The 112,415-nt window shown below is 35.1% G+C and overlaps 2 protein-coding genes across 2 annotated transcripts in view; one reads left to right on the plus strand and one right to left on the minus strand.

The window, feature by feature from the left end:
- Positions 1 to 7,638: 7,638 nt before the first annotated feature.
- Positions 7,639 to 82,993, minus strand: LOC142340381 (uncharacterized). Its single transcript, XM_075390957.1, has 10 exons — positions 82,307 to 82,993; positions 66,948 to 67,077; positions 53,711 to 53,935; positions 53,040 to 53,268; positions 49,150 to 49,210; positions 24,479 to 24,688; positions 18,230 to 18,456; positions 16,906 to 16,921; positions 9,862 to 10,161; positions 7,639 to 7,829 (listed from the first exon to the last, which is right to left on the minus strand). The coding sequence occupies exons 1-10, from the start codon at positions 82,608 to 82,610 to the stop codon at positions 7,639 to 7,641; spliced, it is 1,893 nt and encodes a 630-aa protein (XP_075247072.1). The 5' UTR covers positions 82,611 to 82,993.
- A 23,239-nt stretch (positions 82,994 to 106,232) lies between these two features.
- LOC142340382 (uncharacterized) overlaps positions 106,233 to 112,415 on the plus strand; it is a 22,075-nt gene continuing 15,892 nt past the window's right edge. The window contains exon 1 of the mRNA XM_075390959.1: positions 106,233 to 106,264. Within this exon, the coding sequence (XP_075247074.1) occupies positions 106,233 to 106,264 (32 nt within the window). The remainder of the gene's footprint in view (positions 106,265 to 112,415) is intronic.

Below are 112,415 nucleotides of genomic sequence, written 5' to 3' on the forward strand. Positions count from 1 at the left end.
TTTCTTAAGTTTTTCTAACGGTTCCATTAAACATTTCGAGCACTTTATTTTTGAAGGCATTTTTTGAAACCCAATGTAAAACTGATAACTTCATTGAGTTCAAGGCTGTGAGGCTTCTTGCTGCTGTCCTATTGTATGTCGGATTTTTTTTTCAAACGCTGAAACCACTCGATTCTGGAATGAAGTTTTTTTCCAAAGACTCTCTACCATTTGCTTTTTCTAAAAAATCTAAATTTAAGTCCTCCGGAATGAAAAATATTTCAGCAATAAATGCCTAGAATTCTGTCATCTTGAGCACTGAAGCCTCAGTTGATTGCATGTGTGCTGAGTGTGCATATATTTAGTCCATAGTCGATAGATCATAGTTAAGTTGTTTTGATTGTGTTTTCAGAATATTTCTTCCGATTTCAATTGTTCGGATCATTTGCATCAAAATTTGAGTTTCTGATTTGTATCAAAGTTTTTTAAATGTTAGTCAAGCTGGGTTGCCGATAAAGTTTTTTGTGTATTATTTAATTTGTCACTTATATTTTCATTGAAATAAATTTAACCTGTTGTATTAGTAGTAACAAAACGAGTTCATCTAAATCAACAAGCGTCCATTTTCACTTTAAATTTTGGGCTAATAAGTAACCTTCTTCTTAAACTTCCACTGCATGATTTTTTGGCAAAGGTTTTATCTGGATACAAGTTGTTTTACTCATTCGTTAGAAAGAGGCAGAAAAACGCACATGTAGCAAATAATGTATTGGGCAGCAATATGGATGACAAGTAGGTTCAGTTCTTTTAATTTTATAGAACAGAAATTATTGCCCCACCCTTATCGTTGATGTGGCAAATTAGTACGAGGTCAATGAGACTACATGATGTTGAAGCTTCCATATTGGGTAGTTAATTAGTTTGAAGAGTATAGGAGCTAATATTGATCATTTTGACTTCGAAAACAAAAGCAACGATATTGATCGATGTAAGTTGTAGTGGAATGTAGTTTTATTTGTTATGTAAACAAAAAAGGCTAGATTCGCAAAGTGCTCAAGTTCTTCGCAGTGTATAGGAGCTAATCTTGAGCATATTGACTATTTAAACAAAAGCTTCGAACTTGAGCGATGTAAGTTGGAGTGGGATGTAGTGCTCAAGTTACCAGAAGTACTCAGAATCAAACACAGAGGACACGAAAAGAACCAAGTATCTTTACAGCAGTGAAAAAAGAAAGGTGGAGCTTGAGAAAAACACTTATATTTATTTATGAATTCACCAGAACTCCAAAATTGTAATACAAAAAACCTTTTCGGTATGATAAAAATAAGTATGTATTCCCTAATGGCAACTACAAGTTAGGGGTTACTGTTCAGTGTTTCTGAAAAGATATAATGGATTTATTAACTTGAAAAAGTACTGCATAGATGGAAAATACAATAAATATGCTTTGAAGGAATTGTTGGCTTTTTTCGTTTTTTCCATAGAAAACGACATTTGTCTGCCCCTAACGGTTACCCACTTTATGAGGAATAGAAAACAAAAAAAAAGATATAAACGTTTTGTCAACAATTTTAGCGTGTGAAAAAGCAAAGCAGTTTGTATGGAAAAACAGGTTTTACCAGTTGTTTTGATATAGTGTTGTATTTGTACAGCGGTGGGAATCAAAATTGTCATAAAAAGGCAGCAATTAAAGTATTGGAAGTTAAAAAAAGTGTAATAAACCTGAATTTTTAGTGAGTTATGAATTAAGTTTGATAAATGAGTTGGATAGAAGGAAAAAATTATTTGTAAAACGCTTGTTCAGACTCAAATAAAGCGAACAGAAGAACAAAAGGGCTGTCTGAAAGAAATTCCGGATAGTAAGAAACTCGAAAGTTACAAAACCAAGCATCTAAATTTTCAACCCCCCGCAAGTCACTAAGACCCATTTTCCTCGAGACCGAGCGACCTCAAATACTAACTAATGATTCCTTTCAGAATTGATTACGCAACAAGAAAAACAGCGGGCTTTTTCCGGTACTCTAAACAAAAAAGCAAACATTGTTAAACTTCAATTTGAACGTTAGTTAATTTCAATTTCAAATTTTAACCTACGCGGAAAAGGAACAGAAAGTTTTCCTCTTTTTTGGAAGTTATCAAGAATGTAAGAAGAAAAGATAAAAATTGACTGAAAACAGACATAGCTACATAGTCATGTGAAGCAGGACAGTGGAATAGGCCAGACGATGGATAGATCACACATATCCATAACTTGGAAATGATGAATACTAGCATGCATCCAGAGATTGTGGAACATGAACATGAGTTCTTCTAAATTCTGAAACAATCAAACTAAGTAATCCGAGAAATTCCGATCATCTTGAGCAAAAATTTGTATTCCATCTTTTGACTGCACTTTTACGCCTACCTCTACACTTTGCTGTTAAGTCAAATAGTCCGAAAATAAGTTTTACGTTACGTTTTGCTGATAGAAAACTGATAAGGTTGAGGGCCCTTAGGCACAAGAAAAAGACTCAGAGAGAGAGAGAGAGAGAGAGAGAGAGAGAGAGAGAGAGAGAGAGAGAGAGAGAGAGAGAGAGAAAGAGTGTGAGAGAGAGAGAGAGAGAGAGGAGAGAGAGAGAGAGAGAGGGAGAGATATAGGGAAAGAGAGAGAGAGAGAGAGAGAGAGAGAGAGAGAGAGAGAGAAAGAGAGAGAGAGAGAGAGAGAGAGAGAGAGAGAGAGAGAGAGAGAGAGAGAGAGAGAGAGAGAGAGAGAGAGAGAGAGAGAGAGAGAGAGAGAGAGAGAGAGGTAAACAGACGGACACAGATGCTTACAAGGTTGAGAAACAGCGGCTGGTCAGTCGAACTTGAGAGAAAGAAAAAGTGCTCAAGTGGAACAAATGGTTCAAAGTGGGAGAAAAATTGTAATTACACAGTGAGCACTTTGCGAAAGAGCAATTTCGTTACAATGAGAGACTCCAAAGATATTCGAGGTTGTTTTTTGAGAATACACCATGCTTCTGGCCAGCAACACATCTATTGAGAGGCACAAATTATTAGAATTATTTGGGTTAGGAAGTAAAAGCACTCTATTGTGGAAACTTGCGGATAGAGTGATTGAATTGGTTTGATTTTTTGGACCAATAAATAAATTTAAAAGAAAAACTCTTTTTGATTGTTGAATTTACTCAATTGTGTTGCCTTGACTGTAACTTTACTTGATGCGTGTAGAAAATATTTGATAATTAAATTATTTTTCAGGGGGAAGTTTTCAAGCAGCGGAGAGAGCAATATTTTTTGAGGACAACACACAAGTACTTTCCGTACAACATGAAGAACCACCAAACAAAACTTTTGGAATTTTGATAGAGTTTTGGGCGCTATACAAGACACAGTAACATTTTACTGCTCAAGAATAAATTAAACGCAAGACACAGTAACACGTTAATTGCTGCTCAAGTCAGTTTATTGTTGCAATATGTTGCTGATGTATAGGAAGATGCCGTTTTCTGCGGCTGCTTTAGCTGTGTGTTGTTGCATTGTCTTTTGTTTTTCCCCCTTTTTCTCCACATTACGTGAATAGGACTGTACTAGTAACTAAAACTAAAACTGGGACTATTACGATGACCAATAGACAACTAATACAAAAAAGTGTTTTCCCTCTCTCAGTTTGTTAAGCTGGTGCAATTTCCTAAGCATGTTGTTAAAGCTCAGCCTCAACATCGCCGGCCCTGTTTTCCTTCGTGAAAACTTATTCGTCAATCGATAGCGCTGGAGCAAGTTTCACAACAGGCCCCTTTTAGACTCCGTCTTTCGTTTGAACCGTTGCCGATCGAATTGCTCCGTCAGAATTTTTGATGGTTTTTGTTACTAGACCAAGTTTGTAATACCCTCGTTTGTCACTATCTTCCACTGCCCACACAAGATCACCTTGTTGAAAACATCTGTTTGTTGTGGACTGCCATTTCTTTCGACTGTTCAGCGCTGGCAGGTACTCTTTACGGAATCTGTCCCAGATGAGGTCTGCGTAAGCTTGTGTTTGTCGAAAGAGTTTTCGATGATCGACGAAATCCTCTGCGCATGGTAAAGATGGTAGACAAACGTTTTTGTTACCAAGCAGAAAATGATTTGGTGTAACAGCTTCCAAATCTTTTACGTCAGAACTGACTGACGTCAATGGTCTAGCATTCAATGTTTGCTCAACAAGACATATTGTGGTTGAGAGAACATCTTCAGCAATTGACCGATTGCCCAGCACGGTGTACATTGCCTTCTTGCAACTTCTGACCAGTCTTTCCAAAACTCCTCCAAAGTGTGGTGCGGCGGGTGGGTTGAACTTCCATCTGATTCCTTGTTGAAGGCAGATGTTCTTCAGTTCGCTCCTTGTTCCATGCTGCTATGCACTCTGCCATTTCTTATTCGGCTCCAACGAAATTTGTCCCGTTATCACTAATCATTTTGACCGGTTTGCTTTTCCGAGCGATGAATTGCATAATTGCGTTCAGACAAATGCTGTCATTGTCCAGTTTTGGTACAATCTCTATATGTACCACTCGTACAGTAAGGCTTGAGAATAGACAGCACCAACGCCTTTTGTTTCTTCGACCCAATCTTCACTGTGAATGGTCAGAAATAGTCTGCGCCCATATTCGATAACACTGTTGATGCGACTAACCGTTCTTCAGGTAGATCTGTCATTACTGGTGCCTTTGTTTGAGCTCTTCCCTTTTGACATCTAGTGCATTTGTTTTTGATCGATCTCAAAGCACTTCGTATGCCCTAGGATCAAGAACTTCTGCTGAACCATGTTTCTGACTTGTTGAGTACTTTTGTGACGGCTATTCTCGTGTTCAATTCGCAAGAATAATTCAACTACATGATGTTTCCAATGTGCTAGTACTATTTGCTTTATCTCGAAATTCAATAGATTTTTACCTATTCTGCCTTGGGCACGGGTGAGCCCTTGCTCGTCAATGAATGCTGAAAACTGACGGATTTTGCTGTTTTTTGGAATTCCCTTCTCAGCCTTGAGAGACTTCATTTCTTCAGCAAACTGTTCTTGCTGCAATATTCTAAAATTGCATGCTTGTGCATTTTCTCTTTCTTTGACACTTAGTGTTTTTGTTGCTGGCTTGTGTCTGTTAAATACGCGCTGCACGTATGCCATTGTGTTAACCAGTCGATTTAAAATGCTAGCTTGTTCCCATTGAACGATTGGTTCCTTTTCTTTGGTTTTATATATGAAGGCCGTTTGTTCCTTTTGTTCGTGGGAGGGGATTTTTACATTCAACTGTTCAGGCCAATATTTATCTGGTTGCTTCAGCTAGACCAGCTCATTGAGCCACTCACTTCTCTTTAGTTGATCAAGATTGATGGTTCTTGTCCCGATGTTGGCTGGATTCTTGATACCACTCACATGATTCCACAGCGAAACCTCAGTTTTATCTAAAATCTCTACAACTCGATTGGCTACAAACACTTATTGTTTGCAGTCAGGGCTCTGTACCCATTGCAGATAAGTAGTGAAGTCTGTCCAAAGGTTACAACTTTGAATCTTTGATTCGTGTTCTTTAACTATCTGTTCTTTCACTCTCACTTCAATGACTGCCGCCTGTAGTTCCAAACGTGGTACCGAAAGGTTTCGCATCGGCGCGACTCTGCACTTTCCGACTACAAATGCTAAGTCTGCTGAGAATTCCTTGGGCGCACTTGTGTTCTACTGCGCACTTGTGTCTTCGGATGCGTCGGCGAAACCATGATGTTCCCATTTGTCTTTGACTGTGCTGAAGTATCTTCTGTCAATGCTAGTTTCTGCTATTTCTGGAAGCTCGTATTTCCATTTCAGAAACTCCTCTTCTTCGTTAGATTCCCCTAAATTGTCCCAATATTGCATATGCGGTCTAGATTCTCTTAAGAAGTCGTCTCATGCGAACGCCGAAAGGTGCAGAATGAAACTAGAGAAAAGGGCTTCCATTGGGTGATTTGGGTTTCAACTTCTTTGCTAGTATCTCCGCAAACCTGTAAACTATCTTCAGTAACAGTCCACTGAAGTGCAAGTACGGACGAACCCATCTTACTAGGTTCTACTTCCACTCTATTTGTGTCGCTGATTGATCTCATGTCCTCGGGGATTTCTTTCGTCAATATTTTCTGTTCAAATCCATACTTCGACAGAAGAGGTTGCAATTGCTTGAATACCTCGATTGCTTCTACAGGAGTGTCGACTGATCTGATGAAATTGTCCATGTAGAAGTTGTTTTGGATTGCTTCTGCGGCAATTGGGGACTCGTCTTCGTTGTCGATCGTCACGCGCTCCAGAGCGTAGTTTGCACACGTTTATGAACTCTTTGCACCTAAGACATGACGTTGATACTCTTAAATCCGCACAGGTTCGTTCCTTGTTGGTCGCCACAGGAATCTCAAGCAGCTGTTATCTTGTTCAGGAACCTGCACTTGCAAAAAATTGATTCAATATCTGCATTTGGGCTATTGGTCCCTCTCGAAATCGGAATTTTGTTCCAATCAATCCGTGTAGAAGATGGAGTCCGGCTAACAACTTGTCATTTAGGCATATATCTTTGTATTTTGCTGCAGCGTTGCAAACACGGCGCACTTTGCTAGGCTTGTTTGAGTTCGAAACTGGATGGTGTGGCAAATACCATTCCCTTCCGAAAGTTCCCTTGAATTCTAATTTGCCGAGGATCTTCACAAATCCCTTTTCAACATCTGTATCAATTGACTGTTGATACAATTCTTTCAATTTTGGATCTGATTGGAATCTTCGTTCCAGTGGGTAGAGCTGACCTAGGGCTGAGCATTAGTTGTTGGGAAGATTGGGTTCTGGTTCACTCCAGAGCATGCCCACTTCGTATAGTTCGACTGATTACCTTGTCGTGGCCTCTAAGAACTTCCGCGTCTGTTGCTTTTTCTGTGCCTGAGTGACGACGTTGATTTGGGATGCATAGGTTTCTATGTCCCACCAGGATTGAAAGTTTTCTGCCATTCTGAAAAACATTTTGTCCTCTCTTGCCCTTCATTTGTACACTGACTACCCATCCTAGTTCCGTCAGGACAGCGACCGATTCTTTTCGCGTTCCTATCTTGTAGTCTAATGCCTTTTGTAGTTCATAGGCTTCTTGACTGAAAACGATGCCAACTTCCGTGAAATTGAAACTTCTGTTTGGAAGTACACTTAAGTAACCGAAAATTTTTTTCATATTGTTGCAGTCATAGTTTGTTTTTCCAAGTGAAATTAACGGATGTACAAACGCCTCAAGCGAGTGCACCCTTGAGTGCAGTCCCTTTATTATTAGAGGAACCTTTTCGGTCTTCAGTTCCTTTGTGCCGTGAATGCCAGCTATATTAAGCGTAAAATCTGTGCCTCGAGCTTGCAATTTTTCTCGAGTGCTTTGATCGATGATAGATACCGTTGATCCACTATCGAGGAAACCATATGTGTTTAGTCGGTTACTGCAACTCTTGATTGAGACGAGAATTATCTGAAGATAGCTTGTAACTTTATCACTTTGATTTATTGTTGCAGCGCTTACGTTGACAGCGTGATTGCCCTCGTTCATTTGCTTTTTAGAGTGTAGCAATCGGTTGTGTTTTTTGGTACATTCATTTATACCGCACGCGTTGACATTGCAGTCTTTGATTGCATTTTCCGACTACAAATGCTCAGTCTGCTGAGAATTCCTTGGGCGCACTTGTGTTCCACTGCGCACTTGTGTCTTCGGATGCGTCGGCGAAACCATGATGTTCCCATTTGTCTTTGACTGTGCTGAAGTATCTTCTGTCAATGCTAGTTTCTGCTATTTCTGGAAGCTGGTATTTCCATTTCAGAAACTCCTCTTCTTCGTTAGATTCCCCTAAATTGTCCCAATATTGCATATGCGGTCTAGATTCTCTTAAGAAGTCGTCTCATGCGAACGCCGAATGGTGCAGAATGAAACTAGAAAAAAGGGCTTCCATTGGGTGATTGGGGTTTCAACTTCTTTGCTAGTATCACCGCAAACCTGTAAACTATCTTCAGTAACAGTCCACTGAAGTGCAAGTACGGACGAACCCATCTTACTAGGTTCTACTTCCCCTCTATTTGTGTCGCCGATTGATCTCATGTGCTCGGAGATTTCTTTCGTCAGTATTTTCTGTTCGAATCCATACTTCGACAGAAGAGGTTGCAATTGCTTGAATACCTCGATTGCTTCTACAGGAGTGTCGACTGATCTGATGAAATTGTCCATGTAGAAGTTGTTTTGGATTGCTTCTGCGGCAATTGGGGACTCGTCTTCGTTGTCGATCGTCACGCGCTCCAGAGCGTAGTTTGCACACGTTTATGAACTCTTTGCACCAAAGACATGACGTTGATACTCGTAAATCCGCACAGGTTCGTTCTTTGTTGGTCGCCACAGGAATCTCAAGCAGCTGTTATCTTGTTCAGGAATCTGCACTTGCGAAAAATTGATTCAATGTCTGCATTTGGGCTATTGGTCCTTCTGGAAATCGGATTTTTGTTCCAATCAATCCGTGTAGAAGATGGGGTCCGGCTAACAACTTGTCATTTAGGCATATATCTTTGTATTTTGCTGCAGCGTTGCAAACACGGCGAACTTTGCTAGGCTTGTTTGAGTTCGAAACTGGATGGTGTGGCAAATACCATTCCCTTCCGAAAGTTCCCTTGAATTCCAATTTGCCGAGGATCTTCACAAATCCCTTTTCAACATCTGTATCAATTGACTGTTGATACAATTCTTTCAATTTTGGATCTGGTTGGAATCTTCGTTCCAGTGGGTAGAGCTGACCTAGGGCTGAGCATTAGTTGTTGGGAAGATTGGGTTCTGGTTCACTCCAGAGCATGCCCACTTCGTATAGTTCGACTGATTACCTTGTCGTGGCCTCTAAGAACTTCCGCGTCTGTTGCTTTTTCTGTGCCTGACTGACGACGTTGATTTGGGATGCATATGTTTCTATGTCCCACCAGGATTGAAAGTTTTCTGCCATTCTGACAAACATTTTGTCCTCTGTTGCCCTTCATTTGTACACTGACTACCCATCCTAGTTCCGTCAGGACAGCGACCGATTCTTTTCGCGTTCCTATCTTGTAGTCTAATGCCTTTTGTAGTTCATAGGCTTCTTGACTGAAAACAATGCCAACTGCCGTGAAATTGAAACTTCTGTTTGGAAGTACACTTAAGTAACCGAAAATTTGTTTCATATTGTTGCAGTCATAGTTTGTTTTTCCAACTGAAATTAACGGATGTACAAACGCCTCAAGCGAGTGCACCCTTGAGTGCAGTCCCTTTATTGTTAGAGGAACCTTTTCGGTCTTCAGTTCCTTTGTGCCGTGAATGCCAGCTATATTAAGCGTAAAATCTGTGCCTCGAGCTTGCAATTTTTTTCGAGTGTTTTGATCGATGATAGATACCGTTGATCCACTATCGAGGAAACCATATGTGTTTAGTCGGTTACTGCAACTCTGGATTGAGACGAGAACTATCTGAAGATAGCTTGTAACTTTATCACTTTGATTTATTGTTGCAGCGCTTACGTTGACAGCGTGATTGCCCTCGTTCATTTGCTTTTTAGAGTGTAGCAATCGGTTGTGTTTTTTGGTACATTCATTTATACCGCACGCGTTGACATTGCAGTCTTTGATTGCATGTCCTTTTCCCCGATATCTATAACATAAGCGTTGCTTCCTTACTGTTATATATCGATCGTTAAAATTCATGTTCTTGAATAATGGACAATTCCAAATACGGTGGGTGCCATCAGCAAGCGGACATTGATCGCTCTGCGTTGGCTTCGATTCTTTTACGTTGGAGCTCGCACTTTATTTTGACGTCTTCGAAAATTTTTTCTCTACTTTTGTATCGCGCCTGTCTTCTTCTTTGTGCTAACCTTTGAACGCTGAGAACACTTTATGCGCGAATGCCAGTCCTGATAGCCATTGTTCAAACATGATTAGATTGGGCCAGTCCTCGTCCTTGTCATCAACATAGAACCACCATTTCTCCTTGATTATATGTGGTAGCTTATAAACTGCCATATACAACGTTGAACTTGATTGCAGATCACCAATTGGTTTGTACTCTTTGAGCACGTTTACAAAGTTAGAGACAATATCAGAAAATTGAATCAGGCTTGCTGATTCATGCGGTTTCACTTGATTTGTTTTTCTCATGCTTTCGAGTTGAGAATCTATATATACATGCGATCTTCCGACTTTTCTTTCTAGTATGCTCCAGGCACCGCTGTAAAACTGTTCAGAATATCCCATTCCCGAGATTGCAGATTTTGCTTTGCCTGTTAGTAGCTTCTTCCAATGGCTCATTTTCTCTGAATCTGGAATCGTGCGTTTATCTACTGTTGCAATAAACATGCTGGACCATTCAGGCCACTCCAACGGGTTGGGTTTCCTTCAAAACTATTCAACTTCAACGTTGGCAAACTGCTACTACTGGAATGTCCAATGTTGGTGCATATACCTACTTTGTGCAGAACATCTCTGTCTCCAACAGTCGCTGAACGATCCCGAGAGTTTAGATATCGTGAATAATGCCTATCTTCACTCCGTTCAGGGCTGACATCAAAGCGGGTTTTTGGTCGAGTTGGTGTTTGTGTTTCGCTCATCGTATTGGCCCACTCCGGACATCTCTTTTTTTGAGATCCAATTGAGAGGCGACATATCACGAGCTTTTGTAGACTGAGAACGAATATCATCCTTCTCCAATGTTGTTATTTGCAATTTGCGCTCTAAGTCTCGCTCCCTTTCCCGAAGCTGATACTGCATCTCTAATTTTTTCATCTGCTTTTCTAGATCAAATTTTTTCTCTCAAAATGTGTTCTTTCGAGTTCGAATTCATTTTCGAAATCCCTCATTTTATATTCAACCCTTCTTTTCGCTGAGGATGTTTCCAAACCGTTCTCTAGATCTTGATTGTTTGACTGTCCGTTTTGTGTAACGGTGTTCAGTGTCCAGTGGCTTGTGTTGTCATTTCCATCTGAGAGACAACGATTTTGATAATGGCAGACACTAGGTGGGTTTAATAGCCCTGTCTGTCTGTCTTCTCCGAGATATCTTTTGTTAGTGTGATATGTAATAATGTTGATAATAATTTAAGTAACTAAACTGTTGATTTAAATTGATTTATGTTATCATAAAAAGGACAAAACTGTTCTTTCTATCTTTCTATCAGTCGGCAGTGAATAATTTACTGGCGGTTTTGCTTCAGACGCTGGAACAGTTGAATGATTTTGTTGATTTGACATACTTATCTGACCTTGAATATATGGTAACCAATCGTTATTTAAGCTTTTGAGGAAATTCTGCTGTTCTGTGCGATGCGAATTCAAAGCACTCTGTTTGTCGAGTAGTTGCTGAAATCGTTTGTTGATCTCTTGTGTCTGTTGATAAATTGTTTTCAGTTTGCTCGGCCGGTCCTTGTTCTTTATAATCTCATAACCTTCTCGTGTTTTTTGTCGTAACTGCTCAGAGCATGTCTTAATATGTTTATCCAGGTTTCTGCAATTGCGTGATTGAGTCACTTTGTTCCGTGATTTAGGCAGCAGCTTGGTTTGTTAAAGAAAATATGAGGTACAAAGAAGGTAACTTTGTAATTTCCTCAATAAACTTGACAACTGTCCGGGTTGGCGGACCAAATGCAACGGCTATTTTCCCAATCAGTTGCGACGAGGAAAGTTCTACACTGCCCAGTTTGTTCTGAGTTGTTCCAAAATTTGTCCCGATATGTTGCCTTTGCTGTTCGCTTTTGTAACTGTATATCTACTACGTTCTTATCGTTGCATTACCATTCAGTTCGTAACTATTTTTTACCCTACTTTTTTCAGTATCGAATCGAACTGGATTTGCTACAGATCATACAACACGGGATCTCTTTATATATACGAGTTCAATCCGATAGAAAAACAAAACGAAGACAAGGATATATGTCTAAGAACTGTTTATGCAAAAAAAAGTTAAACTCAAACTTATGTTGGTTTTGGCTATGGTACTCACTGAATTACAAGAAGCTGGGGTTCGTAACAATTGGACTGCAGCTCAATAAATTGTAGATACAAGGCACAGTAACAAATAATATAGTGCTCAAGAATAAATTCCAATACAAGAAACAGTAACAAATTACTGCTCAAGAGTAAATTAAACGCAAGACACAGTAACACGTTATTTACTGCCCAAGTCAGTTTATTGTTGTAATGTTTTGCTGATGTAGAGGAAGCCGTTTTCTGCGGCTGCTTTAGCTGTGTGTTGTTGTATTGCCTTTAGTTATTTTCCCTTTTTCTCCACATCACTTAACTATGACTGTACAAGTAACTATAATTAAAACTGGGACTATTACGATGACTAATAGACAACTATTTCCCTATCTCAGTTTTTTTGCTGACGCATTTTCCAAAGCGTGTTGTGAAAGCTCAAACTCAATATCGTGAGTGGCACCGTAATTCTTAATCTTTTCAGCCGACTACCAAAAACGAATTAGCAGCTGGAAAACAGTGCTCTAAGGTTTTGATAGCGTGTGAAGAAAACACGTCCGGTCCTTGGTTGCCGTAATTGGCAAACGAATAGATGTTGGAGGAACAGCTCAGCCTCATTTTAATTTTGCTCAAAAAGTTGGTTTGTTCACTGCAGCAGAAGTTATTTTTAGTGGAAAATTGGTTGCTAATAGTTCAAGCCACCGTTTAATCATTACTGGGTTGCAGCACACTGATCAGTTTAGTTTGACACGAACTTCATCTGAAACTAACTGAGAACTTCAAAGAGAGATTTGTAACTTTCTCCACAGACAATGCGTTTCGCGAGACAACCAACGGATGTGGAAGCACGACTGGAAAGGTAAACGCAGATGGATTTTCAGAAGGGAGAAAAGAAGAAAAAATGACCACACCAGCGAAATAAGGCAAAATGTTCTCGCCCCGATCTGGAAAGAAAACGCAGTTGATGCAACAGACAAAAATGGAAACGAGGACTCAAACATTTCCGAGACTGTTGGAGGCAGTGGCAATACTAAACAGGAAGGTGAAAATGTTTTTGGAATTTCGCATAAGCAGCTAGCACCTGCAACTTTCGAATTGCCGGAGAATTAAAGCTTCGATGCAGAAAAAGCTGTAGCTGATGAATCACTTATTGATGATGTTTAGAAACACTCTGAAACTCATACTTGAACCAATAAATCTGCTGATTTTATTGAACTGTTTGAGCTCTAAATGACAAATCTATTGGAAAAAGATGCCCAGTTTAATTGCATTGTTCGAAATTAGGCTAAAATTAGACAGAGTTAAGATTGTTGGTATGGGATTGTTTTGATTGTGAGCTTCTTTTCAGCCAGTAATTTTTGTTCAGAGCAGTTGGTGGAGTGACTTATTTGTATATATATATATATATATATATATATATATATATATATATATACATATGTATACAATATAGTTATATATATATATATATATATATATATATATATATGTATATATATATATATATATATATATATATATATATATATAAATATATATATATATACATATATATGATCCTGCCTGTATTTTCTAGTAACTGTTCAATCAATAAACGGTGCTCTGGGTATTATCTAACCTGCATTTAATAGAATATCATTTAAATGGATCACACTAATGTAGGTTCACTAGTTCGAGAAGGAAAGCTATGTGCAAAGGAGAAATTGTGCTAAAACAGAGTGAACGACGGAATTTTTACATTATTCGGAAGAACAATATTCTAGGAGGGAGGAGTGTGACATTTTGGTAAGAAGTTATTGAGATTACATGATATTGAAGCTTCAATATTGAATGGCTAAAGAAGTTGCAGAGTATAGGTGCTAATCTTTTGCATATTGAGTATTTAAACAAATGCTTCGAACCTCAGCAAATTAGGTTGGAGTGTGATGTAGCCTTATTTGTTATGTTACCAAAAGAAAGTCTAGCTTCGCAAAGTGCTCAAGATGTCAGAAACAATCAGAATAAAACTCAGAGGATACGAAAAGAACCAAGTATCTTTACAGCAGAAAAAAGAAAAAGGTGGAGCCGTTGAATCAGTTATTCATGATGTGTATGATCACTCAACAGCTGAAGAATTAGTGATGTCCGACGACTTCGTTGATGGCCAGAATGGAAATGATGTTTGCTCGCGTGATGTGGTTTTTGAGACTGAGTTGAGATGAAGTTGGAAGAGCAAGATTACTCAGAAGGAAAAGCATTGCTGAAAACGGAAATTAAATAACAGCAGGAAGAATTCGAGCATCATGTTCGGATATCGGTGAAAAAGATTGGTCATTGGGAGTAGATCGCAAGAAAAACGGTAGTTCGTTAAAATCGGATCCTCATTTCCTCCACTCAGACGAGAAAAAACCGAAAGTGGGTTTCTCCTATGCTGCAATAGATGAAGTTCTTCAGGGGCAAACAACTGGTACAAAGCCTGATTGAGCAGTCGCTGATGATGGAGAAAAGCAAAATTCTACTGCAAACCTTTTTCCAAAAGTTTTCAAATAGCGATTTGGTGTAAGAAGTATGCACATTCATAAGGTAAAGTTCAGTGACGTTAAGTTGTTGTTACATTAAAAAGCAAGTGATATGGAGCTGGGAATGATGGGGAAAACGCTCGTGCGTATAATTTTGGAGACAATGTAATGGCAGTATACGTTGAGAGCTCTTATTCGAAGCAAGATAATAAACGGTAGCAGTCCGCGGATTTTGAAGTCAAGAAACCAATAGGTACTGATCGAAATCAGTTTTTGATGGGACTATCAGGCCCAGAATTGATAGTACAAAATAGAAGAGAGGTGTCGTGTAGTTCCTCTGCAAACTTGTTGAGGGCGAGTGACAATCAGCGAATTCTGGAATTGGAATACCATGCAATGGGCACAAACAAAGTCTCAGACGGAAAGAGAAGTTGAACAAATTGTATTTGGAGTATCAGTCGTCTGGGGAGTGTGGCGCAAACAAAGGAAAATGCCGAAGAGTTTGACTGGAGGCAGATATCCCTTCAGGCATCGGAGGTAGAAAGAAGAGTTGACAAAATTAGAAAAATTGAACAGTCTGATGTGAGAACTAGTATGTCTAATCTGACGAGGCTGCAGCTCCAATGATTCTGAGTTAATATGCCATACATTAAATTTGAAGCTCATAATTGAACCAATAAATCGGCTGATAATATTGAACTGTATGGGCTCTAAATGTTAAAAACATTTGGAAAAAGATGACCAGTTCAATTGCAATGTTCGAAATTAGTTTAAAAATAGACAATTTTAAAGGTGGTGGTATGGGATTGTTTTGATTGTAAGCGTCTTTTCAGCCAGTAATTTTTCTTCAGAAACAGTTGGTTGGCATAGTGACTTATATATTTGGTTCTGCTTATATCTTCTAGTAACTGTTTAATCATTAAACGGTGCTTTTATCTCTTATCACGCATTATCTATCCTGCACTTACTGGAACTCCAATTAAATGGTTCACACTAATGCAGGTTCACTAGTTCTTGAACAAGAGCTATTTGCAAAGGAGAACTTGTGCTAGTACACAGTGAACGACGGTTATTTTAATAGTCCGGAGAACAATAGTCTAAGAGGGAGGAGCGTGATATTTTGGCATGAGATTTTTAAGGATACATGATGTTGAAGCTTCATTTTTGTTTGGCTAGTTAGTTTGCAGTGTATAGGAGCTAATCTTGAGCATATTGACTATTTAAACAAAAGCTTGGAACTTGAGCGATGTAAGTTGGAGTGGGATGTAGTGCTCAAGTTACCAGAAATAGTCAGAATCAAACTCAGAGGACACGAAAGGAAACAAGTATCTTCACAGCAGAGAAAAAAAAGGTAGAGCTTGAGAAAAGCATTGATTTTTATTTTTGAATTCACCCGAACTCCAAAATTGCACCCATAAAAGCCATTTTGGCATGATAAAAATGATTATGATTTCCTTATTGGCAGGTACAAGTTTTGCTTTACCCGAACTTATTAACTAGAAAAAGTACTGCATAGATGGAAAATACAATAAAAATGCTTTGAAGGATTTGTCCACTTTTTTTGTTTTTTCCATAGAAAATGACATTTGTTTGCCCCTAATGGTTACCCACATTAGGAGGAATAGAAAACAAAGAAAAAGAGATAAACGTTTTCTCAAGAGTTTTAGTGTGTGAAAAAGGTTTTACCAATTGTTTTCATATAGTGTTGTATTCGTACAGTGGTGGGAATCAAAATTGTCATAAAAAGGCAGCAATTAAAGTATTGGAAGTTAAAAAAGTGTAATAAACCTGAATTTTTAGTGAGTTATGAATTAAGTTTGATAAATTAGTTACATAGAAGGAATAATTTATTTGTTAAGACGCTTGTTCAGACTCCAATGAAGCGAACAGAAGAACAAAAGGGCTGTCTGAAAGAAACTCTGATAGAAAGAAATTCAAATGTGACAAAACCAATCGTCTCAATTTTCACCACCCTCCTCCCGCAAATCCCTAAAAACCTACTTCATGGGGTCCGATTAACCTCAATATTTAAACGGTGACTCCTTTCTCAACTGTTGAGAAGAAACGGTCTTCTTCCCGTACTCGAAACTGTTTTTTTTTGCCTTCTAAAACGAACAAAAAAGAAGATAACTGAAGCCTTTGTATGTATTTTAATGAAAAAAATAATTATTTTGCCGGAGTAACAGCGTTTTTTCATAATCTCACTTAAAATTGAAGAGCTCTGATTTGTTAAATTTCATTTTCAACGGTGACAAAAATATCACGCGAAAAATGAATAGGAACACCTAACTTTTCGTCGGTTTTTATAAATTGTCGAGATCATAAGGAGAACAGTTAAAAATTGACTGAAAACAGACATTGCTACATCATAATCTGAAGCGAGGTAGTGGGATAGATCAGACGTTGGATAAATCAAACATATCTATATTTGCAAAAAAAGATAAAAACTAACATGCATTCAGTGATTGCTGAAAACGAACAAGAGTTTTTCTGAATCCTGAAATTAGCAAACCAAGTAATACACGAATTTCCAGTCGTCTTGAGCAAAAAAGTACATAAGACAAAACAAAATGCATCTTGTGACTGAGCTTCTACGCCAACCTTTACACTTAGACGTTAAGTCAAATAGTTCAGTCAAAAAGAAATTTCACCTTACGTTTTGCTGATAGAAAAACTGAAAACATTGAGTACTCTTAGGCCAAGAAAAACGCTGAGAGAGAGAGAGGAGAGGAGAGAGAGAGAGGGGGGGGGAAAGAGAGAGAGAGAGAGAGAGAGAGAAAGAGTGAGTGAGAGAGAGAGAGAGAGAGAGAGAGAGAGAGAGAGAGGTAAACAGACAGACGGAGATGCTTACAAGGCTGAGAAACAGCGGCTCGTCAGTCAAAGTTGAGAGAAAGAGAAAATGCTCAAGTGGAGCAGTTGGTTCCTAGTGGGAGAAGAATTGTAATTATTGAGTGAGTACCTTGTGAAAGAGCAATTTCGTTGCAGTGATTGAGACTCCAAAGTTATTCGAGATTGTTTTTCTTTGAGAATATAACAAACTTCTGGCCAGTAACGCAGCTACTGGGAGGCAGAACTTATTAGAATTATTTCCGGTCATCTTGAGCAAACATTTACTTAAGATAAATTGCATCTTGTGACTGAACTTCTACGCCAACCATTACACTCATACGTTAGGTCAAAATGTTTGGGGACAACAAAGTGCACTCCTTACAACAAGAAGAACCACCAAACAATTTTTTTGGAATCTTGATAGTGTTTTAGGCGCTAGCGAGTCCCAAACCAGACCTTCTAACGACAAAAAGCAAAGTTCTGCAGTTGAGATTTTTGCTCAATAATTGTGGAAATTGAACAGAATTTTAATTCTTTCTTTAAAGTGTAGTACCAGCAACAAAGTTTTTTCCAATGAGAATTGAGAACTGATCTTTTCCAGGTGAAAAGAAACTTTTACAAAAATCCTGAAAACTAATTAATTGGATCATTAAAAAATATCACTGCCAAGATGATTACTCAATTTTAAAATTAGCTTTTAAAATTCTATGGAATAGTTATTAATTTTTTTTCTGCTATCATATATCAATAAATGATGCAATTTTAATTTGGAGTAAAATATCATTGCATTGAAATTTTAAATATAGTTGTAGCGAAAATACATTGAAATTATGCAAAAACTGAATTTAATATTTGTTTTGTTGTGACTTGCCATTTCTAACAAGAGTACATAAAAATCTTTAAAATTGGAATAAAACATTCTGGAATATTGGGATAAATATACAAACCTCAAATCGCTTTTTGCCAGTTGGCGGTGATCGGAACAAAAATCTGTTGTCATTTGAACTCTCTTTATTCTCCGCAATCTGAACTCTGTGTTGTCTTAATCTGCTCAATTCATTCTCTATATTCGAGCCATGTGGTTCATAACCCTCTGGCACATCCACCGCCCTCTCAACACCCGAGTATACCAATGGTGTCTTCATAAGTCTCTGGTGGATTTTCACAAGGGAACCTGAAGAGTTCAAGGGACTGAATTAACAGCATTAACAGTATTTTTACTATATAGTAATGTGATTGAAGGTGACCCGTTTGTGCTGCAAGAAGAGCCAATTTACCACCTTGTGTACTCTGAGATTTAACAAATCCACTTTTGTTGGCTATGATCATGGTATAATAAATGAGTAGCACCATAAACTTCAATTTGAAGCTATATATCCACTATATATTGTTGTATAAGTTCATGACTATTTTCTTGTAATTCCCTTGTTGTGCTAATTTTTGCTATCAAACTGACGGCCATCTTTAAAATACTTTTGAATCGCACAGAATTTAAATCTCTTTACCCGTGCTGACCACACAGAGTATTTCAGTACTCAACCTGCCTATTTCAATATTGACTTGTAAAATCAGTACTGAAACAGCATATTTACATCAAAAAAGTTGCTCATTATGAAGAGACAGAAAACAAAACAAGTGTTCAGACTGTTCAGAGTAATTTCACAGTAAAATCAGTTCTAGGAAATTTTCGAAAAAGTTGAAACTACTTGAGTTTGTCAAAAGCATGCAAAAAACATACGTTTTTGTACGGACGCGTTACCAGTTAAACCAGTTACATACATGCTGCATGCTGAGTGCATAATGCTACTGATACTGATACTGGAAACTGCATACGGTGGGAAACGTGTGCATTTGGGGTGCGTTTGGGGTGAAATGTGGTGCGTGGTGAATGCGTTCGCTTAATCGTATAGCCACAGCACGTATATTCTCGACCATATGCCTGTGGTCTGATGTACTATGACGTGAATATGTCTGTCTCGTGATGTAGTATAATGTGAATATGCCTGTGGTGTTATGTAGTATGCTGTGAATATGCATGTGGAGTGATGTAGTATGATGTGAACAGGCCTGGGGTTTGATGTAGTATATAGTGAAAATGCCTGGCAAGAGGTTCAAAATTAGGGCTGACACAGGTTATAAACAGAATGTTTTTTTTAGGTAGACAATATTGATACGATAATGTTAATAAGGCTGATTAAGATTAGAATAAAATCAGAAGTTCAATTTTACTCTGAAAAACGACCGATCAGTGTATATTTAAACTTGAACAGAGTATGTACAAGTGTAAAAATGTCTATATACATTTTCTGGTTTTAAAATGGTCCAGTACTGAGATGCTTGGGGTGATAAGACCGAGTACTGTTTCTTTAGTTTTTTTTCAGATCTAAGCAACCGAAATTTTGAACCAGTTCAAAGTTATATTATTGAAAAGGAAAAAAAAATCCAGCATGATTGGAGAAGTGCCTCCGAAAACATTCAATTTTGTACCAATTTGGACAATTGATTATTAAAGTACCGACTCAGACTTATTAATAAAAGATATAGTTCGCTGATTATTTAAATTTTTGGGATGACAACATGGCCGTAAAATTTTGAAGAATAAAACTTAACAAGAGTTGTAGATTTGAAGAATTGCAATTATTCGAACGCGTCTCATTCAGATCACCTGAACAAAATGGTGATCTTTTTGACTGCTGAACTTGACTAGGTTCTATTCAATGATATTCTTACTCGTAGTAGCTGATATTTTTGGTTTTTGTAAACCTAACTGATGCTAACCTAATTAGAAGTTTACTTTTAAATTTGTCTTGGAGTCTAAGGACAACTTCTGTTTCTGTTATTTCGAAAGCTGATTGTTTCATTCCTCTTCTATTTATAATATATTTATTTGTTCAAGTGTAGTTCAGTATTTTAGCAGTGTTGAAGTTTTATCGGTCTTTCATGACTCATTTCAAGTATATCTAAGATTTGGTTAACCAAAAATTGTGTAAACGCTAAAGTTTTGCGTACAAAGTAGATTACAACTTCTTGACGTTAAAATGATAAAGTGCATGAGGTTCCCACGAAATCCGTTCTGTAGCAATCCACACAGGGAGTAACACATTTCTTCGTGCGTGATAAACTGTTTAGCAAAACTATTTTTGAAATGAAGTTTGTACAACGTATTGAGTTCAGTAGTTGATCTCAATTAATCAGAAGCAATACATTGTGGTCTAGTTTGACAATTTGTTGCTCCTTTTTTTAGGACACGTGAAATTGAAGCAAACTACGCGTGGAAATCGCTGAAGTGATTGGGTGTTCGCGACAAGCTTCCTTAAAACTCTTTGGTGCCCCGGTCCTTTTTATACATGTAGAATTACACAATCAGAGACCTAAACAATTACTGGTCCCAATACCAAATTTTTTTTAAAGGTATAGCTAGTATTGAGAACACATATCTAATCCATTTTGTTTTCTTTGTAATTTTTGCTCCCGATCTGTTAAGGCTTAATTGTTGATATTTTTATATTCTCCACACCCATGTGGACGCTCAAAACACTTTGACGCTCAAAATACAATTTAGTTGCCTCTAACCTATGATTGGGTGACAAGTTTCATAAAAGAGCTCTGATTGTGTGATTGGCGGAAACAAAATCAAAAGAACAAAAACTTCTGGTTTCTGAATTGTGTTACTGCTGGACAGAACTAGAACTAAATTTCAATGTAAAAACTGTCAAGTAAAATTTACCTGCAATATTTGCAAGTAAACATGATGCACATAACAATACCCACAAAATTACTTGCAGAAGCAAAAACAAAAACTATACGTGCAGAGCTTACATACAAATTCCAAAATACAAATTTTGATGAGGTTTGGGAGTGAATTTAGAAGTGACAAGGAGGCTCGGTAATGTGCATTCGCACATTAAGTTCCGACCCCGCTCATCTACGTTTTTCACTTAATTGTCTACAAAATGAGGAAGAGACAAAAAAATTAACATATCAACATATCGTTGAACAAACTACTAGAAGAATAAAACAATCTACTCTAAAGGACCTATGAGACCTGTGGCTGCCATAATATGACGAACAGAATAGACGGCAATAAAAATCAAACAGTTACAAATATTAATTACGACCAAAACTCCTGGTCCATTTTTTGAAAACGACTAAAAACCAAATCAAGATGGCCTCAGATAAAATTTATACTCAGAAGAATAACCGGCTTTTTTTGGAACAAAATATGGGATTTTTCCTCAATGCGACTTGGCAACAAGTCGACTAGAAATGAACAGAAGGCGCAAAGTTTACAAAAACATTGCTTTTTTTTAAAAAAGAATTAAAATCGAACTGATTAGAAACATTACACATCAAATGAAATCATTGAGAGAGTCTTTTATACCTCAATAGAGAATGACTGAGGGCTTTCATTATCCAGGATATGTCATACGACTACAAAAAGAACGGCAAATACAGCCAAAAACTAAAAATTTGCTCGAAAAATTATGCAAGAAAACGATGTCCCCCCAGTCAATTCAATATTAAGCTGATCACTAAAAACAATAAAAATAATATTTTGCATTTTTTGAAGGTAACAACATTTGTAAATCAAATGACGCCCATAATTGTGATACTGTGAAAAGAAAGCAAAAACCTACAAAAAAGGGGCAAATATGCAAAAATCACGAAAATTGGTTTTATGAAAACTGGTTGTTCCAAGAAGAAACACCATTTGAGGAAAATAAAACCGCTATAAAGAGCAAATTGTATTTCAATAGATAACTGATGTGAATTGTAAATAGAGATGCTTAGCTGCAATTTAACAGAAACAGAATTGGCAGATCTCAAAATTCTATCTCTTTTCTCATTAAAAACAAATATTTTCAAAATTCATAGCCAACAAAAGTTTTCGACTAAACGAGTAGACAGTTTGTCTTGCAACTACTCGGAAAACTAATCGCAACTGTTTTTAATGAGACTAATTCATAAGACTATAAAATAACATTGAATACAAGCTGAACTAATAAGTTTCACAAACAACTTGTTTAGATTTCACAAACAACCATTAATTTATAAGATACTAACCGCGAGAACATAACATCTTTATTTGAGTCTCCCTTGACCATCATAATGTCTTTTTGTAAAATGACTATCACAAAATGACAACAAAAGAACAACGAAAACTGAAAAGTATCTAAACTTCACAAAATTCTTCTGAAACAAGTTTTCTAAGCCCTGAAGACATCATTTAAAATGTTTAAACAACAGAAAAAATTTTGTTTGATTCAACAAAACATTAAAGAGAGCTTTAAATAATGAGACTAATTTACGAAAATGATACAACATTGTACAATACGAAAAAAAGGAAACCAGAACAAAAAGGGATAAGTTGAAGAATACTATTACTCTTTCTTTTTCAGAAATTTATTTCGAAAATCAAAACAACCATTAGCTAATTACCGATATCAGTTATTAAGTTCATTTGTTTATCTATATTTGGCCACTGAGACCTTTACTTACACAATATTTGGCATATGACAACAAAAATTAACGACAAATAAAGGGAAAAAATGAAAATCTCTTTCAATTTCTGTAAGAGAACGGTGTCACAGCCCTTCAAACCATATGTTATGAAAACAAAAAAAAAAATATGTTCAGCCTAAAAAATTGTAAAGTTTTTTTTAGTTAGATTGTTAAATAAGGTTACAATTTACAAAAGAAACAAAAACAACAGCAAAAATTGGAAATTATGCAAAAGAATCAGAAAATTTTGTATGAAAATTTGTAGTACCAAAAGCAAGAAAACCTTCTGTTAAAACAATCGACCACAAAATTAGTGTGTATTCTATATGGAGGAAAATTTGACCTGTACCTACTGAGAATAAGCAAAATGTTGCAATAAAATCACAGAAATTTCCTTGAAAAAAATACATTCAATAACATAAGAGACATTAGGTAACAACCGAATGAATAGAAAAAGTTCACTTGCACCTCCTGAGGAAGATATTTTGATCTTTGAGTCGTAAACTTAAAAATTAGACTGCAAAACGAATAAAAATTTGAAGGCAAAAGACAAGAATTAAGCTAAATTTTTTAATAAAACTCTTCCTCAAAGCCAAAAAAACCTTTTGGTTCTCTGAAAGCAAACTGTATCTACATTCGGCCTCCAATTTACGTAAATTGCAGCTGTCATTCACGGATCCGTGAATAAAAAATATCGTCGGTAATTAACATTAAAAAAACAAAAGCAAAATATTTTGAAAAAATGCAGCATCAAAATAAAACCAAGCAGTCTCTGATTCTAAGAATCCATGATAATGTCGAACCTCTCCCTGATTTTGTCCAGCGAACCGACCAAGTGCTCCGGGTGTTTGCGAATTCGACCAATTGTTGCATGGAATTCTTCAAATATTAAAAAAACGATGCATATTGTATAATTATCGAGTTAAATCTCCAAGAAACGGCAAAGTTTCAATTCCAGCAGAAGCCTTTCATACGGCGCCTAGTTGAAACTTGTGCTCTTTTTGAAATTAGGGAGTCTGCTTTAAAGTTTCTAGGTCACTATGTCTGGCAAACTTTAACGAAGTGGACCAAAGAACATATTTTGTTCCATTTTTGATGAAAATTTTGAATTTTGAAAATTTTATCAAAAATTTTAGCCAAAAAAACTTAAATCAAACAATTCAGCAACGCTCTTCTATCTCTAACGGTAACAACAACACTCTGCCTCTAAAAATTTTAACTTATTTTTAATTATATTATCGAAATTATGCCAAATTTTAGCAAAAATTACTGTAATTGTGAACAAAAACAGTCGAATGTTCACAAAACTTTAAACCTCGATAACTCCCTGTAAAAAACGAAGATCGAAATAACCTTCTTAATTCCGTATTCTACGCTGGACGGGATTTTATATGAATACATCGATCGGCCAAAATTGACTGAACGAAAAAAACCCAGTTGAGTATATAGTTCCTCCCTCCCCACTAAAGTGGGGGTCGGAACAAAAAACAATTGAATGTTATGTTGACAAAGTAACCCGAATATATTTCTAATTGAAAATACGGACTGTATGACTTTAATTCTAATTAGTTCTTCTAAGTTCGAATTCTCTGAGTACTTCCTGATGAAGAATGGAACTGCGTTAGCAGTATCTGCTTAATTCTTATATTCCAAATTTAAGAAATAAATTACAAACTAAACAAAACAAGTTTAACCTGGTACTGTTGGATCCCATTTGGGTGCCGCAAAAATGCTTCTTTTTGTACCCTCCGGAATCTCCGATAGAGCCGATTCGGCTATCGATTCCGTTTCTACGAAGGTGTCGAATTCATCTGTTTCATCGTCAGAGTAGAATACATCCTTTTGAGAGGATGTTTTCAGGTTGTCTGTCGTACTTTCGTCAGTGATGTACGTCGACCATGAAACTAAGCAAAAGTCTTGATAGCAGTCTGCAGTCTGTTGAAATCTTTTATTGAATATTTTTCATGGTAATCAAAGTTAATTATAGGTTTATGACACTTCCAGCTTAGACAAGAACTGAAAATTTTAAGAACGCATAAATATAGTTCTTCGAAAGTTTGTTAATTGAATTATAATTTCAGAGCGTTCAAGTTAAAACTGTGCAAAAACGCGGTTTGCTCTGCATATTAATTTATATCTCATAAAAGCATATCATTAAATCAGTAAAGCTTAACTCCTAGTGATGAGCGGTTTAAAATCTTACAACATTTTTGCAAGATGATTCAAGGCAAGAACCTTGCTAGAAATGAAGTACAAAGTTCTAAACGATTCAAAGGCTGTTTATGAATCTAGGAAGTGATTTATAGACAAGTTTTTACTTTAAGAAAGGTTTCAAGACTCATAGATTTCATGAAGCTTTTGAGTTCTGCCAAGTGTCCAATTTTTGTAAACTTCGTTCTTTGCTTATCAAAGTTATCGGGGTTCTAGCTGTGTCTGATTTCTGTTCCCAAGAGTATCGTGCACTTTGTCAATATTTTCTGATTGTTTTTGATAAAATTATTTTCACTAATTCTCGAAACAAAAAATTTCCAATTTTATTTTTTTCTGCTTTTTTCCTCATAACCCTGCAAATGAGAAAAACAAAAACAAAAAGCGGAAGAAAATTGAAAGCTCGTTTGTTTTAAAAACTTGTGGTGCTAAATTTAATACTAATAAAAACATATTGACAAAGTCTACGGTGCTCTTCGTATCAGAATTCAGACACAACTTTCTTGAGAACGTTTGAAAATGAAGCAACAAAACTCACAACAAGTGAACATTTGGTAAAACTCAAAAATTATGGGAAAACTAATCTGCTTTGTCAAAACTAATATGGCACAACTTTTATGTTTTGTCCAGAATTGAAGCCTGTTATTGCAGTGAAACCGTTGGGAGTCAAATGATATCGATGTCCGTTACAATCTTCTACTTAAGTGGTAAGAAATGAAATAGGCCAATTGTTGCTTTATTACAATTCAAAGAATTTGAATTGTATTGGGGCGCTGTCTTCTTACGACTCGAAGAGGAGTATTGGAGAAGTCCTTTTTTTTACAATTCAAAGAATTTGAATTTTATTGGGGCGCTGTCATCTTGAGACTCGAAGAGGAGTATTGGAGGAGTCCTTTTTTTAATCAATTTTATTGGAGTGATTTTTGAAGCCGGAAGTGAAACGCGTGAAAAAATTAGGAGTGATTTTGGCGCTGAACAAAAGTGAAGAGCGGAGCAAAAAGAGAGTGGTTTTTGTTCATACCGCTGTTTTTGAGAGAGCGAGAAATTGATGTGTGAAAAAATTTTCTCTAAGCGAGCGAATTTTTTTTTGTTGACGTGCGGCATTTTAAAGCAGTTTTTTTTCATTTATTTTGGTTGAGAGGTTTGGTTATGATTTTGTTTTAATTTTAGTCTGGTTTCGGTAGTCGTTTGAAGTTTTCTGAAAATTCATATGATTTTATGATAATTCGGAGGTTTTTAATGTATTTTGCTGTTTTTCGGGCCTATTTTTGGGTTTTTTGACGATTATTTTGTTTTACTGGCTCAAATGGGTATTGAAGAAACCCCTTCTACTTGAGCAATTTTATTACAACAACTGGTTACAGTTTTGGGGTAAGAATGATTTTTTGTTGAGAAATATGACAAAAAAATGGCGAAAATTGGAACGATTTTTCTTATTTTTTTGCAGTTTTTCGTTTTTTTTTCTGATTTTAGTTAAGTTTCTTTGCATACTATGACTTGCCTATTGTTTTGCGATCATCTGGATACCCTATTGGCAGAAAGAAATTTTTCTTTGGATTTATTTGTTTTTGAAACATTAAAAAATATAGGAACTTTTTCCAGTTTTTCAGTCAAAGTTGTTTTTAAGAGCTTTTTTTCTCATGATTTTAGCCTCAATTTTTTTCAAAATTCACATAAGTGGATCTTGTAAGTTCTAGTTGTTTTGATGAAGTTATTTTGGCAGAGATAGTTTTTTCGGGATCTCAATTTATAACAAAATTTGATCAGATTTTTATCATATTCTAATAGATTTGATTTTTTTTTACTTTTTTGTTTCATGATTTTGTTTCAAGATAATTATAACTTAGTGATTGATGAGTAGTTGAATGGCGTTTAAATGGGTAGTCACTTCGAGTCGTTTCCGGAATTCTTCCGGCTATGTTTTTTTTAAGATCTGTTCACACATTTTCATGATTTTTTAAGTCAAATTGGAGTAGTGATTTTGTTCATCTTGGAGTAGTGATTTTGTTCAAGATTTTTTATCATATTTTAACAGATTTGATTTTATTGTTTTTACATTTTTGTTTCATGACTGTTTCAAGATAATCATAAATTAGTGAAGGCACGTTTTGTTTGATGAGTAGTTGGATGGCGTTTTAATGGATTTTCGTTTCGAGTCGTTTCCGGAATTCTTCCGGCTATGTTTTTTTGTTTTTTAAGATCTGTTCACACGTTTTCATGATTTTTGAAGTCAAATTGGAGTAGTAATTTTGATCACGCCGAAACAGGAAGTGGAGCGAAAAAGCGAGTGGTTTTGCGGTGTGAATTTTTTTGCTTTAATTTTAAAGTACAGTGAGAAAACGGTGTTGGAACAAAAATTCGGTTTCTCAGTAGTGGTTTTTTGTTCACATGCGGCAATTTCACTTTGGTGTTTACTGTTTTTCGATTTTTCGAAACGGATTTTTTCTAGATGGTTTTCCCAATCCATTCACAGCCATTCTAGGCCTAGTTTTTTGTTTAATTTAAACTTTCATTTCTCGCAAGTGGTTTTTTGTGTTCACATGCTGCATTTTGGCATTGATTTTCTGTTTTTTTCTTATTTTTTATCTAATTTTAAAAAACAATTTTTTTCTCAATTAATTCATAGTCTATTCTAGGTCTAGTTTTTTCTGTTTAGTCAATGAAAATTCTTTGAATTGTACGTCAGGACTTGTTCTGCTATGTTTTTTTAATCAATTTTATTGGAGTGATTTTTGAAGCGGGAAATGAAACGCCTGAAAAAATTTGGAGTGATTTTGGTTCTGAACAAAAGTGAAGAGCGGAGCGAAAAAAGAGTGGTTGTTGTTCATACCGCTGTTTTTGAGAGCGCGAGAAATTGATGTGTGAAAAAATTTTCTCTAAGCGAGCAAAATTTTTTTGTTCACGTGCGGCATTTTAAAGCAGTTTTTTTTCATTTATTTTGGTTAAGAGGTTTGGTTATAATTTTGTTTTAATTTTAGTCTGGTTTCGGTGGTGGTTTGAAGTTTTCTGGAAATTCATATGAATTTTATGATAATTCGGAGGTTTTTAATGTATTTTGCTGTTTTTCGGGCTCATTTTTGGGTTTTTTTGACGATTATTTTGTTTTACTGGCTCAAATGGGTATTGAAGAAACCCCTCCTACTTGAGAAAAATAATGAAAACAATTGGTTACAGTTTTGTGGGTAAGAACTTTTTTTTTGTTGAGAAATATGACAAAAAAATGTCGAAAATTGGAACTATTTTTCTTAACTTTTTGCAAATTTTCGTTATTTTTTCTCATTTTAGCTAATTTTCTTTGCCTATTGTGACTTGCCTCTTGTTTTGCGAACATCTGGATACCCTATTGGCTGAATGGAACTTTTTTTTGATTTATATGTTTTTTGAAAAATTGAAAAATTTAGTAACTCTTTCCAGTTTTTCATTGAAAGTTGTTTTTAAGAGTTTTTTTCATAATTTAGCCTAGAGTATTTTTTTCAAAATTCATATAAGTGCTTTTTAAGTACTGGTTGTTTTGATGAAGTTATTTTGGCAGAGATAGTTTTTTCGGGATCTCAATTTATAACAAAATTTGATCAGATTTTGTATCATATTCTAACAGATTTGAATTTATTGTTCACTTCTTTGTTTCATGACTTTGTTTCAAGATAATCATAAATTAGTGAAGGCAAGTTTTGTTTGATGAGTAGTTGGATGGCGTTTAAATGGGTTATCACTTCGAGTCGTTTCCGGAGTTCTTCCGGCTATGTTTTTTTTTAAGATCTGTTCACACATTTTCATGATTTTTGAAGTCAAATTGGAGTAGCGGTTTTGTTCAGGCCGAAACAGGAAATGGAGAGAAAAAGCGAGTGGTTTTGCGGTGTGAACTTTTTAGCTCTAATTTTCAAGTAGAGTGAGAAAACAGTATTTGAACAAAAATCCGGTTTCTCAGTAGTGGTTTTTTGTTCACATGCAGCAATTTCACTTTGGTTTTTACTGGTTTTTTGATTTTTCAAAACGGATTTTTTCCAGATGGTTTTCCCAATCCATTCACAGCCATTCTAGGCCTAGTTTTTTGTTTGAATTAAACTTTCATTTCTGGCAAGTGGTTTTTTGTGTTGACATGCTGCATTTTGACATTGATTTACTGTTTTTTTCTTATTTTTTATCTAATTTTTTTAAAAATTTTTTCTCAATTAATTCATAGTCCATTCTAGGTCTAGTTTTTTTTGTTTAGTCAATGAAAATTCTTTGAATTGTACGCCAGGACTTGTCCTGCTATGTTTTTTTAATCAATTTTATTGGAGTGATTTTTGAAGCGGGAAATGAAACGCCTGAAAAAATTTGGAGTGATTTTGTTGCTGAACAGAATTGAAGAGCGGAGCGCAAAAAGAGAGTGGTTTTTGTTCATACCGCTGTTTTTGAGAGAGCGAGAAAGTGATGTGTGAAAAAAATTTCTCTAAGCGAGCGAAATTTTTTTGTTCACGTGCGGCATTTTAAAGCAGTTTTTTTTCATTTATTTTGGTTAAGAGGTTTGGTTATAATTTTGTTTTAGTTTTGGTCTGGTTTCGGTAGTGGTTTGAAATTTTCTGGAAATTCATATGAATTTCATGATAATTCGGAGGTTTTTAATGTATTTTGCTGTTTTTCGGCCTCTTTTTTGGGTTTTTTTGACGATTAATTTGTTTTACTGGCTCAAATGTGTATTGAAGAAACCCCTTCTACTTGAGAAAAATAATGAAAACAATTAGTTACAGTTTTGTGGGTAAGAATCATTTTTTTGTTGAGAAATATGACAAAAAAATGTCGAAAATTGGAACTATTTTTCTTAATTTTTTTTGCAAATTTTCGTTTTTTTTTCTGTTTTTAGATAAGTTTCTGTGCCTATTGTGACTTGCCTCTTGTTTTGCGAACATCTGGATTCCCTATTGGCTGAATGGAACTTTTTTTTTGATTTATATGTTTTTTGAAAAATTGAACAATTTAGTAACTCTTTTCAGTTTTTCATTGAAAGTTGTTTTTAAGAGCTTTTTTTCATAATTTAGCCTAAAGTATTTTTTTCAAAATTCACATAAGTGGTTTTTTAAGTACTAGTTGTTTTGATGAAGATATTTTGGCAGAGACAGTTTTTTCGGGATCTCAATTTATAACAAAATGTGATCAGATTTTTTACCATATTCTAACAGATTTGATTTTATTGTTTACTTTTTTGTGACTTGCCTCTTGTTTAATTTATTGTGACTTGCCTCTTGTTTTGCGAACATCTGGATTCCCTATTGGCTGAATGGAACTTTTTTTTTGATTTATATGTTTTTTGAAAAATTGAACAATTTAGTAACTCTTTCCAGTTTTTCATTGAAAGTTGTTTTTAAGAGCTTTTTTTCATAATTTAGCCTAAAGTATTTTTTTCAAAATTCACATAAGTGGTTTTTTAAGTACTAGTTGTTTTGATGAAGATATTTTGGCAGAGACAGTTTTTTCGGGATCTCAATTTATAACAAAATGTGATCAGATTTTTTACCATATTCTAACAGATTTGATTTTATTGTTTACTTTTTTGTGACTTGCCTCTTGTTTAATTTATTGTGACTTGCCTCTTGTTTTGCGAACATCTGGATTCCCTATTGGCTGAATGGAACTTTTTTTTTGATTTATATGTTTTTTGAAAAATTGAACAATTTAGTAACTCTTTCCAGTTTTTCATTGAAAGTTGTTTTTAAGAGCTTTTTTTCATAATTTAGCCTAAAGTATTTTTTTCAAAATTCACATAAGTGGTTTTTTAAGTACTAGTTGTTTTGATGAAGATATTTTGGCAGAGACAGTTTTTTCGGGATCTCAATTTATAACAAAATGTGATCAGATTTTTTACCATATTCTAACAGATTTGATTTTATTGTTTACTTTTTTGTTTCATGACTTCGTTTCAAGATAATCATAAATCAGTGAAGGCAAATTTTGTTCGATGAGTAGTTGGATGGCGTTTAAATGGGTTTTCACTACGAGTCGTTTCCGGAATTCTTCCGGCTATGTTTTTTTTGAGATCTGTTCACACATTTTCATGATTTTTGAATTAAACTTTCATTTCTGGCAAGTGGTTTTTTGTGTTCACATGCTGCATTTTGACATTGATTTACTGTTTTTTTCTTATTTTTTATCTAATTTTTTAAAAATTTTTTTCTCAATTAATTCATAGTCCATTCTAGGTCTAGTTTTTTTTGTTTAGTCAATGAAAATTCTTTGAATTGTACGCCAGGACTTGTCCTGCTATGTTTTTTTAATCAATTTTATTGGAGTGATTTTTGAAGCGGGAAATGAAACGCCTGAAAAAATTTGGAGTGATTTTGTTGCTGAACAGAATTGAAGAGCGGAGCGCAAAAAGAAAGTGGTTTTTGTTCATACCGCTGTTTTTGAGAGAGCGAGAAAGTGATGTGTGAAAAAAATTTCTCTAAGCGAGCGAAATTTTTTTGTTCACGTGCGGCATTTTAAAGCAGTTTTTTTTCATTTATTTTGGTTAAGAGCTTTGGTTATAATTTTGTTTTAGTTTTGGTCTGGTTTCGGTAGTGGTTTGAAATTTTCTGGAAACTCATATGAATTTCATGATAATTCGGAGGTTTTTAATGTATTTTGCTGTTTTTCGGCCTCATTTTTGGGTTTTTTTGACGATTAATTTGTTTTACTGGCTCAAATGTGTATTGAAGAAACCCCTTCTACTTGAGAAAAATAATGAAAACAATTAGTTACAGTTTTGTGGGTAAGAATCATTTTTTTGTTGAGAAATATGACAAAAAATGTCGAAAAATGGAACTATTTTTCTTAATTTTTTTTGCAAATTTTCGTTTTTTTTCTGTTTTTAGCTAAGTTTCTGTGCCTATTATGACTTGCCTCTTGTTTTGCGAACATCTGGATTCCCTATTGGCTGAATGGAACTTTTTTTTGATTTATATGTTTTTTGAAAAATTGAACAATTTAGTAACTCTTTCCAGTTTTTCATTGAAAGTTGTTTTTAAGAGCTTTTTTTCATAATTTAGCCTAAAGTATTTTTTTTCAAAATTCACATAAGTGGTTTTTTAAGTACTAGTTGTTTTGATGAAGATATTTTGGCAGAGACAGTTTTTTCGGGATCTCAATTTATAACAAAATGTGATCAGATTTTTTACCATATTCTAACAGATTTGGTTTTATTGTTTACTTTTTTGTTTCATGACTTCGTTTCAAGATAATCATAAATCAGTGAAGGCAAATTTTGTTCGATGAGTAGTTGGATGGCGTTTAAATGGGTTTTCACTTCGAGTCGTTTCCGGAATTCTTCCGGCTATGTTTTTTTTGAGATCTGTTCACACATTTTCATGATTTTTGATGTCAAATTGGAGTAGTGATTTTGTTCACGCCGAAACAGGAAATGGAGCGAAAAAGCGAGTGGTTTTGCGGTGAAAATTTTTTCGCTCCGATTTTAAAGAAGAGTGAGAAAACGGTGTTGGAACAAAAATTCGGTTTCTAAGTAGTGGTTTTTTGTTCACATGCGGCAATTTCTCTTTGGTTTTTACTGTTTTTCGATTTTTCGAAACGGATTTTTTTCTAGATGGTTTTCCCAATCCATTCCCAGCCGTTCTAGGCCTAGTTTTTTGTTTAAATTAAACTTTCATTTCTCGCAAGTGGTTTTCTGTGTTCAAATGCTGCATTTTGACATTGATTTTCTGTTTTTTCTTATTTTTTATCTGATTTTTAAAAAAAGTTTTTTCTCAATTAATTCATAGTCTATTCTAGGTCTAGTTTTTTCTGTTTAGTCAATGAAAATTTTTTGAATTGTACGTCAGGACTTGTCCTGCTATGTTTCTCTAATTGTTTTTTTCGATAAATGATGTATAATCTTCTGAGCACGCACGATATACCTAACTCAGTAAAAAATTATTTCAGAACCCACATTTTAATCTGAAATGAAAGTGTAGTTTTTTAGGACCAGTAACATTGTCTCATCTGCTTATTACCGAAAACTTCATTGATTTTATTTATTTGTTTTAGTTTCCATATAACAATTTTTAAAGGTACTTTTTTCTTTTTTATGAAAGTTGATTTTTTGAGTTTTTTTATTAGTTGTTTTTCTTATTGTCTCAAAAACAGGTTTCAGTTTGAAAAAGGCATTCTCATTGGCTCTATGATGTGAAATTTTTAAATTCAATGGGTTTTTACAGCCAATAGCCAATTCTGTTAATTAAGAGGTAATTTTTCGAAGATCGCATGTAATTTTTTGAATCATGCCTTCTTTTGCAGTTTTATATATGACTTGATGTCATTTTGTCATTGAATAGAGATAAAAAACAGCTGCTGAAAAATAAACGGTAAGAACTGGTTAAAATTTTTGATGTATGATCGCTTCTTTAGAACACTTAAAAAAAACTGACTCGTTTTTTGACCTTCTCTGTTTATTTTTGGGCCTGTGGGGTCATGAGTTTTGTTTACAGTCAAAATCTGCTCCTACCAAAAAAACTTTTGGGTGCGCAAATTTTAGTAAATTCATTTTTTGAGTTAAATTGTGTAAATTATGTAGAATTAGAATGTATAATCTCATGTTTTGTTGCCCGTCAAATAAAAATGTTAAGATATTTAATCTTTAAAAAAATTTATTGCTTGAGAAATGGTTTTGCAGATGATATTTCTTAATCCAATGGTTTTGCCCAATTCAGTTTTTGTCCATGATTTTCAAAAAAAAAATTTAGTCGCACTGATATAGACTTCCTCCATATTTGAAAATCTGGTTTTTCCAATCCATTCATAGTCCGTTCTAGGTCTAGTTTTCTGTTTAGTCAATGAAAATTTTTTGAATTGTACGTCAGGACTTGTCCTGCTATGTTTTTTTAATCAATTTTATTGGAGTGATTTTTGAAGCGGGAAATGAAACGCCTGAAAAAAATTGGAGTGATTTTGGTGCTGAACAAAAGTGAAGAGCGGAGCGAAAAGAGAGTGGTTTTTGTTCATACCGCTGTTTTTGAGAGAGCGAGAAATTGATGTGTGAAAAAATTTTCTCTAAGCGAGCGAAATTTTTTTGTTCACGTGCGGCATTTTAAAGCAGTTTTTTTTTCATTTATTTTGGTTAAGAGGTTTGGTTATAATTTTGTTTTAATTTTAGTCTGGTTTCGGTAGTGGTTTGAAGTTTTCTGGAAATTCATATGAATTTTATGATAATTCGGAGGTTTTTAATGTATTTTGCTGTTTTTCGGGCTCATTTTTGGGTTTTTTTGACGATTATTTTGTTTTACTGGCTCAAATGGAAATTGAAGAAACCTCTTCTCCTTGAGAAAAATTATGAAAACAATTAGTTACAATTTTGCGGGTAAGAATCATTTTTTTGTTGAGAAAAATGACACAAAAATGACGAAAATTGGAACTAATTTTCTCAATTTTTTGCAAATTTTCGTTTTTTTTCTGTTTTTAGCTAAGTTTCTTTGCTTATTATGACTTGCCTATTGTTTTGCGAACATCTGGATACCCTATTGGCTGAATGGAATTTTTCTTTGGATTTATATGTTTTTTGAAAAATTAAAAAATTTAGAAACTTTTTCCAGTTTTTCAGTGAGTTATTTTTAAGAGCTTTTTTTTCACAATTTAGCCTAATTTTTTTTTTCAAATTCACACGAGTGGTTTTTTAGGTACTACTTGTTTTGATGAAGTTATTTTGGCAGAGATAGTTTTTTCGGGAACTCAATTTTTAACAAAAATTTGATCAGATTTTTATCATATTCTAATAGATTTGATTTTTTTTTACTTTTTTGTTTCATGACTTTGTTTCAACATAATTATTACTTAGTGATTGATGAGTAGTTGAATGGCGTTTAAATGGGTTGTCACTTCGAGTCGTTTCCGGAATTCTTCCGGCTATGTTTTTTTTAGATCTGTTCACACATTTTCATGATTTTTAAAGTCAAATTGGAGTAGTGATTTTGTTCACGCCGAAACAGGAAATGGAGCGAAAAAGCGAGTGTTTTGCGGTGTAAATTTTTTCGCTCTAATTTTAAAGTAGAGTGAGAAAACGGTGTTGGAACAAAAATTCGGTTTCTAAGTAGTGGTTTTTTGTTCACATGCGGCAATTTCACTTTGGTTTTTACTGTTTTTCGATTTTTCGAAACGGATTTTTTTCTAGATGGTATTCCCAATCCATTCCCAGCCATTCTAGGCCTAGTTTTTTGTTTAAATTAAACTTTCATTTCTCGCAAGTGGTTTTTTGTGTTCACATGCTGCATTTTGGCATTGATTTTCTGTTTTTTTCTTATTTTTTATCTAATTTTAAAAAACAATTTTTTTCTCAATTAATTCATAGTCTATTCTAGGTCTAGTTTTTTCTGTTTAGTCAATGAAAATTCTTTGAATTGTACGCCAGGACTTGTCCTGCTATGTTTTTTTAATCAGTTTTATTGAAGTGATTTTTGAAGCGGGAAATGAAACGCCTGAAAAAAATTGGAGTGATTTTGGTGCTGAACAAAAGTGAAGAGCGGAGCGAAAAGAGAGTGGTTTTTTGTTCATACCGCTGTTTTTGAGAGAGCGAGAAATTGATGTGTGAAAAAATTTTCTCTAAGCGAGCGAAAAATTTTTGTTCACGTGCGGCATTTTAAGGCAGTTTTTCTTTCATTTATTTTGGTTAAGAGGTTTGATTATGATTTTGTTTTAATTTTAGTCTGGTTTCGGTAGTGGTTTGAAGTTTTCTGGAAATTCATATGATTTTTATGATAATTCGGAGGTTTTTAATGCATTTTGCTGTTTTTCGGGCCCTTTTTTGGGTTTTTTGACGATTATTTTGTTTTACTGGCTCAAATGGGTATTGAAGAAACCCCTTCTACTTGAGCAATTTTATTATAACAATTGGTTACAGTTTTGGGGTAAGAATGATTTTTTGTTGAGAAATATGACAAAAAACGGCGAAAATTGGAACAATTTTTCTTATTTTTTTTTGCAGTGTTTCGTTTTTTTTTCTGATTTTAGCTAAGTTTTTTTGCCTATTGTGACTTGCCTCTTGTTTTGCGAACATCTGGATACCCTATTGGCTGAATGGAACTTTTTTTTGGATTTATATGTTTTTTGAAAAATTAAAAAATTTATTAACTTTTTCCAGTTTTTCAGTGAAAGTTATTTTTAAGAGCTTTTTTTCATAATTTAGCCTAAATTTTTTTTTTCAAATTCACATAAGTGGTTTTTTAAGTACTACTTGTTTTGATGAAATTATTTTGGCAGAGGTAGTTTTTTCGGGATCTCAATTTATAACAAAATTTGATCAGATTTTTATCATATTCTAATATATTTGATTTTTCTTTTACTTTTTTGTTAATGAAAATTCTTTGAATTGTACGACAGGACTTGTCCTGCTATGTTTCTTTAATTGTTTTTTTTGATAAATGGTGTATAAGCTTCTGAGCACGCTTGATATACCTAACTCATTAAAAAATTATTTCAGAACCCACATTTTTAATCTGAAATGAAAGTTTAGTTTTTTAGGACCAGTAACATTGTCTCATCTGCTTATTACTAGACTTTTCACTTAAAAACTTCATTGACTTTATTTATTTGTTTTAGTTTTCATATAACAATTTTTACAGGTACTTTTTTCTTTTTTATAAAAGTTGATTTTTTGAGTTTTTTCATTAGTTGTTTTTCTTATTGTCTCAAAAACAGGTTTCAGTTTTAAAAAGGCATTCTCATTGGCTCTATGATGTGAAATTTTTAAATTCAATGAGTTTTTACAGTCAATAGCTAATTCTGTTAACTACGAGGTAATTTTTTGGAAGATCGCATGTGATTTTTTTGAATCATGTCCTCTTTTGCAGTTTTATATATGACTTGATGTCATTTTGTCACTGAATAGAGATAAAAAACAGCTGCTGAAAAATAAACGGTAAGAACTGGTTAAAATTTTGATGTATGATTGCTTCTTTAGAACACTTTAAAAAAAACTGACTCGTTTTTTGACCTTCTCTGTTTATTTTTGGGCCTGTGGGGTCATGAGCTTTGTTTATAGTCAAAATCTGCTCCAACCAAAGAAATTTTTTTGGTCCGCAAATTTTAGTAAATTTATTTTCTTAGTTAAATTGTGTAGAATTAGAATGTATAATCTCATGTTTTGGTGTCCGTCAAATAAAAAAGTTAGGATATTTAATCATTAAAAATTTTTTTTTGCTTGAGAAATGGTTTTGCAGATGATATTTCTTAATCCAATGGTTTTGCCCAATTCAGTTTTTGTCCATGATTTTCAAAAAAAAATTTTAGTCGCACTGATATAGACATCTCTCCATATTTGAAAATCTTCGAGAAACCTTATAATAGCTTGAAGTTCAAGGTTAGCTATCTCTACTTGATTTGCAAACAACTAATCCAAGACTGTGGATGAGTGGGGTCGGAACATTATGTGCTAACGTATATTACCGAACCTTCTTTTTCTTGCTAAGACATCCGATTTTGTGCCAAATGAAAAAAATGTGATCTCTTCTGTTTCAGACCCATCCCCCTCTTTGCCGTTTATGCCCATTAATGGGGGGTGGGGGTAAGAAGTAAACTACTGATCAGCTATAGATCACCCGTAAAAACGTTTGGGCTGAGTGCAAAAGGGGCTGACTTCCAAGAGAATCCAACTAAGCTGTTGGCAAGATGAAGTTGTAAAAACTTGAGAGCTAAATGGTTGTTATCAGGAATGCTAGAGTTTGGCAGGTTGTTATCAGGAATGCAAGGCGATAAAATAAAGCTCGATATTTGCTGCTATTGGCTCACGTGTTCACGTGAGTTTCAATAAGTGTTCCTCGTTATAGGCAGAACTTTTTTTCTCAAGAGTTACTCAAGAGCTTGAAAACTTCGACTTGATGTTTGCTCAGGCACCAAAGGTATTGAGTATGTTTTCTCATATGTCAGTTATTAAGCTATTAAGAACGTACAAATTGAATTGATAAACTGCAAGAACTTATGTGAGTCGAATATTTATCCAGTGAAAACTTACAAGGTGTATGACTCACTTGTAAAATTTTTACAATTGTCATAACTACCAGGATCATAGTAACATCCTCAATCAGTGCTTATTCATAGCAGGTTTTAGTCTGTATTTTTACTGGGACAAGATGATGATCATGTCATGTTTTGCCCTGTTAAAACTAAAAGTGACCTGTTCCACTCAACACCATTCAGCACCACAACTACTACTCCAAACCCAAACCAAATATGCTCCCCTTTAAACCCAATGCAAGGACTCTGTCCCTTCACGTTTTCTACTGTCAAATCATTATTCTTCATCTAATTCTATAAAATCATTAGTATTTACATCGCGAGACATGAAGAAGATTAGGTACCTGAACAAAGCGCCTATGGTCTACAGGAGAGGTGGAGGAGTTCTCAACGTTTGACTACTTAATAGGGGCGTTTTAAGAAACTAATACTAATGATTTGATAGAATTAGATGAAGAATAATGATTTGACAGTCCTTCCTTGCATTGGGTTTAAAGGGGAGCAAATTTGGTTTGGGTTTGGAGTAGTAGTTGTGGTGCTGAATGGTGTTGAGGGGAACAGGTCACTTTTAATTTTAACAGGGCAAAACATGACATGATCACCATCTTGTCCCCATTAAAAAAGCAGACTAAAAAATGCTATGAATAAGCACTGACTTATAGCGAGGGAGAATGAAGGGAAGGTGGGAAGAGAGTGATTGGCTCATCATCGTACACTCCCGGGTCGAGGTTTGGTCGAAAAATTATGTACGAATTGCGGTGAAAAAAAATAATTTTCACCGCAAAGCGCCCGCATTTTTTTGTGCGATGAATGCGGTGATTTTTTGTAAGAATTGCGGTTTTCAGCGGTGAATTTTTGTAAGATTTGCGATTCTTAGCGGTGAATTTTTTTTCATCGCATTCACCAAAGAAACTGCCGTACACGGGTTCGAACTTGTCATCTCCTGCATGCCAACAACTTCCTATTCTACTGCGCCATCTGTCACTTAACTTTTTTGCTATTTCTTGTGAATTTAAATCAGATTCAATAATCGTTGTAAAAACAAATGCGTTAAAATTTTGTAGGATTTGTGGTGTTTTTAGTGGTGAATTATTTCTTTTTCACCGCATTCATCGCATTCAATGCTAAAAATCGCAATTCTTACGTCTTTTCACCGTATTCACCGCAAATCTTACATTTTTTAGCGATTCTTAGCGTTGACACCTCAACTCGGGCTAAACGGCAATTTACTAAAAACATCACCAACGTTACTCCCTTCGAACTTCTTAGGACTTTTGGACAATCTGAAATAGAGAAAAGCAGTATCGACAAAAAACCAGTACACTACACCAAAACAACATCGAATCTGTTCGCAATTTTAATACGCCATCACTTTTCACTCTTTGCAAACATGATAATTGGATTGTTACTCGTATGACGCTGAAAGGAGAAGACTCTCAGTCAAAAGTGTCTATTTTGTTATTATGTATTGATATCGCACGATTATATGCAATCGTTCGAGAGTTTTCGTTGCATTTGTATGTTTTAGCGAACTGAATATGCGCTAGAACAAATTTTAAAATTTTAAGCATATGTTCAACTGCAATGATCACAATGAGAAACAATTAACCCTCAGTAAGAAACAACTAACTCTTTTTATATCAATTGATTCTTCTCTCCTTCTCGACTCAACCAATGAGAGGGGAGTTGAGCAAATTGCCCGAGTTGACGACAAAAAAAGAAAGCAATTAATGAAATTAATGAACGGTATAGGGATGGTAAACTCAATTAGTGTGGACTGTCGATTTAAAATAGAACCATGTTAGCAATGAACTAAGTAATATTTTTTTGATACAAAAAAGGGATAAGTGAACAGTAACTAGAAGGGTTCCTCGTCAAAATAAGGAATAATCCCTGCCCCGGCGTCTATTTGAAAGATAAAAATTGTCTAGCGAAAAGTATTGTCTTGATCTATACCTAGTGCTTTCTAGCGTGGAAATCATTCATGGTAAGCTAGTCTATAAAACAAAACAATATCTGGGACAACTAAATGGTCATCTTATCACCGAATGTGTTAACTTAGTTTTTATTCACATCTCGATGTATCTTGATATTTAAAATTGATGGCATTGAAAAGGAAGTCAACGGATTTTGCATAGTTGCATATTACAAATTAAGTGATAAATAGGTAAAATCAAAGGCCCTAAATTTTTCTTAAACTCTTCGGAATGAAAACTTTTAAATCTACAAACATGGAGCTATCAAAATGTTAGCAGTTTTTTTAAATGTAAAAACTGAAACAAATTGAAAATAATGTAAACACTGGCTCAATCCAAACTTTCAATCTTTCAAATATGCCTTAACAGCAATCTAATAGAAATATGATTAAGTATCAAAGGCTATAACAAGATCATAGCAAAGATTTTGATTGCTATTCATAATGAGCTATCGTTAACTCTAATCGCAATAAATGGCGAAAATTTATTTCTTGAATTCTATGGTTTATAAGTACAGCAAGTTGATGAAACTTTTTGTGGAGTTTTCTCGGTTACCAGCAACATGAATGATGAAAATATTGCTCTAAAGGACAATAGGTTTAAACAGAACAAAAAACTTCTTTAATTAAACTTAATAGATGGCGATTTTGATAAGATTGTCATAAAACAATATTTATTAGATATAGGTCTGGCAAGGTTTGTTGAGACAATGTTAGAGTTAGAGGAGTGTTTCATAGCAAGCTAGACATCTTACGCGCCATTAATTAGCGGTCCTTATTTAATTATTACGAAATAAATGGCCAATCTTGATACATGGGGGAAAGATAAAATAGCACCAATTCACGGCAAAGATGATTTAGTGTAGCAAACGTTGCAGAGGCGTAAGTCAATTAATCAGCCAGCCGTCAGCATGTCTTAATAGTCTCCTGAATATTTGATTTAGTTTTTTTAGTTTTCCCATGTCGCGCCAACATTGCTGCCCTGTTTTCATTCTGGAAGACCAAACAATTAAATACTGGAGCTCATTTGACAGAAAATTTCTTCAGCACACTGCCATCTCTTGACATGATCAAGGCTAACGGCACAATGCCGTCACGGCCTAGATTAACGTTTCAAACTCGTCCCCACATAGGATATAATCTTTCAACCATCGCAAAATTTAAACCATTTTCACTCAATATGGTCCTTGGTTTACTGCGTCTTTGCTGCAAATCTAGTTAGTGCTGCTACGAACAACTCTGCATCAAGACTTTGTGCCACTTCACTGTGGACGACTGTTGTTGTGAAGCAGGTAAAGACAATGAACCAGCGTTTCAATTTGCGTCGAAGTAGGATAATTTCAAAATTTAGAAAGTAGACCACAGCCGTCTACGAAAGGAGAGGGTCCACCGCCAACTTTTTCAAGTGGCAAGTCAGCCATCTCTGGTGACGTGAATCATTTATTCCCAATGCCTCGCAGACAATTTTGCAAACCAAGTATCCAATAGATTTGATGAAGGGTGCTTCGAACGTTTTCCATTTTTTTTCTGTTCATGTTCAACAAAGAGCTCAACGGCTGAGTGTCTGAAATTGAAAAATATCGGAAACTTTTGGTCATACGTTAAACATGATTCATTCAGTGTCCCCTTCAATCGAATGAGTCCTTCTTCATCAAAGAATGGTGAAAGCTTAGAAATGGGATAACTATTTTTCTTACAGTTTTCATGTCAGATAATGCGCTGTGAACGTTATTGAGTGATTCATCTTTGCAATTTGTGATTCATGATAGCTGTCAATTGAATTGTTGATTTTTGTTTCAAAAAGACAAACTGATTTTGGAAGCTTCTTAAAAATACTAAATCAGTACCAGTTAATGAGGGTTCTATGGTGTTCGACCTTGTCTGCGACTTCAGCTGATAATGACGTTTTATCTTCAAGGTTTTTTTCAAGTAAAGCAAGCTTGTTTGTTCTGGCCACTGAGGTCAATTGCTACCCAAGCCGGCCCAGTTACCGACATACTAGATAAAAGTCCTGCTGAAGCTCTGGGACGGTAACTCCTCTTGTGCCAATATCAGCAGAGTTGTCCTTTCCTTTAACGTAATTACAGTCTTCAATCGTCAATTCTTCCATGATTTCCGCAAATTGATTTGCAACCAAAACAGGTGGACTCTTATAGACAGATCACAGCTATTGAAGCATAGTAACCGAATCTTTCCAGTTGTAAAATTTTACGATTGGGATGTCGTGCTCCTGTATTATCGCTGAGTACAAAGCCGCCTGAGGCTTCAATTTCCGTATTGGAAGTTGTCGCATGGGTGCAATTCTGCCTTTGCCAATCACAAATGACAGTTCTGGTATTCCAATGTTGTTAACTTTAACTAAATACTCGACTATGCACATAGCGTCACCTGAATTATCCAGAAACACATGAACAGAATATTGGTTGCCGCCGGGTTCGAAACACTCTCTGCAGATCTTGTTTTCATTTACAAATTTTAGTTCGGAGGCCCAAGTGAGGAAAAGAGCTTGGTCTGTATCGTTTATTTCTTCATCCCCTTTTCGCCCGTTTTCGATCCAAATTGATTTCAGAAACATTTTCATCCTCATAGTGAACGGTGCAAACAGTCCCAATGGTTCTAACACAGATGACAAAAACAATAGAACAATTTTTTTGAGATACCACTTTGGGTACTTCGAATTCTGTTTCTCTACAGATTTCAAGTTAATCACCACTACTAACATTCCACTGTAATCCTAGTACAGAAGAATTTTGCGACTCAAAACTCAATCGTTTTGAATCCCGGTTTGATCTATGAGTTGATGGAATAGACTGGTGTACCTTGACATTGTTACTTGTTAACTTTTTCAATTCAAAGCCGCCACGTTTCAGCACTTCAGTAATGCATTTCGGAAGTGAAATCGTCCATATAAAAGTGGGGTTTAATCACAGCCGAAACCTTTGGAAATTTGCTTTTTTTATTCCCATCTATTGAAGCGCAAAGTCGGCAACATAATGAAGACCTTTTGATTCCAAAAGTATGTCTCGTGTACTCGTAGATTTGAAAAGAATCACATATGTTAGCTCTCCAGAGAAATCGCGGGAATCGAAATCATCTGAAGAAAATAGCTTTTGAACGAAAATTGCTTCGACACTTTGAGTCATCGCTTTTGAATGTTCTCTGAATCGAAAAATTATTCCTATCAGTTTCTGCGAAAAATATTGTCACTACAAGAGGATGTAATTTAGTGAAACATCTCAGAATTTCGATTAAGCGTTACAAAACCTATGATTTTTCCCGCGCTTATTGGGATTGATAAGAAAATTGTGTGGTGGACGTGATTGTTGTTTTTTTTTGGTATTTTCGAGTTAATCAAGTTTTCGAAAAAGTCAATTTTCAAAGTTCACGATGATGGTTTCTTGATATCGTCTTCCAAGGTCTTCTTCGCTCTCTAAATGTTTTTCAAACGATTTAAGCTGTGCGGCAACCGTTATGAATTATTTTGCATTTAGTTAAACTAATCGCACCAACTGAGGCCATTTTCATAAATTTTTTCTCTAAATTTGATTTTGTTATTCAAAGTTTCCAAAGCTTTTCGCTCGTTTTTCCATTCACCGCTTGTATTACATCTTGACGCATAAGATTCTGTATCCCACCAATGCCTTAATTGATCTGCCAATGTTTCTGACTTTACAGCTATGTAAGAATTCCAGCAGCTGTTTATTAAACTTGGATATAGCCGACTAATGGTCCACCGAGATTAGTTCAAATGCCGTTAGGATGATTTGAGTTGATGCTTTGCGTTGAATCTGGACACTACAAGAGCAAGAGATAGTTTCCTGATATCGTTTTTCATGGTCTTCTTCTTTTTCTAAATGTTTTTCAAACGATTTAATCTGTGCGGCAACCGTTATGAATTGTTTTGCATTTAGCTAAACTAATCGCACCAACTGAGGCCAAATTCAAACATTTCTTCTCTAAATTTGATTTTGTTATTCACAGTTTCAAAAGATTTTTGCTCGTCTTTCGATTCACCGCTCGTAATACATCTTGCCGCATACAACTTTATATCCCACCAATGACTTAATTGATCTGCCAATGTTTCTGATTTTACAGCTATGTAAGAATTCAAGCAGCTCTTTTTTAAACTTGGATATAGCCCGCTATTGGTCCAAACCGAGATTAGTTCGAATGCTGTTAGGATGTTCTGAGTTGATGCTTTGGCTCGAATGCCGATAGGATGATTTGAGTTGATGCTTTGCGTTGAATCTGGACACTACAAGAGCATGTAATTTAGTGAAACATCTCAGAATTTCGATTTAGCGTTACAAACCTAAGATTTTTCCCGCGCTTATCGCACCAACTGAGGCCATATTCAAACATTTCTTCTCTAAATTTGATTTTGTTATTCACAGTTTCCAAAGAGTTTTGCTCGTCTTTCGATTCACCACTCGTAATAAATCTTGCCGCATACGACTTTATATCCCACCAATGCCTTAATTGATCTGCCAACGTTTCTGATTTTACAGCTATGTAAGAATTCAAGCAGCTGTTTTTTAAACTTGGATAAAGCCCGCTATTGGTCCAAACCGAGATTAGTTCGAAGGCTGTTAGGATGTTCTGAGTTGATGATTTGGCTCGAATGCCGATAGGATGATTTGAGTTGATGCTTTGCGTTGAATCTGGACACTACAAGAACATGTAATTTAGTGAAACATCCCAAAATTTTGATTTAGCGTTACAAAGCTATGATTTTTCCCGCGCTTATCGCACCAACTGAGGCCATATTCATACATTTCTTCTCTAAATTTGATTTTGTTATTCACAGTTTCCAAAGACTTTTGCTCGTCTTTCGATTCACCGCTCGTATTACATCTTGACGCATTCGATTCTATATCCCACCAATGCCTTAATTGATCTACCAATGTTTCTGACTTTACAGCTATGTAAGAATTCAAGCAGCTGTTTACTAAACTTGGATATAGCCCGCTAATGGTTCAACCGAGATTTGTTCGAATGCCGATAGGATGATTTTAGTTGATGCTTTGGCAGCACTCATTTGGTGAACTTAATCCCATTTTATGATTTTTTTAACATTAGCTATATAAAAAGAAGTTGCAGGCAAATCAAGCAGGAGAGGATTTCGCTGACAGGTCTCTCAATTGTACTAATTTGAACCAAGAATAATATCGTGATGAGAAAAGAGTTTCTCCAGAACCTTGATCTCGAAGAACTTTTAATGACGATTTAAGTCCTTGCAGTTTCAAAACTGATTCGACTTTTTCATCTATATATGAGATATTTGATCCACTGTATAAAAATGCCAGTGTTTTTCGTGTTAGTTTTCCATTGGTTACTGACACTTTTACAATTTGTGGGAAACCTATTCTAGATGATTCGTGACCATTAGCAAGCAACATTGAGTCAATAGTATACGATGTTAGGGATACTAACGTTGCATTGTCTTGGTTAGCTGGCTCACGTTTGTTTGTCGAATTGTGAGTAAACGAATTTGTGGCTTCAGCTTTGATTTACCATAAAAAAGAAGTCGTCGATGTTTCTTCGTACAATAGTTTACACCACAGGTTTTTTCTCCCTGGCGGTCTTTGATTAGATGAGGTCCATTGAGACAAGAGAATTAAAATCGTTTACAATCGTTTGTACCACAGGTTCTTTCTCTCTGGCGGCCTTTGATTAGATGAGGTCCATTGAGACAAGAGAATTAAAATTTATTTTTTTGGCCGCGGCGTACCTTATTTGGTTGTTAGAGCTTTAAATCTCGCGCAAGAGTAAGTTTCTGATTTCCATCTTTCATGGGACACTTGTTATATATTTGGTTCCGACGCCTTAAAAAGCTCGATGACCTTGAGTTAATTTTTGTCTTTTTTTCGGCTGTTGGAATAAGCCATTATGCACAAAACTACCTCATTTACTCATTCAGCCAATCTGTAAATTTAATAAGACTTGATTGATAATGGCTAGTTCTACTTAACTTGAAGAGCCGTTTGGTACTCAATTCAGAGTTAGTTTTCTCATTGCAACATTGAGCACTGATTGATATGACAAATCTCCGTCGTATTTAAACTGTTATAGCATAATGACACTATCTAATAATAATTGAGCGAATTTAATAGTGGCACTTAATCATATGGGTTGATGAGTGGATGTGAGTGAATCTATCTCAACTGACTACTAGCCAATACTTGAGGGCGCCAAATGTTTCTCTCAAGTGCATCCCAAGCCTTGTGATTTCTCTAGCCCTAGAAACCAACTTGAGTAACGCGGCTTTTGCTTTCCTTATAATGTTGATTTTAATTGGTTCATTTTCTGACTATCACGACCTGGTAAACTTTGGAGTATTTCTGTAGGAGTGCCTGACTACTCTGTCAATTCAATTGAATCGCCAGAGATCTCTGCTGATTTGTGCTTCAGAAGGGAAGAAGGGGTGAAGCCAAATTGGAAAGGTTGATGATAACCACGCCTGAATGGATCGTCAGCAGTTTTGTTTTCTGGTTTGAATGGTTTGGATTTCCGTTGTATGTTTCCGATCCATTTTCATCCGAACGATTTTGAAACTCCAACTTTTTCATAACAGTTGTTAGCGGAAAAGGTGTTGAATGGTTGGCTGTTCTCACTGGTTTCCTTGCCAAGTAAATTGTATTAATAATAGTAAACTGTATTAAAATGTCTTGCAAGGAGTCTGAATCTTCTGTGATTGTTTATCGACCTACACTTCAATTTTCACATTTGAATCTTGGTTGCAAAAATTGAATGAGTTGAAGCTGGAAACTGTTCATTTGGAACGTTTTGATGATAGCGAAGCAAGCCTGGATTTGACTTTTAGATCTTCTAGTTGACTGCCATGATCGTGTTTCAATTTTGAGAACTAAATTTGTTTGTCCAAACTTTTTTTTTGTGATTTTCTTGGTTTCCGATTCTGTGCAATTTAATTAGCTATTTTTTATTATATTCATGTTTGCTGCATTCTACTTGAACTGTTTCGGTCAGGTGAGTGATGTGATGTTAAAGAAGAATATGTTTTCCGTTTCTTCAATAGGCTGTCATCAAATGGTTTCATTGATGAAAAACACTACTGAGAATCCAAATCAACTTTGAAGAAGTTCCAAGCCACATCTTGTTTCGCTTCAGCGTCACTACTACCAACTGCTTCACCAGCATTATCGGCGTCATTCATTAGAATTGTCGCTTTGTAGCTCTCCATCACCTGTCTTGAAGTCATTTGACGTGTAACTCATAGGAAGATCAACTAGCTGCATAGTTCTTAGAACTGGATTCCTTGTCCCGATTTGTTTGTTTTGGTTCTTCCACTTTAAGAGATTCTGCAATTGGCAATTGATTTTTGGCATTTTCACAAGTCGCCTCTTCGTTCTCAGAATGAATTGAGGAAAAACTTTTGGCGCATTCAATCGTCTTGTCTTGCTCATTCAGATATTGAAAGTATTTTGACTGTTCGCTGGCGAAAAACTTGAGAAAATTTCTCTAACTGCCCTTCTTGTACTGCCTGTGACTGCTGATAACAAATTTTGGCTGAGACTGGTTGTTTTCAATCAATTCCGCTTTCAATTGATGTAATTTGTAGACAATTGGTCTCTTCTTAGCCCCCGATCCCTGTTTTCAATGAGTATGTTGATATTGTCAATCCCTGATTTGAGATTTTGCTTGTTTTTTGACATTCTGTTCCCGTCGTCTATCAATTTGCAGTATTTCATCAGATCCTTCCTCTTCACAAATTTGGTTTCGTAGGTCAAATTTGTCACCAGCGCCAAGCGTTGTTTTCGCCACTTTTTGAGGTTATCTTGGGAACTCTTTTTATTAAGTTGCAAATCTCTACTTCTTTAAGTAATATATTTTTTTTTCGTGATATCGGTCTGTTGGCGGATTTCCTCAATAAAAGCTGAGTAGATGGGGCTCTATTGCAAATAAAACTTACAAAGCTCTGGGCAATTCCCTTCAGCAGACCAATCTGTACTTCAGTGACTTGAAAATTAAAATTAAAAAAAGGTTGTTGAAAGAGTGGGTCTTTTTGATCTGCTTTGTACTGTTCTCATTTGTCTTGGGAAGATGAGTTTCGAAGTGCAATGAAAATCTCTTTGTAGTCAATTTTCTCGGATGTAGTTCCCATGCTGATTCGAATACACTTTGGCACTAAAATTTTTATCCCGGATTGCGGCATCAAAATGTAAGCATACTTGTTCCTCTTTAAAATAATTCATGCCTTGAAGTCTCTTCAAAAAATAAAAATTTCTAGCCAAATCTTTTGTCTTGATCAATACTTAGTATAATTTTGATTGATCTTAATTTTGAACTATAGTTAACTTTATCTCTTATCATAACACATGGGGAAATCTAATCTTTTTCCCAGTTTTATGGTTTATAAGTACACCGAGCTGATTTAACTTTATGTGAAGTTTTCTCGGGATACACCAACATGAATGATCAAGTGATGGATCAAATTGACAACAGGCTCATAAAAGCAAGTAAAAAATTTCTATACGTAATCTTAACACATAGCGATTTTGATTTAAAAATATTCCTAAAACAAAAAGTATTAGATATTGCGTTTGAAAAAATTTGCAGCGACTATGTTACAGTTCGAGGACTGTTTCATACCAATCTAGAGCTCCTACCGGCCAATAATTGATTAGCGGTCTTAGTTCTAGGTTTATAGCCAGTCTTAATACATGGGGAAATGGTAAAATAGCACCAACTCAAGGCAAAGATTATTTATGTTAACAAACGTTGCAAAGACGTTATTTTGGTTATTGGCCAACCATCAGCGTGTTTGAATAGTCCTCTGAAGAGTTTGATCGAGTTCTATTAGTTTTTCTATGTGGTGCCAACATGAACTAACTAGAATATTAAACCTCAGTAAGTCATGCGCCCAGAAACTTAACGATTCAATGTTTATTCATGATCTTAGTCGATCTAAGACGCTTATCTTTCAAGATATTTCAAGATTTCTGTAAATGACGCTTATTGTGCTAGATGAAAGATCCGGAGACTAATATTGCTAGCTAAGATCTTGCAAGATAACCATTCGGATCCGACTAGGGCTGTCACTAACAGATTAGGTGAGTGGAATTGACAGAGGCAATGAAAGCATCGCCCAATTTAAGCGAGACAAAGTTTGACCATGTGCCTTGGATGGTTTTGGATGTTAGAGTGTTCACTCCTCGGTGGATAATTCTTGATAATCAGTTCACCTTGGTACAGAGTAAGTAAAAGAGTACATACCATCGTAACTTGTGGTGTCAGTGATCAATTCACTCCCAATTGTTCCCACGGATCCACTCATCTAAAGCCAAAGCAAATTATGTACAATCGAAAGTTCTCCAGTCCATTTGCATATTACTTTTGTTTTTTTTTACTTCCTTTTAACATTTTTTTATTAATTTTTTTTACTTCCTTTTAACATTTTTAGTGAATATAGAGCTTGTAACTGTTCTTGTTCATTCGACACTTTTTAAAATTAATGTTGTGTTTTATCACCCATGAATACATTTTATTTCAATTATAAGCACCCAGTCAAATGAATAGCTTGATATAACTCCCCATACATGAAAGTTCTAAATAACAACTTTTAACTTGGCTGGACAATACCTTGGTATGCATAATGTCTGACTAACAGATGCAAAGATCGTTGAAGTTCGTACATAGCTTGACATTTTCCTACCAAGAATTCCTATAAATATATTTCAATTTTCGTTCAACTGGGTACGTTTTCCGCTCTTTATTTAAAAGGTAATAGGTGGAAAAGGCAGATGGACGTATATATAGAAGAACATATCACTAAATTTTTAAATTAAATTGCCAAGGTTTAAAACAACAAGGAGCCCCGGAAATCTAATGTTTGGACCCCACTCAAACACTTTTTTGACTTAATTGTACACCAAGTGAAGAAGAGATAGAGAACTTTTGGTGTATCCTTTTAAAAAGCTGCTTTAACCTGCTCCAAAACAGAGCTGATTTAACAATTTAAAAAAGTGCTTCAACCTGCGCCAAACCACTATACAAATTAAAAAACAACTCATTAGAAAAACTATGATACCTAACGTTAAGGAGAGCAAGGGACACGACAATTCATTTAAAAACAACAAGCATCACTCACAACCAAAATTCATTCTCTACCTTATTCTAAATAAAACTTAATGAAAGGTTCAAAATAGCATCCGATATGAAAAAATTGTGACTTATTCTTGAGAAAATAGTGAATTATTGAGAATGAACAACAAGCAGAATTAAAATAAAAAAGGCAAACTTAGAAAATACGTTTACACTTTTTGAAAACAAATATTATCAAAGCCATGAATGCCACTAGCTATCAACTGAAATCTTTCAATGGATTAATTAATACCTTCAAACAAAACTAATGAGACCTGTCATTATTCAGAATGTCATACGACTGTCACAAAAATGGCACAAAAAGTCAAACCAATTTTGCGAATGGGCGCCGAAGCTTATAAAGTCAAAATATATTCACTGAAATATCGAAAATAATCAATTGCGTCTTCTTTCAGCGGCAATAATGTGATATGTGGTTTGTCATTGAGATGTCATTGATGTGATGATCGGACAAAACAACAAAACAAAACTTCAAAAATTGGATTTTGTCAAAAAAATTTAAAGTCGAATCAAAATTTGTATTATCAACATCAAAACAATTACATAAAAAACAAAGCGCAATGAAGGAAAAATTTAGATTCAGTTGAGAGGGATTGAGACCTCTTAGTCCTGAGACTACGTTAAAAATTGGCAGAAATAAGATTAAAAATAGCAAATCTCAAAAAAAATTTTCTTTGCAAACAAACGTGAGCTTTCAAAAAATAAAAAATAAATAGTTCAATTTTCTACCGCTCACGAATAATCATGGGACATGTCAGTTGTGGGACTAAGACTCACAAACAATTTTACGCAAACTGTGTTGAAGCCAAAACACCTTCTGTTTCCTATTGATATTATCATTTATATTCATCGGCCTAATTTGCAAGTTAATTTACCTAATCACAATTGCAGTTTGATTTGAATTCGTTCTGATCTCTAACTAAAATAAACGTAAAAAACAAAAAAAATTTGAATAAAATATGCATCGCGCAATTACAGTACGAAAAATTCGCATTTAAAGTTTGAATAAAAGAACAAAAGTGGTAATCCTTTTGTGGCTTCTGTCCTAAAACAAATAAATTTGTTCCAAATGTTGATGGAATGGCTCATAAGACCAATTGTCACATATATGAAATTCAAATAACGATTTTTTGTTTACTTATTGAGTTATATTACCTAAAAAATCAAGAAATCATGGAAAAATTTTCAAAAAGAATTTTTCGGAGCCATAACAACCGTGCACTTTACACATAAACCACAACAAATTTGTTCATTTGAACCTTATTTGAACGTAAATTAGACCAATGTTTAAAAAATCTTTTAAATGAAAACAGATTCACCAGTAATTGGGATGAAAAATTTTTAAAAAATATGTTTGAAAAGGACTGACCCAAAATGCAATCAGCATCCTTTTCTATTGCCAGAGTCATTGATGAGACCAACACAAGCCTTTCTATCGCAGTGCGGCTGTTGAAATACATAGTTGGTCTCAAACGTTGAGTAGAAGTTTTCTTTCGGCAAATGAAACTCATAATATATCGAAAGTAAATTAAGCACCTTCTAAAAAATTTGGCTAATTAACGAAAGACTGCAAAAACGTTATTTCCTGAAAACGTTTCTATGAACCAGGGAACAATAAACCCATATCTGAGTAAACAAATATTGTATCAGCAGTTGTTATATCTCCGCTTCCTGTCAAACTGGACAGAAATGTTCAAATAAGCATATTTGATGCTATTTTTTACGAAAAAAAGAAAAAAGTTTTCAAAAATTTAGCCTAAAGTTTAGACAAAACAGTTGGTTCAAACAATTCACTAAATCAGTTTACCGTCAAAATTTAAACCATTGAGTCTATCGTTCAAATATTTTTAGCGGAAAAATAATCAAAATTTAAGAAAAGTTTACGAAAAATGTGAACAAAAAAACGGAAGTTAGGCTAACGTTCACGAAAATATAATCCTGCTTAACTCCTGGGAAAAACGAAATTCGACAACAATTTGTTAATTTGAAATTCTACGCTCGACAAGCTTTCTAATGATACGTAAAAAAAACACAGATGAGTATATAGTTCCTCCAGCACTTCAGTGGGTCGGAACAAATAGTTGTTGCAATTGACCAGGACTCAAACAAACTGAGATAAAAAGCATAACATTTTTTTGCGGATACATTATAAATAAGTTATATTATAAACTCATATTAGAAAAACGGAGTCAGACTTGATACACTAGAAGCAGAATTTCTCCGTAAATTAGGTATTCAAACCAACAAAATCATATTCAGAAGAAAAAATTTTCTCTGTTCTCTCTACTTTAAGATTAGGTTAATTGAGTGGTTTCTTTTTTTGACTTTTTTCAGCGATATTCATTTAACTGCCTATATCTTTGCACCGTATCCTTTTCACTCTGCAATATAGCAGTGGACATTACAAGCATGTTTTCTCGTAAATAGGCGGATAATTTAGTCCCATGATGTTCGGTTGTGATAGTTTCATGTCAAATCTCACGGACCATTGAGGCATGGCCATGGAACGCGAAGCATGGCCAAATGATTATAGTGCCAATTATTCGAAGGATTGAAATCAGTATGAACTGATCGAAGGGTGAAATAATTGGGATTAAATGAAAGGGAGTTAGTCAAATAGGGTTGAAAAAAACGGGATATTGTTTTCATCTTTTCACTGTTTGCCTTTGGTTTAATGAGGATAAGATTAATAGAATGGATTGTTGCACCCATCACTTCAGCTTTTCACAAAACTTCCCAGTCCTGGGTGGTGGAAATATGAACCATTTGTTCCAGACCAAATAAACTAAGCTCGGACAATAAAAAAACATGATTCGAGTATATTCGAATTAGCGCAGTTTAGTACAGAATACTTGGACATAACGCGTATAAGTTTGCATTCGCCTGCTGGCGTTAGGATGTTTTGGAATTATGAAACCATTTTAATGATTTCTAATGAAGCATATTTCTAGTTTCCTATTTAAAATATTTACTATTGAATTTTTCAAATATTTGACTTTCACCTTGTGTCCTGCATTCAAGTCGAGAAAGTTATGGGCTCTTCGAACTGATCTCATCTGTGTGCTGTCATGGATTGTGAGGGTGTTTAGGCTTTTAGACCTTCTGTGAAGAGAATCCAAGAGGAATTCATGTTTTGATAGAGTGTTCTGAGGCCCTGTGGTTTTCCATTTGAGTGAGCGTGTACTGAGCAGCACAGATTCAGCTCCTGATTCCTCATGTTGTGATTGGAGTCTATAACAATCGGTTCATTTATGATTGAGGAAACACATTCAATAGTTATGGCTAGCGAAAGACCTAAAGGAATCTCTACCATGATGACCGTAGGGTTCATTGACTGCCATTCAATCGTAAACCATATTTTAAACACAGGCTATACATTGTGATTAAATAAACAAATGTGGCATGTTATGCTCAGATCTGTCATGAGAGGTAGATTTTTGGTTAGTTTTCAAATAATTTTTGTAACTCAATAAAAAATCCTTATTAAATGTCTGTGTGTGTGTGTGTGTGTGTGTGTGTGTGTGTGTGTGTGTGTGTCTGAGGGAGCGTGATTGTAAATGCGTGTACATGTGGTGCATGGGTGTGTGTTTGCTGGTGCTTGTCGGTGGTGGTGGTGCTGGGGGAGGGGGGCGGGGTAATAATGGTGTTTTAATGGAAAATTATTGTCTGTTACTGCTCATTTGGACTGCTCTGCAGATCTGTAATCTCTCTGTGGTCTCTTCTTGGCTCAATGCTGTCATCTACTTGTGTGTTTGGGCTTGTCGTCTGCAACTGTGTGGGAAGCACAGAAGTCGATCTCTTTTTAAGTTTTTCTTCATGGTCCTGTAGAATCTTTTCTGCTTCCTCTAACTCCATTTTACTCCGAATTGTCTGCATCGCTAGCTGCTGTTTCTCCCGTCTAATAGTTCACTCTTTTCCATGACTATTTATTTTTTAAACGACGCTTCACAAAATGAAGCTCAGGTTCGGGTTGGTGCATTTTCGAAGTCAAGCGTTCACGGCTGGGGTAGTTGCCTACACTCTAAGTTTTTCTCGCGTGAGATCACATAAAAAATCATGTGCCAAAACACGATTTTTCAGTTAAAAAGTGACAAACGAGAAAATTGGAATTTACGTGATTTTTCGTGTGAAATCACACGAATCTCTCGGGTTGGCCTTCACGAGTTTTCATGTGATTCACACGAGTTTTCACGTAATTTCTCATGTAAAATCATACGTTTTTTCAAGTGAGCCCACGTGATTTTTTGGGGGTTTTACACACGAAAAATCGTGTATTTTTACATGAAATTTTACACGATTTTTCGCGTAAAAATTACCGAAAAATCCTGTGAAAAATCCCGAAAAATTATGTGGGCTCACACTAAAAATCGTGTGACTTTACATGAGAAATCAAGTGAAAACTCGTGTGAATCACATTAAAACTCGTGAAGGCTAACCCGAGGGATTCGTGTGATTTCACACGAAATATCACGTAAATTGCGATTTTTGCGTGTGTCACTTTTTAACTGAAAAATTGTGTGTTGGCACATGATTTTTTATGTGATCTCACATGATAAATCATGTACTGCTTTTTTTAAAACTCATTCAAAAAAGTGCGGTCGCCCCCTTTATTTAGGTGGCCCATTTTACCCCATTTTTTCATTTTAAAGTTTTATCTTTGGTTTTAATCACAGAAAAAAGTCCAAAATAGCATGAAAATACAATTGACACAACAGGTTTGTGTTCTAAGAGAAATTGGGATGAGTAAAAGACCCAGAGAAGGTGCATTATTGAAGAAGCATTTTGAGCCTATAACTCTTGAGTGCGCTACATCTACTTTGAAAACATTATACATAATATTTTTAAACCCTTTTTAATGGGGTCTTTTTTGGGTGTTTATCAACCACGGCATAAATTTCCAATCCAGACAACTAACGTATGGTACTTTGAGCTTACCAGACTCTCTTTTTAAATAACAAGAACAAAGAAAAAAAGTACAAACCTCACAAAACTGTATCCACGGTAACTTGTTAGATTCTCTTATATTCTCCAGCTATGAACTTTTTTGCGCAAACAAACACTCAAGTTGCTAAAACATGAGATTTTCTATGAATTGCTTCATTTCCTCATATATTCATTCACATGAAAAATAGTGTAATTTTTCATCACACGAAGAAAATTTTCTCGTGTGAAATCACACGAGACGCATTTTTCACACGAATCTTCGTGTGATTTTTCATCACACGAGAAAAATTTATGTGATTTCACACGAGAGATTTTTAGAGTATAGGTAATTTGCATTATCATTGTAATTCTTATGAATAAAGCGTTATTGCTGGGCATTTTATCTATTTGCACGCACCAGTATTTCCAGAAAAATTGCGAGAAGCTAGAGAAAGTCAAATATTTTCATCCCTTAAGACTCGGAACCCCGGTCAGTCGAGGTGTAACTGCTAAAGAGTATAGATTTTTGGAGTATAGGTCATTTGCATTATCATTGTAATTCTTATGAGTAAAGCGTTATTGCTGGGCATTTTATCTATTTGCACCCACCAGTATTTCCAGAAAAATTGCGAGAAGCTAGAGAAGGTCAAATATTTTCAACCCTGAAGACTCGGAACCCCGGTCAGTTGAGGTGTAACTGCTTAAAACAAGCTGGATAACAGAAAAAGATAACAGATTTCCGGTGAAAAAGATCCCAAAATAGACGATTTGCGCTCAAGTTGATGAAAGAAAAATCGCTGCTAATAAATACACTAAAATCACAGCTTAAGCTTTACCATATAGTGAGGACATTATACGAAAGGTGATACGCTTCAAATGGAAAACTCCAGACCAATTTAAGTGACACCAACTCTTGATAAAATATTTGAAAAAATTCCGCTCAACCAAATGCTAGAACATTTAGAAAACCATAAGATAATCAACAAAAATCAATCAATACTTTATTTTGGATTACTTTTATTTCCTATCTAAAACTAAAGGTTTTCTTGTGGTTCATTTTCCCCGAATCTGGGCTGGAGATAATTTGCATTCATAAAGTGGTTGTAACTTTTTTGCAAGCGGAAATATCATGGACAACAACTCTGTAGATGGTCCGTATTTTGAATCAAATTCATTATTTGATTTGGACTTCCATTTATACTGATATTTGACACTTAGCTCTGATTTTTTCATTGCCACTACATGTTTTTGAGGTAATTTTGCGTGGTGAATTTTATACCCAGTTTGTTGATACATAACAAACAGAACCTTATCAAGTTAAAACTTATTTGAAACCAAAACACTCTCAAAAAGCTTTACTTCGCTAGTCATTGGGATCATAAACTTTGGCAGGTTAGGGGCCCAGCCTTTTTGTTCGTGTGAGAGAGATTGAAACTGAGAGAAAATTCGAAACCCAGAGACAAAGCAACCAAAAAGAAAAAGCCAACAAAGAACCATATGTGCCCAAATGCTGCGGAAAGTGAAGTGATGAGGGGGACCGACTACTCGCACCTAATCTGACGAGGGATCAATATTGAAAAAAAGACCATTTTTGTGCGTGGTTCGTTTGAGTTGTGGAATCTTTGCTGCTGGGTGTCCAGAGTTGTGCAGTGGGTTGGGATTCTTGTGTCAGCCACAAAAGGTAATATACAAAACTTTCAAAACTTTTTGCAACATTCAGGAACAGAATTAATTGCAATAAATTACACCCTACTTGTGCTCAACAAAGTTTCATCTTATTGATTGGCAAGTATTCGGATAGAATCAAATAATAGGAAAACTGTTCTTATAGTCATTAAGTTTGTTCCATAAAATACAGTAGGTAAGAGTGGACAACCCCAGAATTGAGTCTCTAAATCATCTTTAAGAGAATATTAAAATTAATACTGAAACGAGCTTTTAAGCGTTTGCTGTGGGCAGTACAAAAAGAGTTCTAAAATGCAGAATACGTTATGATGAAACCATGCCTGGGTTAGGGAATAATGCGTCTGAAGCGCAGTAACTCGATCTACGTGCCGAGAGGGAGGCGCGCTCGGAGGAAATACAAAACACAATTTTGGTGTGAATTGGTTCAGTGCCTCAATCGGCGATCTATATTGTTTGCCGCAGCTAAAAATCTGACAGACAAGCGGCATGGACCAGAAGATCAGAGAGAAGCTCGCATCACTCAACACGAAACGGAACGAATCTGTGCTTGACTTGTTGCTCGTGCAGAAGATATACACAGCCATCTGCAGGAAATAGACAAGGGCGTTAGCGAACAGGTTGTTAGTTCAATCTTACTCAAGGGTTTGACTAAACATCCTAAAAACTTTGAAACACTCGCAAAGTTTGGAGGGGAAACAAAAAGTCTTGATAATGTGAAACGAGACCTCGTAAATTTTGAAATCAATTAAAGAGCCATCTATGATTCTAAGAACAAAAAGTATGCTTTTTTGAGCAAAGCAAGAGCAAAAACATAAGCTGCATCAGATGTGGCAAGCGTGGGCATAGGAAGACGGACTGCCGCGCGAGGTGGGGAAGGCCTGAAATAAAATGATTTTGAAGCGGCACAAATTGGTCACAAACCATAAGCGCGTGGAACCCGGAGGGGGGGGGGGGGCACGGGTCAATTTTTCTGGGAATCAGTCAGCGGTGAAAAATCGAGAAGCTTTAGGCGAATTTTCACAAATCAAATAATGCAAACGTGGATGTTCAAAGAGATAACGTAGGTTTAGTCGCAACTGATGATATACGAAACGCTAGAGAGCAAGATATTCCTTCCATGCAACAGAAAAAGTAATATTTGATATCGATGATGTTGTTAGCGAATGTAGTAACTATATGATCAAGGATAGAGAAAATTTTCTCAAGCCTTATTAAAGGCAAATACGGACAGTTGTCTGTGCAAATAAGTTGTCTCTTTATAGTCCTGACCAGGAATGCAACCTAATCTCAGTTGCCAGGCTCTCCGAGGAAGTGGGGAATACAATTTTGAGTAACATTAACTGGGATAATATTTCCCCAGAAAACAGAGCAAGAAAACATCCTTTCCCCTTGGCTTCTGAAGAAGGGAAAGGTGGAGGAAAATCAACAAGCTCTTGTGGTGAGACTAAACGTTTGTCATTCAAGATTCGGGCACCACAATTGGCAGGACCTAAAAAATTTGAAGAAGTGAGTAACGGGAATCGTAGTAACAGAGGATAAATCTTCTTTCTGATAGTGTTGAGAACTTAATAAGAGCAAACGTTGCGCTGTCCCAAGGATTGGGAAACCAATGCTTTAGAAATATGCCCTAGATAAATTTCATTCTGATGTCTTAGTACTCACATCACCGTTATCAGTGGATGACATTAAGTACGCTATCGGGTTAGTAGACAGTCATAGTTGCCTTGTCCGCGTTTACTTCATGAAGACTGAAAAGAGGTGATGGAGAAATTCCTACAATTTTTTGCGGACGTTGGGGTACCTTGTGTATTAATAAGTGATGAGGCAACCGAAAATTTGAGCGGACGTTTCCAGGGGTGTGGTGCAGGAGTAAACGTATTAAAGAGGAGCAGTCTCCAACTTACACTCCCGAGGATAATGAGAAAGTCGAAAGAGTCTGGGGAACAATTTTTAGCACTGCTTGGTGCATGATCCGCGAGTCTGCGGTTGACAAATCACATTGACTCTATACTCTCATTCTTTCTGCCTACGTGAAAACACTTGCGTACATTCGGCACTAGCTAAAACACCGTATAAGATTATGTACAACCACAAATCTTTTGTATAAAATTTCATCTGTCACGCTAATTTTCTGGCTCGCAGCACCCTACGTAATAAAACCTCGACAACTTGACGCAAAAATGGCATACCTTAACGCGGTCATGGAGGCAGATATTTTTCATGAGCAAACTGAGGGATTCTACATGTAGGATCTTAACGTTGGGAAACTATATTGAAAGTTACAGCTTAATTTGTACGGGCGCAAACAATCTAGCCGGAATTGCTAGAATTGACTCAAAGCATGCCTAAATGACCAAAGTGAGTTTTTTCCGGGAAAGAAGATGATGTTGCCTTTACCTGCATTTGATTGGATGTCAAAGTGTTCTTGGGATAGGACCTCGATTTCATCCAATGATCTGAAAAAGCAGCTGGCAGATATTTTGAGACAAGTCAGATTTCAGAATTGTTTCTTCGGTTCCTACGTCTCAAAGTCCCGATGGAAAATTATTAAACCATTTTGTGACAGGAAGAACACTTTGAAGCTCTTCCGAAAATGTTCTCCAAGGATTGCAAATCAGTGGAAACTGCAATGGTATCAGAAAAAGAACTAACTATTGTCGATCCGCCTAGCCCAGCTCCGAAATAAAATTGGGCCAGGAGCATCTAGGCTTACTCCGCAGTTTAATCTATTTGGCACACGATCCGACATAACGCTTTCTGCAAATTGTCTCCGCCGATTTCTTGAATCACCAACACAAGAATTGTCCTGATCAGCGAAAGCTGTGCTCCATTACCTGAAGAGCATCACGGACTTTCGCTTGACTTATCGTAAATCGGAGAAGGTCATGGAAATGGGTGTTTTTTTCAAATGCGGATTGGGATTGTAATACTGACTCTAGAAAAATCACATATTGTTGTTCGTTACACTTAATAACGAATCAGGCTGCGTAAGTTGTTCTAGCAAGCTGAGGACAACGTTGGCTACATCTACCGCAGAGGCCGAACTGAATGTCTGCGTGGAAGCACCACAGGAAGCTCTATATTTCAGCGGCTTACTTGAAGAGCTCTGTCAGGTTTTGCAGCGGCCGTTAGTTTTGACAACGTAGATTGTTTTGCGTTTATGTGAAAAAGGAGAGATTCAGCTGAGGTATTGTGCACTGACAATATGTCAGCAGAATGGCTAACAAAGGCTTTAGGAAAGCTAAAAACACGTAGATTTGCGAAAAAAGTGAATGACAAAATCACCGAAACGTGGGAGTTTTGAAACAAATTTATTATTGTTCCGACCCACTTGTGGGGGGAGGAACTATATACTCAAATGTTTTTTTTTGTTCAGTCAATTTTGGCCGATCGATCTATTCATCGTAGAGAAATGTGAGTGGTATCATTAAAAAGCTCATCCAGCGTAGAATTCAAAATTAAAAAAAAATTTTTGAATTTCGTTTTTTTCGAGGAGTTATCGAGGATTGAAGTTTTGTGTGAACACGGGATATTTGGCATGATTTCGTTCACTTTTAGTGTAATTTGTCTTCAAATTAAGATATTTTCTATAAAAATAGCATTTCAAACTTACATTTCCTGCCACAAAATGAACCAATTGTGTGATCCTAATAGACTGAAGGCGATAACAAGACTACTTCTGGTCTCATAGGGAAGTTCACTATAAAAAAAATCTAATTCTGATTGAGAGCTCTTTTTTTGGAAAATTTTTCAGTTTTTTTTTGTTTTTTAAGTCACCTAGAGACTCGTCACTTTTCATATCGAGTTTCCTTTAAACTCAATTTACAGTCAAATGAAGCCCAATCAACAAAAAAATCGTTTTCAAGGAATTGCTTATGTTTTTTTTGGCTTCGACACTGAGTTTTCGTTATTTTAAATGAAAATATGAGTTTCTTTTTGAAGATTTACTAATTTTTTATGAGTCCTATGGCATGAAATAATTGACTAAAGGTTCAATATGTTCCTTAATGAGCATTAAGTGAACATATCTAGTGGACAGCTATTGGCTGCTAAGACTTTAAGAATAACTTTTCAAAAATTTTTTTGTACATTAACCAATCATAAACATATTTTCGTGAACTGTAAGTCAGTCTCAGTAATGACAGGACCCTCTTCCTCCCTACTGCAACCAAATTTCATCTGGTTAGCGTCATCTGGTTTTATCTAGTAATTATTGGATATATGACTGCAATGACACAAGATCTCATTTTTTAAAATTTTTGTTTAGTTTCGTATTATTGGTTACTTTTGAACTAACATCACATTATACAAAAATTGATAGCTCCTATTGGCTTACAAAAGACGTTCAGTGGACCACTGATAAAATTTTCAGTGAAAAATTTATGGCATAAATGGCTTCGGCACTTTCTTCTTGCACTTTTCTACTGATTTTTTGGTTTTTGTCTGTTGTTGTTGTTGTTTTCATAGTCATAAGACTTATTGTCCTGTCTTATTGATTACCTATGAGTAACAAACGTCAATGTACTCACGTTGGGTTGCACTAGAGCGGATTTATTGACTTCCGTTGAAAGCTAGTGATTTAAATGGGTGTTAGGACTTTGAAAATAATTTTTCAAAACATTTTTCTGAACATTAACCAATCTTAGACTTTTTTGTGAACTGTTAGTCACTCTCAGTAGTGACAAGATCCCTTTCTTTTGTACTGCAATCAAAATTCATCTGTTTAGCGGTTTTATCTTGTAACTATTGGTTCTATGACTTCAATGACAAAACTTCAAAAATTTTTTTTTAGATTTTAGGTAGCCGTAAATTGCTGACCGATCGGCTAAGCTTTTATTTAAAGATTGAATGAATGATGTTACCCGAACCTCTTTTTTAGCGTATAGTTTAAACGTTTATGATACACACTTTCAATTTTTTTCAAACTTTTCAGTTTTTGTTGTTCTTTTCGTCAACTTGTAACTTATTTTCATCATTGAGAGCTCCCGTGCAATTTCTTGTATTTCCAAAAAAAGTCTACTTATATGATCTCTCACTGACGTTTTGTTTGTTGGAGAATATGCGTTTGAATAAACGTTTTCTGAGTGGTCAGTTTTGTGTTTCTTTTTCTCTTCGTTTAAAACAATAGCGTAATAACAGATCCCAATGGTTTTCAAATGTGCAAAACTTAGTTAATATCTCAGTAAAACATTTTCACTGAAATAGTTGAAATCTCAATTGTATTAAAAGTACATAATATTCAGTAAGGGCTAATGATTTGAATGGTATCAATAATTTGGGTACTCGCAAATCGTTTGTAATTTTTTGAGTTTTTCTGCATCTTTAGTCCGTTTCTATGGCTTTGTCTAACCTAAGACAGGTCCTTTTAGTTTCGTGATAACTTTTTAGTAATTTGTCAAGGTTTATTTAGTTAAAAACTAATGCTTTTTAAGACTTTTGACATTTTTTATTTAAAAAATATTGATTAATATTTTAATTTCGAATCATTATTCGTTCTCTTCTCGACTTGTAATATAGTCTCATAAAGAAAAATTTCCATCTTCTGTATAGTTAGGAAAGAATAAATTTCTGTAGTTAGGTTTTAATCTGGTTGCATTCTGACGTTATTACTAGGTGCTTTAAGATTTAGATATTCAGTTTTTGCCGTGAAATTTTTGTTTTTGCTGATTTGTTTTTTTTTCTTGTAGTCTTTTTAATGACAGATCTCCAGAGCGCTGTAATGAGGCATGCCATTATGCATTTCAATTATCGGTTAGATTTTGTAAAGATTGGTCTAAACTCAAATATCTATTTTTTGTTCCGACCCCTCTTGAGGGGGGAGGAACTATATACTCAAATGGGTTTTTTTTTGTTCAGACAATTTTGACCGATCGACAAAGTAGCTGTAGAGAGTTGTGGGTGGTATCATTAGAAAGGCCGTTCCGCGTAGAATTTAGAAATAAAAAGATTTTTTATCAAATTTCCCTTTTCATAGGGAGTAATCGAGCTTTTAGGTTTTGTGAATATTAGACGTAACTCAGCTGTTTTGTTCACTTTTTGACCAAATTTTCGTCAATTTTGGTAAAATATTTTGAAAGTGTTAATTGTAGTGTCATTGATTTTGTCTCTAAAGATAAAGGAGGGTTGCTAAATTGTTCGATCTGAGTTTTTTGGTTAGAATTTCTGCTAAATTTTTCAAAATTCTTCGAAAAAATGGCTTTTGTTAGCACAATTGCTTTAACTTTGCGGGAAGTAGACACCTTAAAACTGCGGACATATTCTTTATAAGCTCAGAAAAGAGCTAGCTGTACTCCCGCTTGCTTTAAGATTCTGTTGCATTTATAGTCCTGCCATCTTTTTGCAAATTTAAACTCGATAATTATGCAAAACGCTTTATTAATTTTTGACAAAGAGAAAAATTTTGTTCAAAATTGATATATTTCGCAAACATTTCAATAATTGAGTGTTTCTTGAGACGCGCATCGATAACGGGGTTGATCTTGACCTCACCATGTATCCTTATGATAAAACTTTTTAAGATTTTAATGGCGCCCGACCTTTTTTTCAATATAGTTCCTCTATTCAAATGTTTTTCTGTAAGTAACGGACAAGAATTTCTTATCAGAGCTCAATTAATGACGGACACTATTAACAGTAAACGAGACCCAACGAGATTACATCTTAGTTTCAGAGTTAAGCTCTTGGTCTTTATGGCTCTGACCAATTGTTTTCGTAAAAATTTTGTGGACTTCTTGCGTTTCGCTTTCATTTCTTATACTTTTTGTAGCCCAATGACTAACTGTCCCCAATGAAGGATCCATCTAGCTTTCAAAAGGTATAAAAGAACCTTGACATTTTTCTGTTGTTATCTAATGTCTATTGTGACTTAATATATTTGTTTTGAGAAAAAGTTGGTGAATTTTAGAACTTCGCCAATAATTATTTTATTTCTCTCAACTTCGGGCGAAGTCTCAATAAAAACAGGCCGAAACCAACTTTTTGTGCGTAAAAAGTTAACGCTGGTAATGGTTTTATATTCAACTGATAGTTTTTCTTTTATTACTACGCGTCTTCAATTTTTCATTTGTTTTTGATCATAATTGCATATTTTATATGAGTTCTTTTTCTTTCCTTGTCGAGTTATCTCATTATTGAGAAGTCAACTTAAAGGAAGGCATTGTAGGTATTATGCACAACGTTGAGAAAAAGCGTATTTGGATACGCTAATTGATTTTGTTAATTAGTTTTTGCTTTTTGCGCTGAGACACAGTTATCTCGCAAAACTTTGTGGGGCTTTTTCAATTTTGCCTATGTTTGTCTTTCTTTTCGTTAATTTACGCCACATAACAAATACCTACAGGTCTCAATTTTTTCCCCAAGACTCATAACTTAACCTAATTAAGGATATCAGTTCATAGCTGTTTGTTCGATTGACTTTCAAATCAAGTTATCTAAAAAAATTTTTTTCATCTGTCTCTTTTTTGGTTTCATTTTTGTCACCGTGTAACTCAATCTCACTCATTAGAAGTCTCAATTGCTTTTGTTGATTCAAACATTTTCTTAGCCTGTTCATACGTTGTGGCTGATTGCTTTGACCATTTAGTTCAATAAAAAGTTTTCAAGATTTCTATACTGTTCTATTTTTGGGTTTCTTTTGCTGTCATGCCTGAGAAGTCCTTCTATAAGGAAGACTCATTGGTGTTAAGATGAAGAACAAATGACGATGTACAGTTCTTGCAGGTAATATCTTATAATTATAGTGCCTTGAAGTGTCAAGTCGCAAAATTTTGAAACTTTTGCTTCTTTATGTATTTAATTTTTAATGGGCTCGGGACTTTCTCATTATTAACAGGCCCAATTGGCTTCCTGAGGTGTTGAAATTTAATCCATTGCTATATATTTTAATTTTAAGTCTCTTATGACGTTTGAAAATATTTGTTCTCAAAAATAAATTTTGGTTATTGAGCTTTTTAGTTTTTCCGTCGATTTGTAGCTCAGTCTCTGTAAACATAGTTCATAACCTGTTTCCAGTGAGCTATAAATTAATCTTTTTAACGGTTTGAACATTGGATAATGACATGTCTCAATTACTTCTTATATAGATATAAATGAATATTTTAGTGATTTCAGTTGATATCTAATAACATTAATAACTGAGAAATTAATTGTTTTCAAAAATTGAAAATTGTTTTTGAGCTTCGCACCTAATTGCTCTTTTTTGTCGACCTGCTATTCAGTCGCATTGGGGAAAAGTTACGTATCTTTTCTAACGAAGTATAGCCTAAATTGTTTTGTTTTGGTTTTATGTGATGCGAGTTTGATTTTTTTATGATTTTTTTTTATTATAGACATCGAGTTTTGGTCGTAAATGTTTGTTATTCGGTTTTAATTTTTGTCATTTCTAGTAGTTTTATTATCAGCAATTTCCATCAAACCTCTAGCGTGGCAAAATCGTATTTCATTGTTTGTTTATTGAACGATGTGTATGTTTTTAAAATTTTTCTATCTTTTCATCATTTGGTAGCCAATTACGTCAAGAATGTGGATGAGCGGGGTCGGTACACTACGTGCGTACGCACATTACCGAGCCGCCTTGTTTGATTTCTACTCCCGGTGATATTGATTATTGATGTTAGCTCCCAATTGTTCATTGCCAATAGATTTGTTTTCCAGATAATTTTTTACCCAGTTTGCTTATATTGTTGTTACATAGCAGAGAAACCTTATCAAGATATGTTTCTGATCTGAAACCGAAACACTGAATGAATTTTTCACTTCGCTTTTTCACTTCGTTTGGGACCATAACTTTTGACGCCGTACAGTGAGAAATTGAAATAATGAGTATTAAGGCTGAGCTCTATTTCTTATGCTTATTTTTGATCACTCATAAAAAATGGTTTATTTAGATTTTGGTTTAGCCTATATCAGTTCTAAAAACTTTGATATTCATTATTCTGTTCAAGCAGCTTGTTGAATAATCGTTTCAGTTTGAAGGAGCGTGATAATTCAAGCACTTTAACATTTCAAGCAACTGCATCTCATTGTAACAGTCTCAGAATAACACCCTGGAGAACAGGGTTAGTTACTAATTTTTTCAGTTTCGGTACTGAATTTTCATCAACAATATATAAAAACATGGAACATTTTTAATCCAAAAATTTTAATTAATACCTACTTGCGTGAATTATATTACTCGTGATTCGATTTTAATCAATTAGACCAATTTTTATTTCTAAATGTAGTTGCAAGTTATCGTCTCTAGTGACCAAGCATTTGGTCATTCCAAAGATCTGGTACATCTGTATCTTCATCCTCATTTTTCAAATGTCTGGTAAGGTTAGGGCAAATATAGAAGCACTGTCCCTTTTTCTAGGGCGTCCAAGACTCTATATATTTCCGTCGTAAAATCGGGTCTGGTAATATTCTGTGAAGTCCCCTTTTATTGAGCGAATCAAAATTATTGCAGTTTTAGTGACTATTGTTCTTCGGTAATCCATATTACAGTTGAAAATAATTCCTCTTGAATGCGCTTTCAGGATGATAATGCCCCATTTTTAATTTGAAAAGATTCCAACATGCGCATGGTACCCCTTATGCAAAGATTGGAAGCACGTAAAAATCGCCAAACGCTACCCTGTTCTTACCCAATTAATCACAATAGAGGTTCCTCACTGTAGGGTTCCTCCCTTTGCAAAAACATTTGACTTTGTCTATCAAAAGGTTTCCAGTAATTAACTAAAATTGGGCACCAACTGAACTCAGTGAAACACGAGATTGAGAAGCCCGTCTGCTCAATGTCTGCTTCTCAAATTTGCAACATTAAGGTTCATCTCTGTTTCGTACTTAATGCTCATCGTTAATCACTCATAAAAAACAATTTCGCTTGAAATAGGATTTTGTATAGCCTATGTCAATTCTTAAGGTTCCCGATTAATTATAAATATGTAATTTTGTATTTTTGTTTTTTTTTCTTTAATTATCTATCCTTAATTATCTTTAATTTTTTATAAATATAATAAATATATAAACACATAAATATATTAGTTTTTGTGAAAATATGATACTTTAAAACAAACACGTTCTACGCAAAGAAAAAAAATTTTATTGCTAGCAAATGAACAGATATGAGGATTTTACCTATTCCTCAATATTTCCGAGTTTAATGTCTGGAGGTTTACTTTGACGAATGAGATCATCGAAATTCAAAGAATAGGTTTTCTGAAAATTTATAACCAGAAAATGTTTTTTGAGGTGGTCAAAATGAATTGGACTCCTGATGAAAATCTTATAATTGATAAAGTACTATGGAAAAGAGTGATTTCCTGATATGTTGTCGTTTCTGCCTCCCTATAGAAACTGCTACCAATCTCAGGTACTCCCAGTTGCGTTGGGCTTTTGCCCTCTCCAAATCGAAGGTTTTCTTCACCTCTTCATCAGTTTTGGCAAGGCGTCCTGTTATAACAAAAAACATATCTTGTTGCATCGGAATCCCAATCAATGGGGCGCATAAGTAGCAGTTGAAGATAAGACTCGTGAATGGAAATGATGATTTCGCTCTATCGTCCTAGGGAAAAACTTGAAAATTTTTTACAGAATTATTTGTTTAGAGTGGAAAAAGTTTTTGTGGTAAATGCCTTGAGTTTTTGCAAAAATTGCCCTGCAGTGGCAATTTTTTTCACAACATTTACGGCACTTCTTACAAAATTCTACCGCTTTTACCGTTTTAATTTTAATTTACCGCACCTTGATTCCTTGAAGTTTAAATAACATTCGAATTAAAATTATATTCATCATGGAGCTAGGAATTGGAGCCGAACGGGTGAAGAGTCCAATGAAAAAAATGGGAATCAGATCAAAAAGCTTAAATTTCAGTTTTAAGTACAAGAAATGTGAGAAATGCAAATTAACTAGTGGTTGTTGCTTGATTATTATTGGTGTGCGGTTGGGTTGCACTCCACTCGCCCTTTCCATCGCCGCAACTCCCCATTAAAGGGGGGAGGGGGAGGTTGCGACCACGGATAGACCTTGGTCGCGCTATTTTGAAAGTATTCTTTCACTAATAATGCCCGTAAATAATTAAATAAGATCAACCAATCAGAGGGGAAATATTCTGCTTTGAATTTCATTTCATGGCATTCTGTTCTGCACCTGTTCTGCTCTGCCGGCGTCCTCCAGTGGCCTTATGCACCTCGCGGCAAACTGTTAACTAAAGCAAGTGCTACTGAACGTGTTGCGGTCAAAACTAATATTTTAAATTTTTCATATCAAATTATTAAATCGTTTTATGATGAGTATATAGCTATGCCCTCTACCGGCAATTACCATCTATTAGAGCGACGGAATTGGGTCAAGTTCGATCAATGTTGCATTTTAATATTAGAAATAATGTAAAAACATACTAAAATGTTGGAAAAAATAATATTTAACCTTGGTGCAAGACCTTCAAGGTCACTGGTGTATATTTCTCATATGTATTCTCATTCCCTTATGCAGTGCTTTCATTTTCAATAGTTTTCATCTCAAGGTCACAACTTTTGTTTCCGATAGTCGGGTGACCTTGAAAAAGTGCTGTACTTTTGAAGTGCTCTAGCTCCTAGGGACTGGAATTTAGGGCCCTGAAAGGGGGCTTGGGCATACTTTTCACTTGATACTCTAACCATTGGTGCTAGTCTCGATGCTCATTTCGTTCATCGGTTTGCAACTTTACCCTGAACGGCAGATTTTCCCTTTTTCAAATTCCAACTAGTTTTTGCCATATAATTATATGATCAATTAGTTGCGTTGTGTCTATACGCTTTCTAAACGTCACGAGCAATGCCAAAATTATGACAGTTTTTGATATGTGGGCGAATTCATACTTTCCATTTCAGATATGAACAAAATTTAATTAATATTTGAATAATACATTAAATTTTCCTGTTTTAAAGATTGTTTAGATGTCAAATGTTGTGTCAGAAATGTTTTATGTTAGTTTTTGATGAACTTTCAATTATCACGCCATATTGCTATGTTGAACATTTCAACTTCTCTACATAATCCTTGTCTTAATGTGGTTAATTTCATATTTACTTAAGAATTTGCTATGTAAACAGATTAAATTCCTGAACAGAAAACTCCCTTTAACTGTAAATGTCAGTTATGTAATGATTAGTTACCACTCGTAAATGTCATCTGGTGAACATATTACTAACAGAGCGAGCATTAGTGTAATTGGATTCAAGTTGTATGACTTTTGAGTTACGAAATTCAAGTTATTTTCTTAAAGTTTTGCAGAAAATCCTAAGGAAATTACAGTCATAAAAGTTTCTAAAGCTTTAAACGAACCAGAACGTGTGTAAAGATATTTTTAGTTTTTCACTACTATTATCAGCCGTAACATTAATGGTCCGTATTCTCCCCTGACCTTTAAAAAGATAATATTTGTTGTTATTTATTATCAAAATGTTAACAAAAGCAAGTGCTACTGAACGTGTTGCGGTCAAAACTAATATTTTAAATTTTTCATATCAAATTATTAGATCGTTTTATGATGAGTATATAGCTATGCCCTCTACCGGCAATTCTCATCTATTAGAGCGACGGAATTGGGTCAAGTTCGATCAATGTTGCATTTTAATATTAGAAATAAAGTAAAAACATACTAAAATGTTGGAAAAAATAATATTTAACCTTGGTGCAAGACCTTCAAGGTCACTGGTGTATATTTCTCAAATGTACTCTCATTCCCTTATGCGGTGCTTTCATTTTCAATAGTTTTCATCTCAAGGTCACAACTTTTGTTTCCGATAGTCGGGTGACCTTGAAAAAGTGCTGTACTTTTGAAGTGCTCTAGCTCCTAGGGACTGGAATTTAGGACCCTGAAAGGGGGCTTGGGCATACTTTTCACTTGATACCCTAACCATTGGTGCTAGTCTCGATGCTCATTTCTTTCATCGACTTTGCAACTTTACCCTGAATGGCAGATTTTCCCTTTTTCAAATTCCAACTAGTTTTTGCCATATAATTATTTGATCAATTAGTTGCGTTGTGTCAATAAGCTTTCTAAACGTCACGAGCAATGCCAAAATTATGACAGCTTTTGATATGTGGGCGAGTTCATATTTTCCATTTCAGATATGAACAAAATTTAATTAATATTTGAATACTACATTAAGTTTTCCTGTTTTAAAGATTGTTTAGATGTCAAATGTTGTGTCAGAAATGTTTTATGTTATTTTTTGATGAACCTTCAACTATCACGCCATATTGCTATGTTTAACGTTTCAACTTCTCTACATAATCATTGTCTTAATATGTTAATTTCATATTTACTTAGTAATTTGCTATGTAAACAGATTAAATTCCTGAACAGAATACTCCCTTTAACTGTAAATGTCAGTTATTTAATGCTTAACTACCACTCTTAATTGTCATCTGGTGAACATATTACTAACAAAGCGAGCATTAGTGTAATTGGATTCAAGTTGTATGACTTTTGAGTTACGAAATTCAAGTTATTTTCTTAAAGTTTTGCAGAAAATCCTTAAGAAATTACAGTCAAGAAAAGTTTCTAATGCTTTAAACGAACCAGAACGTGCGTAAAGATATTTTTAGTTTTTCACTACTAATATCAGCCGTAACATTAATGGTCCGTATTCTTCCCGGACATTTAAAAAGATAATATTTGTTGTTATTTACTATCAAAATGTTCAAGAAGTCGACAAAATCTCAGAAGGTTGCCAAGAAGTCGATGCCTTCTTCATCAGAACAACAAGCATCTTCCCAACAAAAAATCATCGTTCCATTCAGACGAGGCCGTCAAGAGCACTCTTTGGACTTGGTTAATTTGAATCAGAAGTATGAACAACTCAGAAGAAAAAGAGAAGAATTGATACGATTGTTGAAAGGAAACTGTCGTCTTGCTCGAGTTAGATCTGAAATTGACGTATACTTCGAAGAAGAAGACAAGTTACTCAATCAGCTGAGTAAAGTAGAGGCCAAACACGGTGGGACTGGTTGCTCTGAGGTAACAGAGAAATGTATTGACTACAGAAGTCGTCTAACGGATCACAAATGCTACATTTTGAATCTTTTCGATCCAAAAGCAGCAGCATCGGAAAACAGAATGGTTTCGTTTGGAGAAGTTTCAGTCTCCACATTCACCACATTGGCGGAAGATGCTCCAAATGCAGCAGTTCTAAAGGACAGTACTCCTCAGGACAATGGCGTAAACCTTGTGAGCAGTGGCTCACAGAAAGAGAAAAGCGACTGTCCGACTCAAAACACAAGTCAAGTGGGTAAATCTGGTAATTAATCATTGGAGAACAAGCTTGCGAGAGAGGAGGAGAAGAGATTGCTGAAGCTCCAGAAAGTTGAAGAAAGACAGTAGAAGGCCAAAAAGAAGGCCAACATCGAGTCCAAAAAGCTTCAAATTGAGTTTGAAAGAAAGCAAAGAGAGCACGAAGAAGGGATGAGACAAGTTGGGGAAAACTTCAACTTCGCTTGATGGAATCCGAATTAGAAAATTCTTCTGGAGAGACTTTTGACAAATCTAAACAATCAAGTGAAACAGAGTCTGATGACGAATTTTCCCCGGAAGAACTTCACGCGGAATACGATGAGTACGCAGAAAACCTCAAAGTTCAACTGCCAGAAGTGAAGCGTCCATCAAGTTCTTTTCTAAAGACAGATAGTTATTCGAGTCGTTTAACAAAGTATCGACAGCAGTACAGTTCAGGAGAAGATATCGAAAATCAATTTGAGCAGCAAACAAGAATTCAAATCACACCTCTGGGAAGCAGAGATAGACGATTTTCACCTGATAGATACGCCTATTCAAATTTATTCTTGTCTCCAAGGGACAACGGTAATGATATCTTTTCAACACCAACCAACAATAGTAACAGAAGTTTGCCAAAATTAAAACTGCGCGAATTTGATGGTAATCCATTGGATTGGCCTGAATGGAGTGGAATGTTTCTGTCTACAATACACAGCAGCAAAATTAGTCGAGACGAGAAAATGAGCCATTTGAAGACACTGCTTGTATGAAAAGCAAAACGAGCTGCCAATGGAATGGGCTACTCTGGAACAATGTACGATCAGGCTTGGAACACACTGCAAAGAAAGTTTGGCCAGCCTCATCACATTGTCTTTTCACAACTTGCCAAAATTCAGAACTTTCCACAGGTTAGATTTAGCGACTTATTATCCTTGATAGAGTTTGCTGATACGGTATCAACGTTTGTGAACATTCTACAGCAATTTGGGTACTGGAACGACTTGTTTTCTTCTAGTAATGTTGATATTGCGGCCAGTAAGTTGCCGTTAGAGACAAAGCGTCGATGGTTTGCCTTTATAGAGGCCCCGACCAAAGCAAGACGAATACCAAACCTGGTCGAGTTTAATAATTGGTTGCGAGAAAAAAAGCAAGTACATGAGCGATTAGTTCATTGTGCGCCTACATCGTCAAAATTCGAAACACAAACGACAAAGTTCGGTAAGAAACCTGATTTCAAGAAAAGTCCAAAAGCCCAGCGAGCCAGCCTTCAGTTCAAATGACGATAAAACTCGGACCGAAAACAAATGTCCTCTCGAAGGTTCCAATCATAGGGTCTGGAACTGCGATAAGTTCAAGAACATGAAAATAGATGAACGATACAATGTCGTTAAAGAAAAGAAGCTATGTTTTTGTTGTCTTGCTGATAACCATACAACAAAAGACTGTCCAAGGAAAATAAATTGTGGCGTTGATGGCTGTGAGAAAACCCACAACAAGTTGCTTCACTACATGAAAAGGTCGGAAAACTTGAAACCCATTAACAAGACAGAAGTGACTAATTTAACCAGCAATGTGGAGTCAATAAGAGGTTTAATGCAAATAGCACGAATCAGAATCTTCGGAGATGAAGGACAATTCGAAGATACTCTTGCTGTTTGTGACACGGGGTCCACTCAGACGTAGGTGGATGAAGACTTGTTAGAAAAGCTTGAATTACGTGGAGAACCAGTGTCGTTAAATGTGGATGGAATTCACGGCACACAAATTACAACATGTAGAGCGGTTCAGGCTACAATTGGGCCGGCTAACTGTATGCAGGACAAAGACAAGCTACTCACAATTCACAGTCAAAAGAACTTGGAAATTAGAACAAGCGTTTACAATGTCCAGGAGATGAAAGAAAAGTATCCCTACTTGAAGTGTGTGGGTTTCAAGCAGATCGATTCGAAGAAAGTTGAGATCATTCTAGGCCAGAATGCTTATGAACTGATTCGACCCGTCGAATACAAAAATGGCGGTGAGAACAAACCGTGGGCTATTAAGTTACCACTTGGATGGACAGTCAGTGGTCCAGTTCCAATTAATCAGCTAAAACTCAGCGCAGCGTGTCATGTAGCCAACGATGACGACATGTAACTAGCTGAAGTTGTCAAGAAGTGGTGGGATATGGAGTCCTACGGAACACTTAAAGTTGCCGACAAGAGAACAAAAGAAGACAAACTAGCCACCGAAATTCTAAATTCAACGATCAAATTCAACGGCGAACGATATGAAGTTGGTATATTATGGGACGGTGAACAAGCAGCTTTATCCAACAACTTTTAATCAGCATTGGGACAACTTCGAGGGTTGCAGCGTCGATTACAGACAGACGAATTACTTAAAGTGAAATATGAAGAAACAATTAACTCAGATCTTAGAAAAGGATATATCTCAATTCTTTCTAGCAGCGACTTGGCAGCAACAATCAATCAACAAGTCTGGTATGTACCACATCACCCAGTTTTGAATCTTCAAAAACCCGACAAAGTGAGAAGAGTATGTAACGCAGCCAGCAAGTTTCGCGGGACAAGTCTCAACGACATGCTTTTAGCAGGTCCAGATTTGCTAGCCAGTCTGATGTGAATCTTGGCACGATTCCGAGAGAACCGATATGCTTTGAGTGCCGACATTGAAGAAATGTTCCTTCAAGTTGAAGTCAGACCGGAAGATCGAAAAATTCTACGGTTTCTATGGTCAGATGAAAATGATCAATTAGTAACGTATCAGTAAAATAGACATAAATTTGGCGCTAAATCGTCTCTAACTTGTGCAAACTTTGCGCTACAAAGATGTGCAACGGACAATGCTGAAAAATCAGATCGAGCTAATTACCTAGCATGCCATATTTTCTATATGGATGATCTAATTGTCTCGCTGCAGAGTCGGGAAGAAGCTGCCGACGTCAAAGCAGAATTAATTGCTCTTTTACCAAAAGGTGGTTTCAAACTAACTAAGTGGGCTACTAATTTTGATGAAGATGAAGTACATGACAAGGCCCTGACGATTCTTGGATTAGAATGGAACAACAAAACCGACACGCTGAAAGTATGCAGAGGTTTACAGTTTAAGCCTGAAAACTATTGGACATAGCGAAAAGTGCTATCAATTGTCTCTAGCGTTTTTGATCCTTTGGGATTTCTAGCTCCATTTGTTATCCGTGGAAGAATAATCCTGAAAGGCATATGGCAGAAAAGGGGACAACAATGGGACTCATTTATCGACGAGAACCGCAGTGATCAATTCTCGGATTGGGTCGGAGAATTGAATGCCGGTGAAGTGTTTGAAGTCAGCAGATGGTATGAAACCTCGAGCGAAAGCATTCGAAATTAGTTGCACGTTTTCGGTGATGCTTCAGAGGACGCATTTTGTGCGGTAGCATATCTTGTAACAGAAAACGATCAATCAGAGCGTAAAGTATCTTTTATCATAGGCAAAGCCAGAGTTGAACCTGTAAAGCATCATACAATTCCAAAACTAGAGCTCATGGCAGCATTAACCGGGAATCGACTGAAAGACACAATCATGAAGGAACACTCAATTCATTTCCGAAAAATTTTTTTATGTGGTCTGATTCTACAACAGTTATACAGTGGATAAGATCGAGCAACGAGAAACAGCCTACTTTTGTTGCAAACAGAGTAGCAGAAATACCTCGACTTTTCAACTGTGGACGAATGGCACCACGTTGAAGGTGCTAAGAATCCAGCCGACCTAGGAACAAGAAGTCTCAGCTTCGATGGCATAGCCAACAGTAATTGGATCAAGGCTCCTGATTGGCTGCTACAACCGATATTGTTAAACGAAGATAATCAGCTTCCAGCAGAGCAGGATATGAATGTTCAAGTTTACGTGGCAAACGAAGTAAATGGTGTAGTCGATTGGAAACGATACAGCCAATACAACCGACTGAGGCAATCAATTGCTTGGATTTTATCGTTTGCCAGAAAGAACTCTGAAGTGCATTCACTACTAGAAGAAGATGCACAACTGATTTGGAAATTAGTTCAGCTGGAAGTCTATTCTAAAGAAATTGATGACTTGAAATCCAAGAAAACAGTTTCTTCAAACAGCAAAACTGTTTCCTTGTCTCCATTCATTGATTCTAACGGTGTCCTGAGAGCAAAAAGACGACTGAGAAGAACAAATTTACCATTTGAGACAAAACACCCAGTTATTTTGCCTAGCAAACATAGAGCAGTCGAATTTTTTCTGAGCTATCAGCACAAAATTTTTCATCACGAAGGGGTGGAGTATATTCGGAACGAAGTACAGAAGAAGTTTTGGATATTTGGATTAAGAAGCGCGCTGAGAGCAGTGAAACACAATTGTGTAACATGTCGACTGTTTACTAGCGGTAAATTTCCACAGATGAGTGATTTACCGACAGACTGAGTGACGAATAATGTCCGACCATTCACAAATACCGGTGTCAATTATTTCGGACCGTTTGAAGTAAAGATGTTCAGACGTACAATAAAGAAGTGGGTGTGTCTCTATACCTGCTTGAGTGTTAGAGCTGTTCATCTGGAACTGGTTGACAGCTTGGACACTAAAGCTTGCATTGGTGCTGTTCTTGGGTTCATTGCAAGAAGAGGTCAACCTCAGTCAATAATCTCTGACAATGGAACAAATTTTGTTGGAGCGGCTAGAGAGTTCAAGGAAGCCTTCCAGGAGCTCAGCAAAGACGAAATAGCAAGTACACTGGCAGAGGAGAGCATCAAGTGGACCTCCAACCCGCCTGCAGCTCTTCACTTTGGAGGTGTATGGGAACGTCTTGTGAAATCTTGCAAGAAAGCTTTGTACAATGTTCTCGGCAAACAGAGGTTAACTGAAGACAGACTTCGTACAGTACTCTGTGTAGTTGAGCAGTTAATGAACAACCGACCACTTACGGATGTTAGTGGAGATGTCACCGATTTACAGCCACTGACACCAAACCACTTTCTGATAGGTCAAATTAGCATTAATTGGCCAAATGCGTTGTTTTCTGGAACTACTGCGAGTTACAGAAAGCTGTTCAGAGGTCAACATAGCATCCTAGTTGCCGTATGGAACCGTTGGATGTCTGAGTATTTGACAAGCCTACAGCAGAGGACGAAGTGGGCCAAGGAAGAACTTATCGACCTGGTGACCTGGTTTGGATAGTCGATAAGAATGTGCATCCATTCAACTTCCCGTTAGGAAGAATTCAAGATGTTCATAAGAGTGACGACCAAACAGTCAGACCAGCGCTAGTAAAAACTGCAACGGATAGCTACAAAAGACCTATTGTGAAGTTGATCACTGTAAATAGTGACCGCAAGTGACGTTATTTTTGGATTTGTGACCAAAAACTGGGCCGGCTATGTTGCGGTCAAAACTAAAATTTTAAATTTTTCATATCAAATTATTAGATGGTTTTATGATGAGTATAAAGCTATGCCCTCTGTCAGCAATTCTCATCTATTAGAGCGACGGAATTGGGTCAAGTTCGATCAATGTTGCAATTTAATATTAGAAATAATGTAAAAACATACTAAAATGTTGGAAAAAATAATATTTAACCTTGGTGCAAGACCTTCAAGGTCATTGGTGTATATTTCTTATATGTACTCTCATTCCCTCATGCGGTGCTTTCATTTTCAATAGTTTTCATCTCAAGGTCACAACTTTTGTTTCCGATAGTCGGGTGACCTTGAAAAAGTGCTGTACGTTTGAAGTGCTCTAGCTCCTAGTGAATGGAATTTAGGACCCTGAAAGGGGAGGTTGGGCATTCTTTTCACTTGATTCTCTAACCATTGGTGCTAGTCTCGATGCTCATTTTGTTCATCGACTTTGCAACTTTACCCTGAACGGCAGATTTTCCCTTTTTCAAATTCCAACTAATTTTTGCCATATAATTATATGATCAATTAGTTGCGTTGTGTCAATACGCTTTCTAAACGTCACGAGCAATGCCAAAATTATGACAGCTTTTGATATGTGGGCGAATTAATACTTTCCATTTCAGATATGAACAAAATTTAATTAATATTTGAATAATACATTAAGTTTTCCTGTTTTAAAGATTGTTTAGATGTCAAATGTTGTGTCAGAAATGTTTTATGTTAGTTTTTGATTAACCTTCAATTATCACGTCATATTGCTATGTTTAACGTTTCAACTTCTCTACATAATCATTGTCTTAATATGGTTAATTTCATATCTGCTTAATAATTTGCTATGTAAACAGATTAAATTCCTGAACAGAATACTCCCTTTAACTGTAAATGTCAGTTATGTAATGTTTAATTACCACTCTTACTTAAATGTCATCTGGTGAACAAATTACTAACAGAGCAGCATTAGTGTAATTGGAGTCAAGTTGTATGACTTTTGAGTTACGAATTTCAAGTTATTTTCTTAAAGTTTTGCAGAAAATCGTAAGGAAATTACAGTCAAGAAAAGTTTCTAAAGCTTTAAACGAACCAGAACGTGCGTAAAGATATTTTTAGTTTTTCACTACTAATATCAGCCGTAACAGATCGTCACAACTTATTCTGCTCGAATTACCTCATGCGACCAAAATTGTTGCTAATTTAACGCAACGTCTTCCTATTATTTGGAATAAAATTTTTGATCAAGCTGCATTTGATGAGACAACATCAGAAAGTTTGATCCAGAATAAAACCAAATTTTATAAAAAAGAATTTTATGTTGTTCATATGTATGACAGAGTTGACTTCAAAGCAAGGAAAAAATAAGTTTATGTAACAGTTTTTTGTTTACAAGTTTTTTGTAACACCGTGACTTACTTCTAACTTACTTTGTAACAGCGTAATATGACTTCACATTCGTCGGGTATTTATACCCAGGTCTCTTTACTTAAGTTAACCAATGAACACAAGGTCTCTTAACCTATTTTCCCATTATATGTTAATCGTAATGAAGCGTTACACAAGCAAAATGAAAGAGCATTAGTGATAACCGAGCTTCTGCGCGCATGATTGAAATCGACTACGGTGAACTAATTACAAAAGCAAAGACATCCAACGCTCTCTCCCTTTTTTTCGACTTGTAAATAATTTCTGCTGTCATAATTATCATTTGGGCAGAAATTATCTAAAGGTCGAAAGAAAAACAGAGAGAGCGTTGGAAATCATTGTTTTTGTAATTACTCCCAACAACAAGGTTTGCTTTTTATGCGATTCGACTTTCCGCGTCAGATTTGATGTATTGAAGAACTATTCGTAACGGGTTGAGCATAAAAAGGTTTCCACAACAGAATATAATCCAAGAAAAATCTTAAAGATCTTAGTGTGAATGCGTAAGAACTACGGTGACTAGCGGTGAAAGCACTCAACTAGATAGGGAAAACGATTATTTTGCAATGAATGATGTGAAAATTTTTGATGGCGATTCGACGCTTTCTTTACCTTGTTTGATTTAATAATCCAAAAAATTTGCAGTCTATTAATCCAAAAATTAGCGGTATAAATTTTTATGTGCGCTTCGCAGAATCATCTGTATAAACAGCTAATTTTACAGCTCGTCACCACAATTTCATAACAATTTGTTCAATTTTTAGTGTTTTTACTACCGGTACCTCGACTCAGCACCCATATTCATTCGCTCTAGGAAATTAAAAGTGAACTCATATAAGATTTTACAACAGTCTCATTTGAAAAAATAGCTAGAAAGAGAACTTTCGAAGCCGAAACAGTTTTTGGTTGATCGCATGATTTCACGCTCACGAAAGTTTTTTTCGAGTAAACTCGTCCGATATGTAACCTTTCAAAGGAATTCGCGTTCACTATTTTACTTTGAGAATTCAATATTTTGACTTCGTTTAAAAATGCTTGCTCGCTCTCTCGACCTATCTATCGCTCCCTCTCTTCCTCTCTAACTGTTTGCATTTATGATCGCTGTGTCTTCCGAAGAGACAACTAAGTTCAGGTTCTGATCAAGTGACAATGCTGCAAAAAATGTAAAACCATATTTATTGAACAATCATCATTATATGTTCAAATTTCTTGGTTTTCAAATTGCAGTTTGTTTTCGGGAACACAACATATGATTGAAAAAAATGAGTTTTGCCGGTTAGGTAAAACTGCTGAAATATTTTTTTGGAAATACTAATTAAATCTGTTCAAGTTTGGAGACTTGGAAAATCTACCAATATAACATCTCTGCTTATTCTTTACGCTACTGTAAATTGGTGAAGGTATTTAGGCAACGAACCATAAGAGATACAAACAGCTAAATTATAACCTAATGCTGTCACCAAATGCTAGTTCTGATGTTCTTAACTTCAGTAATTTCAATTTTTACTTTTATTATCGCAAATATTTTCTTCTTTTTTTCCTGATCAAAAAAGAGTCACTGATTTTTTACTGCTATTTTTGTCGTATCCGGATGAAATTTTTTCCAATGTCTTGAAAATATGAATAATTGCTATTTTCAAAATTATAGCGATTTTATATATAATTAGTTTATATATAATTATATATAATAGCGATTTTATATATTCAATTAACAGGAAATATTAATTTACTCAGAGGCATTAGTATTTACTTAATATAGTTATTTTTAGAAAAAACGTTCTTTTTCTTCTGTTTTTTTTATAGTTTTTGTTGTGTTTCTTGCGAATGGAAACCAAGATTTTGAGAAAGTATTAAGTTAGTGAGAAGAAGAAGAGCTATTCAAAAATCTAGCTTGATGCGTGGTATACAAACTATTATCAACCCTTTTCATGTGAAAAATTTTGGATCACAATTCAAATGTAGTTAACCAATTCCAAAAAAGATTCTGAAATTGACTGAGCACATATTGCTTTTTAGGATGAAACAGCAATTCAGGAAGAGCATTCTCAACCATTTTTTATTTATGCAGTTACAATCTGAACAATAGCTATGCAAAATCCAATCGAACAATTAAACGTGCCTTAGGTTTGAAGTTAAACAGTGTCCTCATAAAAATTGAATCCAAATTAAAAATCTTAACAAATGAGACTATAACGAGAATCAAAATTAAATAAAGTCCTCAAAACTGCTACTCGTTTCGAAAGAAATCTCAAACAAGATTTGATTTCTTGATTTGCAGCGCAATTGTGTTACCAAAATATACCCCTTACTAAAGTTTTTCTCAAGTAGAAAAAAAACATCAACACGCTGCATTAGGGAATCTTTCAGCAAAATAAGTTTAAAACAGTCGGACTATCTTATGTCACTATAAAATTACACAATATACTTCAACGACTAAGAGTGTCTATTGATCCAAAACGATCAGTAAAATATACTTTTTTGCATTATTGTAATACATCTTTTGAAAAATGTGAAAAACGAAGGAAAAACGCATCAATTTTGACGATTAGAATTTTCGAATTAGTGATTTTTTTTATTAAGTTTTAATATTTTCGATTTCTCAAAAAGACTTTTGTTGAAAAATTGTTTGGTAAAATTTAGTTTGAAAAAGTTCTTGCTAATAACAGCTTAAATTGATGAAAAATGGTCAATTTTTGCAGTTAAATCATTGCGTTCAGCAGATAACGTGGCCTAAATTTTGAACTGCGCTTTCTTCCCTGCCCAAATAGCAATATGCATTTCTACTATTGTTAGTTATTGAATTCCGACAAAATTGGAAACATGAGTCTTTTCAAAAGTTAGTTTTTAAAGTTTGAAGCGCCTGTATGTCTGGTCAGAGCTGGTTTTGAACGCGCTAAAGTCCTGACTGGAAGATGCTATAGCTGGGCCGATGCTAGAGCCTAGCCAAGTTTGTTTTGCGACAGTCAGATCAGAGTTGATTTGGAGCGCGGAATTCTGAACGACTACTATCAATTGGCAAGTGCCAAGGGCCACAAAAACGACTGCGTAATCCTATGGGGAAATCTGGAGAACTTCGTATTTGACTGAGGTTAAAAGTCGGCGTACACGACCACATAAAACTCATTAAAAATGGTTGTTTGGTGAACAGCTTTCAAAAAAATATATTTTTCACGGTTATGAGTTATTTTTCACGGTCACGGTTCTGAGTTATGCAGAATTGTTGTTTTTAATACCAGCCTCGGCAATCTCTCAACTTTGGCTCTAGATATTCTACAATTCTGTGTTTCTCTCAACAACAATTTCTGCTCCCTATATTTTTTGTTACTCAAGTTTGAACACCACGACGTTGTCAGGGCTACTATGGGCTTTCTTATAAATCATGCACTGCAACAAACAATATATTTAAATCACTCTTTCTTATCATGAACATAAAACGTAATTGAGCAAACGAATAAAAAATTTCGTCGAACGGCTGCTAAGGACTACGGTATATATGATTTTTTTTACACATCCCTGTTATGATATCAACAAGAAAAATAGAATGAACCAAACGCCTTCCTTACAATTCAAGCTAATGAAACTAAAACAATAACACTATCACACAACTGGAGCTACCAATTGTTTGATCGGTCAAATAACTACTCGAAAATTAGCTGTTTTTATAGAGTCGAAATCCTCCAGGTTCGCCAGTGTTATTGAAATGAATATCTGTTGATATTCAAACTTTGGGCATAATACGAGCTAATTATGTAGAAATTTTCACGGCCCTAGCTAGAAAAACTTAAATTGGAGCTGAGAAATTTTTCTTTATAACCCATTTGAGGCACTTTTTTGGGTTTTTTTTAAAAAATTTCTCGGGAACTTTTACCACGTGTTTCCTTAACATCATTATACACGAATGCTGCTTAAAAATTGTAGGAAACCGAATTATAAAAGAAGTCCCTGAAATGTTAGAATGCTTTTTTATGTCGAAAATGAGAATTTTAAAATTCTTCAAAGTCGGCTCAGAAATCACTTTGATCAGGGATCTGAAACTGGGTTTTATTCTCTCCAATTTTATGCGTTCTTTAATGCAATTTTCAAAATATTTTTTATAAAGATGGCCCAGGGCGAGGATTTTCCCCAAAAATGTCTGGAAATGAACGCACGAATGGTCTGATGAACGCACGAAAGTCTGGAAGTAGGCGTTTTCCGTCTAGGACGGTCTCGAAAGCTTGGGTCCATATTTGTGTACACTTTTTTGACGGAACAACAAGGGTGTAAGAGTGTAAAAAGAAATGATACAAGTCATAGCGGTGGAAAAAAGAGTGTAATTGTTTGTCGGTCCACCCTAAATTACACTCTGTAATAAACAAGGGTGTAATAGTATAAAAAATGATACTTAACATGATGGTGGAAAAGAGTGTAATTTTTCTATTATTCCACCCTAAATTACATTCATTGCGAAGAGTGTAAAAAGAGTGGATAGAAGAGTGGAAATTAAGTGTAATTTTTCACCGATAAATAGCAGTGGAAAACGGATTACATCCTAATCCGCGCTATTTAGGGATGAAATAGGGGTCAAACTCCGGCCCGGGGATGAAGAAAGTGAACTAACCTTTCATGCGTTCATTTTTGATCAAAATTTGTATCTCCCCGTGACCTTCTTCAGCAGATGAGATGGGATCATAACCGTGATACTGATGGCTCCGTTTTTTCAGGATATCCGACACCAGAGTTTTCGGAGGTTCCTTGGGTTTATGGGGAACTAGAGCAGCTCTCCGTCCCCTATTGTGTAATGGAGACCTGGGGGCAGCACCCGAACGAACTGAAGACGACTTTATAGAGTTTTGTCTCCGATCCTCTACTTTCAATAATGACAGTTTGGGCTTTCGGGTACCGTTCGCTTGGCTCGAATCCATAAAACTAAATTTACTACTTGTTATTTCTTGGTCGTTCCAACAAACTGAGAGTCGTTTCACAAAGCTTTTATTGAATCCATTAAACCAATTAGTAATAAACTAAAAAAGTGTCCTCGTTCTTCACATTTGAATCAATTGAATTCCTTCGACAAGAGTTTTGCTTCAATTGAGCATCTGGTTAATGATCTCCAGTGCAATATAACTAACAGTAACTTTGAAAATTATGATTAAGAGAACAAAATAAATGAACGGTTAACTAGTTCTTTGGACTGCAGAAAAAACTTGTTCATTAAGTCAGTATAACTTGTACAGTGACTAAATCGTATTATCGTATATTGTCGAGACTATTTAGACTGAAGGTAAAATCATCTCTAGTTATAACATTGGTTGTTTTGATAAACACGTAAGTCACATTTTGCGTACAGTATCTTGAAGCAATCGAATAAAATCATCATCAAACACTACAAAAAGCGCGTAAACCATTTTGTTGCTCTCGCTTTGGTACTTATATGATATTACACACCCTTAGTCCAGAAGAGCGAACAAGAAGACGGATGAAATGTTTGGTATGATCGCTTTCAAACGTAAGAAATCGTCGGTATGTTCGGTTTCTTCGATTCGATATGCTGGGTTTTAAATGTAAGCTAATGTCCCGTATATTTGGTCTCTTAGATTCTTTATGTTCGGTTTCAAATGTAAGAAATTGTCGGTATGTTCGGTCTCTTAGGTTCGGTATGTTCGGTTTCTTAGTTTCGTTATCATTTAGACGTTTTAAGCGTAAGATAATCTTCTGTATATTCGGTCTCTTAGATCCTGTATGTTCGGTATCAAACATAAGCGGTCGTCGGTTTGTTTGTTCCCTTAGCTCGGTCTGTTCGGTTTTCAACGTAAGATAATCTTCTGTATGTTCGGTCTCTTAGATTTTGTACGTCCGGTTTCAAATGTCAGAAATTGTCGGTATTTCTTGTCTCTTAGATTCGGTTTGTTTGGTTTTAAGCGTAAAATAATTTTCTGTACGTTCGGTCTCTTAAATTTTGTACGATCAGTTTAAACGTAAGAAAATTTCGGTTAGTTCGGTCTCTTAGATTTGGTATGTTTGATTTTAAACGTAAGTTACTCGCCGGTAGGCTCTGTCTCAGCTTTGATAAAGTGGTTGAGGGTACAGAAAAAATAGTGGATTTCAATCGAGTCAAGAAATACTTCGAATAAAGTCAAACGTCTTAAATAAGTTCCCCTATATAAGGTGAGTCAAAATCAACAAAAAGTTTTCTTGTAACTTCTGTAGAAAAAACTAAAACACCAGTACGCTCTGTTTCAGCTTCGATAAATTGGTTGAGGTTACAGAAAAAAGTGGAATTTAATCGAGTCATGGAATACTTTGAATAAAATCAAACAAGTTATTTATGTTCCCCTATATAAAGTGAGTCAAAATCAGAAAAATTTTTTCTTGTAACTCCTGCAGAAAAAACTAAAATACCCGTACGCATTGTTTCAGCTCCGATAAATTGATTGAGGTTACAGAAAAAAATTGGAATTTAATCGAGTCATGGAATACTTTGAATAAAATCAAACAAGTTATGTATGTTCCCCTATATAAAGTGAGTCAAAATCCGCAAGAATTTTTTTCTAATTTCTGTAAAAAAACTAAAATACGGTAGGCTCTGTCTTAGCTTTGATAAAGTGGTTGAGGTTAGAGAAAAAAATGGATTTTAATCGAGTCACGGAATGCTTCGAATAAAATTAAACATATTATGTAAATTCCCCTATATAAGATGAGTCAAAGTTAGCAAATTTTTCTTGTATCTTCTGTAGAAAAGACTGAATTACCGGTAGGCTCTGTCTCAGCTTTGATAAATTGGTTGAGGTTACAAAAAAATGGATTTTAATCGAGTCAAAGAATACTTCGAATAAAATCAAACATGTTATGTATGTTGCCCTAGATAAAGAGAGTCAAAATCAGCAAGAATTTTCTTCTAACTTCTGTAGAAAAAACTAAAATGCCGGTAGGCTCTGTCTCAGCTTTGATAAAGTGGTTGAGGTTACAGAAAAAAAAAGATTTTATATGCATCAAGGAAAACTTTTAATAAAATCAAACATGTTATGTATGTTCCCCAATATAAAGTGAGTCAAAATCAGCAAGATTTTTTCTTTTAACTTCTGTAGAAAAAACTAAAATACCCGTACGCACTGTTTCAGCTCCGATAAATTGGTTGAGGTTACAGAAAAAAATTTGAATTTAATCGAGTCATGGAATACTTTGAATAAAATCAAACAAGTTATGTATGTTCCCCTATATAAAGTGAGTCAAAATCCGCAAGATTTTTTTTTGATTTCTGTAAAAAAAACTAAAATACGGTAGGCTCTGTCTTAGCTTTGATAAAGTGGTTGAGGTTAGAGAAAAAAAATGAATTTTAATCGAGTCACGGAATACTTCTAATGAAATTAAACATATTATGTAAATTCCCCTATATATAACTGAGTCAAAGTTAGCAATTTTTTCTCGTATCTTCTGTAGAAAAGACTGAATTACCGGTAGGCTCTGTCTCAGCTTTGATAATTTGGTTGAGGTTACAAAAGAAAGTGGATTTTAATCGAGTCAAGGAATACTTCGAATAAAATCAAACATGTTATGTATGTTGCCCTAGATAAAGTGAGTCAAAATCAGCAAGTATTTTCTTTTAACTTCTGTAGAAAAAACTAAAATGCCGGTAGGCTCTGTCTCAGCTTTGATAAAGTGGTTGAGGTTACAGAAAAAAAGTGGATTTTGTATGCATCAAGGAAAACTTTTAATAAAATCAAACATGTTATGTATGTTCCCCAATATAAAGTGAGTCAAAATAAGCAAGATTTTTTCATTTAACTTCTGTAGAAAAAACTAAAATACCCGTACGCACTGTTTCAGCTCCGATAAATTGGTTGAGGTTACAGAAAAAAATTGGAATTTAATCGAGTCATGGAAAACTTTGAATAAAATCAAACAAGTTATTTATGTTGCCCTAGATAAAGAGAGTCAAAATCAGAAAGAATTTTCTTTTAACTTCTGTAGAAAAAACTAAAATGCCGGTAGGCTCTGTCTCAGCTTTGATAAAGTGGTTGAGGTTACAGAAAAAAAGTGGATTTTATATGCATCAAGGAAAATTTTTAATAAAATCAAACATGTTATGTATGTTCCCCAATATAAATGGAGTCAAAATCAGCAAGATTTGTTTCTTTTAACTTCTGTAGAAAAAACTAAAATACCCGTACGCACTGTTTCAGCTCCGATAAATTGGTTGAGGTTACAGAAAAAAATTGGAATTTAATCGAGTCATGGAAAACTTTGAATAAAATCAAACAAGTTATTTATGTTGCCCTAGATAAAGAGAGTCAAAATCAGCAAGAATTTTCTTTTAACTTCTGTAGAAAAAACTAAAATGCCGGTAGGCTCTGTCTCAGCTTTGATAAAGTGGTTGAGGTTACAGAAAAAAAGTGGATTTTATATGCATCAAGGAAAATTTTTAATAAAATCAAACATGTTATGTATGTTCCCCAATATAAATGGAGTCAAAATCAGCAAGATTTGTTTCTTTTAACTTCTGTAGAAAAAACTAAAATAACGTTAGGCTCTGTCTCAGCTTTGATAAATTGGTTGAGGTTACAGAAAAAAAGTGGATTTTAATTGAGTCAGGGAATACTTTTAATAAAACCAAACATTTTATGTATGTTCCCCTATATAAAGTGAGTCAAAACCAGCAAGAATTTTTCTTTCAACTTCTGTAGAAAAAACTAAAATAACGTTAGGCTTTGTCTCAGCTTTGATAAATTGGTTGAAGTTACAGAAAAAAAGTGGATTTTAATTGAGTCAAGGAATACTTTTAATAAAATCAAACATGTTATGTATGTTCCCCTAGATAAAGTGAGTCAAAATCAGCAAGAATTTTTTTTTAATTTCTGTAAAAAAACTAAAATACGGTAGGCTCTGTCTTAGTTTAGATAAAGTGGTTGAGGTGAGAGAAAAAAAAATGGATTTTAATCGAGTCACGGAATACTTCGAATAAAATTAAACATATTATGTAAATTCCCCTATATAAGGTGAGTCAAAGTTAGCTAATTTTTCTCGTATCTTCTCTAGAAAAGACTGAATTACCGGTAGCCTCTGTCTCAGCTTTGATAAATTGGTTGAGGTTACAAAAAAAAGTGGATTTTAATCGAGTCAGGGAATACTTCGAATAAAATCAAACATGTTATGTATGTTGCCCTAGATAAAGTGAGTCAAAATCAGCAAGAATTTTCTTTTAATTTCTGTAGAAAAAACTAAAATGCCGGTAGGCTCTGTCTCAGCTTTGATAAAGTGGTTGAGGTTACAGAAAAAAAGTGGTTTTTATATGCATCAAGGAAAACTTTTAATAAAATCAAACATGTTATGTTTGTTCCCCAATATAAAGTGAGTCAAAATCAGCAAGATTTTTTCTTTTAACTTCTGTAGAAAAAACTAAAATAACGTTAGGCTCTGTCTCAGCTTTGATAAATTAGTTGAGGTTACAGAAAAAAAGTGGATTTTAATTGAGTCAAGGAATACTTTTAATAAAACCAAACATTTTATGTATGTTCCCCTATATAAAGTGAGTCAAAATCAGCAAGAATTTTTCTTTTATCTTCTGTAGAAAAAACTAAAATAACGTTAGGCTCTGTCTCAGCTTTGATAAATTGGTTGAGGTTACAGAAAAAAAGTGGATTTTAATTGAGTCAAGGAATACTTTTAATAAAATCAAACATGTTAAGTATGTTCTCCTAGATAAAGTGAGTCAAAATCAGCAAGAATTTTTTTTAACTTCTGTAGAAAAAAATAAATACCGGTAGGCTCTGTCTCAGCTTTGATAAATTGGTTGAGGTTACAGAAGAAAGTGGATTTTAATTGAGTCAAGGAATACTTTGAATAAAATCAAACATGTTATATGTGTTGCCCTAGATAAAGTGAGTCAAAGTTAGCAAGAATTTTCTTTTAACTTCTGTAGAAAAAACTAAAATGCCGGTAGGCTCTGTCTCAGCTTTGATAAAGTGGTTGAGGTTACAGAAAAAAAGTGGATTTTATATGCATCAAGGAAAATTTTTAATAAAATCAAACATGTTATGTATGTTCCCCAATATAAATGGAGTCAAAATCAGCAAGATTTGTTTCTTTTAACTTCTGTAGAAAAAACTAAAATAACGTTAGGCTCTGTCTCAGCTTTGATAAATTGGTTGAGGTTACAGAAAAAAAGTGGATTTTAATTGAGTCAGGGAATACTTTTAATAAAACCAAACATTTTATGTATGTTCCCCTATATAAAGTGAGTCAAAACCAGCAAGAATTTTTCTTTCAACTTCTGTAGAAAAAACTAAAATAACGTTAGGCTTTGTCTCAGCTTTGATAAATTGGTTGAAGTTACAGAAAAAAAGTGGATTTTAATTGAGTCAAGGAATACTTTTAATAAAATCAAACATGTTATGTATGTTCCCCTAGATAAAGTGAGTCAAAATCAGCAAGAATTTTTTTTTAATTTCTGTAAAAAAACTAAAATACGGTAGGCTCTGTCTTAGTTTAGATAAAGTGGTTGAGGTTAGAGAAAAAAAAATGGATTTTAATCGAGTCACGGAATACTTCGAATAAAATTAAACATATTATGTAAATTCCCCTATATAAGGTGAGTCAAAGTTAGCTAATTTTTCTCGTATCTTCTCTAGAAAAGACTGAATTACCGGTAGCCTCTGTCTCAGCTTTGATAAATTGGTTGAGGTTACAAAAAAAAGTGGATTTTAATCGAGTCAGGGAATACTTCGAATAAAATCAAACATGTTATGTATGTTGCCCTAGATAAAGTGAGTCAAAATCAGCAAGAATTTTCTTTTAATTTCTGTAGAAAAAACTAAAATGCCGGTAGGCTCTGTCTCAGCTTTGATAAAGTGGTTGAGGTTACAGAAAAAAAGTGGTTTTTATATGCATCAAGGAAAACTTTTAATAAAATCAAACATGTTATGTTTGTTCCCCAATATAAAGTGAGTCAAAATCAGCAAGATTTTTTCTTTTAACTTCTGTAGAAAAAACTAAAATAACGTTAGGCTCTGTCTCAGCTTTGATAAATTAGTTGAGGTTACAGAAAAAAAGTGGATTTTAATTGAGTCAAGGAATACTTTTAATAAAACCAAACATTTTATGTATGTTCCCCTATATAAAGTGAGTCAAAATCAGCAAGAATTTTTCTTTTATCTTCTGTAGAAAAAACTAAAATAACGTTAGGCTCTGTCTCAGCTTTGATAAATTGGTTGAGGTTACAGAAAAAAAGTGGATTTTAATTGAGTCAAGGAATACTTTTAATAAAATCAAACATGTTAAGTATGTTCTCCTAGATAAAGTGAGTCAAAATCAGCAAGAATTTTTTTTAACTTCTGTAGAAAAAAATAAATACCGGTAGGCTCTGTCTCAGCTTTGATAAATTGGTTGAGGTTACAGAAGAAAGTGGATTTTAATTGAGTCAAGGAATACTTTGAATAAAATCAAACATGTTATATGTGTTGCCCTAGATAAAGTGAGTCAAAGTTAGCAAGAATTTTCTTTTAACTTCTGTAGAAAAAACTAAAATGCCGGTAGGCTCTGTCTCAGCTTTGATAAAGTGGTTGAGGTTACAGAAAAAAAGTGGATTTTATATGCATCAAGGAAAATTTTTAATAAAATCAAACATGTTATGTATGTTCCCCAATATAAATGGAGTCAAAATCAGCAAGATTTGTTTCTTTTAACTTCTGTAGAAAAAACTAAAATAACGTTAGGCTCTGTCTCAGCTTTGATAAATTGGTTGAGGTTACAGAAAAAAAGTGGATTTTAATTGAGTCAGGGAATACTTTTAATAAAACCAAACATTTTATGTATGTTCCCCTATATAAAGTGAGTCAAAACCAGCAAGAATTTTTCTTTCAACTTCTGTAGAAAAAACTAAAATAACGTTAGGCTTTGTCTCAGCTTTGATAAATTGGTTGAAGTTACAGAAAAAAAGTGGATTTTAATTGAGTCAAGGAATACTTTTAATAAAATCAAACATGTTATGTATGTTCCCCTAGATAAAGTGAGTCAAAATCAGCAAGAATTTTTTTTTAATTTCTGTAAAAAAACTAAAATACGGTAGGCTCTGTCTTAGTTTAGATAAAGTGGTTGAGGTTAGAGAAAAAAAAATGGATTTTAATCGAGTCACGGAATACTTCGAATAAAATTAAACATATTATGTAAATTCCCCTATATAAGGTGAGTCAAAGTTAGCTAATTTTTCTCGTATCTTCTCTAGAAAAGACTGAATTACCGGTAGCCTCTGTCTCAGCTTTGATAAATTGGTTGAGGTTACAAAAAAAAGTGGATTTTAATCGAGTCAGGGAATACTTCGAATAAAATCAAACATGTTATGTATGTTGCCCTAGATAAAGTGAGTCAAAATCAGCAAGAATTTTCTTTTAATTTCTGTAGAAAAAACTAAAATGCCGGTAGGCTCTGTCTCAGCTTTGATAAATTGGTTGAGGTTACAGAAGAAAGTGGATTTTAATTGAGTCAAGGAATACTTTGAATAAAATCAAACATGTTATATGTGTTGCCCTAGATAAAGTGAGTCAAAGTTAGCAAGAATTTTCTTTTAACTTCTGTAGAAAAAACTAAAATACCGGTAGGCTCTGTCTCAGCTTTAATAAAGTGGTTGAGGTTAGAGGAAAAAAGTGGATTTTAATCGAATTAAAGAACACTTCGAATAAAATCAAACATATTATGTAAGTTCCCCTATATAAGGTGAGTCAAAATTAGCAAATTTTTCTCGTATCTTCTGTAGAAAAGACTAAAATACCGGTAGGCTCTGTCTCAGCTTGGATAAAGTGGTTTAGGTTAGAGGAAAAAAGTGGATTTTAATCGAATTGAAGATTACGTCGAATAAAATTAAACATATTATGTAAGTTCCCCTATATAAGGTGAGTCAAAATTAGCAAATTTTTCTCGTATCTTCTGTAGAAAAGACTAAAATACCGGTAGGCTCTGTCTCAGCTTGGATAAAGTGGTTGAGGTTACAGAAAAAAGTGGATTTTAATAGAGTCAAGGAATATTTCGAATAAAATCAAACACGTTATGTAAGTTCCCCTATATAAGGTGAGTCAAAATTAGCAAATTTTTCTTGTAACTTCTGTAGAAAAAACCTAAAATTTCCATCTGATCAATCTTTATATTATTTTATGTTTTTTCTGCCTTATACTGATTAGTTTTATTGGGAGTTAGTTGTAGGGTGCGGTTTTCACAGTTTACTTGGACTCCAGCGAGGATGCGAAAGAGGAGGAAAAACCACACGAAAATACTGGATTTTCTCAAAAGTTGAATTTATTTATGATTATTTGAGATACACTTCCGAAAACCGTTCAGTTAATTAATTGAAATGATTTGAGATTAAACTTTGTTTAAATTTCTTTTACGTTCGGATGCCGTATTTCGCTCCTAGAGTAGAATTTTTAACGTTTAAAACCGTATATACCGACGTTTCAGATCCGTTCATAACTAAACGCTTTGACGAGCTGACGATTTCTAACGTTCACAACTGAACATACCGAACAAAATTTAACGTATAAAACAGAATTTACCGACCATTTTTAACGTTTAAAAACAATTAAACCGAAAATTTTCCTAAATATTAAACCAGACAGACCAAATATAGGAAACCAAACATACCGAACATTAAAAACAAACCAAACATCTGTATAAAAATTGAACATAACGACAATACCAAAGAAACAGTGCAAGGGTTTCCGTGGTTTTTGTCTAACTGAACCCGAGCACAGTTCAGAGATATCTCATCAATTTATTTTCCGTGATCCTTGAAAAAAGTTCAATCAATCCCCACACAGGCCAATCAATCACAGGAATATATATCAAGGCAAAACTCGGGAAATGATAATTATAAAGTTTGAAGAAAGAATAGCTTACATCTTTTAGCAAAAAATGAATGCGTTTTTTTCGATGAAATTCCATAATTCTGTTGAATATAAGGAATGTTTGTGTGAACTATTGAGACCTTAAGCTTTTTTCTGGGTATGTTTTCTAAAAAAGGCAACGCTACTTTTGTTTTCTTGTTACTCCCAATCGGCACACAGGTTCAAGACATCGTTTCTGTAATGCTAATTGAATTTTAGTGAATTGCTTCTGCATTCCTATGTTCAACCGTTTTAGAAATTCAAAATTTTTTTTGAAAACTAATTCAAGAGTATAAATTAGGTGGAAAAAATTGCTAAACCTCAGCTTTGTCGATTTATTGCAGTTACTAACTGCAGTAAATGGAGAGAGCTGAGGTTTAACCATATTTTTTCACCTAATTCATTTCCAACTGTCATTGCTGATCTCTCGGCTATCTGTGTGACAAATCAACGTCAACACGATCACAAAGCACCATGACCTATGCTGTCATGGCAATTAGACACGGTGTTCACTAAAACGGATAGGGTTTTGGGGATTAATCTTGGGCATATGGAATATTATTTCAAACAGTAAAACAGTTACACTTAGCAGAGAGTACCAAAGGTATCATCTTTAGTGTACAGAAACACTTTTCAGATAGAAAGTCAACGTTTAGATTTTTTAGTGTCGTGGTCGATAACACAGGTCAAAGAATACAATAAGTTGAATTTTAAATTAAATTTTGAACTGAAAATATACAAAAATTAGCTTGTATTTATAGTAGTTATCTATGACTAATTAGCTAATACTATATAATTATCTATGACTAATATACAGAGAAAATTTAGATTCGCTAAAAATATTTTACATGATTGGCATGTGAATAGATCTTAACTCCGAATCCAGGAGGTGATTTTCTATTTTCATCAACATTTCATGAGAATCATATATGGCTTGGGTACAATCGAGTTCATTAGTTGGAGGTCGGTGGATGTTAGAATCAGGTTTCTGTTGGTGCGAGAATTTACTTCGACACATGATTGATAGGTCAATAAGATAATGATAGCGCCAAAACAAAATTAGAGTTGAGTTTAGTTTTGTGGCCATTAATTATCGACACAGCAATAAAGTTCGTCAGGTAAGTTCTTCTTTCGTTCTTTGAAATTTTAATAAAGAAAACTTCTAAGTTCCTTGATGTTTCTTTGAAACCATCACATCCTCCCTCCTTTTTTTAAGCAAGTTTGTGGGTATAGGTTCTCCAAATCTGTCGGGTTGTTTTCTGTTTCTTGTTGATGTTCGTGAAGGCTCTGAGCTTTCGGGTTGTTGGTGTTCTGCAGATGATGTGGCTGCAGAAGCTTCATCTTGAGGTGAAGGTCCCACATCTGTGCTCTGAAGTTGTTGTTCTGATTGAGATATGGTGTCCTCCACTGCTGGTTCAGTTTTTACATTGTCCTCGTCTAGTCTCGCAATTTGGTTTTAGCCCACTAGAATAGTCCGTGCTGAGTTTTCAGGCTGTATGAAAGATGTGTTCAAGCCCTTCCTGATGATGAAAGTAGCAAGAACTGTCTTTGTCTTTTCGTTGGCCTTGAATAGAATGGGTTCGCACAAGTCGAAATCTGCTATTGCTGGTAGTCTCACTCTGCGTCCCAACAAGAGTTCAACTGGAGTTTTGCTCCTCGTCTTTGAAGTGTTGCGATGTGTCATCAGTGCGCTTTGCAGGAATGCTCAAAATGACATATTAAGGTTGGGACTCAACGCTTGAAGTGCCCGCTTCACTGTCTGAACTGCTCTTTCAGCTAGTCCATTAGCTCTTGGATGATAGACGGGTGATTCCATTTTCTTAATTCCCAGTGATTCACACCACTGTTTAAGGTCATCACTTACAAATTCAGGACCATTATCAGATACTAAAGTTTTTGGTATTCCGAGTATTGCAAAGATTTGACTAAGATATGTTTTAACTGTTTCTGATGTTCTCTTTCCCGCGGGCAAGGCTTCTATCCAACCAGAACCTGCGCCAACAATTGTTAAGATATTTCTTTGGTCCTTATCATAACCCCAATCCGTGTGAAGCCGTTCCCAAACGTCGGCTTCTGGCCACGTAGAGACTGTTTTTCCCAGGCTAGACCTGTTCAATTGACAATTCTTACATTTACTAACAAATTGTTGAAAATCTTGGGTAATGCCAGGCCACCATGCTATCATTCTGACTGATTCCTCATTTGCATTCTTACCGGGATGTGTCTCATGCGCTTTTGACAAAACCAAGTGTCGTAGTTTGGGTGGAATGAAAGGAACAACACCTCTGAAGATGATTCCATTATGTAAAGTAAGTGCATCTTTCTGTTGTTCGAATCATTTTTCCGCTTCTGAACATTGTTTCCAATTGCCGCTTTTGATTAGTTTCATTATCTCCTGGAAGAGTCTGTTTGTTCCAAGTTCAGTTTTGATTTCTGCTTGGGTCACCAAATCACTCTGGGCGAAGTAGATGTTATTGATTGCGAAGCACACTCAATCGTTGCCCGATTCGTCTTCGTCAAAATCCATTCTGCTCAAAGCATCTGCATGGGGTATCTGATCTCCTGGCGTGTACTTCAACTCGTAGTCAAAACCCATTAGAGCTATTGCCCATCTTGTGATTTTCGCTGATGCTGTCTTCGGGATCTCCTCTTCTGGTGCAAAGAGATATTTGAATTGTTTGTGGTCAGTCTGTAGGTTAAATCGTCTTCCAAGAAGGAATTGTTTTAGTTTTGTGACCACAAACACAATTGCCAGTGCTTCCAGCTCTATATTCAAGTAGTTTTGATCCGCTGGAGTCAATTTTCTCGATACATATATGACTGAATGTCCTTCTTGCGAAAGAACCCTGCCAATGGCTTTTTCAGAGGCGTCAGTAGTAATTGTCGCTTCTTTTTGTAGACTATATGGCTGTACTAGTGGGTTAGCACATAATTCATTTTTTATGTCTTCAGAGGCTTTTTGTTGCATTTTGCCCCATGAGAAATCGCTATTTCTCATGTTATTTAGGGGTAGCATTTTTGTTGCAAAATCAGGAATCATTCTTCCGTAAAAATTAGCTAGCCAAACAAAAGATTCGAGTTGTTTATTGTTAGTTGGTGCTTTTGCATTTTTTAATTTTTCAACATGTTTGGGATCTGGAGCTATTCCCTCCTTTGAAATGGAGTATCCCAAAAAACTAACGCTATCGACTGGTTTTGAGTTAGATTTTTTCTCCTTAATAAAAAAGATTTTCTCACGTAGTCGACTGTTGACTGCAAGCATTCTCTTGTCGAACTGCACCTTGGTAGTTCCATACACCAATACATCCTCTTGAAAGATCACAACACCTTTGATTCCTTTGAGTGTTGATTCGATGCAATTCTGGAAGATTGAAGAAGAGTTTTCCAATCCCTGAGGTAGTCGGCACATCTTGAACAATCCCTGAGATGTGTTGATTGTGCATATAACTTTTGCTTCTTTGCCAAGTTCAATTTGATAGTAGGCATCTGAGTGGTCAATTTTGCCAAACTATGAGGCCCCATATAGGTTGTGGAAGATTGTCTCCATCTCTGGTACTGGGTAGTCCTCATCCATGACCTTGACATTGATGTGCACTTTCAAGTTCACGCAGTCTCAGTTCTCCACTCTTCTTTCTCTGCCACACCACTGGAGATGCATTAGTGATACTTCCTGGCTGTACCAGTTCAATGATGCCTTGTCTGACCATTTGTTCCAGCTTCTCTGTGACCTTGTCTTGAAGAGGTACAGGTATTTTTCTGGCTTTGCAGAACATTGGCTGTTTTCCTGGTATCAGCTTTGCATAAGCTTTGTAACCCTTCACAGCAGGTAGGTGCTCGGCTGTGATGTTGTTCACACCGTGCTTAGGTAGAAGGTCTCTACCAAATAGTTCAAAATCTTTATCAGACTGCACAACTGCTAGTTGTTTTTGCGTGAGCTTGCTTCCGTTCCACTCAACGTCACAAGTAATTGATCCCAGAAGCGTCAGTTGATGACCATCATAAGCTTCGAAATGTCTTATCTTACCATCCAACTGAGGTTTACCAAGCTCAGTCCATATTTTTGATGATATCACTGTGCTATCTTCACCTGTGTCTACCTACATTTTTACATTGTGGTTATTTTTTGAGATATATTCCCATGTCACAGACCTGCTAAAGATTTGTTCTTTAGTAAAACAACATTCCCATCTCCGATGCCGGAGATGCTTGCTCGGAAGAAACATTTTTTTCTTCGCAAAAGTTATTCTGTCTATTGTACTTACCTGAATTTGGTTGGGGTTTGCTTCTACACATTTTTGAGAAGTGTCCCACCTTTTCACAGGTGTTGCATTTTTCACTTAGCGCTGGACAGGGTCTACTAGAGAGCGGCTTACCTCCACACCTAGTGCACATTTTGTTGCTTTTATTATACGTAATTTTTTCATTTGCTTTTCGAAAGGTTTTTTGAAGTTGAACCCAACTTCTTCTTTCACATTAAAGGGCTTATTACCTGATGAAGAACTTGCAAAAGCCATTGCTTGACTTCTGAACTGTAAGCTCTCGGTCATTTCATTAACCGACATTGCTGGTTTTGCTTTAATACCGTCTAGTAGTCTAAGTTTTGCTTCACTCAAACCTGAGATAAACTTCATTTTTACCAACTCCTCTTCTGGGTTGGCCGCTGTTTTCAGTTCTCCGAAGTCACAATAGCGTGCTTCTTCTCCAAGACGTGCTAGGAAGTCGTCGTCTGATTCCCCTACACCTTCTTTTACGGACAGAAATTTAGCTCTTTCTGCCGTTACTACTCTGCCTTTAGGAGAAATATAATTTTGAATAGCCAATCTGATGTCTTTATACGGAGTGTGTATCAAATTCCTAGGACTCATTAGGCTTATAAGTTTAATAATTGCATCTTGCCCGCACATACTAAGGAAAAGAATGGTTATTTGTAGGTCTTGTACAGTAACATCGTTGTTGACCTTGTCCTCTTTCTTCTCTGCGCGACATTTCGCCACAAAAGACATAATCCACGCAGTAGCTGATTCTGCATTCTGTAGATCCAAAATTTGTCTGTCTGTAGCTGGTCTGGACACCATTGTCGTGGGCAATAACACGGGTCAAAGAATTCAATAAGTTGAATTTTAAATTAAATTTTGATATGAATATATACAAAAATTAGCTTGTATTTATAGTAGTTATCTATGCGAAAAAAAACAGAGAAAATTTAGATTAGCTAAAATTATTCTACATGATTGGCATGTGAATAGATCTTAACTCCGAATCCCGGAGGTGATTTTCTATTTTCATCAACATTTCATGAGAATCATATATGGCCTGGGTACAATCGAGTTCATTAGTTGGAGGTCGGTGGATGTTAGAATCAGATTTCTGTTGGTGGGAGAATTTACTTCTGACATATGATTGATAGGTCAATAAGATAATGATAGCGCCAAAACAACATTGAGTTTAGTTTTGTGGCCATTACTTATCGACACAGCAAAAAAGTTCGTCAGGTAAGTTCTTCTTTCGTTCTTTGAAACTTTAATAAAGAAAAATTCTAAGTTTCTTGATGTTTCTTTGAAACCATCATATTTAGGGTCTAAAAAATAATCTCAAAGATCTGCGAACCATCTGTGACTTGCTAAAAGGGTGGTATCTGGACTGCAAACTGATATGTAAACAAAAACGTACCTGTATTCAGACAAAGAGATGAATATAGTGTCTTCGACATTGGCAGACGGAACTGATCTCTGATCAGATCAAAATCAGACCATTGTCCAAACAATTATGTGCTCAAAATAACTTCTGATCATACTATTATGCTCTCGATAGTCACTCTTGATCAGTCTAGTGTGCGCTCGAATTCGCCTCTGATATGATTCTATTGCGCTGGAAACAGTATGATCAGTGAAAAATTTTTACTATGAACGAATCTCTTTAACTTTGCTATAATGTATTTACTTAATAAAATTAATATTTTCAGTTTTAAATTCATCTAAGGAAAAGCCAGTTCTAAAAAGTTTGCCATTGAAAACAAAACGTAACAGTTGAGAAAAATCGTTTGTTTAGTATACCATTAATGCATATTTTTGACTGCATACTTTTCGCAGGCAAGGGGACCGGCATTTGCTACCGGCTGGACCCCTTTGGTTCTGATCAGAGGCATCAGACCCTAGATGTGTCTCTGATCAAAATGCTGCTCTTTTGTTGCCTGTTCACAGAGCCAACATCTCTCAGAAAAAAAAACAATCGAAAAAAATGGTCTCTGATCACAGCCAAGTGCGCTTGAAATCTTTTCTGCTCAGACTATTGTGCGCTTGAAACCACCTCTGATCAGACCAAACCAGACCGAAATGACCTCTGATCAGAACATTACCATCCGGAAGTGACCTCTGATCAGACCATCCCTAGACCGAAGTGACTTCTGATCAAACTATTGTGCGCTCGAACCAAATCCTAGACCGTAGAACTTTGGTCTTGAAACAGACCGTGTGCGTTGGACTTGGGTCAATCGCCGATCAGAAGTCACATCCGTCTGGCACATCAAGCTGGGTAGAAGACTAATTGAAGACAATACAAAAAATTAAGTTCCAATATAAAGTTGTTAGCCTATTTTAGAGATCTTGTATTGTACAGAACGATTTCAGTTTGCTATGATCATGGAGTTCCCCTCAAAACTATTTTTACAGTAGCCGTACCAAAATTGTTTCTTCTTTCATCAAAAAGAAGCGGCATTAGAGCTGAACTATGGCACTTATGGGCCCATGGTGTGCACAAAAATTTGATTGTGAGGCAGCCCAGGTCGAGGTTCAGACCAAACTGACCTCAGATCAGACCATCTTCGAGCGAACAGCTGCTCATTGTGTGCTTGAATTATTTGGTTTGGAAAAACCTTCGGGCGCGCAAAAGTCTGGACAATGGTCTAAACTTTGTCTGATCCCAGGTTACTCCGTTCTAGAATTGTTTGATCAGTAGCTGTTTTGATCTGGATTATAGTTTCCGATCAGACATAAACTCTAAAGCACTTTGAATTCACAGGTCATTACGAACGCGCATGAAAGTCTATGGGATCTTTTCCGTTGGCCCCCGCTTAATGGTGGTATAACTTTAACGCTCCCCAGGGCAGGCAGGTGCCTTTTTTTAAACACACTGACTTGCATTGTAACACAATAGCAAATGCTGGGCTTAAAAACACTCAGAAGGATGAGGGTGAATAATTACAAAGTAAACCAATGCGAGATTTTTAAGGCGCGAAAGTCTGATCGCAGAAAATTTTTGGACGAAGAAATGCTTGATATAACAGAGCCTTCGAACGCACAAACATCTTATCGGGGACTATTTTGAATGCGTCTGATCAGAGCTTTTTTGAAAAAATATAGATAATTTTGTACTTTTTGAGCTTTGTTCCGTATACAGCATGCGCTTGATATGAAAAACCAAAAAAAAAATTAATAAAAATAGCATACCGATGAGGCGTGATTTCGAAAGGAAATACATTACCCAGGTTGAACACCATAAAATAATCTTAGTATTCATACTAAGTCAAAAATGATTCTTAGTAACCATACTAATCCGGAGGTTGGTGGCAGAGTAAATCAGTATAGAGACATTCTGCTTTTTAGGATGGGCAGTGCTCTGTTCATGTCCCAATTTACACTGGCCAGTCTTGGTTTTTGAGTAAAGTTTACTACATGGAAAGTAAAATGGCCAGCTTAGCTCCCGCCAACAAGGTTTGATTTGTATGCAATTCAAACTTCCGCGTGGGCACTTGTAACATTTAATTTTCATAGCAAGTCGTAACCACTAAGCTAAATGCTACGAACTAACCTATATATGAATAGTGTGTATACTACTATAGTAATTACCAGTTATAGGCTACAAAATTATGGCATTATTCTGCTCAGACTTAACTTTGGGGTATGAGTAATATTTAGACTGTTTAGGATAAGTTTAGCCTGGGCTAACTCCATAACATCAATATAATCAGAATGAAAAAAACTTCACATAAAAAAATTAAATTGTTCTCGAGATGCATTATTTCAGAACTGAATTAAGTTTTTACACTTGAAATGCCCCTTACAATCTGAAATGCCCTGAGACTCAAGTCCGGGAAGTCATATAGGGTATAATTGAACCTAAGCAAATTTACTAAGATCATAAATGATCTCTTAGTAACAATAAAAAGATCATTGAAAAATAACAGGAAACTAAAAACTGCAACAATCATTTTTTGTTGTTTGAATATTTAAAATTTGATTTTAATATACTAGACGTCATATTGGGAAAAGTTATGGGCACAAAAGGTCATTACATTTTGTATAACGTAATCAAGCAGCTCCGAAATATTTTTTGTCTCTCTAAAGCAGCGTAATTTTTTTTACCGAAAATAAATTGAGAAAAACTCGTTCTACATTAGATCAAACCTAAGCACACCAATGCGTTTGCGCACTTTAGTTTTTTCAACTTAATCTGAAACAAAGATGTACACTAGTATCCCCCAATAGCCAAAAACTACAGTTATAGACAAAATTTTACACTTTATATTATAATATAGCATTTTCTTCAATCCATGTCTTTGATGAAAATTGCGTCTTCAGAGCACCTCTTTCTGCACCAACTGCAAGAAAAATCTTCAGATAGACAAAAAATGATATGTGATCCCTAGCAACCATAGAAAGGATATATATTGTTCTTAATAGTTATTCAAAGATCATATATGTTTCTTACTAATAATAAAAAGATCTCATATGATTCTTTCTGTTTTTTGCAATATTATAATACCAAATTTTGTGCGAACCATATAATTTCTTCATAGGAGTAGCGAGAAAGTTCATCCCGGATCTGATTTCGTGAGACAATTTTGTGCTCAAGAAAATCTGGTCATGGGTAGTTTAGATCGCATGATCGTCTGGAAATTGGTCTGAAGGCTGTTTTTACCAGAATCGCAAGAATATTTGGACAATAGTCTGGAACTTTTATGGTCTGCGGAAATTTTGGTCTGCAAGTTTCTGATCAGAGATGGATTCCAATTCTGCAGATTGCAGAATTGTTATAACGTTATAACTCGTTAAGTCTCAATTCTATCTCAATATGCTCAATTCTTTGGCGCATATTACGTATGAGGCAAAAAATTGCAAACTGTCTTTTTTATTTTTTATCAAAGAGATAAAACAGGTTAAAAGGTTCCATACGCAATTTAGGAGTCATACTTAAAAACACTGACTGTGAAATAAATAAAAAATTTGATCAGCAGTGCCTTAAATCCTTCTGTGTTAATCGTAGAAGCTCTGATATTTACAACCCCTCTTTGATGAACATCATCTCATGAAGCATAGAAAACATGAAGGAAAATCTTTCTGTTGCAGTTTCTGAGTCAATATCCTATTCCTGGAAAAAATGTTACAGTTAAATTAATTTCAGTTTTGGATCTGTCAGAACTATTGATAGTACATCAGTGGTACTGTCGCTTTGACTGGCTTGGGGTTCGATGTAATAAGAGCATCGGCAAAAAGTTTTTTCCACTCGTCACAATTGGTCCTCTGTGCCAGGAACACCTCCCCAATGACAGAGTCACTGGCTATAGTGACTGACGGCTTGGAGAGTAATTTGAAATGTAGGACTGTCTCCTCTATCATACTCCGGGGCAGTTTGAATGTGAATGTCTCATTGAACACTGGCATGAATGTCTCTTTCTGTACATCTGTCTGCATCTTCTCAACTAGACTTCCCATGTATCGATGGTAGATTTTCACTAATGTGTCACCTAAGTAAGCTAGTATTTATACCTTAGTTGAGGCCTGGTCGTTATAAGGGGGGGGGGGTAAGTGCGATTATTGATTACATAGACACTGACACTAATTAAAAATGAGCCCTTTTCACGGGCCGATTTTTTTGTTCCGACCCCACCTTTGGGGGGATTATGCTCAAGTTTTTTTTATTGAATCAACGTTGGCCGATCAATTTAACCATTTTACAGAGTTGTGAGTGGTATCAGTATAAACCCCATCAAGCAATGAACAGCACAATGAATAGATTTTTTAATTTCGTGGAGTCATTACGGTTCCAGTTTTGTGAACATTATGATGATCTCCATTGTTTATATTCACACTTTCCGTAATTTTTGCTCAAATTATTTCTTACCAAATTTGCTGTAAAAAAAGTTAGAGTTGTTGAGAAAAGAGTTAATGGTTTCTGTTTTAAAGATTTAGCAGAGTTGCTGAACTATTTGATATTACATTTCTTGCTAAATGTTGGCTAATTTTTTAAAGAAAATTCTGCCCTTTTTTCATGTTTCTTTAGCCATAGCCCATATTCTCCAAATTTACCGGAAGAACCGGCCTTTGACCTACTGAGATAATATTCGTTAGGCTCTGCGATAGGCTCTAATTTTAATTGCAGTCTCTATGAAATTGTTCTTGAAACAAAAATTTGCTTTTCGTTAATTACACCGACTTTAGACAAAATTTATAACTTATTTTTGATAAATTATGATTTTTTTGCCAACTTGTGTATTAGGCCGAGATTTGAAAGAGTTCATTTCTTTAAACAGACGCGCAGCGATATCACGGCCAGTCGTATCGTGGATTTTCACATTCAAAACAGTTCTGACTGTATGGAGGCGTTAAAAAATTTTCGCATTTTTTGTTTTTGTTTTTCTTTTGCCAATTATGGAAAAGTCAATTATCAAATAGAGGTTCTAGTATTGGACAATCCCATTTAGGTTCAATTGGGACCTTATGACAAATATTGGGTTATTAGAGAAAAACTCTTATTTTTTGGCGCGCAAGCAAAAAATTTGGTAAACTTATAATTAAGTCTTGAGTTTTGCCTGCATTTGTCGATCATCGTGAAATATTATCGCTTAGTCTCATTATTCAATGTTTCGATGTGTTTTAGGAAGCGACATTAAGGAATCTGTTGATTTCAGTTGATAACTAACGGATCTTGTGTCTTTAAACATTACTTTTCTATAAAAAAAACCTTTTGAGTCTCTCTGAACTTGATCACTTTTTCCACCTTATTTCTGTCAACTTTTAGCTTATACTTGATAATTGAAGTTTTCATTACAAAATGCGATTTTTGGATATTTGCTTATAATTGTGGCTCTATTGTGGCCTGTTGTCACTCTATCAAATAATATCCGATGCCAGCTGAACGGAGGACCAGTCGAACATATTTATTGTTTTCAGCTATAAACTGACATAAATTTTCAAAACCACTATTTCAAAAATTCAATTAAAATTTGATCTTTTCCTGTTGTGATGTTCTTTTTGTAGTCGTATGACTCATTCGGAGTAATGGCAAGTCAACGGCTTCCTATGGAAGTAAAATTGAATTTGTTTCTTTCTTGAACTGATTTCTTTGAAAAAATTTAATTTTGAAAATTGCCCTTTTTGTTCATTTTTTGTCAAATTTGTAATTTGTCTGATTCACAACAGATTCGATGCACTTTTCTCCAGAAAATAAACGTTAATATCTACTGAGGTCATGTTTTAACCGATTGTTTTATGACTATGAGTTCACATGAAAATTATTTGATAATGGTCAATAATTCTAGTTCTGATTGTTGTCTCATCAAATTACCCCATTAAAAGAGGACATACTGATGGAGTATAAGCAAATATCTCTTCAGTCAATAATTTTTTAATTTAGTGGACCAAGTCTCGAGGACACAGTTATAGTCAAACTAAAAGCTTTTTAGCTACGTGAAAATCAAGTACAACCTATAAAAGTCAAGCCAAAACATTTTCATTCCAAATTTTGTCCGATTACACTCCTTTCAGTCGATGCCTCTACAAGAGTATTTTACGTATTAGCTGTACTAAAGATACTAGGTAAATTATATACAAATTTTATCTCACCTTGAAAGAATTATATCTAGCCAGTCACAATAAAACCTGCTTAGCCGCCGGTTGAGATGTATTAAAAACGGGAAATTTTATCCCAAAAGGGAACTTTTATCCTAAAATGAAAAAGGGAGGTTTCATCCCACAATGGAAATTTTATCCCACTTTTAGAAAATGGGGAAATAACATCCCTTATTACCGCCTATAAATAGGAGGCGCTTTTAATATCCAGTTAGTTATTGAACAGTTAAACAGTTGAACAATTGAATAGTTGAATTTTTTTACGTCTTTCATTCTGTTATATCCCTTCAGTCGCATATTGCAGTTAATTGATATGATATCAACTCTACTTAAATTTTTATTTATATTGTACCTCACAAACTGTTTTATTCACAAAATTTTAATTTCCATTCCCTTTTATTCTGTAGAACTTCAAAACTTTGTATACTCCCATTTTAGCGGCGAGTATAAACTAGTGCGATCAATGAGGCTCACTCAAGGTTAGTAAATTCTATGTTCTAAAGAGTCTAACTTTAATCTTTAACTTAAGTAAAATCTGCTGCGAGGCAAAAACTTAGAACAATATTCCAACTTGTCTCAATTCTATGTTCTGACTTTTATAAATCGATCTTAACACTTTGTTTTCAAATCTATTATAAACTTAAATCAGCTATTTCTAAAAATTTCTATCTTTCGTCAGTTTTCTGACTTTAGCGAAAGACTGAAAAAAAATTTCTAAGTTCTTAAATAAAAACAAACTGTATCCAAAGTCCTATGTATCCAACTGTTCTATGTTCTAAAGAGTCTACCTTTAATCTTTAACCTAAATAAAATCTGCTGCGAGGCAAAAACTTAGAACAATATTCCAACTTGTCTCAATTCTATGTTCTGACTTTAATATATCGATCTTAACACTTTGTTTTCAAATCTATGTTAAACTTGTATCAGCGAAAGACTTAAAAAAATTTCTAAGTTCTTAAATAAAAACAAACTGTATCCAAAGTTCTATGTATCCAACTGTTCTATGTTCTAAAGAGTCTAACTTTAATCTTTAACTTAAATAAAATCTGCTGCGAGGCAAAAACTTAGAACAATATTCCAACTTGTCTCAATTCTATGTTCTGACTTTAATATATCGATCTTAACACTTTGTTTTCAAATCTATGTTAAACTTGTATCAGCAAAAGACCTAAAAAAATTTCTAAGTTCTTAAATAAAAACAAACTTTATCCAACGGACGTAATTCTTATACTATCTAAAGTCGTCTCTGGTTCTTACAAACATTTTTAACTTATCTTAGATAAAATAAAAACTTGACAACGTCCAAGCAGTCTAAATAAAAATGGTTGATGCTCCTATTTCTTTGACTAAGGTATCTTTAACTATATTTTCATGTAACGATCGAAGTCAGAGTGCTCTTGACGTTTGGAATTCTGTTGACCAAATAGAAAAATTTTTGTCAGGAGCTGTTCCTATGACGCTGATAAGAAAAAGAGTTATGAAAATAGACGGAGATCACTATTTGGGTCCCTTTTAACTGATACTGCTTTAAAATGGTTTAACACTGTTGATGAGGCCAAAGTCTTAAATATATTAAAGACGACTTCGTTGATAGATTTACTGACGGTCGTTTAAAATTCAAGCATAGATTAGAAATCTTGAATTTTCTTGAATCTATGTCACTTTGCTACCGGAGACACTAAAAAACATAGTGGCTTAGAAATTGAATTTAGAATAAATCCAGGATCAACAGTCACTATAATAAATTATCCAACATTTATTGAATTTAACCAATTGGGGCAACAAGTAAACATTCAAACTTCAGGCAATAAAACAAGAACTTATACCGGCTATGAAATACGCATGATAGGCTACACTATGTCAACCTCATACTTTGACGCAGATGGGAAATATGAAGCAAATCACAGTATGGGTCACTGAAGAGAAAACTTCTAATTTTTTAGGAGTAGGTTTTTGTCATACTCTTCTCAAAGCACTATGCTTTGATATTCCAGCAGTAGAACCGAAAGCTAGCGATAAAGGAGTCCTTAGTTATGGCTCATTAAATAATGAAAAGGAAAATCCCCAAGTCTCTAAGATGAATGCAGTTATAATACATCAGCCTCTATATATTCCACCTAAGTCTACATTCCTCTACAAGCATAAGTGTAATGAGCAAGATATCTTTCCGAACGGCAATTCTTTTGTACCTAATAGGACTACAGTAATAACCGAGTTGTGCTTTATAAATACTATTTGTACTAAGAAAGAAAAACAAATTGCCTTACTTATTGAAAACAATAAAAGTAATCAAGTTACACTAAATAAAGGGATAACTGGATTTATATATATGTGATATGTCAAACAATGCACAAAAATATAGTATTCGCGACTGTAACGAATTTACTTATTCAGTCACCAATAGATGCGAAGAGCTTGATAGTTGTTTTCTGCTAAACACAATTACAAATACTTTATTTGAATCCACTGACCTAACCACTAAGCGCATAAAGTATATTAATTTTGACGAGCACTCAATATTCTACGCCAATATGCCTAATATTCATACTAAATCAAAAGACTTAGTATTAGACACAGGCTTTGCTGTCCCCCTCATTAAAAGATACCCCAACTAAAAAAAGAATATAGTACAATACTTTAAAGATATTGGATCGGAGAATGAAGCTAATCACGAGCTAGTACATTTTCAAGATGAGTATAGTCAGCAAATAAAATACAGTCTTATAATGAAGAATCTTAAAATTCTCCCACATACGAAGCAAGCAAAATGTGCTCAGTATTTTGCGAACCACAAAAGACATTCATGCTTGACGGCATAAGATGTGTTACTATGCCTAAGATAGCATGTGGCAGCGACCACTGGTTATGGGAAAGAATAGCTAAAGAATTAGAGGAACCCTGTAAGCACACAGGGATAACGATTTAGGTATACATTAGTGGCAAAGTACTAGAATTAATAAATAATACAGAAAACAGTCCTCTCACTGACGAGCATACTGCCGAAATAATGGAGCTATCCGCAGGAGAACTAGTAGAGAAATTTAAAAGCGAGGAAGCAATTGCAACTGACTTTTCTAAAGAGGCCAAAAAGATATGCCAACCCAAATCAAAAAAACAATTCCCAATATTCCGATCAGCTTATCTAGTAAAAGAATTAATCGATAAGTTCACTAAAAGTTTACATGCTAGACAAATTATTCACTTCAATAAAGCTGAATTCTTACAAAAATTTGGTTTTACACAAACAGATTTAATTGAGAACGAATTCTTACGACTTGCAGATATACTACTTACAGACAACGATGTATATTCACATCATAAATATGACATTGGTCGTACTAAACAAAACTTAATTTACCCCTTATAAAGAATGCCGATTTCAAAAAGCAAAGACCCAGTAAAGTACATTTCTAATTAAGGGATAAAATCGAATCACTATCGGAAGAGTTAATACAAGCAGGGTTCATAAGAGAGCTAGATGAACATGACAACATGAATCGATGGTTCGTTAATCCAATCATAATCCTTCCAAAGAAGGATTACGTCAAGTAGTAATAGATGCTCGCTATCTGAAATCTATTACTGACCATAGTATTTCAAGTTGGCCGTTAGAACCACTACAAGTCTTAATAACCCGAGTAAATGGCTCATAATTTGCAAGCAGCGATCTTTCTTGTGCATATCATCAAGTGCCACTAACTCCCGAGACACAAAAACTAATAGGATTTATAATAGGAGGAAGACATTACACTTATCAAGTCGGCTTCTACGGACTAAAACCACTAACCAACTTCTTTAGTAAATAAATGCGTTATGCATTCGGACCTCTTATAAAGAAAAGAAGGCTATCACATTTATCAACAACACACTACTACAATCAAATACTAAAGAAGAAATATTCAAAATAATAAAAGAATATCATGCTTTATTAATAAAGGTTAATTTAAATGCTGCACCGGATAAAACAATGTTATGTCTACGCAAAGTAAAATTTCTTGAACAAGTTATATCGGAAAAAAAAACACTTTTTCCAGTTATATTGCGTATTGACGAAATTAAATTTTTAAAAACTCCAGAAGCAAAGACTGATGTTCTTAGCGTACTAGGGGCGATGGGATTCTAATCAAAATATGTTATTAATTCTCATATAGACGATAAGCTCCTGTTTGACTTAACGGGAGGAGATGTAACTTTCAAATAAGAAGAAGAACAGGAGAATGTATTTAATATATTTAAAAAAATTCTCACATGATATATCTTTAGCAATCCCAAATGCAAATTACCCCTTTCATACACAAACAGAATTAATTGAGAACGAATTCTTACGACTTGCAGATATACTACTTACAGACAACGATGTATATTCACATCATAAATATGACATTGGTCGTACTAAACAAAACTTAATTTACCCCTTATAAAGAATGCCGATTTCAAAAAGCAAAGACCCAGTAAAGTACATTTCTAATTAAGGGATAAAATCGAATCACTATCGGATGAGTTAATACAAGCAGGGTTCATAAGAGAGCTAGATGAACATGACAACATGAATCGATGGTTCGTTAATCCAATCATAATCCTTCCAAAGAAGGATTACGTCAAGTAGTAATAGATGCTCGCTATATGAAATCTATTACTGACCATAGTATTTCAAGTTGGCCGTTAGAACCACTACAAGTCTTAATAACCCGAGTAAATGGCTCATAATTTGCAAGCAGCGATCTTTCTTGTGCATATCATCAAGTGCCACTAACTCCCGAGACACAAAAATTAATAGGATTTATAATAGGAGGAAGGCATTACACTTATCAAGTCGGCTTCTACGGACTAAAACCACTACCCAACTTCTTTAGTAAATTAATGCGTTATGCATTCGGACCTCTTATAAAGAAAAGAAGGCTATCACATTTATCGACAACACACTACTACAATCAAATACTAAAGAAGAAATATTCAAAATAATAAAAGAATATGATGCTTTATTGATAAAGGTTAATTTAAATGCTGCACCGGATAAAACAATGTTATGTCTACGCAAAGTAAAATTTCTTGAACAAGTTATATCGGAAAAAAACACTTTTTCCAGTTATATTGCGTATTGACGAAATTAAATGATTAAAAACTCCAGAAGCAAAGACTGATGTTCTTAGCGTACTAGGGGCGATGGGATTCTAATCAAAATATGTTATTAATTCTCATATAGACGATAAGCCCCTGTTTGACTTAACGAGAGGCGATGTAACTTTCAAATAAGAAGAAGAACAGGAGAATGTATTTAATATATTTAAAAAAATTCTCACATGATATATCTTTAGCAATCCCAAATGCAAATTACCCCTTTCATACACAAACAGATTTAATTGAGAACGAATTCTTACGACTTGCAGATATACTACTTACAGACAACGATGTATATTCACATCACAAATATGACATTGGTCGTACTAAACAAAACTTAATTTACCCCTTATAAAGAATGCCGATTTCAAAAAGCAAAGACCCAGTAAAGTACATTTTTAATTAAGGGATAAAATCGAATCACTATCGGATGAGTTAATACAAGCAGGGTTCATAAGAGAGCTAGATGAACATGACAACATGAATCGATGGTTCGTTAATCCAATCATAATCCTTCCAAAGAAGGATTACGTCAAGTAGTAATAGATGCTCGCTATATGAAATCTATTACTGACCATAGTATTTCAAGTTGGCCGTTAGAACCACTACAAGTCTTAATAACCCGAGTAAATGGCTCATAATTTGCAAGCAGCGATCTTTCTTGTGCATATCATCAAGTGCCACTAACTCCCGAGACACAAAAATTAATAGGATTTATAATAGGAGGAAGGCATTACACTTATCAAGTCGGCTTCTACGGACTAAAACCACTACCCATCTTCTTTAGTAAATTAATGCGTTATGCATTCGGACCTCTTATAAAGAAAAGAAGGCTATCACATTTATCGACAACACACTACTACAATCAAATACTAAAGAAGAAATATTCAAAATAATAAAAGAATATGATGCTTTATTGATAAAGGTTAATTTAAATGCTGCACCGGATAAAACAATGTTATGTCTACGCAAAGTAAAATTTCTTGAACAAGTTATATCGGAAAAAAACACTTTTTCCAGTTATATTGCGTATTGACGAAATTAAATGATTAAAAACTCCAGAAGCAAAGACTGATGTTCTTAGCGTACTAGGGGCGATGGGATTCTAATCAAAATATGTTATTAATTCTCATATAGACGATAAGCTCCTGTTTGACTTAACGGGAGGCGATGTAACTTTCAAATAAGAAGAAGAACAGGAGAATGTATTTAATATATTTAAAAAAATTCTCACATGATATATCTTTAGCAATCCCAAATGCAAATTACCCCTTTCATACACAAACAGATTTAATTGAGAACGAATTCTTACGACTTGCAGATATACTACTTACAGACAACGATGTATATTCACATCATAAATATGACATTGGTCGTACTAAACAAAACTTAATTTACCCCTTATAAAGAATGCCGATTTCAAAAAGCAAAGACCCAGTAAAGTACATTTCTAATTAAGGGATAAAATCGAATCACTATCGGATGAGTTAATACAAGCAGGGTTCATAAGAGAGCTAGATGAACATGACAACATGAATCGATGGTTCGTTAATCCAATCATAATCCTTCCAAAGAAGGATTACGTCAAGTAGTAATAGATGCTCGCTATATGAAATCTATTACTGACCATAGTATTTCAAGTTGGCCGTTAGAACCACTACAAGTCTTAATAACCCGAGTAAATGGCTCATAATTTGCAAGCAGCGATCTTTCTTGTGCATATCATCAAGTGCCACTAACTCCCGAGACACAAAAATTAATAGGATTTATAATAGGAGGAAGGCATTACACTTATCAAGTCGGCTTCTACGGACTAAAACCACTACCCAACTTCTTTAGTAAATTAATGCGTTATGCATTCGGACCTCTTATAAAGAAAAGAAGGCTATCACATTTATCGACAACACACTACTACAATCAAATACTAAAGAAGAAATATTCAAAATAATAAAAGAATATGATGCTTTATTGATAAAGGTTAATTTAAATGCTGCACCGGATAAAACAATGTTATGTCTACGCAAAGTAAAATTTCTTGAACAAGTTATATCGGAAAAAAACACTTTTTCCAGTTATATTGCGTATTGACGAAATTAAATGATTAAAAACTCCAGAAGCAAAGACTGATGTTCTTAGCGTACTAGGGGCGATGGGATTCTAATCAAAATATGTTATTAATTCTCATATAGACGATAAGCCCCTGTTTGACTTAACGAGAGGCGATGTAACTTTCAAATAAGAAGAAGAACAGGAGAATGTATTTAATATATTTAAAAAAATTCTCACATGATATATCTTTAGCAATCCCAAATGCAAATTACCCCTTTCATACACAAACAGATTTAATTGAGAACGAATTCTTACGACTTGCAGATATACTACTTACAGACAACGATGTATATTCACATCACAAATATGACATTGGTCGTACTAAACAAAACTTAATTTACCCCTTATAAAGAATGCCGATTTCAAAAAGCAAAGACCCAGTAAAGTACATTTTTAATTAAGGGATAAAATCGAATCACTATCGGATGAGTTAATACAAGCAGGGTTCATAAGAGAGCTAGATGAACATGACAACATGAATCGATGGTTCGTTAATCCAATCATAATCCTTCCAAAGAAGGATTACGTCAAGTAGTAATAGATGCTCGCTATATGAAATCTATTACTGACCATAGTATTTCAAGTTGGCCGTTAGAACCACTACAAGTCTTAATAACCCGAGTAAATGGCTCATAATTTGCAAGCAGCGATCTTTCTTGTGCATATCATCAAGTGCCACTAACTCCCGAGACACAAAAATTAATAGGATTTATAATAGGAGGAAGGCATTACACTTATCAAGTCGGCTTCTACGGACTAAAACCACTACCCATCTTCTTTAGTAAATTAATGCGTTATGCATTCGGACCCCTTATAAAGAAAAGAAGGCTATCACATTTATCGACAACACACTACTACAATCAAATACTAAAGAAGAAATATTCAAAATAATAAAAGAATATGATGCTTTATTGATAAAGGTTAATTTAAATGCTGCACCGGATAAAACAATGTTATGTCTACGCAAAGTAAAATTTCTTGAACAAGTTATATCGGAAAAAAACACTTTTTCCAGTTATATTGCGTATTGACGAATTAAATGATTAAAAACTCCAGAAGCAAAGACTGATGTTCTTAGCGTACTAGGGGCGATGGGATTCTAATCAAAATATGTTATTAATTCTCATATAGACGATAAGCCCCTGTTTGACTTAACGAGAGGCGATGTAACTTTCAAATAAGAAGAAGAACAGGAGAATGTATTTAATATATTTAAAAAAATTCTCACATGATATATCTTTAGCAATCCCAAATGCAAATTACCCCTTTCATACACAAACAGATTTAATTGAGAACGAATTCTTACGACTTGCAGATATACTACTTACAGACAACGATGTATATTCACATCACAAATATGACATTGTTCGTACTAAACAAAACTTAATTTACCCCTTATAAAGAATGCCGATTTCAAAAGCAAAGACCCAGTAAAGTACATTTCCATTTAAGGGATAAAATCGAATCAATATCGGAAGAGTTAATACAAGCAGGGTTCATAAGAGAGCTAGATGAACATGACAACATGAAAAAATTCTCACATGATATATCTTTAGCAATCCCAAATGCAAATTACCCCTTTCATATACATGCTGACTCGTCTAACTTAGGTACTGGTTGTATACTCATACAACAATTTCCTGATAGAAAGAGAATTGTATACGAATTCTATCTAATAGGCTCCCCATTTCCTATATAACTCTTTTGCGATCATAGGCCAATACTAATTCTGTGGTCCAGGCGTGGACAACTTTGGCATAGATTTTTCAAGTATCAAGTCGTCCTA

Source organism: Convolutriloba macropyga, chromosome 5 (assembly GCF_964194025.1).
Source record: "Convolutriloba macropyga chromosome 5, txConMacr16.3, whole genome shotgun sequence".
Taxonomy (NCBI): domain Eukaryota; kingdom Metazoa; phylum Xenacoelomorpha; order Acoela; family Convolutidae; genus Convolutriloba; species Convolutriloba macropyga.

Excerpts from the sequence above, each read along its gene's own strand:
- LOC142340381 (XM_075390957.1), bottom strand. The coding sequence starts at position 82,610 with ATGGATTCGAGCCAAGCGAACGGTACCCGAAAGCCCAAACTGTCATTA. Across the intron at positions 53,936-66,947 it reads CAGAAACGACAACATATCAG|ACGGGAGAAACAGCAGCTAG; the intron begins GAAATCACTCTT and ends GTGAACTATTAG. Across the intron at positions 53,269-53,710 it reads CAGAGCAGTCCAAATGAGCA|ACTCCAATCACAACATGAGG; the intron begins GTAACAGACAAT and ends CGATTGTTATAG.